This window comes from Amblyomma mixtum, chromosome 3 (assembly GCF_055824585.1).
Source record: "Amblyomma mixtum isolate Tamu chromosome 3, ASM5582458v1, whole genome shotgun sequence".
Taxonomy (NCBI): domain Eukaryota; kingdom Metazoa; phylum Arthropoda; class Arachnida; order Ixodida; family Ixodidae; genus Amblyomma; species Amblyomma mixtum.
The window spans coordinates 36,931,344-37,039,565 of record NC_143014.1 but is presented as its reverse complement, the minus strand read 5'-3'; the positions used below and the strand labels follow the sequence as shown (position 1 = coordinate 37,039,565).

Below are 108,222 nucleotides of genomic sequence, written 5' to 3'. Positions count from 1 at the left end.
ACGGTGCCTCGTCTTGCACGTGGTCGTACTATACGCCTAGCGGCACGATTTTGAAATGCTAGAGGTGGATGTACAGTCTTTGTCAAAAGTAACCAGGCTGCACGTTTTTTTCTTCTCAGTCGTATATTAAAGCTGTTATGACAGCTCTCAAGCTGTAATGCACAATCTCTAATGCTGTAATGTAAATCTCTGTATGGTAAGAAGAACCCCTGTCCTCACCTTCAAAGAACTTTCTGATCTTTAGGGAAGCCGTGGGGGCTCTGTTATATGAATGAGAAGCAAACCATGGAGCCTGGTTACTTTTGACAAAGACTGTACGTGTCCCCACTTTCTCGTGTCTCGGCCCTGGAGTCATTGCGGAGTCCACAGCGTAGCCGCGAGGAGCCTTCGCATGCTATTGTGCATGCTATTTTCCCCTCGCGCATCGCACAGAACAGGATGATTGCTGTCAGAGTGGTTGCAGGACGGCGTCAGTAAACGTCTCGACATCGTGCGCATGTGAAATCTGCTGTTTGCTCTGGTACCGCACTCTTTCTTTAGGATGTTGAATGTTCACCAGTGTGGACGACAGCAGACTGGAAACCCTCCGGCTTTTGCTAAGATTGAATCCACGGTGCTTAGTGCCCTTTGCGCTCCGGAGTAACCACAATATAGGATCCAAGCCTTTCTGCATCGTCCCTTCCCAGTGTGCGGAGAAACCTCGGTTGTAACAAAAGTAAAAAAGGGTGTGTATTTGCAGAGTGGGTGTGTAAGACACTCCTAACCGTCTGTAGTAACGAAGAGATCCGTTAGGCGTTATTATAACCACTCGCCACCACACACATTCTTTTTCTACAACACAACGACCACCATTTATTTACATGGATGAGAAAAGGCGGCACACTACATCACCGACCACGGCAAGTCCACAACACAGCACACATTCCTAACACACACTGACACTCGACCGACTCGCTGACCATCCTGCCTGACAACCCGTCTCTCCGTCCCCACCGCGACCGTCCCGACCCCTTTCCCAGAAAGGGCATATAATCCCATCCGAGGTCGTCGTGCGGGGAGGTTCGGTGCGTTCGGCGCCCGCTGGTCTCAAGGTAAGGGGGTAATGCCCTGTGCGGCTACCACCGTCCGTTCTAACACTCCCCCCCAGAATGCGTGGAGCGCATTCTACAATTCTGTCAACTGCCGCCAAAACGAACCAAGCATCTCAGGGGTCGAAGCGGGCGGCTCCCCATCCGCCGTCGGAAGAGTCGTTAGCCCTCTCCCAAGAAGAACCTAGGCTGGGCTAGGGGGTCGCCCTCTCCGACCTTGTTGTACACATAAGTCAATGGCCGAGAATTTACAACGGCTTCAACTTCGCAAAGGATGGTGGCTAAGTTTTCAGCTTCTAGGCATTTCTTTCTGATCACTTTTCTTAATGCCGTCTTCACTTAACACACCATCCTTTCATAGAAACAACCCCACCATGGCACCCGGTCAACAATAAAGCGCCCCTCAACTTCTGCACACGCAAAATGGTCCACGACATCTGGATGGCGCAGCGTATTCCACAGTTCGGTCAGTTCGTTTGCTGCTCGCTTGAAGGTCTGCGCGTTTGGTAACGGTCCCGTCGGAGCACTTTACGGTGGAGAACTGAACCTTTGACAAGTGGCACAAGCACGCACCACCATTTTCACGAAATCTCTGCCGAGGGGGACCCAACACCTCTCGTGTAGTTGCACGAGTGTGTCCCTTGCTCCGGCGTGCAGCATTTTTCGGTGTGCGTTGATTGACAGGAGAGAGGAATACCGATGGTCTTTCTGCAGGACGATGGGGCTCTTTCCGTAGGTTATCTAACCTTCGTCCTGCTTCGTTCTTGCTTGGGTTTTCTGCCGGTGTGTCGTTTTCCTCTAATGTGGCTCGCAGAACGATCGCCTGGGCGCTACTCAGTACTGGGAAAGACGAACTGCTCTTTCCGTGCACCGCCCATCCGAACATCGTCTCCAAAGCGGTCAGGCTGCCCTTTAGACGACGAATTTGTCCTGTCACCGCTCCCCAGTAATGGTCCGATCCGATCAGAATATCAATTGAGCGGTGTTCTAGCTCGTTCAGGTCATCGCCTAAATGGCAGCCAAGGTAGTCTAATTCTTCCATGATACTTTCTTTTGGGCTTGGGAGATCCTGTTGACAGATAGTCGGTGTTTCGAGAGCGTCGATCTCGTACCTTCTGTTATTCCGCCTGCTTTGCAAAGTCAGCTGAACCCTTCGAAAGGTGCGTTCTTGTTTACCGCCTCCAAACACGCCGACTGTTAGGATTTCGGTACCGAGCAGCTTGCAGTTCAGCTCCTTTGATAGCTGTTCTGTAATAAAGGAGCGCTGGCTACCAGTGTCAAACATAATTCTAGCCAGTTTTCTCTTCTTCTGGCTCTCCGCCCATGCTGTCACTGTTTGAAGCAGGACCGCCGGTGTCGCGCCACACTGCGTTGCTTGTAGGCTGACTGGACTAGAGCTTTCGTTTAAGCCCTTCTGAGTCTCATGCGATTGAGCGTCTCGCCGGTCGGGAATGAAGTTCGGGTCACACATCGTTGAGGCATGCCTGCCGCGACACTTGCTGCAAGATAGCATGCGCTTGCACCTTCTTGCCGTATGTTTTGGCCTCGTACATCGGAAACATCGGCCGTGCTCCCGTAGCATGCGCTTCTTCTCCGACAGCTCCCTTGCGGTGGTGCAATCCTCCGTTGCATGCTGTTTTGACTTGCACAGGAAGCATTCCAGGTCCTTCATTGTGCCATGCAAGGCTGCCGCCGACGAGTGTCGAGGCTTGCCAGGATATGCTGCACTCTTCACCATTTCATGCGCATGACTTTGGGACCTGGACTTACGAGTTGCGTCGTTGTGTTGCTCCCTGCCCGCTCTTTCTCGGCAATCAACTTCGATCCGAAGAAATTCCATAAGTGCGCGCAGCTCTTTCTTATGCACCGATTCTGTTCCTGTCTCAGAGCTGGTGTCGGTGGTTGAGGCGTTGCCGTTGTTGGAGCCCTCTACGTCCTTCGATACCATCATCCTGTTGTACAGCAGGCTCAGGTCGGTCGGAAGCGCCCGGAGCACAAGAGGGTAGAGCATTGCGCAGTACGATTCTTCGCCCACACCCAACGCCTTTAGGCCTCGCATGTGAGCCTGAAGGCTGTCATACCAGCGCCGGAGAGTGTGGGCACTGCCGGTCGATGACACCTGTGCGACAGCCATGAGGCTCTCCATCTGGTCCTGGATGAGGATGGCTTGATTAGCGAATCGCTGCTTGAGGATGTCAATGGCGTGGTTGTAGCACACCGCCGTCAGCTGCAACCCCTCGATGGCAGATGCTCCGTCTCCTGTCAGTACAGATCGCAAATACTGAAATTTCTCTGCTGGTGATAGGTCCGAATTCTTGTGGATCGCTGTTTCAAATAGCTCCCAAAATGGCTGCCAATTCCTTCTTTCGCCGTTAAATTTCAAGAGTTCCAATTTGGGGAGTCTTGTCTTGGCAGTCGTTCTTGTCGTTGGGCTTCGATCTTCGTTTGATTTAGTGCTGCCCACGTTCGTTCCTTCTGTGCGTTTCGCTGCAGACTTCAGCTTGGTTAGGGAAGTCACGATCTTGTCGCCGTATTCGATGACGGTTTCAAACTCTGCGTCGGCTTCCTGTTCGGTGATCAAAGGCTCGATCGTGGCGTCTAGATCGTTCAGTTGACGTTGAGTCAATTGCAGACGTTCGATAATTACCTCCAGATCCTCGGCGTTCGGTGCGGTAGACTTCAGCAATGCTTCTGCCTCACCAACCAGACGCGTTGCTTGAGTTCGCAGGGCCTTCCTCTTTCTCTTCGAGTTCTCCATGTCTTTCGAGGAATCGATCTTGGTGGTCCGTTGATGTTGAAGAATCGTTTTCCCGGGTTTCGGCACCAGAAATTAGTGTAGTAACGAAGTGATCCGTTAGGCGTTATTATAACCACTCGCCACCACACACATTCTTTTTCTACAACACAACGACCACCATTTATTTACATGGATGAGAAAAGGCGGCACACTACATCACCGACCACGGCAAGTCCACAACACAGCACACATTCCTAACACACACTGACACTCGACCGACTCGCTGACCATCCTGCCTGACAACCCGTCTCTCCGTCCCCACCGCGACCGTCCCGACCCCTTTCCCAGAAAGGGCATATAATCCCATCCGAGGTCGTCGTGCGGGGAGGTTCGGTGCGTTCGGCGCCCGCTGGTCTCAAGGTAAGGGGGTAATGCCCTGTGCGGCTACCACCGTCCGTTCTAACACCGTCAGCTTAAAGGGACGCCGAGGACAACTGTATCAAATTTTTTTCTTAACACAATCCGATAGTCCGGCATTTGGTAGCTTTGTTGTCGCTTGTCCGACGGCGAAATATGCATTTATTGCTAAAAGATTCGAATTCAAATTCGGGACTCTCTGATGATGAAATATCCGGAAAGTGACGTGAACTGACGTAAGCGTGGACTCTGTCGTTGCTGGTTGTGAGCGGTGCAATGTTGCAGCAGCAGAAATGATAACTCTCGCCGGCCGGACGTTGAAGGCCTGTATCGGTCGTCGCTTCTTTTACGTCCGCACCAGCGTTACGATGGATCCCATTCCCGACAACGAAGTTTTCGCAAAGAACTGCGTTCTGCACTTCAGCCGCCTCAACCCCACACAGCGTGCGGTGATCCGAGGGCTGAGGCGGTGGGTCTGGCAGGAAGTCCGAGTGCCGAGGAGTCGGTGCGGCAGCTGTCATCGCCAGACCATCGTCACGTCTGTTGAGTAGAGACTGCAGTACGTACGAACGTATTTAAATTCTGCAGTAATAGTCCTCATAGCGCTGGTTATGCAGCCAAGCTGCTTGGTACATTGACGAAGTGAACACGCCAAGCAGTGCGTTTGCTAACGGTGCCGCTCGTGCAACGAGTGGGCGCGGCGGCGCGGCAGAGGCAATGCGTATAAACCTACGACTGTTGCTTCTCGAGCAGGTGCTGCTGGTCTGTGTCCGGAGCCAAGAAACATGGAACAAGTGCCTCGTTGACCCGGCTTCAAACGCAATCAACGCATCATCACGGATTATCGACACTATCGCACATGGCCACCACGTGGGATCAAGCGAAACCTCGGCTGGGCTTATAAACATCGACCCACCGGCAGCCAGCTTCAGTGGGCGCAGCGGCACGGCAGAGGCAATGCGTATAAACCTACGACTGTTGCTTCTCGAGCAGGTGCTGCTGGTCTGTGTCCGGAGCCAAGAAACATGGAACAAGTGCCTCGTTGACCCGGCTTCAAACGCAATCAACGCATCATCACGGATCATCGACACTATCACACATGGCCACCACGTGGGATCTAGCGAAACCTCCGCTGGGCTTATAAACATCGACCCACCGGCAGCCAGCTTCAGTGGGCGCGGCGGCACGGCAAAGGCAATGCGTATAAACCTACGACTGTTGCTTCTCGAGCAGGTTGGTTATTACTGCTATTATTGTTATGGCTACAAGAATGACAATCGTTTTGTAGTAGTGCTGCCGTGCCCCAAAGTGATTTTTGCTGCTTTTGCATCAATGTCTCTCTTGTTGTCTGGAGATGTGGAGCTGAATCCTGGCCCTGATACCAATGCAATTTTGAAAGAGTTGTGTGATGGCCAAAAGGCAATTCAGGCCGAACTAGTCGATTTGGGCAAACGACTTCTAGAGGTTGAAAACAGCTTAAAGGCTGTCAAAGGCTGTCATTGTATTGAACAGCTGACAAAGACAGTGAATTACCTTGATGACACCGTCCAGAAACAAAATGCAAAAATAATTGCTTTAGAAGATAGAAGCAGAAGAAGTAATCTAATGGTGTTTGGAATTAAAGAAAGCGAAGAAGAAACTATTGAGGAGCTCAAAACCAAAGTTATTGCAGATGTCTTTTTAGATAAATTAGGCGTCACAGTGGAAACTGTGGAAAGAATCCACAGAATCGGAGGGGAACAAACAAAGAAGCCCCGACCGGTTATTCTAAAGCTGTGCGACTATCGGGAAAAGCAAGAGCTCTACAGGAACTGTAAGAAACTAAAAGGAACTGGTATTTCCATTGGCGACAACTTTTGCAAAGAAACACAACATAAACGCAAACAGCTGTGGGATTCTGCCAAGAAAGATCGAGATGAAGGACAAAAAGTGCGACTTGAATATGATAAACTGGTTATAAACGGCGAGGTTTTCTTCTGGGATGAGTCCAATGAGCGCCGAGTTAAAATTCATGGTACCAGAAAACGTCCACCTGTGCGGGAACAGGAATGAACTCAGGCAAACCAGCAATTACCGTCCTTTCGGCTAATAAATCTGAACGCTAGGAGCCTGGTCAATAAAACTGGTGATTTAGAGTACTTATTAGTTAATTATGATCCACACGTAGTTACCGTCAGTGAAACCTGGTTACGCCCGGAAATAGCAGATAGCGAGCTGGTACCTCCAGGCTACAGCATAGTTCGTAACGACCGGGAAACTCGAGGCGGGGGCGTCGTGATAATCATAAAAGAAGGCATTCAATTCACACCCATCCACGGTATCCCAGATCACGAAAGTGTTTGGTGCCAGATAAATTTAGATAAAACTTCTTATCTTGTAGCAGCGCTCTATAGGCCTCCAAATGCACCAGTTTCGTACATAGAAAATTTGCAGTGTTACCTAGAACACGTGAAGCCGAGAAAGCATAAGCTGATCCTTTCCGGAGATTTTAATCTAGTAGGCATTGACTGGAATACTTTGACAAATAACTCAAGAGAAACCGAAAGCAGTGACTTGCTCCTGGATATTGCCTTTAACAACGACTTAACACAGGTGGTGACTGAGAATACACGTGTAGCAGGCACTTAAATCAACGTTGGACTTGGTGTTCCTAGACGGGCGGATCGACAACTATGGAGTAAATGTTGATGAAGGTGTGTCCGATCACAAACTTGTTTTTATACAGATAAATACGCAGCCTGGATTTGAAAGGCTAAAAGAGAGAGTCATTCATGTACCTGATTTTGATAAAGCGGATGATACCAGTATTATTGACCACCTATCTTTTTCCTTGGACAGTTTTAAAGAAGAAGGTGACGTCAATACCATGTGGTTAAGATTCAAGGACATAGTCTTCCACTGTGTTAGCTCATACATTCCAACAAAACGAAAGAAAAGAAACAAACATAATCCATGGATTTCGCGTGATATCATCCATTTAAAACGAAGAATTAATCGACAAAGAAAGAAAGTGCCAAAAAATTATAGCTTAATCTCTCATTTATCAAGCCTTTTACGAAAAATGCTGAGAGAAGCCAAAACAAAGTATTATGATGTGACATTAACTAATGACATGAAATCTTCTCCCCATCGATTTTGGCGTCACTTGTCCCAGCGGGATAACAACTCATATAGCATTGTTATCGGCGATCAGGTGATTACCGATTCTTCTGTGATTGCGACCGCTCATAATAAGTTTTTTCAGTCTGTGTTTACCACCCCAGCAACAAACACTGTGTCATCGAATTTGTCGTCACAAACACAAGAATCAACAATGCCCAATATTGAGCTCACTTATGAAGGCGTGTTATCTCTTGTACTAAATATAAACGAAAAAAAGTCTGTTCGACCGGACAGCATACCAAACACCTTTTTACGCAGGTATGCGGAATGGGTAACCCATTATCTGATTATTATATTCAAAACCTCACTCGAACAGAAACAGATCCCAAATGACTGGCTTACCGCTAAAGTGATCCCAGTACACAAAACTGGGAACCGGCAGACAGTTGAAAATTACAGGCCAATCTCTTTAACTTGCGTTTGTTGCAAACTTCTGGAGCACATAATATCAAAGGCAATCTATACACATCTTGAATCAACAAAAGCTTTTTTTTCAAATCAGCATGGTTTTCGGCAACAGTTGTCTACTGTAACACAACTAGTAGAGACAGTTAATGACTTCGCGAAGGCTCTGAACGACAAGCAACAAATCGATGCAATATGCCTTGACCTTTCGAAGGCTTTCGACAGGGTCCAACATAGTGATTTAATTAACAAATTACTATTAATGGGTATTAATCATAAAATCGTGCACTGGATATCAGCTTATCTAAGCGGAAGAACTCAATTTGTCGAAATCAATGGTAGTAAATCAGAATTATTAAACGTAACCTCCGGTGTACCTCAGGGGTCCGTCTTGGGTCCCGTTTTATTTTTAATCTATATTAACGACATTGCTTCCCATATTGATAAAGATGTTACAGTGAGACTTTTCGCTGACGACTGCCTGCTCTACTGTGGTATAAATAATACAGATAATCAAAAAGCGCTTAATGATGCTCTCGTAGCTGTCGAAAAATGGTGCCAATGCTGGACAATGAAAATCAACAAAGAGAAAACAGTAGTTTTGCGCGTCACGAACAGGACCAAACATGTCCATGAGTACTGTTATACGCTAGGATCTACCGCACTTACCACAGTGGAAACACTTAAATACCTGGGAGTCCTCATTTCTAGAGATCTAAGCTGGAAAAATCATGTACTAAAAATCTGTTCAGCCGCTGAAAAGAAACTCTGGTTTTTGCGCCGAAGATTGAAACTGGCCTCACAGTCTGCCAAGCTAGCTGCCTATTTAACTTATGTACGACCAACATTAGAATATACCTGCATTATATGGGATCCTGTAGAAAGTGTCTTAATAAAAAAACTTGAAAGTGTGCAAAGAAGAGCAGCTCGATTCATACTGTCCAGATATGCGCGTACTGATTCTGTAACAGAGATGATGTGTGTTCTCAATTTACCACCTCTAGCCGAACGTCGCCGAGTAACCAGACTAAAATTTTTATTTCAGCTCTCAAGAAATTCCTTCAATATCAATAGCTCCCATTACTTGGTCCCAAAACAACTTACACATCTCAGAGCAAGCAATGAATACTGTTACCAAACCCCGAACCCACGCATTAATGTGTATGCTAATTCTTATTTTCCGAAGACGATAGCAGAATGGAATAATTTACCAGCATCTCTCTTACAGTCCAGTACATTAACAACTTTCGAAAAAGCTATCTCAACTTCGCACTAAAAAGTTTTTTTTCTTCTTTTTTTTGTGTGTGTGTCATACGCCTAATCAACTCACCTAAGGTGAAGGCCGGGAATGTAGAAATTTTTGTTATTTTTTCCTTTTCTGTGTGAAATAACTGTTTTTCAAGTTAATATTTATTAACACTGCTTCTGTATAAAAAGTGAAACATTATGCGGTAAGAAATGATTGTATAGATGAAGATTCACTTTGTATTTTTGTATAATCGACGAAACCTTTTTGCTTTTGAAGTGTCACGCCCCACCACTGTAACGGCCCCACGGCCAACAGTATTTTCAAATAAAATAAAAATTAGCTTGCCACAGATGGTCGCCTCGCCGCAGGTGCGTGCCGCGGCATGAACTTCGCCCGAGAGGACACTTGGAGTTCCTCTGCTGCTTCGCACTTGTAAATCGAGGCGTGTCAAAACGAAACCACGCGGGCACGCAAAACGCATAGCCGCGAAACACCAAAATGTATCGAAACAATCGAAACTCAGCTGGCCGCCATTCAGGTTGTCTTTTTTCTTTTCGTCTTCGTCGTGTTATAAAACTGCATTAGCAGTTTCAAAACAAACTTATATACTTCACCATCCAAACGCGTAACCTTCATGTACTACTTGAAACTTAAAAAAAAAAAAAACAAGGCGCAAATACTTTCACAAGGACAAAAAGAGGCCAGGAGGCAACGGACAGGCGCCACTCCTGTCTCCTCGTTTTTTTGCAAGTTTCAAGATGCAAAACCAACTAGCCCGTCAACATGCCTTACTGAGCTATAGTTCATGTACTACGTTTGCCAGCCTCAGACATCTGCAGTTTTTTGCATGTATTTCTTCATCGCGCGTACTTGCGAGATAAACCTGAGGCGGCGATACCTGTATTTTAGTTCTTGCTCTTTTCTGCCTTACAAGAGCTTTGTTTTCAGTAAGAATTGTCTTTCTATTGTTAGTATCTGGGGAGGAGAGGGAGAGAGGCTTTAATGATCTGGTATTCTATTGATACCAGCCAGCTTCAATTTCTTAGTGTCCCTTTAAACGGCTACCCCCGGGGACTAGCTGTTGCACCCCTTTCCCAAGAGAGCCGCCGCGGTGGCCCAGTGGTTGTGGCGCTCAACAGCTGACCCCAAAGAAGCGGGTTCGATCCCGGCCGCGGTGGTTGAATTTCGATGGAGGCGAAATTCTAGAGGCCCGTGTACACTGCACCGCGGCTTATAAAAGTACCTAGTATTACAGCATGCACTTTAAAAAATCCCAACAGATATTTTTGTCGAAAATAGAAAGAGTTTTCAGGAATCAACTTTTAGCCGGGGCGGACGTGAGTTATGTTAAAGGTTTTATTCGTTATCTAGCTAATTTGCTGAGGTCAGCTAACTAATTTTTTAATTAACGCAGTCTGGTTGTCAGTGCCAATTGTGAGTTCGTATCCACGGACAAGATAATTGGATATCAGTTTTTAAAACGAAGAAAAACCTGTTCTCTGAAGCTGTGCAGTGCGACGAAATCCCGGGTTTTTTTCCGCACGAAACCGAAACTGAGCGCATGAAGCGCGCAAGAAGCTCACTTCAATAACATGCGTCCCTTAGTGACGCGTTTCAGTGCTTATGGCGCCCAATTCGAACTGCCTTCGCTCATGTACCGCGGTATGTACTTCCTTTTGTTATGTCGCTCTAAAAAATGGCAGCCACGAAGTTGGCGATGGCCATGCTTTTTGTTCGCACCAAGCGCGAAGCCAAAGACAACCCATGCCGTGGGGCAATAGCATTACAGCAATATGAAACTTCACTGAAGCGGTTTTTTGTAGTCTGGTGTCCTTCCTCTCCGCCTACACATTTATTCTGGTCTTGTTGGCAATTTTTTGAAGTTCTCATTTCAATACTTCATTAAACTAAATGAGTTGTTTGTGATTGATCAGTTTATTGTACGCATATTCTAGCTATTTAGGGATTATTGACCATTTTATGTATTTGATGTTAATGCAGGTAGCGGACATACTTCTGCATTGCATTTATTCTGATTAGTGGCCCTATGTTTTTTTTTTTACATTGTGAACATGTTGAAACTCTACTTCCTTTTCGATATGTGCGAATATTTCTTCTATTATTCTTCTATTATGGCAGCCTGGGCTTCGTCAAGCCGTTTATTTACAGCTTTTTGCCCAGGCGGCCGCCCATAACTTTATGGGAAATAAGGCCAGTTGAGCTGAACTGAAAATATGTGGGAAATCAATAACCAATAACGGTCATCACTGCCGAAGAGAACAGAAGCGACTCCGATTAGGCTCGGCTGTACTTTGTCAGCGCTGCGGTTGCGCGCAGGCAGTTTGAGAGAGGGCTTCTCCGTCATTCATTCTGTGCGATTTGTGCCATGCAAGACAGCTGCTGCTCAACTTACGTAGTCGTATTGCAAACTTTGTGTATTGGCCAAACCGGGCGTTGTAATAATATTAGGGTTAAGAGAACTGAGTGTGTTCACTCCATTTTCGTTTGTCATCTCACTGCCTTTCATGTTGGCGCCAAGCTTTGTAATGCTTTTTTTGTTTATGCTCAAAGCCGCCAGCACGCGGTGTAACTATTTGTTTGAGACGAGATGCCACCATATTTATCTAGATTGTTTGTAGCCACGCTCAATTGGCTGTACGTTGTTCGAGATCGTCGTAGACGATTATCGCGCCTTATCTCGGAAGTTACTCGCCAGCTTTAAAGTGAGAGCGGCGGTGAATCTGTTTTTCAACCACCACCGAGCACGCTTGTTGCTATTGCCGTCGCCGAGTTGTTCATTTCTTTGTTGGCGCAAGTCAGCCCAAATGAAGAGTTTCTTTCGGAGACCTTTACGGCCTGCCAGACAGCCGTCGCCACTACGCGACAATATTGTACCGCTGCCATGTTACTTGAAGTGCGTTCTCAATACCAGCAAAGATCAATTCCCTCGTGAGATTTTTGAAGCGAATCGCATTTTCAAAAGTATCAGCCATGGCATCCGTCATGTAGTGAGTCAAATTCGTTATTAGATGGCGTTTACTAGTGACTGGTTCTGTTCAATGCGCATGTACTCTACTACATGCGTGTGTGTTTTTACTCTTCCTTTTCGTGGGACGGCTTATAATCTGGTGTTTATTTGCAATAAAATTCGGTTGAGAGTCAGCACTCGTGTCACCCCTTTCTAGTCCGCGTCCCGTTGAAGAGGGAAAATTGGTTTTTGGGGAAGTAAATGGCGTAGTATCTGTCTCGCACACCTCGGTGGACACCTGAACCGCGGCGTAAGGGAAGGGAGGAAGGAAGGACTGAGAGAAGAAAGAGGTTCCGTAGTGGAGGTGTCCTGAATAATTTCGACCACCTGGGGATTTTTAACGGGCACTGACACCGCACAGCACATAGGCGCCTTTTGCTTTCGCCTCTATCAAAAAGCGGCCGCCGCCGTCGGGTTCGAACCCGGGTACTCCGGCTCAGTAGCCGAGCGCCCTAACCACTGTGCCACCGCGGCTGGTGCGTCCGGTTGTCCCGCGTTGCTTTTTTTGTCATACAAGTTACCTCATTGATATTTGTCCTGTTTATGAAATCGTGCTTTTTCCCTAGTACTACGTGCTTTTTATGCAGTTCAGTAAAGTATAAACTAGAACGCGCCAGCGCATGGCCTGTTTCGTGTAGCATGATTATTCTTACGAACTTCATAGTACATCTGGCGATCAGATGCAAAAGCCGACAAAAAAAAATACTAAAGTACATGGCTTCAGCTTCCACAAGATGCTTTCTCTGCTTTGAAGGGAAGAATCTTAATTCAACAAGTGGATTTGTGACTCAGATTTTATTTTACAGAAAACAAAACAAGTGTGGACAGCAAAGTAATACTATTTACATAAATGCCAACACATAATGAGCATGACAACATTGTTTGTACTCTCTCTCTCAGCAGATGCCAGCTTGGGAAAATCTGATAGTGTCTTGGCTACTAACTGCCTGCGTGTACTTCCAGAGTCACAGTGTTTACACAGTTTACGACACACAGACGCTGACGAGGAGCATGTTTACCCAGTGTGTGCTGGGTCTGCAGAAACACATTTTGCAACAGTGGTAAATATGTATTTATGCATTGCACTTATACATGCTTAAGCATTGTTGAGAACATTGTAGGAGGCAAGACCGTGCAAAATAAGGCGGCTCGACCTGCGCAGCGAAACTACGCCAGAGAGAAGCCTACTTTGCTTACGTTTTCTTGTCTGTCAGCGGGAAGTGCTGTTCTGGTGGGTGTGAGTCAATCATCTATTCTTTATCACAGCATGAATTTAGGGGTTAGATGCGTAACTGCTTGAAATCTCTCTGGCAGCATGAGCAAGCTGTCAGGGATTAGTCATTTTATGGGCTTAACCTTTTTTTTTACCACGTATTGAATGAGCGCCTAAGGACACATACAGTGGGCACTCGTGAGATGTTAATATTTTATTTAGCATTTAGTCACCTGCAAATTAAATTCACTTTGACACTCCTTTGCCTGTCGGATGCTCGGGGCAAAAACCATCACAGCGTCACATCTGGCCACACTCGAACCCGAGGCGTGCCACAACATGCCACATGTATCCTTCCTTACTCTCCGACAAGTGCTCTCGCTTCTGGTGAAGGCCACTGGAAAGCTGTGGAAAACCTTTTTTCGAGCCCTTTTTCTCGGGGAGTTGCAATGAAGGCAGCATAAGGCATGCCAGCCTTTCGCGTTTTGCACGGCCCTATTCGCGCAACCTGATACAATGGAAGAGCGGCACACGGGCCTCTAGGTGATAGCCACACATGTACGCGGCTGAGAAAAGCGCGCCTGGAAACGGCCGCGGGAGACTGCCAGATTGGCTTCTGCTGGAGTCCGCGCTCCGTGCGCTTGCGACGCCCCTGTGCTGGGCTCCCGTCAGCGCAAAATAACGCGCTGGCTCCCTGTCCACCTCTGAAGCTACCTTTGTAGCGCTTCCCGAGTGTATCGGTGACCGCTAAAACTGTACGGTGCCGGTCTCTTGTATACACCGAGGGTGCGCTTTACGGGGCGGGCACGATAGTTTAAACCTGGACGTTTCGCATTTTCAAAGGCACGCGCATGTAGCAGGCACCCATTCCGCTTATGAATAAGGCTCATCGCTGCTTTGGAGCTGGGCGCGCGCAAGTGCCGACTGCAACGCTGAGGGCTACAGAAGCTGGACGGCCCGTTTCGAAGCGCAATGCTTGACAAGGGCCTTGTACAACGATAACAACGGGGGAGCTATCTGGAGCGTTGCGCAGTGGATTACTACGTTTCAGTGAGTGGCGGAGCCCCGCAGAAAAGGTGGGAGTCAGTTCGCTGTGACATGACAGAACAGCATATACACTCTTAACCTTTAGTAGAACGCGTCTTACGCGGCCATTGCACACACGAGAGAAAACAGCTATTCTCTGCTGCCGTCTCTATAAGCTCGCTCGAAGCTAAGCTAAAGATCGGTTCGCATATCCTGCATACAGTGCCGCTTAAACACGACCCAGCGTGAGTTCGCTTGCTTCGTGTCGACCACAATGTGCATGAGTTCACATCCCTGAAATGAGCGATACTTCCACAATAAATAACATCCATTTTACATTATACATCCAGCTATACACAGCTTTTTACAAAGGAAGAGGCGCTGCTTCGCGCCACTAGCATGCGCCGCTTCGTGGGACGGGCTGCGCATCGTCGTCGAAGGCGGGACGGGGCAGCAGTCGCGCGACTAGTGGGCTGGCAGCGTCTTCAGACGACCACGTGAGGCGCGGCGAACGAGAGCGACGACTCGCTCTCGGACGAGCTGGGCGGCGTGTCAAGCACAGGAATCGACAGGTCCAGGTACTCCTGCAAGGACATCGTAACGGGCATTTCGTTACAGTACACTTTGGTTTATAATAAACTAAGTCTTCAAACCCAACCAGACAGGCAAATCTGTCAGTATGTCACACTTTGTCACTGCCACACTTTGACTTACTCGGCCTTTCTACCTTTTATTTCTAAGTATAACCTCCGTATGGTCATCCGTTCATGTGTAAAACACCTCCCCCATGCCATCAATGGTCTTCTGAATGCTTCTGTGAAAGGTATCGATTGGTTTGCACAAAATATTATCAATGTTAATGCATGTAAAACACAACTGATAAGTTTCTGTATTAATTTAAAGAAAGTTGCACTCGACAGTTCTTTAATTTTGCCTACATCAAACTCTGATCCGTGTTTTGCACTCCACTAAGCTATATCTCATGTATTAAATACCTTGAACATTTAATGCAGGAGCAGCGAACTGGTGAGGAGCGGGGAGCGCCTCAGCGAAGAGGTTGTCAAGTGGTACGCGCGTCACGGAGTGACGTTGCTTTGCGCTCTCTGCAAGCGCGCGGTTTTCGAAAGCCGCGAAAAATATCCCAAATTTGCTGGGCCACAGTGGCAAAGGTAATGGCTTTCTCGAAATTCCTAAAACTGATATGGCTGTTACTAACGGCCGGCTACAAATGTCTAATTGGAATCAGGTGCCGAACGAAAATAGTTGCAAAGGTAACTATTAGACTTTAGTTAATCACTTTACTAGTTAAAATGATTCCCTTGTTTCCGGGTATCAGCCAACACTGGCATTACTGCGACGCAAAAAACATCTCTTTACCGACCCGAAACGTCAGTAAACCCGTATGTTCTTAAGCGCATGTCAGTCATATATATATATATATATATATATATATATATATATATATATATATATATATATATATATATATATATATATATATATATATATATATATATACCGTATTGTGCGTTTTTATCGTAAAGACTTTCAAAATTTTTCTTCCTTCACCGCTGGCTCGTTTGCTGTGAAACTGCACACAGAGCTTGCGTATTATGGTAACTTTTGTATCGTAGCAAGTTTTACAACGGTACTTACTTAGTTGAGCCGTGCTTGAAGCAAAAGCGTAATCGTCTGCGTCGAGATCGGCTAACCGAAACCCAAAACACCGAGTTTTTGCTGAAGAGCGGCAGTAGCGCCATCTGTCTTCCACAACGAAATTAAACAAGAAAAACACAGCTCGGGACTTCGCGACGTCGTCCTCCGACGCTTTAGGAGAGCCACGAAAGCAGACGATATCAGCTGAATTGGATAAAGACATTGGACGAAAAAAAGAAGCCAAACAATATTCTTTTAACGGCACCGCCTCGTTAAAATAGTTGTTTCAGGCTTTTTTTCCGCTCAGTTGGCCGAAAATGTTCGAAGCGCTTCAGTTGAAACAGACGAAAAGGCCGGAACGGCGTAATCAAAGGGTCCGCGCTCCTTGCAACGCTCGCCTTGGCGCCTTGTGACGCTTTCCACTGCAGAAGACAGATGGCGCTACTGCCGCCCTTCAGCAAAAACTCGGTGTTTTGGGTTTCGGTACGCCGATCTCGACGCAGACGATTACGCTTTTGCATCTTGTACGACTGAACTAAGTAAGTACCGTTGTAAAACTTGCTACGATACAAAAGTTACCATAATACGCAAGCTCTGTGTGCAGTTTCACCGCAAACGAGCCAGCGGTTGAGGTAAGAAAAATTTTGAAAGTCTTTACGATAAAAACGCACAATACGGTATATATATATATATATAGAGAGAGAGACCGAGAGCGTAGGCCACTCATTTTGCGAACCTGGCTTAGATCTGAAGAGCTGGATCGAACGTTGTATAGGACAGTTAGAATACATAAGTGGTTATGTCACAGACCACACGGCAGCTCCTCGTCACTCTGAGAAACATCACTCGAAACGAGAATATGCTTCATAAAATTCATGACTGAAAAGCATGAACGTTTTTAAAGGGACCGAGAAGATATGTAAAATGATTAAATAAATTGTGTTGAATACTTCACTCGGCATTAAAAAAAATAACAAAAACTTCCTCATTCAACAGCAGTAATCCCCCATAACAGCTGTACTGTAATGACGGGTTACCAAGTAGTCCTGTGAGCTTCCGCTGATTTTAGCGCATTCCTCACAAAAGCGTAAACATTGGTTAGATTTTTTTTCTTGTACGTTGTATGCATGAAGGTGTTTGTACCCTCTATGGCCGTAATAGAGAAGGAACAGACGGGACACTGCACTAGCTGGAGTTGGATCCTGTCAGTTCCTTGTCGCTGTCTGTTGTATTTTTTTTTCGCGCTAGTAACCGTGTCGCAGCTATCTACCAAACCCCAACTAGCCCCTTTTCTCTTTGCAGCAAGCTGGCCAGCCTGCACAGAGATGCCTTTGAGCCTTTTGTGACGCTATTATTATTATTATTATTATTATTATTATTATTATTATTATTATTATTATTATTATTATTATTATTATTATTATTTAAAAAGACAGAAGTAGCAACTGAAATGATGAGTGACAAGCCTGCTCTGGGAAAATGTCAGACTAACCTGGTCCGTGGCGAAAGTCAGGATCCGGTCGAGGTCTTCCACGAGCTCTGTGAAGGTAGGTCGCTGGTATGGCGACTGGTTCCAGCACTCCCTCATTATCACATACCTGCAACACAGAAGCGCAACCGTAACGACCACGAACCGCCCTACAGCTGGCGTCTCGAGCGGCAGATTTGCCCCACTGGCAACGTACACTCTGCACTGGCTTTCTGCGCATTCGAGGGCTCAAAGCCCTCTCTGGGGGTCCACGTCCATTTGATTGACTTTACAGTCGAGCCACACCTATACTCATTTGTCGACTTAAAGGTGGTCTCGGAGGAACTGCAGGCCGCGGCGCTCTGAGGCGCAGTGAGGCGACTGAGCTTGAGTTTGAACTCTGAACATCTCGGAGCTCCTATTTGCTTCGAGACTTCAACAAAAGCTTCATCCATTTAGTCACATTCTTACCACAATTAATCGCACGCGTGATACACAACTGACACAAAATGTAAACAAGCACAGCGCTGCGGTCTAACCATATTTATGATCCGATTAGATTAGACAAGGAGTCCATAGTAGGCCCATTTAAAATTTTTATTCGTGTTCTCGTTCACAGTGTGTGCCTTTTTAACCATAGTGGGCACTGCGCTAAAATGCAGCAAAAACCTCCAACGCCGCAATAAGCTCCGCGTATATTTTGTCATTTGCATAGCATAACACAGCTTTAATCAAAATAACATGACTTTAAAATAAAATGTGAAATACCCTGAAATTAAATTTATTGAAGGTAATAAAGGAACTTTAAAGGATTAAAATGTACCATACTTTGAAAACGTAAAGCAATAGTCCAAATAAAATTCTGAACGAAATATTTAAGACAAAGTATTTTTGACTGCAAATACAGCGCCTCGACAAAGGACGTTGCCCTTGCCCTTGTCGCGACGCTGTACTTGTAGTCAAACATTCTCCCAGTTAGCTCAACTCTCCGTTTTATATTAACTGCAGTTATATTTTTGTATTCATAAAAAGTGCTTTTGTTCGTAATTTCTTCAACACAGCCGAGCAACACGGCAACAAGATGGAGCCTGCCTATCATGCACAGCTCTTTCGGTAACATATCTGTTTGCTCACAAAATAAAGCAACTGACCACCCTTTGTTGTCTTTTGTAGTGTTCAACGGTATGCCGCCTCGTGGGACACATGTTAAAATGAGACATATCCCGTCAGTCCAGATAGACGGCAAATGCTGCGTAAATGAGATGTTTTCTGCGTTGAAAAGATAATCGCTAATTTGATTAACTTCAGCAGTTTTGAACACCCCACAAGTTTACACTTCAAACCATGGACTACAGAGCGGTTACAGTGATGTTCGGTTCGGGGGAATTATCCCTTTTTCGGAGACTTCTTGGTCAAAAATTGGGCCAGAAAAACTAATAAATAATTAAATAGCACTGAGGTGATTTTCGCAGAAGCTCGCAAACAAATGGCAACAGAATTAAATTCTGTATAATTGCTTTGCGATAACGCTTACAACTCACATTCGGCAGGTACTGAAACGCTTAATAAAGTTTATGCACTTTATCAGCTACCGGTTGCTTCGGTTCTACGAAGCCTTTTTTTTTTTTTCGGGCAGAAGTGTCTATCCGCTTCGCTACACACAGCGGCGGTGCTCTCACTGGCCTTAGACTACACCCGGCGCTTCGAAAAATCTATTACTATTGGTCCCCCGTTAGCCTCTTTCTCAACAGTTAGTCCGTTGAGTTTGCGCACGGCACGCGTTTCTGGCAAGAGATATGCCGTGTGCAAAGTTAGGGACTAACGGTGGGTTTTGAGGACTAAAGTTGTCTAAAGAGGACTAAAGTTGTTAAAAAATTTCAGCTGACCATAACTGTACTCATGAACACAAAAACTTATCAATATTGTTGAAATGTGATATCAAAGTTATGAAAATGCAGCTGTGCTTGATTGGAAAGTCGAAAAAAAAAATTGACAGAGGGTTACGATAACCGGTAGTGCGAAATTTGAGTGCAGCTCTTCACGGCTGGCAGGTGGCGTGTCACGCTGCTAGCCCTCCTAACGCTGCTAGAGGTGCGCTCTAAAAGAAGCTATAAACTCACGTGTCAGCACACAACCCAAAAATGTAAGTCAGAAGAGCCGGTAAAAACGACACAGATCGCAATAAACATATAGCGGTGAGGCCTCGTTTGACTGCAAGCTATGAATAAATTATTTGACACTTGACAGGAGGTTGTTTTCAGGGACGTTGCATGCTGTTCTGCACGAGGAATGGGGACGAAAGTACTCATTCTATAGGCGAATGAGTTGTGGAGAGCTGTGTAGCTTGTGGATGGCAGTAAGGCCAATGCCACTAAATTTGAGCATGCGGGACCGCGCTAATGGCATGCAAATTAAGGCACATAACACTTAATGATATTAAATGTGCCCGCGTGGCGAGAGTATTGCAATCCCGATGGCTGTGAGAAAACAATAAAACTGTATCTCAAAGTCAACAAACCGGTTAAAAAATACGAAGACGGATTTTCTCCTAACAGCCTATCAATTCACAATCGAAATATTTGGCTCATGTAAAGGTGATAATGAATAACTGTTTGCTATTCGAGTGATCATCAGAGAATAACAAATGATACTAAATGCATAAACTGTGATCAACTACATAACTTCTGAGCCCTAAAACACGAATCGTATGCCTTGAACCTGACAGAATTCTGCTTGCGCAGTATGCGTGCAGTGATTCGGACGTCATATGCAGACTCGGTGCGAGGGACAGAAACAGGTTCGCGCTGCTTGTGTTCGCGCCGTGAATTCTGCCGATGATGCTTCACTTTTCTAATTCAAACAACGGCGCTCGGAAACACTTATTTTTTTAAACGTAGTCGTGTTTTCGAGCACATGTTGACAATTGCTGCCGTGCACAATGCGGCGAGGACGACCTGCTTGCACAGCGACTGCGAAATGCGTGTTTTTCGTTTTGAGCGCGTGGCTCCTCGGCTGTACATTGTGTTCGGGCCTTTTCGCAAGAGAGGTACTCAATTTGTTTAGCGCAATGGTACACACGTGCGCTGTTGCGATCGTGCGCACATATATCACTCGCACGTGGGAAAGACAGAGCCAAAGGGAGCGCCTACACACTTTCCGAGAACGGCGCAACACGCTGTTTACGACCGATACATTGCAAAATGCTGCGCGTACAGCGTAGTCGGCGTATTACTGAGCAATGTGACCAAATAGTGTCCGAGGGCACAGATGCCTGATGCCCAGTACCGAACGCTAATCGTTGCTTCATGCGTGAAAGGTATAGGCACGCTTCATTTTTCGGTTCAAGGGCACCGCGTCAGCGCTTCGTAAATCCTATCCCTCCCGCTGAAGATCCATGGAGGTTACAGCAGTGGGTTAACTGATAGGATTACCAAGTCCGGAAGAGTATCCTGGTCACCCTTGGGTACTCCATGTCTAAACCTCGGGCAACCGTCATTTGCAAGAGGTGAACTTGGAGAAATTGCATCTCTCTCTGCTAGGTCAAAGGTTATTGTCATGAAAGCTAGGACCTTAATGCGATGCTATAGCTTTGAAAGCAGCCAAATTTGACGAGTAGAGCACTGTATGATAATAACTATGAAACGAATTTTTCGCCGTAAACACTTCTTCGTGCGAACATGCGTGTAGTACTGCGGTGTTCGGTATCCATAGCTACCACCGCATTTTTGTGCGCATCCGGGCGCTTTATATTATTAATTTCAGGCTAATTACAACAGCTGCTGGGCGTTTGCTGGGAGTTTGCGGCGCGCCCGCCGAAGAAAGAAAAGATTGTTCTGGAAGACACGCGGATTTTCAACACCTGGCATTTCCTTGGAGTGTGCGGATGTGCAGTTCGAGGCAATGTGAGGTGTCCATGACCCTTTTGCGCTGCAGGATACCGCGGCTAAATCTTTATTTATGCCGATCGGGGCTTTCGATATCCAACCTTTGTGAGTCTTGTGGCGAAATTGAGTCTATAGAACATTTTGTCCTCTCCTGCCGGCGGCTCGCTGCTCTCCGTAGAATTTGCTCGGAGATCCCCTTCGCTCGGCTTGGGCTTCTTCTCTCTATTCCGATTCTCTTATCCTTCGGGGCAAGCGCCAAGGGATATGCCCTGAAACCAGTGTTCGATTCTATTCACGATTATATAATTTCATCTGGTAGATTCCTCTGCTAGAATGTGAATTCACAACTTTTCTTTCTCCGTATTTTTTGTATTGTACAAATTCTAGCTCTGCGTCCCAAATTTTAGATTTAATTATACTCCATTCCCTGTACATGAGTGCGTTTGTATCCGCTATGCACCCTGGCCAATCCCCCGCCGTGGGTATGTGCCATTCAGCCCGAGGACATCATCATCATCATCATCACTCGAATCCGCGCGCTTTCGCTAGCGCGTACCTATACGCAGAAGCTACGCGAAGCACCTTGTCGTGTCATTGCCGAGTAAAATCTTGTTTTATCATACTGCTGCCACTGCTTCGCCGGAAGGGCCATTTACCGCTGCGCTCGTTCCCTTTCAGTGGAACCTCAGTATTACTTACACTTCCAGCGAGCAGCCCTGAGGTTTCTCCATTCTGTGTCCGTCTCGCAGCAACTGGAAGAGCTTTTCAATGGGCACAGACGGATACGGCGTGCCGCCAAGCGTCATGATTTCCCACAGAAGGATGCCGTAAGACCACCTGCAGATGCATCAGCGGAAGCAGAGAAAGTGCGTTTGGGCTGACATGCGCAAACATCTTGCACGTTCAACTCACAACGAAAGCCTGCACTGACCCCTCCCACTAGCGTGAGAATAGCCAACGCCAACTGCATTGCAATCCTGATGTTGTCACCGCTTGGCTTGTGTACACGTAAAAGGATATAAAAAACAAAGACTGTTTAGGGTTAGGGTTTAGGAGAAGGGCTGACAGGATCACTCTGCATTCATTCATTCATTCATTCATTCATTCATTCATTCATTCATTCATTCATTCATTCATCCATTCATTCATTCATTCATTCACTTGTCTGTTCTGTTTAATTCAATGTTGTAGTTAACTTAGGGCTGTAACTCTGAAGCCACCTGGACATTATAAGCCGAGGATAGAATGACACTTTTGAGGCGTTGATTATGTACAGATCTGGAAACCACCGCGTTCGCGCGTTCATGGAAGTTTTCTACCGGGCCGGTTGAGGTTACATATACTTACACATCGCTCTGTGTGGTGTAGACCCTGTCAAAGAGGGCTTCCGGAGCCATCCATTTGACAGGCAGACGTCCCTGCGCAACGAGAAGGCGCATAAGACACATCAGTGACGCCAGGACCACTGCGCCCTCCATGTCGATCGGATGAGCACACGGACAATGACACTTACGTCCGATTTTTTCTTGTAGTAGTCAATATTGTGCAGGTCACGTGCGAGACCGAAGTCGGCGATTTTCATCACGTTGTTCTCCACGACGAGCACGTTCCTTGCTGCCAGGTCACGGTGGATGCACTGCGCGAACAAGAATCGAAATTCAGACGGGGTGAAGTGAAGTCCAACGTGCAGGATGGCCGTTTTATGTGAATGGCGCGTGAAATACGAGCGAGGTCTTGATTAGGCGATATCACAACGAAGGCTTTAATCTCAACGCGTGGAGCGAGCTGCTCTTTTATCAATGACACCGTTATTCAGTTAAGCAGCGTGGTTTCAGGACAGCAGCCATGGTAGGCGCTGTGGAACGCGACGACCTTGCTTATCTTTCAACACGTATTTGTGGATGCGATGACATTCCAAGGGGCGTAGCTCAACCCGTGTGGCTTGCCTTTTTAGAGGCGAGGTATTCCATCCCACGAGCGACTTGGTACGCGAACGAGACCAGGTCCTTGTGCGTCAACGACTTTGGTTTCAAGTCAGCCCCAATGGCTTGCTCGTAACCAGAGCTCGGACGGTGGGTGCGCAAGAAGTCGCGGAGGTTTCCGTGGGCGGCGTACTCGACGATCACGTGAAGCGGGCCTGCAGAAGGGACAACGCCAGACGGGCCACAGTGATTGTCAAGTTCATGTAGCATCTCTACACTGTGACTCTGCGCATAACATGCAAAATACAGGCATAAACTCCAGTTGCTCGTAACATCTTGCGCAGTTGTCAATGGCGGTGCTCCAAGGCGATTAGCGAAATACGTATATGGGAGGTCTATGATTATTTTCTAATCGGCTGATGTTTAACGAGTGAAAAGCTCCAAGCGCCAAGCACCTCAGCCTGTTACAATTAACGCTCTGACACCCTGCCGAGGTTTCATCGCTGCGTATCAAACAAGACTGATTGCTGGCAGAGCAAGTTCGGCGTCTACATGAGCTCATAACAAGGCTGGCAGACTGCACTGTTGTCATGGTTGCACTATCTCCCATTCTCCACTCGATTAGCCGGTTTGGTGACGAGTCCGCAACAACGACTCGTCGGTAGCGTTTAAGACGTAGTTATACTTGCCGTCTTGCGTGCAGCATCCAAGCAAGTTGATGATGTTGATGTGCTTTCCGATGGTCTTCATCACTTCCATCTCGGAAACGAGGTTGGCCATTTCGCTGTCAGTATGCCCATCTGCGAAACGAAACACACGGTTTGTAGGGAAAAAAAGATAAAAAGCTAGCGTTTACTACAGTCAGTTACAACTCAAGAATGCAGCAGCCAATGACCCTCAAAGGGGGCTCTCCAGCTAATGGCGTTGTCCAAGACACGGGCCTCTGTCCTTATCCTCTTTTCAACTTCCCCCCTTAACCCTTCTGCACCCCTAGCCCTAACAAAGAAAAAGCTGTGGGTAGTGGGTTGTTCGTTGTTCGGGCTAGGAAATCGGAGCTTTTTCTTTTATATAGGCTGGTGTACATCACCTACATAGCGGCTACAGTCTTCACGAAACCAGAATTTGTAAAGCAGTGTAGTTTGTTCCAGTTGGTTTCATATTGTTGGCGGAAAGCACTTTGCACAGCTAACGCAGGGGCAAAGGGATTCAGGCAGACGCAAGTGCCATGTCAGTGCTTGTGTTGGTGTGCTTACCTGTGTATGGTTGCTTGTGGGGCTAGGTGGTTCATTGTAGCTTATGTGACAGCGCTAACAACATTAAAGGGGCTCTGAAACACCTTCCGAGGAGAGCACCTCAACTCGCTCATTCACTGCACTGTGTCGTCGTGAAAACCTGAGCCAAATAATACACTTCTCGTTGTGCGTTAATTGGGCTCGCATTCCGCCTTCCAGACACAGGAAGTGTTCCCACCTTTGAGCATTTTGACGGCCACAATTGTGGGTCCTTCCTTGTCGCCGAGGCCGTAGGCCTCCGCCTTGACCACTTGGCCGAAAGCTCCTTCTCCCAAAGGCTTGCCGAGGATCAACCTGTAGAGCCACAAGTTGTAACTTAGTAATGATGACAGTAATAAGTGGTTATTGTAAAAGGAAAGGGGCAGCAACTCTCCCATTCAGGGTGGACATCCGAACCACGCCATGGGGGAAAGTGAAAGAAGGGAGACAGAAAGAGGCGCCGAAGTGAACGGCTCTTTCACATGCAATGGCATCGCACAGCATGCGAGCGTCTTTTGAATTTCGCCGACACGCGGCCACCGTGAACTCCTGCGCAGCAGCCGAACGCTGTAACCACTTGGGGTGTTTCTGTGTACGCGCATCTCCAAATCGGGCTCATTGACAAATTTCATTCATCGTGAGCTGACACAGACAGAAAAGAGCAACCCGCTGAAGAGGTTTGAAACTGACACGGTTGGGCAGGTAAGATTGTCCATGGTTCTGCCTTTTAGCGCTTCGCACGACTGCTTTGTAAAAATTAAAAGGTAGACGCACAAGGGCGACAAAAAAATTCATTATTATGTATATGATAAATTTGTTGCTTTCTGTGGTTGGAAATATGTGGCGAAATATTGCTTGAAAATATGTTTTAATTTTTTTTCTGTATTTCTCGTGCGCCTCTTTTTGCCGCATCAAGTTACCTTCGCGATAAAAGTACTGATGTTTCTAGCAATTATTAGTTATTTGTGCGCGTGTCAACCATGAAGCTTTAGGCACGCCCGCGAGGCAGAGCACGCGGTATAGCGGAGCAATGACACCGTGAATATATTCGCATCTTAATGCAGCTCTGTAGGCGGCATAGCGTAATTATACGTCAGGCCAATTTGGGCAGAGTTAAGAGTACCCCACACACGTGGAAATTGGACCGTTCTGCGCGCCTTCGGATCGAATAATGGTTATTACCACGTACCTTTCCCTAGGAAATTCCCAGTTAGGGTCCAAAGGCAACTCGTATTCGCATACGGTGTTCAGCTCCGACGGCAGGAAGCCCCTCTGGTGGTCGATCTTGACAAGTGGTGCAATGGATGAGTCTTCGTAGTGTCCAGAATCCTGCGGGAATAGGAGCGTAGTTCAGGTTTGCTTTCTTGCAGTTGCGTCTATGGCTTGCGGCTATAAGCGAGAACGTAGGGCCCTACATCGTCACAGGTTCCACGTGAGCGCACGGAGCATCCGTTCCTTAGTACCATAGGACAAGAACAATATGTCCTTCACACGCATTACTGATTTTGGCGCAAAATGAGCTTCGGCGACTTGAGTCAAATTGAAGCTTACAAGTAGGTCGGAGTTTGCCTCCGAGAGCTAAGTAACGTGGGAAATCCAGGCTCTGGAGGGCCCAACTCACCGAAATCTGACGTTCGAGGATGACCTTCTTGCGGACGACCATGTGCTGCTTCTGGGCCAGGTCGAGCTTTTTCTGCTGCAGCGACAGCATGGCGGAGCGGCAGATGAGTACCATGACCACGCCCAGCACGGCGCTCACGGCCAGCACGGAGGCCAGCGCCAGCATCCACGGGTGCTTGAGCAGCGTGAGCGTGAAGCTGGACTTCTCCGGTTGTGGCACTGCGTGAGCCATTGGTCTTTTATAGTATATGGGACCGTCGCCAAGTTCACGGTGTCCCGCTTGTCTAAATTGCTTTTTCTGCTCACTCAAAAATAACCTTCCAAAAACACAATTGGAATCAGCTGCAGACCATTTGGAACCAGTTGGAATCAGCAAGTTCCAAACGAGTACGCGCTTTGCACAAACGGCGCGGCTAGAACCGGCAGCAGCAAGGACAAACCCAGATTTCTTGAACACCACTTTTAATTGTGAGCAACTGCAGCATATTATAAGGTACTGTTATGAACATATTGATTGGAATGGTCTAACCTTCCGCTGCCGAGCAAGTTTGTCCTGCGCTCGCACAATGTGGTTAAGACTGCCATACAAAACAAATGGGGTGAGTTTTTGGCAATAAATAACTGAAAACTACAAGCATCCCGAGCGCGATCTGCTGATATATTGATTATTATGGTGCAATCTGACGATATGAGAAAAAAAATTGCGTTCATAAAAATTTGACGTCCCGTTGAAAAATGCGCTTGTCCAGAATTTCTGTGTATGAAGGTTTTCGTTGCTTCGTTTCGAATGTGGGAACGCACCATTAAGTTGTCAGCAGTTCATGGATAAATTAGTAATTACGTCTGGCCTTCCCATTTCCCATAATTTAGCACGTTCATCCCTCCGCACGTACCGGCTTCGTCTGGCGCCAGGAATGAAGTCTTAACGGTCGAGATAATGCCGAATTCATAAGCGGCTGAGCCAATGAGTGTACTTTTGCACTGTACGCGCATTTCATACATTCCCAGCGCGTTTCAAAGGGCTAAGCAGCTCGTCACTCGGCTCTTTCCACGTAAGCCTGGAGCCACGACAGCAAGGTAGGGTACCCTGGTATCTTAGTACAAAACATAGCGCTAACATTTTGAACTTGGGAAGAAACTCATGCGACGTCTCAAAGCTATGTAACATCTAGCGTGTCTCTTATTATACTGAAAAGAAAGCGCGGACATTTTGAATACTTAAAACTAAATGCCTGAAAGTAAAGAAACAGTCTGTTCCACAATTGCTACCAAAGCGTGCGCCGGAACTGATCTTTTGGGGCTTTGACAACTGCTATCGGGGCCTACGGTGAACATGCAAGAAATCGAACATTGCAGGCATGGGGGCTTGTGGTACTCACATGGCTCAACACTCAAATAGACGCTCTTGTTGCTGATGCCAACGCTATTGCCAACCAGACAAGTGTACCAGCCTTCGTCGTCCAAGGTCACGTTTTCGATCACGAGGATTCGAGGATCTATGCTTTCATTCGCACTCTGCGGGGGGAAGGCAAGAAATCACTTCGTAAGAACACAAGCAGAGAACATGCTTTCAAATTGTTGTTCCCACACGCACACACGTATGCCCAAGGCGCCCCATTTACATCTACTGTACTCACCGACTCCTTTTTTTTTTTTTTTTTCCAAAGAAAGAGTGAGCAGGAAAAGACAAACAGTCATGTCATGCACTCGAACGCTCCATGTCAAGTGGTGCGAAATGCGCATCCAGCTCACCTGGACGACGTTGACGTACGGCGTCGTCTCGTCGTCATCCTGGAACCACGAGCCGTTGACGGAGTAGTGTCGCAGCCAGCTGACGTGCGGTTGCAGGTCGCTTATGAAGCGGCATTCGAAGCGCGCCTGCTGTCCAACGTATACGGTCTGGTTCTCGAAGGAGTGTTCGTAAAAGATTGGCCGGAGAGGGATCCGTTCTGTAAGTGCCAAGGCGGTGCTAAGCTCAAGGTCTGCACATGCAGCGAGGCATGACGGCATAAGGCTCTGGTATTTCCTGCAGGTATTCGCTTTTATATCGAGCACAAAATAGAGATAAAAAGCACCTCTGCCTATTGAAAATCACACAAAGAAGCAACGTCTGTCGCTTTTTAAAGCGCAGGCCAACGTCACTCCAGCGGCCACTTAGGCAAGTGCGTTACCCTTCTGCAACTGGCAACACTTGTAGGTGAAAGAACGTTCTTGAATTGCTGCTGAAGTGTATTCTGACACACGTACTCGTCGGCTTACGGAGAAGACACTTTGATGACCGGAAAAAAAAAAAAAAAACTGAAAAAGTTTGCTTTGCTATGGGTCATCACAGAGAGAGGCAAGTTATATACTAACCTTTGATTTCAACTGTATAGGTGTAGCTGACGTTGCCGAGAGAATTGACGGCTATGCAGGTGTAGTTGCCAGCATCCGATACCATGACGTCATTCATCGACAGCTTCTGTTTCTTGTAGGTGATCTAAGCAGAGTTTTTCAATTAGATTCTCATTCCCACTCCGAACTAAAAAGAAGTTAGACTGAGCCCGGCAAGGCTTCAGAACTCTCATGCAAGCGTTCCGGCTCGCGTCGCGGACGAAACAAGCACTGCCTTTAGTGGCATGCTGATACTGACAGCTACTCTTCATTTCATTAATTCGCCTTTATTTAATGATATTTTAGGCACTGTGTTCTGGCTGTACGGAATACTTTTCAGCGCTGCGTTTAAATATGTTGCATTTCTCGGCATTTTTGTTTTGTTTCAGTGGCTTAAATGTGTGCTCTGCACGAAATATATAGCTGCCAAAAGCGAGCTACAAGAGCGTGAAAATAGAAATTACTCGGAGCCGTTTCCTCGACATGTCACCTGTCGGCCACGCAACGTCACATGTACTGTACTAAGCGGTGGGCGACTGCTTCACAGAGCCATTAATATGAAACAAAGGTAAAAACCGTTAAGCGACAGTGCCGAATAGCAAGCAGGCAGGCACAATTTCGTGAGGCCTGCCTCGTGCCCTTGCGCTCCATAAAACTGCTCACTCTTGCTGCCATATTTCAGATGTATTTTTCTTTTTTAGCCATCACCGGTCAACGCGGTCCGCCATAGTCACCTTCCCTGTCGCTTCAAAAGGCTACGACCGACTGAAAGCTCTGGCGGCTTCCCACTTTCATGCTTCAAATATTCTGTGAATGTTATTTGCTCAGTATTGTTCCTCCTGAAAGTCACACTAACGTTTTCAAACACTCCTGTTTGCGGTGGGCTCTGAGCTACACCGTTCAGCTTCCGGCGGGCCAGAAGGCAGCTCCCTGTAAAAAGTGTACCTTTTTTCCCAGCAGCCGTGTCGGCGGCTGATCGTTCTTGAGCCACGTGATGTTCGCCGGGGGGTTGCTTTTGACGCTGCACGGCAGCACCAGGTTGCTTCCAGCCGGCTGCACCACCAGATGAGGGTTCACCTTCACGAGCTTAGGCGGCTCTGCAAGACCAGTAAGTCGAGAGCTGCAGCAGAACGCGGGGCGAACTTGCCAACTTCCATTCCGGAAAATTGGCATTGATTCATCGATCGTGGCTTATATCTTTCTCGGAAAGCATCCTGACTCGAATTTCTTTCATTTATCTGTTTTAATTTGCAGAGTAATTCCCACTAGATCTAATCTATGGGCAAATCAAGGGTCCCTGTACTGGCTCTTTCGTTTCCATTCGATTTGAACCCGAATATTGACTTTCTTTTGTGCCAAAATTTGCTTGGGCGATCTTACCGCATGTAATGCGAGTCCAAGCAACGCTGGCGCCGGTATTGTTCGATGTTAGATTAACCCTGCAGTTGGAAGAAGCTCAAACGCAACTTGGGGCTTCACTACTTCCGTCGCGGATATTGCAAAGGGGGTGAAATGCACGCCATTCATTTCCAGACTCAATAAAGCTCTATGAAAGCGTTCCTGTTCCACGTTCACAGAGTTTCAGCAGGTGCGTCATTAAACTGCGCCTTGCTCATGTGCCTCAACTGCAGCGCATCCGCACAGATGAGCAAGAGGGAGTCGTTTACCTAGCCTCTCCGTGAGCTCCTCTGTTTCATCGATGGAGGGCACGGTGACCGCGCTTGCGTTTCTCGTGTGCAGGATGTTGTCTGGGCCCCTCGCTTGGTCTCCAGAAACAGCTTCTGAAGAAAAGGGAATGGTGATCTTTCAGTTTCACAAACCTCTGCGGCAGCTTGCGAGGAAGGACATGACGAAAAACGGAAGCATAGGCTACGCGATTGCTTCGGTTCCTTCTTTCAGCCTGTTCCTGTTGTGCCATTCTCTTCATGTACGTGGAGTATTCACCAACCGCTACCAGCGAACACCGTGCTAACGTGTCTACATCGCCACTTCTTATGTATTTTTTCCAGCACTCGTCTCGTTTTTTTCACTTCCTTGAGCGCGAATTCTTCTTATCTCTCTATATGGGCGCTCAGCGCTCGCCTATCGCAAAAGTCAGTGAGAAGGGTTGCCTACAGTTGCATCGTAATAGGGCGACAGCTACAGCGCAACAGGCGCCTTTCTATATCAGTAGCATCAAATCACAGGTTCGCTCCCATCAAAAACCTGGTTATCGTCGATTTAAATAAGTCCGGCACTCTAAGTAGCTGTCCCTACATATATATTACTGCCTGATGGGGCTAGCGCTCTATCAGACGCAGTCATTTTGCTGCTAGCAGGTTCGTGGAAACAATGACGTCTACAAGGCGGCAGGGGTGCGGAAGCCTCCCATGATCAAGTCGCCTCAACACCGTTGGAAGCAAAAGCCTCCGAGAGACGGCGATTCCGCTTCGAGCTTTACGAACCAAAAGAAAAAGCGCACACGAGCTGCGCTGCAGTGTAGTGGGCTGCGAGCGTTTCGGCGGGCAAACGTTTTCGCTGCCAGCCTGGCACTGCAGTAATTTAGGTCCAGGAGTCCAATTAGAAGAGTCTTTTTGAGGTATAAATACCGCTCTTCTGCGTCACTATAATGCCAGTGTTGGCGGAATAATGTTATCTAGTAAGCTGGTTAACTAATTTCTAATTATTAACTTTTTAACGATTACAGTTTGGCGCCTTGTTGCTATTAGAGTCCTCTAGCCGGTCGTTAGTGATAGCCATATCAGTTTTTAGAATTCCGAAAGCGCGATTACCCTCGGCGCTGTGACTCAACAAATTTTGTCTATCTCGCGCCAAAAGACACCCGCTTTCGAAAAGCGAGCGGCTTTGTCGAGCGCAGTGCAACGACTCCACCTCACGTCACTTCGTGGCACGTTTGTCACGTGACGTGCTCTTTCCCGTGTGGGCTGGAGCAGCTAGCAGCGGCGAGCAACGCAGCGCAGGCGGGACAGAGAAGCTAGCTCACAGGGCACTTGCGCCATGGAGTGATGGGAGCTGGAAGGCGTTGCTTAGCGCACGGGCTTTTAGAAAGCGCGCTTCTTCTGGCGTGATGTAGCCAAAATTTGTTGAGCCATAGCGCCGAGGGTAACCGCGTTTTCGAAATTCTAGAAACTGATATAGCTATTACTATCTATAATTGCAAACAGACGCTTAACTGTAATAGCTAAAAAAAATGGCGATACTCGGTAATGCGAAATGTGGCTAGCAGCTCTTCACAGGCCACCTGCCACATGTGGCGTGATACGCTGCTAGCCACCCTCCGAGATATCTTCCCGTGGCAGCCACCTACCGGTTGTCCATTCCTCCGCTCTCACCGTGACAGGTGGCGTTTCGCTTTGCTACTACATGCCATGGTTGTCAGGTGACGTGTTGCAACGACTACGCCGACAACGCTGACACGCGGTATCCACGAACGGGTCTCTAAGAGCTGCGCACGAAAACTTATAGTTAACCAGCTTACCAGTTAACGATATTCACCTGCTTTCTGATGTGCGCCAACATTACTGTGCCGCAGAAGCAATCTTCATAACTCAAGCAGCCTATTTCTGAAAATGAGTCGCGGGCTTCCTTGAAACACTGGCATATCTGATTTGCTGTGGCCGCCACCGCATCTTTTGGTGGGGCGGAGGAACCTCAAAAAAAGTGGCGATGACGATGTTTAGTCTCAGTTCTCCGCTCCTTCAGTGGAAGAGCAGTTGCGACGCCGCTGCTGTGCCACTGTCAGGAGAAAGCCTGCGCCACTGGAAATAAACTGAGCGCAGTTCGAGCGCGCCGCAACATTCACTTTTTAAACTGGCGGCGGCCCCGAAATAGCGCCGGCGATGAAGGAGCCGCCATGATGCCGAAGCAGTGCAGCCCGCCCGCGGCAGCGCGAACGCGTCATCGCTGACGCAGTGCTGGCGGCCGAGGCACGCGCCCTGTCGAGAGCGCGGGCCAGAACGGCTCCACATCTGTTGCCGCCTTTAGCCTTTCGAAGCGACGTGCTTGCTCTCGTCCCCTTTAGCTGTTTAGTTCACGAGACTGCTGCACAGTACAGACTGCAAATAATTTCGATTTCGATTCGACTCTGGTACCGCATACACATATCTGCGCTAATTCGAATGACCAGGTTTGCAAGCATCAGCCATAGGATGGGATCTTTAGTCACGAGCACTGCACAAGATATTAGGTGGAGACACAACATGCTAAATGCACTGGACGCCAGCTGCCAGATAACGTACGACTGTAGCACCTCCAAACCGGGCCTGCAAACGCAGCGTCTTCTATCGGCCGGGGGGTGAAACTTGGCCGGCAGAAACAAAAACATCCATGAACTACACCGCTGCCATAAAAGCCGGATGCTATTGCCCTGCGCTTGTTTCTGGCGTTTTGCCAGCCGGCCACCGGTCAGCGCATCTAAGCCATACACGTGCGGTAAGCGCATTTAGTTTTTCTTTTTTCTTTTTTTGGTTAAGGGGAAGTGAAACGAACACTGGACCGGGCGCGCAGTGACGAACGCAAGGAGCGGCGACGAAAGAACGAACCAACGATCGAGTGAACAGGAGAAAGAACCGCAGGCCAGAGTTATTTCTTTTATCAAGACGCTGGTTCTTACACGCGTAACAGGTTTAAATACCGCGCGAAAATGGACTGCTAAGCCAAGATTTTGAATTTCGAAAACTCGGTTACCCTCGGCTCTGTGGCCCAACAAATTTTGGCTCTTTCGACGATTTACTTGCACTGGAGATATGCTTTGCCTGCAAGCTTCTCGAAAGCGCATGCATTTTGGCGCGATGTAGCCGAAATTTGTTGGGCCACAGAGCCGAGAGTATATAGCCGAAATCTGCTGGGCCACAGAGCCGAGGGTAATCGCGTTTTCGGAATTGTATAAACTGATATGGATATTAATAACGGTGGGCTACATGCCTCTCAACATTTAAGGAGCCTAACAATAAAAAGATAAAAAGTGACCTATTCAATGCTGGTTAACCAGCCTGCTAGTGTTGTACGCCTTAGCTGTCTATGCCGAAAAAAGAGCTGTTCTAACTCAAAAAGCCTATTTTTAAAAATAGCGGAAAGTCTAAGGTGAAACACCCTGTATATCTTGCACCGTGGTCATGGTTTAACTCTAATCCTACACATGAAAGATGTTCAAACACATGTTCCAGCTCTATGGGGTAGAAACTGATCCGTAGCCCTCCGTAGATCCGTAGCCCTCCGTAGATCCGTAGCTTGTACAGTGTAGGCTTGAGACGTAAATAACTGTTAGCCTATTTAATTAACTCATTTGTGCTGCCATGTGCGCCAGTCCTCTGCTCAATAGGAAAACGAGAATCGTTGTTCTCCACATTTACTGTGACGTCCCACTACTAGCGATTGCACTAGGCTATTTTCTGTAACCGCAACTACGTCATCGTCCATAATTGCATAACAGCGTGTAAGCGCTGTCATGCTGACTGACGAAGAAACGACGGAACGACAAGAAAGAAACGAAACAGTGGCAGCACCGAAAAGGAACGAATCAGAACTGTATCGTAAAACAAATCAGCCGAGGAGGGTGCACCTCGCAGTATAGGCTTACCCACTAGCACGGTGAAGTTCTTCCAGGCCACGCCGTTGCCGTTCGAGGCCTTGCAGAAGTAGCGTCCAGCATCGCGCGGCTGCGCATTCTGGATGACCAGCATGTGGCGAGACTGGCGGACGTTGTCGCGCGCGGGCGTCACTTCGCTCTCGCCGTGGTACCAGGCCAGAGAGGGCCGCGGCTGGCCCGAGACGGAGCAGCGCAGCCGCACCGTGTCGCCGGGCATCACCTCGTACACTGTCTTCTCATTATCCTTCTTGAAGACCGGAGGGCCTGCGGATGCAACCAGTCAGCCAGTCTCGGTTAAAAAGGTACCTCTAGCTTATGACTGCACTGTAGTGCTCACTTCAGACACCTCCCTGCATGTGCGCGAATAGCAGACCGTCCTCACTCCGCCGTATCTACGGTTTCTTCGCTGAAGAGGCAGTGAGAAGGCTGAACATTGTGAATTCCATTTGCAAACATTTCAAAGGCGCCTGCCGTAACTATTGGCAAACGGTGGACTGCACCGCGCTGATCGATTACCGTGCGCGACGCCGCACTGGCACAAATTCCACATAAGACTGGTACTTTTTCACTAACACTTAAACCTAATCGGATTCGCCATGGCGTTTGCACCGCGGTGCATAAATAGAGTAGCTAAAAGCGTTTTACTCAGGTATCGACTTTTACCTGAACGACATTCTGACTCGGGGATCCCCGTTTCTCCTTAAGCGGCTACCACTTCCAGGGACTATAGCCCTAACGGCAGAATTCGTCTTCTCTTTCAGTTCTTTACTTGTTGCAGCGATCCTCCCCTCCTCCTCCTCCTCCTCCCTGGAGAACAGGCGCCCTGCAGCCCCGCTGCTTATCCGCCAAAGCCTCGCCGCGCCCATCAGCGTTTGTTCCAGCCCGCTGAGTCCACACATCAGCAGCGCACGCGCGCGTCGTTCTCGGCGAGCCACGCTGACAGCCCGGGCCGCGGTTGTAATTCGTCGAGTCCATCCCTGGGTTGCGTAATGTAAATCTGCTCGCCTTTCGCCCATGCGGGGCCAAACACGGGGCGTGTCGCACCAAGGCAGGAAGTGCGCGCGCCCCAGCGTTTATTCCGAATGCATGTATTCCGAGTTGCATCCTGCGGTCCAGGGACCCGCTGCTGCGACCTGCCGGCAAGGTTTTCGGGCGGAGCGCAGAATTTGCGATGGCGCCAAGGAAAAGACAAAAATGGGCACCGCCTCAGCGGAGAGAGTAATGATAGGTGTGCGCAGCGAGAAGGCAGCGGAGGAAAAAAAACTAGAAGGAAAGGTGCGAGTTGGTATGATCAGCCAGTTCCTGAAATGGCGTCGTTCGCGCGACCCGACGCTGTTATCCCTTCCACGATTCGCTGGAAATGCACATATTCGGCAAGGAAGCCGAGAGTCGCGTTCTTAGATAAGAGAGGGAAAAAAATAAAATAAAACGCGCGTGCGCTATGCCGCAGACAAAAAGAAGCCGTGTATATTCCATTGATACAGAATGATAAAAGCTGCCTCATAAGGAGAGGTCGTTGCAGGGCAAAAGGAGACCGGCTTCAACCTCCCAAGTCGTTCGGGTACCTTCAGAGGGACCTGATATGCTGCTTGCGATACATCACTCTCTTGTATGTGCCGAGCGACATGTATAGCGCGACATTGGAACAGAGGCTGGCTGGGAGAAGTCCTGGGCATCAAAAGAACCCTTTGATACTCATTGGCGAGCCCAGACCATCAGGTCAAGAGTTTGAGCAGGGCGTGCACATCTTGTCCGGATGCCAAGTGAAAATAATTTAGTGCTGACTGAACGCCAGCGAAGTCAGAAATAGCTTTGAAATTCCACACATGCATGCAACGCTTAAACTGCGCATTATGACGATTAGATGACGCAACATGACAAGATGACTTAGGATGACCATATATGGCGCACTCTCTGCCAGCTAGTACGCTCATGCGGCAAATGGCCATTCTCATTGCGAAGGAGGTAAAAGCTTTTAGAAGGCACTGTCAGCGAAACGGTCGGAGACAAAACCCTTTCTATCACTAAGAGGCTGCAGAATAGTTACCCGCCGCCCTGTAGACACCGTTTTCGGTCATTACGTGCTGCTTCTGCATTGACCTCGCCATTTCTTACGCCGTTAGAACGGCGTCAGCAACAATGAATTGTAATAAAATTAGGCGAAGAGGCATCGGAGAGTAGCTAGCTGAGTGTCATTGGTTTTCACGGTCGCCAGTCTCATCTGTCTCTGTTGCCGCCAGTCACAACGCATCAAAAGGTTTTCGCGTAGCGCGCGACACTTCCTTGTGTCACTAAAGACGCAGGGCCTGCGAGGTTCCCTGAAGCAGAAATGAACGCGGTCTCGGCTGACTCGGCTCAGCTGTTGATGGGCTGTGCATTGCCAAGAGCTGGACGGGAATTCCACCGCAAGCTCGCTCTAACTTATGAGCTGCACGTGTTTACATGTGCGGGGTCGGACTTGATCTCCGGGCGCCTCTGCTCCCGTGTCTTGTCGAGGGTCACCGTCGGTGTCGAAGGTGATCCCTGCGCCGAAGTCTCGGAGAGAGAGGCACCCGTTTCTGCGACCGCAGAGACCCAAGCGGGCAACGTGACCGCCGCCTGGCGTGACGTGACAGCGCCGGAAGAGTTACGGCACCGGCATCGCCGTTTAGCACAGGCCTGCGCGCGACACCGCCAAGCTGCTTCTGCCTCGGGGCGCGTGTCTCGGCGACCATGAATCAGGGCCCGGCAGCAGTAATTCGCCGCTCGTCAATGGCGAGAGGAGCGCGCATAAAAGCGCCGGGCTCCTTTACACCGTTTCGGGATTTACGCCGGCGCGTGGACCGAATGGGGTCTGTTGTCGGTCCGCGGAGGCGCGGCCATTTGACGGCGTGCGCTCGGCTCGAGTCGAGAGGCGGGTTAATTTTGGCCCCGCGGCGGGCACAAAGCCCTTTTCCGGGATTACTCGGCGCGCCCTTTAGGCGTCTCGCCTCGGCGCGTCGCCTCAGTCTGCGGACGACGCAGCTTCGTCAGCGGGGCCACCGCGCCTCTCGTCTTCCCGCCGCCTATTTTGGCCCCGCCGTTATAATTAATTTCAGCTCTCCTCCACGGCGAGGACCGCTGATCACGGCTTTGAAGAGACCACGGGATCGAAGCCACGGGCGTGGGACGGCTGCAAGCAGCAGCTAGCAGGTGCGCTCTGACGGGCCGCACTCGCCTGAGAGACAAGGAAAGCCGATTCCTTTTCGCGTGCGAAGCGCACTGTCTTTTCGCTGCATGCGCTGCTGAAGGGACGAAATTGCGAAAAGGGATCGACACGGAGCGAAAACGGCAAACGTCCGGACGCTGACACCTGTCGGAAGCGAGAGCAAATAACGTTTTTCGGGGAACCGAGCGCAGAACAAGTCCTTGTCCGAAATACCCCAGGGAAATTAAATTTTCGCTCAGCAGAGATAAGAATTTAGCCGGGGCTTTCTTCATATAGACTTTCACCACATTTCAGGCATCGTCTGGAAAACATGCTGCTGGTTTTTACGCGGTCGAAAACTGTGAGAAGAAAAGAGAAATAACTACACTTATAACTCTCCAAAAATATGTAACACAGCAGCGTACTAGAAAGAAAATCAGTCAGAAGTTTTATAACAGACGACTTCTTGATCGAAACCTTCGCGGTTGAAAAGACAGCAAATCGAGCACGGGTGAGGCGTCAAGACCCGAAAATAATCAACAGAAGGCGAAATAACAACGACCAGAAAGCAATCTTTGGGAATGTAAAACTTTGCCTCACGTTTTCCACCCACGTTTAACCCCACATGTTGTGCAGGATCGATGTTTGAAGTCAGGAGTTTTTCTATTGACTGAAATAAGCTTCCATGCCTGACCAGGTGAACATAGAAGTAGTTCAAAATGTACACCGAATAGGTCTCAGACTTCCTACACAATGTACAAGCAATTTGGCTGAGTGAAACTGCCTTTAAACGACGCTCTGCAATGCAGCTCTCTACGTACTGGACAGGGCACCTTTATCGCGTGACTAAAACGACCTCGCAGCTGCGTCGCTTTGAGGCCTCTGCCACGAACTGTGCATACCGAATAAAAAGCGCAAGCGATGGACTCTTTGCCAGCAGGATTGCATAGCTAACGGCCACTGAGGCATGGTCATGACCAATTTTTAAAATCCTAGCCTATTACCAAAACCTGCCTATTTCGGAATTAACACCCTCGCTTTTCACAAATTAAGAACCGAAAAGGAGAGAAGTCAGGTTCATTTTTTCCTTCGTGTCAATGACTACTTGGCTGATTAGATGCGGCATTTGGCCACTCTGCGTGTTTCGGACACCTCAGTATTATACGTATTCACCCAATTGTAAAGCGAGGGTCTGCTTTGCGTGCTCGTATAGGTAAAAACGAAAGAACACGAAAGCAATGCGAGGAACGAGGCCCCTAAGTATACGGAAAGGTTGTTCGAAGTTTACGAACAAAATTACCTCAGCACATGGCTTTCACGCCCCCCATTCTGTTTTAACACAGCCGCGCAAAAGGTTATCAGATAAGGCCGATAATAAGATATGAGCTCCAACAAATCCCCCTGTGTCGTCGTCACCGCGTCGACCGTGCGCCTAAGTCACCTTGTCGTAAAAACAAAACTTCCAGTCGCTCAACCACGCGGCTAGTTGTGCCTCCGGAATGTCGGTGGCCATTATCGGCAACATTTAAAGTAGTAGTCGTCTTGCGCGGAGCCGTCAGAAAATGGCGCGAGTTCGATGTCGCCAAAAATGCGTCAGGTACCGATACCGAGGAATGCGGCGAGAGCGCAGTTTCGCGTGCAATAACAGCGTCTGGCTTTCCGTGCACTCGAAGCGGATGAGTGCCATTAACGTGCGACACACATGCCACTGCGAAGTTGAGAGAGTCTTCCTAACTTCCAGAGGGTGAAACTATACGCCTGCACGTCTCGCGTATATTCTGGTTTGATGTGTTGGGGTTTAACGTCCCGAAGCAACTTAGACTATGAGGGATGCCGTAGTGAAGGGCTCCGGAAATTTCGACCACCTGGGGTTCTTTAACGTGCACTGACATCGCACAGCACATGGGCCTCTAGAATTTCGCCTCCATCGAAATTCGGCCGCCGCGGCCGGGATCGAACCCGCGTCTTTCGGGTCAGCCATAGAGTTTCTTACTATTACCTAGAGGGAAAGCTGGCAGCCCGTCTATGGGAGTTTGCATGGCGACCCCTCGAGACCACTTCAGCCACCATGGGCGCTCAAAGCATCATGGGGCGGTGAGCTACTTGTTGCGGAACTGCAACTTTTGGCCAAAAAATAATAAAAAAATAAAGTTGTTTGATAACTACAAACGTCCTAACATTCAATATCTTGTCTAATGATTGCAACAAACGAGCAGAAAAGCATTTAAGTGCAAAGTTTGCCCAAAATAAGAGACGGCTCGCTCTCCTATTGGCCAAGTGATTAACACTAAAAAACTAATATTTCGTAATTAACAGGCGCATTTTTAAAAGTAAATATGTTTTCAAAAAAGATGTTGTTGCTTAAATACTATAAGAGGTTTTTTAATGGCATTTCGAAAAAGTGAAACCTTTTATTGGCGTCGTGTGTCGTAGTGTTCTCACTACTATGGGTTTTGCCCACTGCGTTCGCGCGGAAGTCGTCTGCGCACACATGAACAGCGTTTTCGGAATGAAACGTCTTAGTAGTGCCACTATATGTTCCCAAAAAACTACGACTGTCTCGCAACAAGTAGCTCACCGCCCCATGATGCTTTGGGCGTCCATGGTGGCTGAAGTGCAGCGCCGCCAGCTTTCCCTCTAGGTAGTAGTAAGAAACTCTATGGGGTCAGCAGCCGAGCGCCGTAACCACTGAGCCACCGCGGCGGATTCTCGCGTATATTCTATTGCATTTCCTCTGGACGATGCATCGAATCCGAGCTCGTTACGTAAGTGCGCCGTCTGACTACTCCGCAGCTGCTCCGATATGTGATGCGCCATGCGCGCTAATTAGTTGGTCGGTATTTATGGCTCGGTGCTTTCATTGGTCAACAAATGCAGCATTCTGTCTTTTTTTTTCTTCCCTTTCCCGAAGTTGGGGGCCGACCTGCACGGCGCATCAACCAATATGCGAGTAAATACGGCGTAGTGTGTCCGTGCCTCCGCGTGATATAGAAAGCGAGGGCAACTTTTCGCTTCTATTTTTGGTAAAAACAAAAAAAAAACTGGAAAAAAAAGAACTCGCGTTACACTTGAGTAAATGCGGTACAAAGTTTGCAAAGAACCACACATCATTTCTTGTCGTTCTAAGGGTAGAGTCGTGCTCATAGGAAACAGCAGGCCTCACAAGATCCTGAAGAGGTAACGTACCTTCTGACGCAGCGAAACAACAACAGAACAGGCTGATGAAAGTGAGGACTCTTAGGCGGAAGTGACACATGGTCCGTTGGAAACAGGCTCCTCGCTCAGCTGATCATGTCCTCGGTTTCTGCGAAGAGCAAGAGAGAACAATAAAAGTAAAGGTCAGTATAGGAAACAAGCAATGGACGGCACCAAAATCATTCCATATCAGCGCACCATCGCAAAGGACGGAGCCAGAGCAGCTTTAAAATTGGAGTCCGTTCCCGACCATCACACCTGAGCGCAGCGGTTTCTCAAAATGCGCACTGAAAGATGACCGTGCGCACGATATTCGGCCAACTATGGGCAGTTTCCTAAAATTCGTTCAATTATCAGAAGGAAACAGCATATTGAAAGGTGATCGTGTCGTAAATGGACAGCTGGTTCGAGCGGGTGTCAAATTTTTCACACATATACGTATAAAAAGAATCTGATCGTCGCGCTGCGCCTTGATATATTTTGGTTGTAGTACAAGTAGTACAAAACTTTATTCCGCAAAATGGGACGGGGTTTAGGGGTTGGGGTCTTGACCAGCAGGTGGTGTTCCTATAGGTACAGGATCCCATTGGTTCTTGCTGCCTCCTCGGCCCGCTCAACCAGCGCAAGCTGATATATTTTGGATCATTCGGAATTTTCGGTACATAATCAAAGATCAGTGCATCCCAGGCAATGTGTCCCAAGGGAGGAAACCACTGCACCACAGTAAGACACTCTCGCACGAGAACAACGTCAACTATCTTTGGCGGTAAGGAGAGGGTTGACTTAACGAGAACGCGTGTATGTGCTCCCTCATCCTCGCTTGTGTCACGTGCTGCAATCACTGGTTTAGTTTATGGGTGTTTAACGTCCCACAGCGACTCAGGCTATGAGTGACGCCGTAGTGAAGGGCTCCGGAAATTTCTACCACCTGGGGTTCTTTAGCGTGCACTGACATCGCATAGTACACGGGCCTCTCGAATTTTCGCCTCCATCGAAATTCTACCACAGCGGCCGGGATCGAACCCGCATCTTTCGCGTCAGCAGCCGAGCGCCATAACCACTGAGGCACCGCGGCTGTCCTGTTGTCATTTGTTGAGAAAATACATGGACTGAGTTCACGCAGCCTGGTCACTCTTTGTGCGTCGTGCCAGAAGGATTTGGCAGGAACTCATAACTGTGTTCAACGAGTGCAAGGGCGCGTGTGCACTCTCCGAGACTTGACAGAATATAACGAAAAATGCAAGCATATTCCGAGCCAAGCGTATTCGGCAGCATCCGATAGCATCTGATGTTTTCTCAACTGCACGAAGACGGTTCGCAGCGCCGCGGCACTCACACTCGACGCGCCAACCGGATTGCTGGCCGAGGTGACGGGATAAATCGCTCGCGCGGCAAAACGATGGTGCTACGTGAAGCTGGCGAGCGTCCACCGCTCGCTAGTCCGAGAAGCACCGGGGAAACAAACACGGGCGCCGATAGGGATCGCAGGGCGCCTCTCGGGGTGGCACGTTATCTCCCGCGCTCTGGGCGCCTGCCTCTCGTTCCCGGAGCTGCATAATGGAACCTAGGGAGCTGTCAGCGCCCGCTCGCGAGCATCCATCGACAGAGCGATACTGCGGTGAGGTGGCGTGCTTCGGAGTGCCGAGGCGCCGTCTTCGCCCGGCCGCCGCCGCCGCCCTGCCGACGGGGTGACGAAGGCCACCGCGACCATGACGACGACGCTAGGGCAGCGCTGGTCCCGCAGTTTCATGCAGCGCAGCCGAGACAGTCTAGCTTGCAGCCAACTGTGGCTCCAGCCCGCGCTTGGTGCCTCGTGCATCCGAAAGCTACAGAAGCGGTAGCCTCCACCTGCCAAGGCTACTACTCTTCCACTCCTCGTTGAAATTCGTACAGAACACCTACGGTGCTCAGACATTCGCTTAATCAAAGCAGGCATTTCAAGCAAGCATGTTCTGGCCTTCAAGCTCTTGCGTTGTGGAGACACCCTTCTGTGCGAGCCCAGCAGCGGTAGATGCATGTGTCTTGCGCTGCCGGTGCAACGAAGAGCGAGCACTTAAGTTGGCGTTGAAGACAACGGGACGCATCCCTTTTCCTTCCCCTCAGACGCGAATAAGATGGACGTGAAGCGCGGCGTAGACTGGGCCACTGCTGCATGGAATCGCTCCTCTGCTCCTAGCGAGAGCCGCAATTGTCTTCGGACGCCGCCCGCACCGCCGCCGCCGTCGACTCCCTTCGCGAGCGCCACTCACGGCCCTGCCTTCGCGCCGAACGAAATGGAGCGGCCATTTAGCGGGGCTCGCGGAAACCAACAAGTCTGCGCGGCGCCTTCTTGATGGCGCTGCCAAGTTCCGACAAGCCTTGGAAGCCAGGCGCGCCCAGACGAGAGGCGCTAAGCTAGAGGACCACCTGCGGTACTCAGGACACCATCACGGCACTGCAGACAAAACTCATCTGACCCAAGCAAAGCGGCAAGAGAAACTCCCGGTGCGTTAAAGGCGGACAGCTAGTTTAATAGCTGTGCTTTCAACTTGGTTACGCGCAAGCGATTCCCGGTGCCCTGCCTTTTTGAGCATGCGAACCAGCTCGCAATCTTTTAGCGGCAAAAGAACAAAAGTCATCCCGCAGTGTGAGCCGGTTGGCAACAATGGCCCCACAGAATTTCATTAAGCGCAGAAATTTCAAAATATTTTCCCAAGAATGCCACGAAAAACGAGCCACATGAAATTTGACGGCGAGACACTGCTCAAGTAACCGTCTTTTTTCAAAGACGAATAATCGTGATGGGCTCAATAATCTCTGCGCAGAGCCGCTAGCAAGCTCTGCTTCACTATTCGTAAACAAATCCTCTGTGCCATAACCTGCACTGCTGCTCGCCTATGCCGCACTTGGAGAAAAGGCCCAGGACGAAGGCAAACTTGAAAAAAGAGCGAACTGTGAAAACTCCGTTTTGGTCCGCTAATTCTGGCCCGCTCAAGATGATGTCCCTTGCGAGCAGTCCCGTTGCGAGCAATCCGTGTAGGCGGTGTGTGGACCACATGCCAGCGAAGGCATCCACCGTCGCCATCACATTAGGGTCACGTTCTCATTGAGGGCGTGCGACCGATAGAACTTAATTCATCGCCGCCCCTTTCGGCACGAAACGGGCCACGCGTCCACATCATGTGCTGTTGGCGTCTCGAGATTTCTACCATGTACACTGTGCCTAACCCACCGTTTACGGACAACAGGAGTTATTGCAAGTTTTTTTTTTCCTTCAAGCAGTTTAATTTGTGGCAGCTGATAGCTTAACCTTATTTCTATAGAACGCCAGCAAATTAAAATCGCGGAATTGCCTTCATTATTCCTTAATTTCTTCATCTTTACGCGTTAAGATCTTAGATCTTCGCGTAAAGATCTTCATCTTTACGCGTTTTACAACTGTGGAGACCCTCCATATGGCGGTAGCAGGTGATTTATGTACTGTCGCTCTGTGCAGCTTGCTGCTATGCACAATGTTCGTTTTCTTCTCGCAGAGTTTTTCAAGTGTCAGCAAAGGGCGTCAGTCGAAGTAAAAACGATTGAAGTAAGCGAATTAAAAAAAAAAATTATGGCTGAGGCTTAGCTAAGGTTAAGCCTAGTCAGATGCGAAGCATATTGGTGGCTAGGCTTGGCAATACATGGCTTTCCTTGGTTGCATACTTGGTCATTTTAATACAACCACTAGAAGCCTTCGTCGTGGGGGAAGACAACGGCATGGCTACAGCGGAACGCCGACTAACCCCGAGACGCGCGTTGGGTGAGCGCCTGGATTGCCACGGAAGCCGCGTCTGCCTGCCCGGTGGAGCGAGCGTTTCACCTACACCGAGTGTGAACGCGCGTTCGAAATGCGCGGGAATGCCGCTCGAGGACATTCCGGCGTCTGTGCGATGGCATCGTCAAGACGACGTCACGGTGTCACGTGGCGTAACGGCTAGGGGTCCCACGGCGACGGCGCGAGGTGGAGGCCGCCTCTCTCATCCGATGTCACGTGGTGTGACGTCACGGTGTCACGAGGTGTGACGTCAAGGTGTCACGTGGTGTGACGTCACGGTGTCACGTGGTGTGACGTCTAGGGGTCCCACGCCGACGGTGTGAGTGGTAGCTCTAGCAATATGCTTCGCATAAAAAGAAAATTTTCGGCACAATGCCGAAAGCGAAAGCGATCCTTGCTGTATAGCATGAATCGACACCGAGTTGAACGACGACCGCCCGCAGCAGAACGTTGCGGCTGATCTCTCATCTCGCCACGATGAACCTCGCTCCAGTCCATCGAAATTCTGCCGCCACAGAGCATCTACGAAGGCGCATGTTGGCATGTTGTATGAGCACACGTCTGTTGTAGTAAGGGGCATAGCTGCGCCATTGAGGTCGTGTCAACTTGACGTGGCTTTACCCAGAGGTTTGACAGATCTTCGAGGGCTGAACGGCAATTACTTATTAAGAGCTCGCAGTACAATAAAATCTGGGCACTCTTACGTTGAGAAGAAACGTCATAGGGTGAGGGGGTTAGAGCAAGAAATAAATAAAAAGGTGACCTGACTGGCAGCGGCAGTTGTTGCCTGACGAAGTAAACTGTTTTGCACCCCCTTTTTATTCAGCTTGGCTGAACAGAGCGCACCAGGCGAGGTCGCGTGGAAAGGGGGAAGGCGTGGAGGGGCTGCTGCACCTTGGTGCTTGGAAGACGTGTGGTCCGGAGGTCCAGATGGCGAGTGCACCCTCTGTAGGGATGGGTCTCTTATCCGGCTCCGTAGACCACGGGGCGGTCTCGTGAGCGCCGCGCTGTAGGCCTCCCAAAAATAGCGCCGCCGCGTCTCGCAGAAAGGCCCGCCAGGCGGGATCGTCCGCCGAGTCTCGCCCGCTGGTCGCAGTGTGCGTGGCAAAGCGGTTTCCATGGGTCACGAAGTCCTTGGGCGCTGGCTCGCACATCGCGTTGCTACTTGCGTACAGCATACAGCGGAGTCGAAACCGAGCGCCCAAGATGGCCGCCAGACACGTGGTATGATTCCGACCCCCGAAAGCCGCAAGAAAGCGATTTGTGAAGACCTTCTTTCTCCCCATCCGTCACCTCTCCGGCAACATCTTGAGCTTTATAAAGTGTGCCTTTTCTTATTTCTCTGTAGGATTACAGTGTACCTATTGTCCCTGCATCAAAATTTGGTCGAGTTCTCCCGCCTATCAACCGCTCAAAAAATGCACTTCGTTTCCTCGTTTGTTTGTTTCTTTTTATTAACACATGTTTGAATATTTACCTTCAGCATTCTTTTGTACGGACCAAAAGAGAACTGACAGCCTTATAAGAGTTGCCTTCACTGCCTAACGTTTACCTCTTCAAGAGAAATGCACCATTTGGACATCCTAACTGGTCATAATTGTAGGCTGTATACGCTCCATAAAGGAAGTATATGAACACTGCGCTCCTCAAGCTGCTTTCATAACGAACGAGGCAATTTCAGCAGACGCAGATCAACTCACCGTGGCGCCCGTCTGTTTGAAGGCCCATGTCCACGTAAAAGCGACAGAAGTCAACGAAGCCCCATGCCCTTGGTCATGAAAAGCATGCTATTAATGGCCAATTGGCTGGACTCACAAGCCGCTCTCCAAACGTTCAGTGCTAACTTAGGTCCATTTTTCGTCTTCGTGACTGCGCATTTGACACCATTAATTTAAATAAGCCTCCCCTTAGACTCTGTTTAGTATGCTGCCATGACGGCCCAATGTCAGCGGCTTTTTCTTAGCGTCCTGTTTTCGTGCATTTTAATTTTTCACGTGAGCAAAAACACAGAGAGTCTGCATAGCTGCCATCCATCTTTGAATGGAGACGCTTGATGTTGGTATTTTCACGCGCACCTGCAAGGGTTGAGTTGGTAGTCGCGTCAAGCCGTTCCAGCTCGCGATGCAAAGCCAGCGCACGTCTTCTTCGCCACCAAGTGCACCCACCTCGCCCGCCCTCCTGCACGGCACTCAGCCGAGAAAGGACCCTGGCCTTCGGGGAGCCTCCGCGGCGTAACCGTGTTTTCAGTCTTCGGCAAACGGCCGTCCAGGGAATTGTTTAGCGGCGCGTGCGCGAATTGTGCACGCCTATCAGACGACGTGCCGGACCTCCCAGCTTTTGTTGTCGGGAGCGCGCTGACGACGGCGGCCGAGCGGCCTTGCATCATCGTTCGTTCGGGCACGCATTTTCGGCGATAGCGCAGTGCACGCGCTCAGTTCGGCAAGACAGCGAGTGCCGAAACAGTAAACAAAAAACAGAACGGGAGGCCGGGGTGTTAGGACGCACAATGGTCCAGATCCGGATATATCTGCACCGCTAGCCGCAGCAAACCTGCACTGCTTTGAAAAATGGCCCCGAGAAGAAAAGGCTTTGTGCCGCTGGCTCGTTTCGACGCGGCGCGAATGCGTAAGACAAAGCTTCGGACTCAGCCAGTATGCTGCAAGATCAACGGAAGGTAGGCGGCAGCCGACTGAAGCCGCCCTCCCCGTCGCCGCTTTCGAGCAAGAAGAATTTCCATGGGAAAACCGCATTGGCTTCCCCAATTTTGTCTGTTTTTTCGGCGAAAAAGTTCAGGGAATTCATTGCGCACATAGGACGTGCCGCCCACCTCCCGTAGCCACCCTTTCAGAGAGCGGCCCATAACGGTAGCCCTTTTGAATTGTTTTTTTTTTTTTTCAGCTTCCATCGATCACTGCATATATCCCTGACTGCGGCGATGACACTCTCTGTATATGAGCGGCCTGGCAGACACCCTTTCCAAGGAAGTCTGCTCATGTTTCAACAAATGGAGCGCAGCTAGCACCTCTCTTGCTATTCTTTTTTTTTTTTTCATTCAAGTCTTTCATTTGTACTGCGGAGTTTCCTAGCGAAAATCGAACATGTTGTAATCCCACCATAAATTCACTGCGAATGGAAAAGAACAGCCAGGATCACCACACCGTACTTTTCCACGCACGTTTATTGTTCCCTGCTGTTTCTCTTTCTTTTTTATTCATACTGTAGCTGTTATTTTATTTTTCTTGCTTGTTTGAGCTAACCGCAATTTCAGGCGTATTGTGCTTTTTTCCGCATTTATTCCTTTCAGTCAGGAAATAGATCCGTTCGGAAGAAAACTTTCAAATTTTCAAGTTTTCATAAGAAACATGTCGAGATAGCACACACAAAATTTCCGTCGCTGTTGATTAATTAATTTCTGTCGCGTCCTGATGTCTCCACGTCATGACCCTAAGCTGTTTTCAGGATGTCAATTATACCTTTTAAACTCATTCCTGTCATAAAAAATCCTTATATAAGCAACTTGTATTATATCAGGGCTTTTGTAAAAGCTGAGGCGTGAAAAACAAGCGAACGCATATACACGTATACACGTGAGGACAAAGGTACAGTGAGCACGCTACTGCCGTCTAACGTTTTTCACGCGTTGCCTGATTGAAACTGGCAGCTATGATACGTGCACGTTGGTAGTGGACGCTAGCGCGCTTTTTCACCAACAGTGTTTCTTCATTCCAGGTAGAAAAGGCGTGATTGTATACTTAGAACGGAATGCGTGTTCCGTTTACTTACGTACGAACCTCTACGTTCCGTGAAACGCTAAACGCGAAGGCGTCCATCTTAAAGAATAATTTCAGCGTTCATTTCTCAATCCTGGCTTATATTGATTCTACAGGGTTCAGAATATAAGCTCCAGCCATTCATGGCGCATTATGTCCCTGCACTAACAGAAGCCAACGCAAAACAAATTGTGTACACATCTATGTACGCCGTGACTGAGAGGATGGGGCAACAATATGCCGGCATTCCCGTCCCTTCCTCGCACATGAATTCCGAGAAAATAGGAAGGCATGCAGATCAACGAAAACTCAATCATCTCACTGCACCGTGGGATACGTGACGCCAGCGGAAGTAGTGTTCTTGAGTTCCGCGGTGGACGTACTTGCGCATGACTCGCGAAAGCGGAAATAGAACTGTGAAGTAACTGGGGAGTGCAAGGCGCCGGTTGCAGGCAGTTTGTATTTGATAGTATATAGCATCGCTTGGTTGCAACGGAAATGGGATGCGCTGAGAAGCGATGGTGCTTGCAAAAGCGTGCGCACAACACCATGAGGAATATTTGAACATTGCGCTGAGTTGCGTTGGATTTTTCGCCCACAAACGTTTCCGCCACGGGCTCACGCCTATATTCTGCAACGCGTCACTCCTCCCGACGGCGACCGCTCTCTTCACCGTGGGAGAGCGTGTGAACGCTGCTTCTCACGTACAGGGTGTTTCATCTAAAACTTTCCGCAGTTTTTAAAAATAGGCTTTTTCAGTTAGAGCGTTTTTTTTCTGCATAGCACAATCAGCAACGCAGTGCATCAGACAGGTAAAACATGCTAACTAGCAGGCTGGCTAACTAATATTGTATAGTTCAGTTTTAACTGTTACCGGTACGCTGCTTTTTTATTGAGAGACGTGTAGCCAACCTCAAGTAATTCGCATATCTGTTTCTAGAATTTCGAAAACGCCATTTCTGGCGCCATTCGAAAATCGTGCGCCTGCGGAGAGCGAACATCGACGTCCATCAAATCGTGTCACCCCGTGGCGCACGTGTCACGTGACAATCTCTGCCCCATGCGCGCTATGGAGCAGCTAAGTGGCGGGGTGCGGTGGGCACCGCTCGTATCGTATATCATTTTGTCCTCGAGTTTTTTTAAGTAGCGCATACGTTTCGGAAGCAGATCAACCAACTAACATCCGTGTTAGCATGCTGATAGTTAGCACGTCTTAGCTGCATACTCATGCATTACGCCGCTGACAATGCTGCGACGAAAAAGGCGCTCTTCTAACCCAAAAAGCCTATTTTTAAAAATTGCAAGAAGTCTTAGGTGAAACAGCATGTATACCAAAAACATCTAGCGACAACGCAAAAACTTATTCCTACGCAGAAATAACGAGATGAAAAAAATCTATGAGGAATAAATTAAACGCTTTTAAGCAGACTCCTCATTATTCACTTGTTCACGAGCCTGTGCGCACTCCGCGGCTGAAATGCGAGCCGGTCTGCCATGATCGAGCGTTCGCCTCCGACAATGCCTCAGCCGCACTAAACCCGCAAGGAATGGCAATCGTGACCGGTGTTGGCGTCACCGCTGCAGCAAAGCACAGCCAGATCAGTGATAGCCCTCGCTTTACAGCGCCGTCTGTTCACGCGTATCACGCGCGAAGCGCTGCGCGGAAAAGCCAACTTCGCGTCGGGATCTGGCTCCACTTAATCTTGGCCGGTTGGCTGCAACGGGCGCACGCCGTTTCAACTACTCGTGGCCTCAGATGCCTACGTTCTTGGTCATCTGGCGCGGGCGCGAACATTGGTGGGAAACTGGACGCGAAGGCGAGCGCCGCGCCAGCGGGAAGCCATGTCTGCGCCCCTTTCATCCATCACGGCGCGAGAAAGGCGAGACCAGCCGCTCGGTGCTCGCCGTTCCACGTAGTCCTGATGAGGCTACTCGGACTCTCTCCGAAGGGCGTGCGACTGACATCCACGTGAGACACGAGACATTTTTTTCTCTTTACGTTTGCGCGCGTCTATTCGCCCCCTCCACAAATAGAAGGTGCACTTCAAGCGTCACCTATTCCTCGCGCATGTAAACACACTTATCTCACTTCGCACACCCTAAAGAGCATAGGGGAAACTGGGAGTGCAGGTCCGGTTTGAAATTTGATATACAGAGTGCTCTTGCGATGTGTTTAGGGCGAAATTATGAGTTCTTATATCTAAAGCGTCATTATCATATGTAGTATACCTACAGACGACTAGAATTCGGGCCTGACGTTTCGCATCGCGATAGCTGCAGATGCTCGCTAAGAGGAGCCTCAAGAACCGCGGTTACAACACTAGCCATCGTATCGCTCATTTCCGCCGCGTCGTGTACTCGGGCCCGCTGCGTACGGCGTTTTCGTGGGTTGAAAGCGACCCGCAGTACAAACGACGGGGCTCAGGGGCGTGTCAGGCGGCTGCCATGCCGTTATCTCGCGTCCAACTTCCTCCTCGCCCGCGCAGCTATTCGCTACGGCGCGCACAGCGGTGCGCCACAGCGGCCGTTCGTAGCCGCTCGCAGCCGGCTGCCGGGTCCAGGCGGCGGAGTTCGAGCCGGGACCGTTCCGCGTCGAGGCTCTCTCTCCCGCCGAGGAACGTTTTCTGAGAACGCGGGCCGCGCCGAAAGGAACGGATCCGATTTCGCGACGCGCTGGAAGGAGCCACCGGCGCGCCGTATTCCGCTGATTCACGGGCGCCGCGGCGTCGTCGCGGGCACCCAGAGCATGCGGTCGCGAGCTGACGGCGGGGCGGCCGCTGGCTGATGAACACGGACCCGGTGGCTGCGGGGCGCCGTGCCGTGCGCGGACGGGAACCGAGGGGTATCAGAAACGCATTTGGAACTCGGCGAGGGAAACGGACCTGGCTTCACCGATTTCTCAGAAACGCGTCGACGCTTTTTGTTAGCACGTTTGCGTCTTCAGCGGCGTAGAAAGCGCGCTCGAGGATGTGCAATAGCGCAGAGGTATCTGCCGGAGGAGAGAGAAAAACGCCGTTCCCTCGTCACTTACTCCGCAGTCTTGCCTTTTCGATTCTTGCTGATATCCAACCGGCCGTAGAGGGTAAAATGCCCCTCTCCAATAGCGGGGATTTTTACGTAATAGCTAGATGTACTCAGCATGCTTACCTTTCCAAGCGTCGCCAAGCTGCCGCTTCCCGCATGTGCAGACCTGGAGGGCTGCGTGCGTTCGGTGTAAGAACACCTGCTTTACGGATTACGCCAATAAAAGGGCACGGGAGAAATACGCGGAAACAATTTGCCCGTCATTGGCACCTCGCACTCGAGTTTCTCGCGCATAGCTTTCCTTCTTTCGTTTTTGTTTTTTTCTTTTTTGCCAAGCTGCTCGATCGAGCTTAACAATGAGCCAGCCGCCTTCATATCCGTGGAGGAGAAAGCTGTCCGTCAGCGTGAGCCGCCGGATCCGACGTATAAAGGCTGGGCCCATAGTTAGAATGGGGCTCGCTTGGGAGCCGGGGCCTCGAGTACAGACAGCCGCGATGCCCAACAGCTACAGAAAATGAGATAAAATTTATTCTCTCTCTCTCCAGCAGGCCGCCAGTGCTCACTGTCGGGCTAGTTCTGTAAAGCAGCTGAATGGAGAAGAAGGCCGCTGTCGTTAGTCAGGTGGCAACGCTTTTTAGCGCGAAATCACTTCTAGCCGCGCTCCGCGGGTGTCACCGGTGTGTGTCTCTGCGTGTGAAGCCTCTGAGTAGCAAGTGTAACTGGCTCACTCGGTCAGTGAACACTTCAATCGCTCTGTGAGTAGGCGGCGGTGTCCACCTACAAATTCGACAGTTATTCGCCTTTCCTTTTCTAAAAATCAGCGGAAGCTTTAGACTCCGTTGATTTAAGGAAATGAAAGGTGCATAACTATAGTGGACACCTCAATCGCGCTTTGAGGAATGTGGCGGTGGTGCCCACCAGCAAAAAACTGTTTTCGCACAATATTTCGTGTTTAGCAATGCTAAACCGCCAGCCATTTTTTTTTTTTTCACTGCATATGAGCTTGGCCATGCAGAAGTCCCCGCTAACGCTGTTTTCGACAAGACCAACACCGAGTGTTGACAGCAATGGAGTTGGCGTTTGTAAAGAACATTTGGAAATAGCATGGTCTCACGCTGGCAGGGCTTGTTTTTTCTTTTTTGTGCAGATATTGATCGTAATGCAACAGTGATACCGAAACTACTTACAAACGGGATCGCATGCGATCACTCGTGATCACACGATCTATGATTGCACGATATGTGATCACACGATCTGTGGTCACACGAACTCGTGATCACACGAACTGTGAGCAGCTGTGCGAGTAGAGGATGTAGTGGTTGCTCAAACTCCACCTGTACGCACAGCGAGGAAATCAAGCGAATCGGGTCAGTGGCCAGCTTGGGCACCGTGCCGTGACCTTGATCTGTCACGGGAACGTTTCGCCGGCCCCTCAGACCCATGATCTTCTGAACGGCAACGCTGTTCGTTCTTTTTTGCCTTTGTCTTGCATCGTCCGAACCGTTGGAAGCGTTTTCATTCATGGACCGGTGCAGCCGCTTCTGACACTGCTCGAACCGGGCGCGTCGGGTCCATTGTTTCGGCCCAGACGTCTTCCTAATCGCGGCCGCGGGCGGGCCTTCCTCGCGGGGCGGCCTCGGCGTCAGCCCGGACGCCTCCCGGAGAGCCGTCGCCCGCTGCTTCCGGATCCTGGCAGCGGCACACCTAATGATCGGGCCAGACACAATGCGGCTGCTCGCTGCAGCGCTGCGCCGCGCAAGAGGCGCCAGTCTGGGCGAGGACGGCTCGGCAGGTCCCCCCAAAGAACCGTGGTCGACCGCCGGAGATGACTTTGAACGCTTGCGGGGCTCGAATCAACGCCGGCGCATGGTGGAAGTTTTTTTTTTTTTCGTTTTCTTTATAGGATTGAGCCTAGGTGCGCTTCTTTGAGACAATGGCGGAAGCCAGCAGTCTGGAGTCTTCTATTGTTTATGATCCAACCTTGCTCAGAACCATAATAAAAACTACGTCATGCTGAAACTTCCGTGCTAAGGACACCTTTAAGAGAGGGAGAAAAGTTGAAACACGAATTCCCCAGCACCGAAACATAACAAAGTTACATTTTCACTTTAGTGAGGCATTAATTAAATGTTCTGAATGTCATTTTTTTTCTTACCTTTTTGCGATGTTACAAATAATACCATTGTAGTCGAGGATTCGACGGCATACCGTCTGGCCAGGAATCATGGTTTGATGAGATTCACTGGTCACTGACCATGGTCAAACACAAATGACGTTTCGGGAGCGCTACGGCCGGTTGCTCATTGTGAACAAGGGAGCCTTAGCGCTCTCGAAACGTCATTTGTGTTGGACCATGGTCAGTGACCAGTGAATTTCATCAAATAAAACCATTCCTGAATATTAAAAACAAATCAACAAAATAAATACAACATTCTCGGAAATGGTGAAGCAGCCCTGCACGGAATGCAGGCCCGCCAGTTGTGCAAGTACCCAACTTAACCAACGCTTTGCAAGGACCAGAAACGATAGCGACACTTGAGCTCCACAATACAGCACAACGTGCAGCTCGCACCCTCACCTCCGTACGAATACAACGGAGGGGTGTTTCATGGGTGATAGTACGGCGAATGGGCGATAAACAAAGCCCTCTTCTAATGGGGCTCTGCCTACAATCTGTGGCAGGCACAATGTACTAAGTGTGGTTTAGTTGCAAAGTACTGCTAGTTGCAAAACATCTTAATTTACTCTAAGAACAGCGGGAAAATTTCTGCGACCCAGTGCTTGAAATATATTTAGAATGTTGTTTTATAGTTAACATTTGAACATTGTAATAAATAACGTTTAGAAGACTACATTAAAATAATGTTGATATTGAATGTTTGTGATACAACGTACAACGTTACTTGTTGATTTCTAACCATACAGTATCACTTAACCAACAGCATTTTTATAATGTTTTCTATCATCGTTATTTGTTCATTTATAAGAATTCTTTCTTTCTTTCTTTCTTTCTTTCTTTCTTTCTTTCTTTCTTTCTTTCTTTCTTTCTTTCTTTCTTTCTTTCTTTCTTTCTTTCTTTCTTTCTTTCTTTCTTTCTTTCTTTCTTTCTTTTTTTCTCTCTTTCTTTCTTTCTTTCTTTTTCGTCTTCTGTGTTCATGTTCATGTTTTAATCAGTCCCCCCCCCCCCCCCCCCCTGTGTAATACCCTGCAGGGCCCTTAGGGTATCTGAAATAAATAACGTTGCAATGTAACATATCGTATATGGCTACTGCAGCTTACATACAATTTTTATAATATTATTCCGAAGCTCGGTGCTACCTGGGTAACTCTAGCATTTCGCAACAAAGTGCGTGCAATTTTACGCAGTAAACCGAAGGTTCGGGGTCGTTTGAATAAGAATGCACTGAAACTGTTCAGATAGAATTGTTTGGCGTGCGTTATGACTAACAAAATATTAAGGTGAGGATGCTGATACAATGAACTCTGTATTGCGAGCAGTGCCTGTTGTCGCTGCTGTCGGCATACGTAACAAAAACTTCTTGCCTTTCAAAGGATATTATCTAAGCCCTTCTCCTTGAAGGTATCCCATAGTGGCTAACGGTTAACGTTATTATGCGCGCCGTTAAGGCTTACACGAAATTTCACGCGAAGGCACAAGCGACGGCAGCAAGCGACGAGCGGCGCCGTCGCGCAAAATGTTTTGCCCGTGTCGCTTGCCTCTTCACTCAGTTCAGCATCCGCAGAAAACTTCGCCCGTCGTGCGGAGATGCACGCGCGGTTAGACCATCAGACCATACCGTAAAGGCTTCTGAGCTTGGGGTTTATATATGTTCCTCCCCGTCTTTGCCTCAGCAACACACCGGCTTGGTCATCGCGGCTGCAGCTGCACTGCCGCCGTAGAGACAGAGCCGCAAAAAAAAAAAAAAAAAGGGAGAACAATCCGCTTGTCGGTAACAACATTTGAAACGGGCTGTAGGGCGGGCGCACCCGGAGTGCGAGATGGGTGTCGAGCAAGACACGCCACTGGCCGCTGCCGCTGCTTCGTCGCAGTAGAGAAAACATTCCATTTGCTCTGGGAGGTAGTTGTGCTAACGGAACAATGCACTAATGGAACTTTCTTGAGCAAGAAATGTTGGCGAATGCGTTTTTCCCACGGATAATTTCTGCGCTAGGAATGGGGCCCCTTCCCCAATGACATTCGCCCTTGTCGTTACCGCACGTGTCGCTGCCGCCAGCGTGAGGAGAGTGAATTTAAAGTAGGCCGTGATTAACACCGATTAACATCAGCCGGTCAAAAACATACGTCGTCTGTTAAACCGTAAAGCACCAGCTTACGGACTCGTTGAGTCTAGCGACGACCGCCAAGAAACATTCCTACTCCATTCCTTTTCAAAGCATGCACGGAAATGCTTAGAAGGCAGTTACCACCAATATTTTAAACCCACGTCGACAATAATATTGTCATGAGGCTTCGTTTCCTCCTTGGCCGCGAGCACCTAAGCGCGGACAGTCGAATCCATGGTAGTAATATTTTTGTTGTTATTATTGATTAGTGGCGAATTTTACTGGTCGATGCATGCAACGGTTTTTTTTTTTTATTGGAACGTGAACATTTCGACAGATATTTACCCGGTCGGGAGGCGAATTACAGAGGGAAAAAAGTGGTAGGCTTTTAACGTAGCTAAACCGAATAGTAAACCGAGTATGGCGCAGAAACGTGGAGGGTAAAGACAACACAACGAACTATGGAAAGAAAAATGACAGGCGTAACGTTAAGAGACCGGAAGCGGGAAGAGGGGGTGAGGGAACAAACGCGGGTTGATGACATCCTAGTCGAAATCAAGAGGAAGAAATGGGCTTGGGTAGGCCATGTAATGCGAAGGCAAAATAACCGCTGGTCCTTAAAGGTAAAGGAGTGGATTCCAAGAGAAGGCAAGCGTAGCAGGGGGCGGCAGAAAGTTAGGTGGGCGGATGAGATTAAGATGTTTGCGGGGATACGGTGGCCGCAGCTGGCAAATGACAGGGTTAATTAGGGAGACATGGGAGAGGCCTTTGCCCTGCAGTGGGCGCAGTCGGGCTGATGATGATGAAACCGTGTAGACATGCGAAAGCGTGTATAGCCTGGTTGGCTCATGGTTTTGCTTTGCTGGATCGTCGGCACGTCTGGCGACGATATTAAGACTCAGGTTACGCTCTGATCGAGGTTAAACTGATCTGATCTGTTCGCGCCGCAGATGAAAGTTGATGAGGACAGCGATGTTAAATGCACAGCGCGAGAGCGTTTTGCTGTTTAACACGAGGCGTGATCGACTGCGGCGATAGCATATATATTGCTCTCGAGCAGTGGCCAGCGAAGCTGATTTGTACACGCCGCCACGAGTTCGCAACTCAGTCTCGGCAATGTTTATGTTATTTCCGCATGGCGTGTTGATATGCTAGGTTTTGCGATGGTTACCTTCGAGGTCAAACTTAGCACAAACTCTGAGAGGCGGTTAGACCTCGCGAAGCAGTGCTTTCCCGCTAAAAGTGTGAAACTCCGACCAAAACCTCATGAGAGTACCGTTTCGGTGCCAGCTACAGACACCTTCAGGGCGGACTACTTCCACCCAGTTAACCCTGAAGAAGGTGTCTCGCTGGCACCGAAACGTCGGTTTTCTCGAGAGACTGTGGTCAGAATGTCACCGTTTTTTCCCTGTAGCTTTTTTTTTTTTATCTACGGCGAAGAAAGCTCGGATTTGTCTGAGCTCATGGCCAAACGGATGAGCCGTCTTAGCGGACAGTTCTAAATCACGACTCTGGCGAAGATCTTTCAGAAATTGGGGCGTTAAGTTCAACGCTCACTATCAGTAGTTATGTCTCGAACAAATAGCCCTGCCACATGGACCCTGACACCGTCAGAGAGAGGATCGAAAAGCGCAACGCGCTTGTCTAAAATCTACAATATTCGAAAGAAAAAAACAACTTCTTATAATGGTCTTTTAATTCCAGACATCTGCCTTGTTATTCAAGGTTATGAAGACGCTTCAGTCGGGGGAAAAAAAAACCTCGCAAATGAGGTGTGTCCTCTCCTAAGCGTGAAACTTGTCGGCCAGCTGATGAGAAGTTAAGAATCTTGACTTTAGCATTTCTAAAACATTCTGCAAAGTGCTCAGACAAGTTGCTTAATAATATCCAGCGGAATATCCACTATAACTTGCTGTTAGCAGGTGACACCTGGATCGACGCTCAAAAACAGATTTGCAGATGAAGTCACGCACTACGAACAGACCACACACACTCATGAAGTTACCGCCGTATCTGGTCAGTGCTGTATTCGTCGCTGTGTTGTTTTATAAAATAAATTCAAGCTGCTAGCACCGTTGAATGGTACGACGAAACAGCGCTGACGGACGGGACGGAAGAAGAGGAGACAGACACATGCGCTGACACATCTCTACTAGCCCGTATTGTCCCGAACGCCTTTTAACATATCGAGTACTAGAAAATGCTGGATGAATATTTTCAAAATTGGGTGCTGTGAACACAAGCATGCTAACACAATCAACTTAAAAATGTCAACAAGGGTACTACTACAACAGACTGTGCATGAGATAAAAAACTGGTGCACTTTGATTCTATCACTTCCTTTGACACTTTGTTAACCATTACAGCTGATAATCACCGATTTAAATGATTGCACCAAGCAACTAGCACAAAAACACCTATTTCCCCAAAAAGAAATAAACGCCGGAAAACATTCGCTCATTTTTCTCTGAAATAAACACCGATAAGTTGACGGCTGTTTCAAGATACACAGGGGATCAATTCCATGAAATAATTGTTCCAGGTAAAAATTTATTCTCTGGCTCTTTCTGGGTACTTTGGCGTTTTGTACAGCAGCAAAAGACGCATTCGTGGGTACGAAAAATTTCCCGCCACTCGATTCAAATTAGTGACGCCTACACCGAGGACTGATTGCCACCGTTTTGTAGCCATGGGTGTAGCGTTGCCTCTGGGATCGGCGCGTGCAATTTACATGCGAAATCGTCCAGAGACGGCGACACCTGCATTTTGCCTTTTGGTCTTTTCTGGGTAATAAAAGCTATGTTTTCGGTGAAAGTGGTCTCTTTGTCGTTAGAATGCCGTAGCCAATCGATACAGGCCAACTTAATTTGTGTTCAGGCTGAAAATGACAAAAATTGCCTGATGGCGGGTTCCTTCTCACAAACGTCCTCCTCTGGCTCGGTCGCTGGGGCGCCGCCTGCTAGGCTAGTTTGACTCGGGCGCTTGTCGGCCACCTGCCGAAACCCGAGTTCTCTGCTCGCGCGGAGGCGCACGCCGGAGGGGCGGCCGACGAGTGAGGATGCGTGTCGACGCGCCCTACGCTGCGAAGTCTCAAACCTAAAGTTATTTTTATGTGCATCCTTTTCCGTCGACGTTGTCCACTTCACTTCCTGTGTACTTTAACTAGCGCATGGCGAAACACTTGGCCCTCAGTGGTATTTTCGGTAAAATTTGAAGAGGAATCGGAACGTAATAATCTGTATACTCCATCTCAACACTTCCCTGCGCCACTGTGGAAGTTACAGACCTCCTCAATCAATCAGGAGAGCGCGCTGGTCATAAAGGTGTCCCTCCGCTGCTCGCGGCGTTTCTGCAGAAGCCGTCTCTACAAATGACGCGGCGTTTTCAGAAACGTGGCCATCGGAATAACGTATAAAAAGCGCTGTCTACGAGCCATAAGAATGCACTTAAACATTAGGGCAACAGTAGCGGTTTTCTATCGTCTATCAGCACTATGTAACTATACGCAACTATACGGAGATGAAAAGCTGCAGGGGTAGAAATAGGTTGTTCATCCGCTGTGGTTCGGATATTTACTGGAACAATTATGTTCTACCTTGGGACAAATTATATTGCAATGATGCCTAAACACTGGGCTGAAATATATGTTAGTGATGACGTATTTTTGGGTCGTTTTTTTTTTGGCATATAGGAAGGAAAGTACAGGACTTTTTTTAATTTTGCTGCTCTTCAGAGAAAAAATATATTGGAAAAGAAATGTCAAATCGCATTAAAATTCGTTTTATTCGCTCACGTAAAGCCTACTAGCGCCACTATAAATGGCACTTGCGCATTTCATGATGCTGCAATCAGAAGGAGACTTTTAGTTTGAGTATACTCACACTATATTCTACAGCGCAAGAACATCTCCGCTACACGCTCCACACGTTTGCCTGAGCTGCAGGAACTCTTAAAATGCAGTACAGTTTCCATTGCCGTTACGAGCAGTTAAGGAAAACACCGAGACGTCTAGTAGAGTACGCGCCACATTATAAGCCCTACGTTGACGCAGGATCAACATAACTTGATACCCAGGTTACCCGAGTCATGTTATGTGCCCTTTTAAATTTTCGCGTCTAGAGCATCTAGACGAAAATTCCGAACCGTCGTTCTGGAGTATTCCTATACCGGTATGTTCGCGGGTCGAAAAGACTGACACTGCGAACGAAGAAGCCATGCACCGAAAAGTCCAGTTTCAAATTCGAAGCAGCTTGGCAAAAAAGAGAGAAAAAACGAAAAAAAAGAAAGAGGGAGAACCAAAACAAGCAGCAGCATCCGCTCTAAAGAAGCTTGAGACGCCAAGCAGGGATGGTAGGAAAGCGGGGGTGAGGAGGATGTGGCGACACTCAAGCCCAGCACAGCTCAGCGGCGCCTGGAACAAGATGACTAGCAGGCCGCCGTCCCTGGCTTCCGCACTGTCCGCGCCCTGCTGCCGTGCCGATGGCTTTGTGTGGACCGCGCTGACAGCCTCGGGGGCACGCTGTGCTTCGCCCCTCTCGGGAAACTCGAGCGCGAGCACAGCGTCCGCACTGCACGCAGACTCCTGCCGGGGTCCGGCCGAAGCGGTGGACTGCAGCAAGTGTCCAATTATGCGCAGCTGCTGGCGGCAGCCATGCGTCTTCCCTCTGGCGAGGGCGGCCTTGGCGGGCCGCTGCTGATGGAAACGGTCCTCCCACGGTCTGCTCGCGCGCTTTATGGCTTTCTCGAGCAGCGACCGGCTGTGCACCAGTCCTGCGTCGGCTGACCCTGCACCACGGCACCCCTCTGGAGAGGGAGGAAGGTTCCCCATCTCGTGTCTCCTTCGGCTTTGGGCATCGCCTCCCCTTCTTTCTTTTTTAGCTCCTTTTCTCTCATGTTTGGTGCGTCTCCTTCTATTTTCCCTTCCTAACCTCGAATTCTTAGCGGCAAAGTGTTGTTTGGTTTCACGTCAACGTATAGAAGGAAGATGGCAGTCCCTCGCATCCCGGTGCTTTCCGTGTCAACTGCAATACCATGCGTGTCCCCCGTATCGCGTCCCTTCCGGCGAAGTCACGAACAGTGGCATCTGCAAGAGCTGAGCCTGAAGTTCTGGCAGGTTAATTTTTCACTTATTCGGCGACTCTACTGATTGCTAGCAGCAACCGCCGTGGAGCAGTAGTACATTCGCGTGACGTAGACCCTACTGAGTACGAGAAAAGAGACAGGCGAGACAAGCGCTTGAGCTGCCTATCACTTCTCTCTCGTCCCCTTTCCACAGTGTCCATCTCCTAATGCCACATTACTAGTCAGCCTGGTGCATTGCTTCATAGTTTCCAGCTGACGTCGGGATATGCGGTGTCGCAAAAGCGCAGAGAACACGCTGCTTCGTGAGCACCACGGCTATGCGCGAACAGGGAGACGAACGTGAATACGGCGTGCGGGGCTCGGGCGGCGCCAGCGCACCGTCCGTGGCGACATGTGGCTCCCAAATGAGTCGGCCTCAATGGGACGCCCTGTGGCGCGGCCGGCGCTTCCGTTCGCCTGGCTACGCACAAGAGACGCCTCTTGTGTCCCTGCGAAGCCATGCACGAGCGGCCTGCCTCCGGTTAGCGCGCGTGAGCCCAGCACGGGGGGTCCGGGGGGACCGGCCAGGAAGCCAGCTCCTCGCCCCTCCCCCTCCTTGGAGTGACCCCGCTTTCCTTAACATGGTCACCCGGATGCTCGTTGGTGCTTCTAGCCGCACGCCGATTCGGGTGACAGCAGGAAGCGCGAACGCCGCCAGTCAAACACGGCGACGCAGCCGCTAATATTCATACGCTCCGCGTTTGAACTCAAGTTGGAGTGAAGGACGCGTTACCGGGCGCATGGCGCTGGCTGACGCTTAGGCTTCGGGCTTCAAGACTTCTCGCGTCCGCCTGAAAGCGGTTGCTGAATCCCTGCTTCAGAGGATTAAGAAGAAAAAAGAGAATGCAAGGCTGATTGATGTTGTTGCAGCTGAACAAAAAAGATTTGAATTTATGCCTTATGAGCACGGGCTAGCCCACATCATTATACGTTGTTTCCGATGTCCCCTGCAAGCTCTCGGACCTATGCTCGTTTATATCACGAGGCAAATCGAGAATTCCTACTTGTACGACAAAGCATTAAAATATTTTCACGAAATGTTCCGCAGGCCTGGTGTATAAGTTTCCCCTCACATGCGAAAAAGTTTACATCGACCAAACAGGGCGGTGTATGAATGACCGGCTGCGCGAACACCACAGCTCATTGGAACGGACAAAACTTGCCCCGCCATTGTCGCGAGTGTGGCTGCTACCTGCTGTTTAGCAACGTAAGCATTCTTGGCAGAGGCAGGGGAAAAGAACGCGAAAGCCTACTACATCAGGTTGCATGGTGAAGATTGCATTAGCACAACTTCGGTACGCCTGCTTGAAAGAGAACGTTTTTTGGTGCGGGCGATAATTGTGCTGCTTATCTGTCTGATGTCATTGTCCGGTGATGGGTTTGGTTCTGCTGCGCATGTCCTGTAAGCCTTACTGGGAAGGTGCCTTGTTTAATAAAGTGCAGTCGTCGTGTGCATTCCTCCTCCTTGTCCCTCGTCGCCTATGTACCAACTGGCCCAGATCTCAACTCTTCTGTTTAGTTGAGCCTGACATTTATGGTAAAATAGGAGCGAAACGGAGCTGTACTGATGTACAGTTTAAGAGACGTTCTGACGGAGTGCGAGCGCTTTTATAAAAAGGGTTTCGTGTTCCGCTATTCGCTACGTTTAGTTCAAGGCCAGACAACGCTGTGCTTCATGTGAGTGGGCAGTGGAGGAACCTGCTTCCATTCCGACCCGCATGGAAACAGCTTGCAGTTGGGACAGTTGGCGCAGATTCGAGAGCATGATGAGGAGCGCGTAGACACGGTAAGCAACAAGAGGCCAACATGACGCGGCAGCGCCCTGCGTTGGATCTCCTCTTCTTGTGCGCTGTCTCACCATTCTTGGCCATCGCCAGTGAGGATCAAAGTTTTCGCTGATGGTTGTTTAATTCATTGCCCGTTAGCGTGCCCTGAAGATAACATTAAAATAAATAGGTGTCCTCAGTCATTAAACTTGTGGTGCCTGAAATGGGGTAAAGAAATCAACTACCAAAAATTCACGTACTCGTATATAACAAGAAAGAATAATGGTAGAGAGAGGGTGTGGTTGATGGTCCTTTGCGATCACAAAAATGAACAAGGGAGGGGAAAACCTCAGGTTGCTAGAGCCAACGTTTCGACAAGGGGACTTGTCTTCGTCTGGGCAAAGCGTACGAAAGAATAATGTCATGCAGTATCAGTATAATATCAGTGAGAATGCCTTAGATGAGGTGCCCAGATTCAGGTTCTTGGGAGTGACAGCAACATATAACCTTAGTAAATCTGAGATCTGGGCGAGTTGGTATGCATTCATACTGGAGAACAGCGCAAAAAGGCGGGACAACGACAAGACAAGCGCTGACTATCAACTGGGTTTATTGAAGGACGGAAGGGTATATATACAAAAACACAACACAAAGAAGTAAGAAGATATATACACCCTTCCGTCCTTCAATAAACCCAGTTGATAGTCAGCGCTTGTCTTGTCGTTGTCCCGCCTTTTTGCGCTGTTCACCAGTATGAACATATAACCTTGACTGGCGCACCCACACTGTAAATATCGGCACGTGTGGCACTGAAGGTTTTGCATTTGTCATGTCCGAATGATCATCCTGATTGTGAAAGCATATATATTTCTGGCGATCTCAATAAAATTGAACTAAAGTTTGCGCCTGTGTGTGTCCCTTTTCTCGTTCTGTCTTGTGCGTGTGCGCAGTTATTTTCAAAACTATTAATATTATTCCGCCATTCGCCCAGCTCTGATCTGATCGGAGAAGTCGTTATTTCGCGATCGTGTCTTTGCGCCCCCTAATTTGATTCCGAGTGGAAGCATCTCCCCAAACTCGCGTGCGGCACGGCTGGACGTGCGCATGCGAGGCATCCCCGACTTTGGGCCGATCAGCGGGCTACAGGAGATAGGGGCCGTGTGTGGAGAACGGATTTGTTGCTCCCTCTGCGGGACGCACCACGTGTCCCTCCGAGGCAGCGACCCCGTGGCGATTGGATCGTCCTTGCCGATGACGTCGAGGCCAACTGGCGACAAGTGGGCCGTGTTTGCTGGGCAACGCTGATGCGCACGGCGCTGCCCAATCGAAGCCGAAATTGACACCCGGGAGGGGGGACGACGCGACGGCGAAAACAGCGCTGCTCCTTGGGCTGAGCCAGCGATGACCGTTCGACACTTGGCCCAGTTTGGTTAGCGTATCTGACACCCTGCCGTCAGTAAACAGCGCCCTCGTGAACCCAGCTGACCTAACCGCCAAGACTAAGCGACTTGTTCCTCGCTTTCGTTTACTGGACGCAGCTAGCTGCGCGAATGCGTTTAAGCATAGCCTTGGGTCACCAAACCTTTTGTCTTACTTCTCCGTGGAGAACGAAACTGATCAGCTGCTGTGTGTCTTTGGGGGTAGGTAGAACACGAGAATTCTTGCGCATTCTCTCTGGTGTCGTGTTAGGACCTTCCTGCGCATGCACGTATGATGCTCGATTCATTCGCGTTGATTATACTTCAAATGTCCTGAAGTTACCTTGAGGCACCCGGAGGCAAAAATTAAAAATCCGCGGCTGGAGCTTGTTTGAATTACACGGAATGCGCTTAAAGTTGCAGATGAGCCAGATTCCCTCGCATGAAGCCCTCCGCCCTGGCTTCCGTTCAACGGATGGGCCATGCACCCGTCCCTTTCAGTCCGCACCGGTCCGGCACGCTTCTCTGATCGCGGCGACGAGGGATGTGACAGTGCGAGACGTGGCTAAATGGGATGAAATTGTCGTCGTACCTTTCCCATAAGTCACGTGCCGTCCGACTGCTTAGAGCCGCATTGCGTAGGCCCGCGTTCCGCTGGCCGGTTCGCCGTGCGATCGGGAGGCCCGGCGCAAAAAGAAAAAGAACTGCCTCATTTTTCGGTGTGTTTTTAAGCGGGAATTTATGGCCGTGCCAAATGACCGGGAGCCCTTTCAGGAGGCGGCGCGCTGCTTGCGTAAGGCCCCGCGGCGCCGGTGGGTCGGCGGACAAACTGAAATTTCGATTACCCCCTCCCCCCTCCCCTCCCCTCTCCTTCCTCTCCCCGATAGACTCACTGCCCCCTGACCCCGACGGTGAATAATACCTTGCCAATGCGTCCGCGGTCGCGTAGCGGAGCTTGATGATGCCATTTGCGGTCCGCTCACGGACGCGCGCGTCTCCTATCGTACACGCTGTGGTGCCTCTGTCGGCGCAGGTGTGCCGCTCTTCCGCGTCACGCCACAGGGCGGCCCGAGTGGTACACAACACGCTGCTCGAACCGACGCTGATGACGTTTGCCTTCTTCCTCGTATATCGATGGAAAACGCCCCGTTCCACGCGGAAGAGCCTTAGTCGATAGGCTGTCATTTGCGAAAGAAATTCGCGGAGCTGTACATTTATAATCTCTGAAATTTCCTTCGCAGAACACGTGTGGGAAAAAAAAGAAAGGTGGTGTTGTGAGCCTGTAACTTTTCATCATTTATAAGCATGCTTATTCTGCTACATAAAGCCAGCGTATAAGTTTTTTTTTCCTCGTGTTAGGCCACTCGCACACAGCGATGAAGGAAAACAAGGGCCGCACACTTTGGAGAATCGGAAAAGAACGGTTACTGCCTCTCAAGCGTTCAGCGTGTCTTTCTCTAATCTCCTATTGTTCTATCCTTTCGGTCAAGCTATCCCTCCGACAGACGCGAGTGGTACGGAGCGCAATTCTGTGAGCAGGCTTCCCGGTCATCCATGGCGATCAGAACGCTCGAAGAGAAACATTTACGTGCCGTTCTCACTGCACAGTCAGTGGAGGCCAACACTCCGTTGCGCTTGTCACTTCCTTGCCATTCCAATTTAACCAGAACGGATCTAGCGTGCCAGAAGCTTGATTCCTTTAGAGAGCCTTACACTACAACGAAACCCTCTCACACAAAATAAACAGATAAAAAGAAAGGACACTCAGTTCAAGCTGAAACCCGAAGTACTCTGCCGAAGCCAAACTAGGGAAGTTACGAATCAGTTTCGGCGCACGAGTTGCATGCAAGTCAACAGACACTACTCGTTTTGGGTGGGCCCCGTCAAAGTAATACAGTTTTAATGTCGAATGCATTTAACGGCTACATTTTCACCTCCCTTTGTCCGCAAATTTTTGTCCGTCCGTCCGTCTACACCACGAGAAAATTATTATCTCCAACTACGCCACTATCGCTGCCGCGTACAGACAGAAGGGAGTTGATAGAAATAGGTGCCACAAAACTCAAGATCTGAGGGACGCCGTAGTGAAAGGCTCCGGAAATTTCGACCACCTAGGGTTCTTTAACGTGCACTGACATCGCACAGTACACGGGCCTCTAGAATTTCTCCTCCAAAGAAATTCCAGCCGCCGCGGCCGGGATCGAACCCGCGTCTTTTGGGTCAGCAGCCGAATGCTAAAACCACTGAACCACCGCGGAGGCTGTTTCTCCTTGTTTATGCATGATATGAAAACATTTAACAGCACGCATGCACTCCTGCCCTGGGTTAATCCAGGCGCAGCTCTTATTAGACAGCTAATTTTTTCACTCCATCCTGGAGTTCGAGGTCACGGTGATCCTTGAGCAGGACTACGGTGCCCGTCATAGAAGCGAAATGTGCAGTAAACTACGCCATATTATCGACATCAGAGAGAAAAATTGGAGAGCACTGCAGTCTGCTGCATTGGAGAAATGCTAAAACATTTGCGTTTGAATGTCAGCAACTTTTCTTTTTTGCGAGTCATCGTTGACTAACGTCAGTACACGTCCCCAACACTCTTTACTACACACCGAAATGCGTTCACTTCCTTCCTCTCCAACACGCTTCAACCAACCACCCTTCATGTCTTTGTACGATTTCTCACTGCACTACCATTTGTTGATTAACCCTTAGATATGTTATTTTTAATTGGACTACACAGCTTGTGGAAAACACGCATGATGGACCGACATTGTGTATCTGTTGTTTCTGCTAAAGACCATTTCTGTAGAATGATTGTACACCTCAAATAGTTGTATGCCCAGACCGAGTATGAACCTGAGTGGTACTCACTCTTAGTGCTGCGTTGTTCATTGCCTTTTTTCTAGTTCTTTGTTGCTTAGATGTGTCGTGTTATGACGCATTAGCTGTGTGCTCCTAATTGACTCTTTTCTCGTGCTTTGTTGCTTACGTGTGTTGATGTGCCACTGTCTTCTTAATGTTTGTAGATAGGTCATGTAAAACATCGCATCATTGTAATAAATATCATGTTGAAAAAAAAAAACCCTTCGTGGCTTATGCGTTGCGTGCCCGCTTGGCACACAGAGGGCCTGGGTTCGAACCGCAATGCCGGCGAATTCCTCTTCTCGAATGGTCACTTTCGTGCGGACACGCTCTGCCGACAGGCCACTCATGAGACAAAACATGCTTTCGCATTAAAAACGACACATCCCTCAGATCGCGACCCGTCAGCCTGTTTTGCTCCATGCTATTGCACTGTGACCCTGGGAGACAGGCGCCGCATGACGTGACGCACTGCGTGACGTAAGGCGGCGCGCATTGGTATGACGCTTGGCTGCTCGGCCTCTCGTGTTGCATACCGCTCGCGACCCTCGATTCTCACTCCCGAGAGCGGCGTAGTAGTAACGCGCAAGCGTGGCACGCCGGCGGGAGTGACGTGGACTCCTTAGGAGAAGAGGCGCGACGGAGGCGGTAGAAAATAAAAACACCGAAAAGAAGGAGGCACAAGACAGGCAGTCCCGCGTGCGTAATCTCAAATCAAAGATGGCTTCCTCCGAGCCGCGGTGCAGGAGCCGGCTCTCGGTGGCTGGGCGCGCGGAGGAATGACAAGCGCAGCAGTGGTTAATGACGGTGTTTGTCGTTGTCGCTGCCTAATTGATGGGTCGCGGAGCACACTCTTAACCTTGACGGGGCCGGCAATTACCCGGGGGTAGGAAGTGTGGCCGTCGACCAGCGCAGTCCATCTTCTTTCGCATGACTTGCTTTAAAGTATATAACCAGACAGAGACACTGCTGACTTTCTCCTGATCGCTTTTCGCGTTTCTTTTCTTTGCTTTTTCATCTACGTCATCCTCAATACATATTTATGTTCGACAGCAGATAGGCAGGTTAGTGACCTTCCTTCGCACCTCTTATTGCGGACCGTAAAGCATAAGAAGCGGATGCAGCACTTATAATTAACGCCTCGTCCAACTCTCGCACTAAGAGAAAGGACGGAAATATGAGTGGCATGAGAACGCGAACGCTGCCAAACTTGTGGGGCCTAGAAAGACCCAAATTAATTGCCTGTAAACGGCGATTTAAGATCATGAACTATTGCCAGCGGCTGTGCATGTTTCCTCGAGTTTTACCTCCTACGCCCGAAGCGTATCCGATCCGTATACCTTCCACCAATGTCCGCCTCCTGAATATGACCCGGGCTTATGAAGGAAAACTTTTCGACCTCCATAGTTCCTTCGGCAACAGGACACCGGACCCCACAGTGGCCGCTTATAAGCATAGGTTGCCTGAAGGGGTCCCTACGGGCTCCAGTTTTATATACCAGTTTTATATCTGCCTAAACCAAGAGGTAGGCACATGATCCTTGAGACAGAATTAATGAATGGGACAATGCGTATACTTCCTATTGATTACTTTGTGCAACCCGCTTCTTAGCTGCAACAAAAGTGATAGCTATCTTTGCATCGTATGTCCAGAAACTTTTTTTGTTTTTTCTTCCTTGCTCACACAGATATGGGTTGAAGAGTCACTGCGAAGGTCAAACAAGAAGCTCTCATGCACGGCCTCTTGCTGCCGTCCATTTTTCAGGCGGCATGCTTATACACTTCACAAACGACGCACGTTGTTGTGTTTCGCGCCGTGCTGTTTCAACGCCATTGTTCTGTGCCGAAGATAAAAATAAAGCCCCGCTGAGGCGTTTGTGCTGATCACTGGAGGAGAATTATCTTGCTTCGGGACCGTCAAAACACGCTCCGAAGCTCCGGGCCGCAACACACGCATACGCAAAACGCGGTTATTGTTGGAAGGGGCCGTTCGCTGCTTGCCCACTTTGCATGAAACGTCGCGCTAATAGCTCTGTTATCTCCTCCTCCCGGAACATGCTGAGGTCAAGCAGCCAGGCCCCGCGCATGCTTCCCAGCTCGCGCTCAGGAATAGTGACCTCTACTGCACTGCTTTGTCAACAGGTGTGCGAACACGCGCGCTTTCCTGTGCAGCTTTCCCGTCGTCCTCGTGCGACACGTCAGTCCTGAAAGCGGAACAGGCGCTAGCCCAGGATGAGGCCATGAAATGAAAGAGCTTATCGGGACACCCAGTATCTGGAATAGGGCACGAAAGATTCATCCTATCTTCGAATCGCGTCTAACTTTTTGCCTTGAGCTTACTACTATTACTATTATTATTTGTTACTATTACTCATTACTATTAGCTTATTACTATTACTTCCTGCCGTGGAATCTGGAATCTGAATCCATCGTGAAAGCCTCGTGCTGTAGTCAACAGCTTCATCCTGAAACACGCGCTGTTCGCCACGCGTACAGTGTTCGTTTTGCAGTGAGAGCCATGAGGCTGTTCTTGAAAAGGCGCAGGTGCGTTTCCAATAGGCTTCGCATGGGGCGAAGTATTGGTCCTTGGTGGACACTGTTAAAGCAAGGCAGGCTTTCGAACTAGCTACTGCTCTATGTGTGCGAGAAATAAATAAAACAAACAGGATATGAAGGAGACAAAAACCGACTTTGGAGAATCAACAGGATGTGAAGAAAGAAACGTCGAGCGGACAAGCACTCCCCGCGTGCTCTGCACAGTCATAGGAACGTGGCATTTCACGTCAGTAGTGAAAGCGACTTTGACGGCCACGTAAAGTAAGCAGGTATCACACGCTGCAGATCTTGCGCAGGTCAGCACCTCCGCGTTGTGTTTGCGTTCGGCGATATGCAGCGTCTCGTGGCCGCGATTTCAAGCGGGGGTGCCATGCGCTATCGCACGAGACGTTCTAGATGCGCCTGTATTTTGATCTTCACCCAGATTACAATACTCTTACCCAATGCCGTCCGATTATCATCATCATCAGCCATGATAACTTCATCTCTGATCTCTCATTACTTCTCCATCGGGCCAGCCTTTCCGAGGTTTCGCTAAATTTTACTTGTAGCCGAAGATGAGGCGGCCGCGTTGGCTGTTTTAACGGTTTGGAGACCGGACGTATTGCATCTACTCCCGAGATTGGCTTTGCGCTCTCCTAACAATTTAGTGCGCAGACGCACCGCCATCTCGTCCACCTCGTGGGAAGTGCTCGTCTCCATGTGTCCGTGGCGAATTTCAGCGCTCCCGAAATGACGACTGAGCACCGACTATAGCCCGATCCACCACACTTGTGAACTTCAAAACTTCGCAGTTCTGGTAATGGGAATCTGCGCTCCAGGAGCAGAGAGCTACACCACAGAATTTTGCGGATGGTCGGTTTCGTTCAGCTGGCAAAAAGGATTGCACTCCCAAGACCCCCCGTCGTGTTTCCAAAATTTTTCACGAGCTCGCTTGACACGCGATACCCCACCTGATTTTTAAAAATATTATTATTAAGCCGATAATAACATCTCGTAAGCAACATGTAATTTTTTGCCAAACGAATCCTGGTAGGCTGTGCTTGTTGCATTCATGCGCTTTACTCACAAAATATGCCGCTGCTATTCATTGAAAAAATGTCTAATAAAGGCTCATTCCATGTTCTTGCTGTTCTGCCTTCAAGAAGAGAAATTCGCAGAAATTAAGGCGAGACGGCGCGCCTCTTTTCAATCGATAAAATCCCCAGGAGCCTCGTTTTAAAGTATTCCTAATTGCCTTCTTATTTAGATTAACGTTCAGGATCCACGGTGGTGACAGTCAAGGAAGGAACGCTTCCAAAACAGCACTACGGGCTTTTGGTTTGCGAGTTATTACCACTAGTAAATACCGGCCTGGTCACGACACACCTCTAACCACAAAGCTGCTGGTTAAGTACCCTTCTGGTATACCTTACCGTCTCGGCGAAAATGCGCATATGTCCTTATACACACATTTCTGCGATTTCTCAGGAAAGGCAAGGTGGTACTAATTAACCTCAAGTCATTCCATTAAGCTGCCTTGGAATTCAGAACAAAGAATATAAGTAATACAGTAATGTTCGTATTCTTGATGACTATTATTATGACGCTGCACATGAAAGTGCCGCGATTTTTATTGTTATTTATTTTTCGCCTGCGAAGACTGGGCCTGTCCGGGCAAACGTGGCGCAACGCGTAGATTATATTATATGTGGCGGCCCACTCGTCGCCAGATTTCGAAATGCATGGGAACTCCAACCTCACAATTACAGCAGTGCGTAATGGAGACACGCGACATCTTGAAAACTAGCTGGAACCAGGTGTGTCAGCTCCAGATGACTGCGGACTTTCGAAACATTACAGGACTGCATACATGAATTCAAAGCGTTTACGTTTTCGTTGAGTGCAAGCACTGAGCGAGTCTGGCAATCAAGCAAAAAAAATAGAAAGAAAGCAATGAGAACCACAAAACGCGATTTTTTTTTCATTTTCCTCAGTTTGGTGGTGTACGCACTAAACACACAAGTAGAAAGCCATTCGAGTTAAGAAAGCGAGGGCTTATATTTCCTCATTTCAGAGTTGGTCTGGGGACGCAGAGCTTTAGAACAGCAGCCTCACAAAATATAATAAAGGTAATTTACTTCTGCGGGCCTCAGACTAAGCCAGCTAAGTAAAGGGGCCCACGTTTTGTTTCGTGTGTTGCGAAGGCGCCGTGTGCGGGAACGCCAGTACTGACGGGAATGATCCAGCACGCTTCTGGCTAGACTATACTCCGGACGGCCTAAAGCTTGGAAGAGGTCTCAGAGAAAAAAAACACACACAGGGATCTTTGTACTTGTTATCCGATCCTGAAAGTTAGGGAATTTCAACCTAAAAGCAAGATTTGAAAAGGTCGACCTGAACAGAAATAAAAACTTATCCTCAAACGTTGCCTCGTAAGGATTTTTCTTTTCCCTCCGTTCCCCTTCCTTATTGATTTTTTAAAGCTGAGCATAAGCGAGCACATGATATTCAACGTTATTGGTTCCTAAAAGAACAATTTGGAGTTCTTTGGGCATAATGTGTCACCGCTTTATAGCTATACCAGCTCTCACGAATATCGGCTCACAACCTCACTTTTTGTTTTTTCTCTGGCGGATATAGCCGATGACATACAAGATGCTTCTGAAAGGAACGCGAAGCACTGGAAGGCATAATGACTCGTGCAGTACGCACGCAAAAAATCAGGATGTTTGCGTCACGTCAACAGCATCCCAAGGTCGCGAGTTCGTTCCCATACAGCAGCGCTCGTAATGGTGCGCTCGGCAGCGCCTCCCGCAGATTGCATTTCGATACGCCAAACAGCGGGCATTATTTCTCTTTTTAGTCTCGGTACGGGAGGTCCGCAGCTGTGTTCTTTCGTAGTTTTTGTACGCCTTGCACGGAAGCCCAAAAGTTTTACCCACTGCTTCCCCCAGGGACGAAATAAATCAGCAGCGGAGCGGACGAGAAGCCGCGTATTTATACCCATAGGCGGAGGGCCCCGGTTGCGAAAGAGGTCTTCCACTGAAATGCGTGACCTTTCCGCTCGCGAATCGACTCGCCGCCGCAGCCGCCGGGACTATGTGGTGGCGTAGCAGACCCAGCGCGTTCTTGACTTTTTTATTCTTTCCTTTGTTTCGCCCTACCTTTCACCCTTTCTTTTTTGTCTCTCCGGGGGCGCGTGGCCCGGCCGCGCTCCAATTGGTTCCTCGCGCCAGTGGGTCAGTGTTTTTCAGAGGCGCGCGCCTACGCGGAATCAATGACGAAAGAGCGGGCGCCCGCTCCGTGCCACCAAGTGCCTTTCGGGTGATGCGTTAAACGCGGTGCTTAACCCCTTTCGCTGCTGTTTGCGGCCGCGCGCGCGAGAAAAAGGAAAGACAAGCGGAGAAAACTCGGCGCCAGGCCAGCCTTGCAAATGTTTGCTAGCGCGAGCGAAACGTGATCTATGGTTGCGGGGAACCGCAAACTCCGTACTTCCTGCGTTCGCCAGTTGTGTACTCGCCACGTGCGCATTGTCATTCGCCATGCGCGGTGGCTCGGTCGCTTTCGCGGAGCAGACCCGAAGGCTGGTTAAGAATAGTCCTCTGCCGAAAGAGCAACGGAAACAGAAGGTTACACAATGGCGGGATTGGCGTAGGTTTCGCCCATTCTCCACACATATGGAACTCTGAATAAGGCGCACACAAATTCAGAAAAACTATCGCAGTCAAATCGTACGAGGAGCGGACTAGATTTGTATACTAAAGTCTCCATAAAACTTCTTCTAAGGAGCTGAAATACGCAATTACGCGTCACCTGCGGCTGATGTAAGTGGTCAGCTAAGATTCGCTGTGTGCGGGAGCAGCCTAGCTCAGGGCTTTACCCCATACTGACTGACCAACAAACCGACCTGCTGCCCTTTTCTTCCTCACGAGGCATCGCCCTTGCTTTCCGAACATGTCCTTCCGATGTTTTCCCCCACCAAATTGTTTTGGGACGTTTGATGCGGTGTCTGCGATAATTTCGAGATTGAAAGGAGATTGCACGAGATTATGAAAGATATGCATCGTGTCCCCAATATGCGTATGAAAGATGCTTGAAGAGCCGCTACGCTTTACAAGGGACGGGCTTCTGGGCCGGCGTTTTCATCTCAGCTGATTTACATCAAATGTCAGTAGTTTGCAAGGGGAGTTTACGAATTCCAGGACGAACATAGCTTTCACCCAACTCAGCCATTACTGTATCTCAGCTGTGACGGAAGCGCCGCGCTATTCGCCGTCGTGGCGTCGTGATTTCTTCGGCAGACGAAAGTTTTTACCGTTGCGAAAATCGGGGAGTTTCAATTTATCGCGAAACGAATTCCTAATGAATGCGGAGGTCCAGAATGAAACATCAGGGCTCCTGTGACTGCGAGCGAAAGCCCGCTCGTACGACGGAATCAGTAGACACGGGCGCACGTACGCCGCGGATTATTGAAAAAGGTCGTGTTGGTCGCCCCTTCCATTCATTCACTCACTCACCGCGGCGGAAGCAGCAGCGGCGACTGCGCCCGCAGGCCGAGCGGCGCGCGAAGTGCGTCACACGCTCCGCCGCTCTGCGAGGGTCTGCGCGCGGAGGCTGTCTCCTCGCGCGGCTTATTAGAGCGCCGTTCCCTTGTTACGACGATTGCCCCTCTCTCTCGTCCATTATTTTGGAGGCCCTCGTTGTTTTTTTGCTTTCCGCTCTCTGCGCCGCGGATCAGCCGGCAGATGCTCGCGTCCAAGAGCAATTACGACACTCGAGTCGGCTTCCCTTGGCGGCCGTGCGCGCGCATATCTCGCTGGCGTCGGGACGCGACTCGTGCGCGAGATGCCAAGGCAGTCGGTCCACGCCTAATTTCACAAGCGCCGCCGTCGTTCTGCGAACCGAGCAGCCCGCGGCGTGTACGCGCGCGCGGGGCTCCCTTTTTGCATATCGAGGCGTTTTCTCGCGTTTCGCCGGCTGCGACCGACACGCGGTGCGCGTCTTGCGCGGACCGCTCCGGCGGCGCAGGAGACAGCGAAGGATGGACATTTGAAAGGAGGAGGGCGGAGAACGCGAGCGAAAACAGTTCCACGGAAGCTAGCTGGCGCCGCGTGCGTTGATTCACGGTTTGCGCAATGACAAGCTGCGTGCGACCAAGCAGGCGTGGACGGAACTGCACGTGTCATCTTCTGTTGCGGGTCTCGGTGCAACCGTCCGCCGCACTGCGAACGTGTGAGGCTTAAAAGCATGCGCGGTAATTTCTCTCTAGTTTCGAGTTCTTATCAATACTAAGGAGGAGAAATGCAATGAAAAATTCGCGATAAAAATTATCTTGAAATTGCACTTTGAACAGTAGGGAAACTGATGAAGTCTTTAAGATCGCATTGCTCTTTGAGAACTCTGACAAGCTGCATAAACATTAACCGAAGCACGCGGCTAAACTGCCTATGAGAAAATGTGAGAACTTACAGAAATAACTCGAGAATCAGTCCGTCAAATTACGCACCCTCCTATCTACAAGGTAGGGAATCAGTCTACTCGACCTTACGTTGCTTTCACGTTATTTCGTTTCTTCTGTATTCAAACAAACTGGTGGAAATGAAAGGAAGAACCTTCGACTACACTTTTCGGATAGCGCAACCTACAGTGTGCACTGGTCCGCCCACCACCACGGGACATCGCAGATGTCTCAGTGTCTGTGATTAAAAACAAAGCCTATAATTCAGCGACGCAAGCGTCCAAAAACACAGGTATTCCGCGCGCGCGAAAATACCCAGGACGCTCGACCCGCGGCGGCGCACTTCGCCACCTTTCACGGGTGCAGTGCCAAGCAGAAAGAGGCGCCGGCGTGGACCGGGCATGCTCGGCTTCCGCGCCGAATTGGCCGCATCCCAAAGGCGAACGGGGTTGCCTTGCGGCGGCGACCCTTGCTTGCGGAAGTGTACGGGCGCGCGCCCCGCCGAAGGGCTCTGGGCGCCGTCGTCTCAATTTTAATTCGCCCCCGCAGTCGCGTGCGCCGCGCGTAACGCGGAGGCCACGCGCCTCTGCCCCGAAACGCAAGACGACCCCGCTCGGCGCCCCCACCTTCTCCGCGTTGCCAGTACGGCAACACTGGCCAGTGCGTGACGAGCAGAAGCAGCATGCGTACTGCACAGTCGCACTGCAAACAATTACCTATCAGCCCAAATAAGACTGAATGACTGACACCGGCTTTATAAACTCCATGTGATAAAACGTTATTTACTCTAGTAAAATGAAGCAAAAGAAAAAAAAATCCGATGTCCCCATTACAGAATGATGGAGAAAGTGGAGCAAAATGGAAGATTCAGCTCATTGCAATACCCGTGTCGAAATGGAGCTTCTTAGTCGCAGTGGTTCCCAAATCGCAAACGCAGTTGCGAAAGACTGCATATTGCGCCGTCCGCAGCGCCACTTAGCGACAGCTCCCGCTTTGTGGCACCAAAATGGCGGTAAATGGCCTTCATTACGCTAGTGATGGGATCTCCCGGAATCAACTCAAAAAGCACATGGTGGTGCTTGACGCACGCGCTAATGTCAGTTCGAGCTCGCTTCCGCGTATTGTCCGCACCGAAAATCGCAACCTCGAGGCTGGACTCGGCCCGTTCCGGCTGCAGCCTTGGTCGGGGACTGTGCCCTGGGTAGCGTCTGTTGTCTCACGGCCCAGAACAACTGCAGGTTCTGAGAAACAGCGCGTTAGGGACTATCGCAGTATAACTCGATTAGGTCATGTCTGGCTTGTTTAACACACTGCGAGAGCCGCAGCGCGCTTGTTTGCCTCCCTTCTCCGCCTTCTTTGCGTGAAAATGTGACGCACCGCTGCTTTTGAAGCTTTCGAGGGTGATAGCGCAAGTGGGCAAATTTTGTTGGTTGAAGCGAAGTGGTTGCCGCTGAGGGGCCTCTCGGCAGCAACATGTAGCCTCTGCTCCATCGTTACGTTGTCACGTGACTGGCTGCCCTCTGCTTTCTTGGCGTGCAGTTGAATGTTTCGTTCATTAAGATGATTTGATCAACTCAGAGTCTTCGCAGAGGTACTCTGCGACCGGAACTTGAAAGGGTATACAGTACTCAACCTCTGTGTTGTTACTTTTCCTTCGAAAGAACATGAATCTTCATTTCTCGACGGTCGAACCAGAAGTGCAGGCTAGCTGCAACGAAATTGACTAAATGTGTCACCCATGTGTTGAAACTTGAAAAACCAGTGGTCGCAGCTGCGACCCCGCTGATTTTGATGGCTTCAGAGCGCACATGCATCACATTTAATGCAACGGGCATATAGTGTAAAAACTTGCTTCTTTTTTTCTCCCGATAGCTGCTCTAAAGAAAGCAGAAAAAAAAGGCGAAAAATTGCGCAAGGTCCAAGCTTTAAACTTCGCTGGCATCGCAGTCGACTCTGCAGCCCTGCCTTAAAATAAAGAAGAGGGGAGCCTCCGCAGCCTCGTTCTCAGCAATCCACCCCCAAGACGGCGACTGGGGCCGCGACATGAGGGGTTTGTTTACACGATTCTGGCGCTGCTTACATGGTGCTCGAAAGCCACAGTCGTCTGGGGACGCTCGCAATAATAAACAGGCCAAGGCAGCGGGCAGCGCACGTGCGAGATGACGAAGGCCCCGTTTCCCGCCCGGGGCGTAAACTCTGTGGGAACGGCGGCGGAAACTCTGGGTGCGCTTCCGCCGGCGGTCACCACCACCATGCGCCACCACCACCGCCGGAGCATCCGGGGCACCACGAGGCGCGCGCAAGAGCATCTGCGGCAAGAGCAGCGGCAAGAGCAACTGCGGCAAGAGCAGCGGCGGGAGGAAGAGACGGTGCCGTGGTCCGCACGCTGAGGCTTCAAAGGGGGAGAGGAGAGCGGTGAAGAGGCACGGAGTGACGCCGTTCACTGAAAAGTGCAGCAAGAGAGAGTTCTGCGTAGCCTTGATGATCCTCTTGAGGGCCTCCATTAGCGTGCAGCTCAATAATGATGATAAAAATAAAAACAGACCGCGCAGAATTATTTTCTTTTTGACGTCTGCAATGGGCAGGGAATTAAGTGAGATCACGAGCTGCCCGACGATATAATTTTGTAATGCAGCTCTTTCCCACGAATCTACAGAGGTGCCAAACATGTACGGGACAACGAAGTGAACATGAAAGATGGGAGAAGTAAAAAGAGAGACGCGAAGAAACCCGGCAACTGAAAAGAAAGCAGAGAATGAAGGGTTACGAAGCAAAGGAGGTGTTGCGCTGGCTGACAGGTGACGCGATTAGGCGATGGATTCTACGCGGCGCCACGTCGTCTGAGGCAGCAGAACCGAAACGACGGCGGCGGCAAGCCATTCCTCGAACAGAAAGAAAAGAAGGTTCCCAGACAGGACCGAGATCGCCGAGCGCCGCCCGCTGCACGAAAAGGTGTTGCCGCGGCACTGCGATCGCGAAGGCGTTGCTCACGCCAATAACCCGTTGCCCTTGGCGTGCCGCGCGCTCGGCGGTGTGCCTTTCGTCTCACAATGGCGCCCCACTGTCATGGGACTTCGATCGCTCGGACCGCGGCTCTTCACGGCCGCCCATCTAATTTCGCGCGTCTGTTCTCCGCGGCTTCTCTTTCTCGGTTTCACTCCCGCCGGCGCGCACGGTATGGGTGAAACCTTTGGCGCGCTCGTGAGCGTTGCCGCGGTGACGCTAAGTGACGAAACAGGTCTGATTGGCCACGCAGCGCGCCGTAACTGGCCCGGTCGATCGTCGGTCGGCCGCCGGTGTGCGCTCGCGGCTGCGTGCGCACACACCTCGTGCGAGGAAAGCTGCACCTTATAACCAGCGACGACGTCGGTGAACTGCTTGGGCGCGCGCGCACCTTGCCGTCTTTGGCGTCCGCCTGTTCCTCCAGTTGCGTCCATTGCCATTGCGTGTCAGACTGGAACGGTGGACCGCTGGAGCGAAGGGGCGGCGCTGGGACGGCGAGGCGCGCGCGTGACTCCGTCACGAAGTGCAGCGAGGGTGAGGGGAGCCGCTCGGCGGGCGGTTTCTTGGCAGTCTGCCCGGCTCCCAGCCAAGGGACTTTTAACGCTCGGACGCAGAGTGCGATTTGGTGTATACCGCGAAAGACTCAAGCGGCAAGACGCCGTGTGTTCGTTTTATATCTTGTTTTTTTTCTCTCTCTCTCTCAGTGCCAGAATGGCGCTGTCAGATGTGTCACAGCGGACCGTGGGACTGCGCCTCGTCCCGCCAGCGCCGTGGCGCTTTCGTTTCTCTGCGAGGAGAGGAAGCTTAAGGCGCACTTAAGTGATCGCAGAGAGCGCCAGAGAAGCATCTTCTCTCAATCGACATGTGACGCAAACTCAACCGGTACTTTCACACGAATAAAATTTACTCCTGCAGCGCGTCGTTCATAACCGTTCCATTCGTGCAAGCAAGCCGTAAGAAGCGGTGAAAAGAAATGCGAGCACACAAGCACGTCAGCGGGCTTCCGCCAGCGACTTGTTCGTACGCGAATTCGGCTCGCGATTGGCCGGCGCCTCTCGTTGGCTATCTGATGGGCCTATACGCGGGCACCGACCCGTCGCAAATCAAACTTACGTTAGCTTTGTGAATGCACCCGCAGGTTTTTAACGTCCAGGAGCGGCTCGTGCTGGTCAACTTTTGTGTTCTTTTTGCAGAACACGTCAGTAGAATCACCATGCACCTTACCGCCATTCTATGGTGAGATGCACGGTGGCAATGAATGACGTGCTTTATTTTATGTTGTGTTCAATTGAAAATTGTTCGCATGCTGTCCGTGCAATGCCGTGGCCATGCCTTTTGTATTATGTAAGCCTTCAGTTCTCCTACCAGCTTATCGTGTTCACCATTTCCAAGTGAACGCGCATTTAAACTTGGGGCTTTTTTCATGGGTCTCCTCTTCGCATGAGCGCTGGCTACATACTCCACCAGATTCTTTGCGTAAGTTAAGACTAGACGCCTGCATTAAAAGTTTGGAGATGAAATTATTTGTCACTGATCGGATACGTACCGCAGCACATAACCGCCCAATAACATTGACGAGCATATAAAAATTTTCGATGACCGTCCTTCACTTCATACCTCAAACAGTGTAAACCATATTAGCTCCGCCGCCGCGGTGGCTCAGTGGCTATGGTGCTCGGCTGCTGGCCCAAAAGACGCGGATTCGATCCCGGCCGCGGCGGCTAGAATTTCTTTGGAGGAGAAATTCTAGAGGCCCGTGTGCTGTGCGATGTCAGTGCACGTTAAAGAACCCAAGGTGGTCGAAATTTCCGGAGCCCTTCACTACGGCGTCTCTCATAGCCTTAGTCGCTTTGGGACGTTAATCCCCGCAAAACCAACCAACCATATTAGCTCCGGTCAGTGGTTGCTGCCATATTGACGCTGTGTTGCCACCTCCTTCTTGTGTAACGCCCGCTGCCCACAACTTAACGATCTCGTTGTTGCACACATGCACACAAATGCCCGCAAAAAAGCCTCTAATAAAACTTTTCTGGGACCTGCTGCGAAAGTGGCTATGGCATTGAGGTACTGAGGACGGTTGCAAACCTTCCGCGGCGACCGCATTTAGATGGCGACGAAATGGAAAGGCGCCCGTGTTCTGTGCACTGTTAGCACAATCTAAAGAAATCCACGTGGTCGAAATTAATCGGACCCTTCTGCCACTACGGCGAGTCTCATAGCTACGCCGTCGGCTTTGGGACGTAGTTTTATATTATTAAAACTCTTTTGCTTCATGGTTTTGCATTGGCCGTTAGACCGTATGCTGGGCGGTGCAATGAAAAAGTTTTCATGATGGCAACACAGCGTTCTAGAAGACGCCACCCACCGAGAAAACTGTCCGTAGTCAGTATGTTCGGGTGGCAAAAGCAAACACCATGTTTGGTGGAAGACAGTTTCGTAAAAATAAAGGGACTGTTCGAACCCAGCTCAGTGTCGGTAGCCGACTGGCAGTGTTTTCCTATGCAAGAGAAGAATAGCCTTTTTTTCTGCATTACGCCCCGCCCCTTACGTCCGCCCCAGCAAAACGTTCCATCTTGGTCGGCCAGACGCATTACAAATTGATCATCTACACGGGGGCTCCGTTGCCCGCAGGACGCGGGCAGAAACAAAGGCGACGCCCAATACGCGGCGCTGCAGCGTGTGTGCGCGTGGCCCTGCGTCAATCACCGGCCACGACGGAGTAATTAAACTTTTCGCTGACAGCATGACGGCCCGACGACGAGCCATTGTGGCGGGAGACATCGATTGAGACGCACGACGACGGTTCAGCGATCGCTGCACACGTGTTCCGCGTCTCTCAACGCCCCGCGCGGCCGAGAACGACGAATGGAGCCGGCGGACTTGTGCAAACACTCGCCTCGCTGCCGTCTCCTCCGTGCGAGCCCTTTTTCGTGCTCCGCAAGACGACCGCGAGCGAGACTTAACTATCGCTGGCAAGAAAGGCGTGGGCGCGAACCACGGGGTCTGCGCGCGAGTGAGCTTGGTTCCCGCCTTTGTTGTGAGAAAGAGGCCGCTAATATTTCGTCCTCCAATTTATATTCGTGCAAAAAGCGTCGTTCGTTAAGCGCTGAACGCGAGCCTTCTTCATATACAAGTGTAGTTGAATTTTAATAATGTTTACTCGCAAAAGCTACACCAGGAATATAAGGCGTGCCGGAGTGGAAGGTGCCAGTATTTTCAACCGTTTTGAGTTCTTTATCATGCGCCGAAGTCTCGGTACAGCAATGAGTAAATGAAACATTTCATTACACGACGACGGGCGCTTTTGCATTTAGCCTACATTGACACGCGTCCGCAGCGTTCCGGATAGAACCTGCGACTCCGTGCTGAGTAGAAAAACACGTCTGCATGCTTGGGCATGCGTTGGTCCTTTATTAGGTAGTATTCAAAACCGCAGGAAATACTTACATCTCATGTCAGTCGAGAGCGCCGTATTGTAGTCATAAGGGCATGGACACCTGCACGAGATGAAAACAGGTGTTCAACGTTTACTGTCAGCCGACCTTCTGTTGTCTCGTACTAAAACCACTGGCTAACAGGGGTCGAATTCAAGAAGCTGTTCGCAAGCGTGGGCGGCTCGGGGATGGCCGGGGTACGCGAAATGCCAAACAGGGGCATTTCAGTGGCAGAGACACTAGGCAAATTACGATCTGTTCAGAGGAGCGAACAGCTCTGCGAACTCCAGCCCCGATTCAATGGCGCCAACTCTTGCAGTCGTTACGCTGCACGGCTTTAGCGAAAGAAGGCAGAGAAGAAGGAGGGCCGTACGCGAAGTGAAGCAACATCTCGTGAGGTGCCCCGTACCTTGCCTTACTCGGCTACTAACACGACAAGCCGCGTGCAATATGCTTCTCCCGATCCCCTGCATGCCTTCACGCGGCACGCCGCCTGTTCATTGCTCTTCGTGGTTGCCCCGGACACGACGCGGTGACGTCGGTTCGACTGGCCCTCCCTTATCTCTTCCCCGTGAGCGCGCGTGCGGCGCTATCTCGCGCGTGATTGATCGGCGCTGGGGGCGCGTGGGTACGAGCAGCGGTGGCGCTCACGTCTCTCGCCGTTTCATCCCCTGTTCTCGCGTTTTTCGTTTTCGCTTTGCCCTTCCTCCGCTTTCGTAAATGATTGAATGCGCCTAGTGTTTTTGCGCGTTTTTAGTAAAAAGTGAATATTCAACACGACCATTGCGTCAAATACGTGACGCGACACGACGAACTTTGCCGCAGTATGCTGCAGTGTATCGTATCAGCTCATAACGTGCCCACCACATTCATCGAAGAACAGCAGCTTCGTTCACATTTTTTTTTCTTTGTAGGTGATGGTATTGCAATTGCGAAAAAAAGATGAACATCGATCAGTCATTTCCACGAACTGTACCGCTGTTACGGGCACATAAAAAAAAAAGAATTGCAAGGAAGCTGTTTCAGGCCTCTCCCAATTACGCCCACGTATAGCGCTTCTAAAGGGCAGCAGAGAGGCCGACACAGGGAAATGATAGATGCTTGCTCCAGCATGAGAGCCGTACCGCGAGTACCTTGAAGAGGGATATCCTGTTGCGGGGGGGGCAGAGCCGAACATTTCTTCGCCCCCCCCCCCCCCCCCTCCTCCTCTGGATCTCGTAAAACTGACGCAATATGTAGGTGTATCAACTTGCGACACAGTGAATAACTGTAGTGATTCCGCTTCGCGTAAACGAGGTTGACGCGTTCGCCGTTGATGAACTCATTTAATCGTAACTAGTTCCCGCCATGACACAAGAGGAACTAGGGGCTTTCCGGCGCGGCTTACGATGCGAATTAACAGTTGGATTCCTCAGACCCGCTCGTGTTGGGGGAGGACGCTTCTCGCCCGGAAACAGGGTTTATACGCGTATTTCACGCGATCACAAATTAATGAAGAGCCGCAGGATCGGAATGAACGCCAAGCTCCGCGCACGCGCAGAAAGGGGTGTGCCTACGCAACTCCGTTCCTGTCGGCAGCCCACGCCTGCACCCGACGATTTCGAAAGGAATTGTTTCCGAAGACAAAGAATTCAGGGAAATACCTTGGTGGCTACGCGAATAGCAAAAAGGAGGTGCGAGAGGAAGCGCAACTATACCGGCGGTCGTACGAGCAAGTGGGTGGCGGTGTTGGGAAAGCGCGACGCGGATTTATATCGGTTACCGGCAGCGGCCCTTTGCGGAAGAAGGAGCGCGCGCTGTCGCATCTCTCCTTTCTCTCCGTTTGTCTGCCCTTTCTGGCACTCTCCGTTCGATCAGAGTCAGCGGCCAACGCACGAACCGGGACCTTTCCGTGTCGCCCTGTTGCCGGGCGGCACGTTCCGAGGCGTTTTTTTTTTTCGTGACGACCGCCTTCGAGATTAGCGCAGACAGCGCGAGGTAGCATTTGGTAGCTTTAAGGTCTCAAGATAGGCGCCGAAAGCGTCTTGTAAAGACACTTTTTTTTTATTATTCAAACAACTGTTAACTTAAGCGGGATAACTGCTGTGAGGTGGCTGGAAATGCGTCGAAAATCGCATACGTTTGCACCGTTAAAAGAAAGCTCCTGCATGTAAAGCTCAGCGCAATGAGAACAGAAATAGAAGCAAGCGAAGTCAGCTTTTTATCTTGCCGCGCCCACATACGTCTCTGCGGCAGCGCAGGTCTTATGCAAAACGGGTGCCCGCACTTTTTGTTTATCAAAGGAGATAACACGAGAAGGGCTGCATGCGAGCACTTTGGATTCGTTTAAATGCCGCAGTTTAAAAGCAGTCACAGACACCTCAGACGGTGGGAGCGTTTGCATTTTATTCTGGCATATACGAACTCCTCGCTGCAGCTTCGGTATACGAATAGTTGAAAAGCGTTTCAAGCAGGATTTCCTTGTCTCTCGTTCTTCTCCTGTTGACGCTCTCGCGGGTCCGTCCTGCGCAGCCTTCGCGACCCTGAACAAGTCCGCTGGTCTCGCTGGATCGCTTGCAACAACTCGCGACCGGTCCCAGCTCACGACCAGACCCACCGCTGGATTTCTCGGTGTCTCTCGTGCAGCGCGGGGCACACTGTGCAGCCGTGGTGGTTTGAGCGAAGCCTTGTCTGCGCGCAGGGGCTTTGAGAGGAGCGCCGGTCCGAGCCGCGGTAGCCCCGTCGTGTGTAAACTACGCACACGCAGGCGAGCGCAGAGGAGAGCGACGGCTGCGGCGGCTCAGACAAGTGCGCATCTGGGAGTTGCTGCACTTTCGTTGAGCGGCTGTTTTTCGAGGGAGGGGGGGTGGCCTGCCTTCCTCTAAAATTAGAGTTCGCCGAACGATGGCGGCCGGGCAGGCACAGTCGACGACTTCTCTGGCACCTTGGCGGCTGCACCTTTTGGCGTGCCTTCGGAGAAAGCGGCGCCACCGGCCATGGTTGCGCGGTGCGGCGACACGGGGCCCACGACGACGAACGGGGGTGGCCGCTGGGTTGCGCAATTTTCCGCGTGCGTGCGTCTCCGCAGAACACTTGGCCGCAGTGCGCGCGCGACTTCTGGGACCCGCCTGTGTGCGCGATGAATCAACCGTCCCCGCCGACTCGCGGAGAGAAGTGTTGCGCTTGTAACGGTAAACCAGCGGATCACTTCATTCGCTGCTGGCGGAGATTATTTACACATGAGAGGAGCGCCAGCGCTGTCAAGACTGGCTTCGTAGCCACGCTGGACTGCGATAGGACGCTTACGCGGGTGATGCGCTCGGACAGCAGAGCAGCCAGGCATCTCACTCCGCCTGCTCTCAATGACATTTCACTGCCGGGTATCACTGCGCTGAGACGGGCACACACACCCATGGAGTTGTGTACTACATATGTTTGCACATCTGTACAACATATACTGTAAATAGCACCCCCCTCCCGCCTTCTGCATCTTTCTCCATTCCTCCCCCTCATTCAGTAGACGCTTAATTCTACTAGAGTAATAATGCCCCTTCATCATCCTCTTCGCCGGCCGACCCCTTCTTGCACTTCCTTAATGTTTCTTTTTGAGAATAGATACACCACCACTAGGTTGAATGGCTTCCAGAGTGATTAGAGTGTGTACCTTCGATAAAGGGCCATTCATTCCTTTCAAACAGGGACGCGGCTTATGCAAAATATATTGGCAGCCAAAGGAAAACGTAAAGCTCTTTTTACTTACTTCATGGATTACACTGAAACACTAGTACTTAAGCTAAAGTGTGCATAAGAATATAGCTGGCCTTCATGACTTGCCTTGGTTTTATTTTAGTGCAAAGGAGGATTACCCGAATTCATTACAACGCTCATACATTGAAAGAGCCGATTTCTTCCTTTTATTTTTGTACATGTAGCACTTCCATCTGTGAGCATTGCATTCGTTTTATAAGAAAATCACTTCCCCGAAGCGGGCGCTATGCGACAGTAAGCACTTACAGGTAAACCCGCTTTAGCGGCAATCTGAAAGACCTGAAGAGCAAAATGTTATGGTGAAACTGCTCTTTGTTGTCTTATTGTTATCCCTCGCTTAAGTTTAATGAAACAAAGGGAACCACGAAGTCTGGTACAAGTGGCGCACTGAGGGCTAAAAGAAAAAAGGACAGGAAAGATAGAACGTTAGGGTGATAATCAGAAAGGCGAACCAAACAAGCGTTAGAGACGCCTGCATGCTCCTGGTGATTTCCGTACGCGACGACAGATGCAGACACACGCGCGTTATTTTAGCATGATGGGTCACGCTTAATGACCATCAGACGTCATGAATGCGCTGATGGGGGTAGAAGCCGGCGCGTGCAATCGCGCTTAGCCGCCGCAAGCACAGTTCTCAGTTTTGCGTTTAATGGTGTAAGAAGAGGAAAAAGGCGGCAGGTTCCGTCGCAACTACTGTGAAGACCTTGCGCATCACGACGGCAACGGTGATACGAGCAATTTGTCGTCAAGTTACCGCAAACTAACCACCATACGTTATGTTTCTTTAGTTATCCAAATCAAGCATCGAATGCTGTGCTTTTGTTTCTTGACCAACGCAGAAGGTAGGCTGTCGAAAAAAAAAAAACACTTCTTCTCAAGGGGCGGACCTCCTTCACTATCCAGTCTGTTGGAAGTGCACCATACGAGCGCGCCGTAAATGCGTCTTCCGACTTCGCCGAAGAACCTCGTGGTCGTTGTGAAACCTGCACGAGTACAGACGGGTTTTACTTATTCCCTGTCGCACTTGGCAGAGCAACCCAGTGAAACAGGCTCTTGAGGCCGACGAGGACCCATTGATGATAACAGGAGCGCGGAGTCGATAACGGGTGAGAAACATACGATAACCTGAGACCAATTGAAAACCTGGTGAAAATTTGGGGCGTCACCTTTTGCTATAGCAATAAATCACGCTCTTTCATCTCATGACGGTGTTGAACTGTGCGGCCCTTAAGCCACGTGGCAGCAGCTCTGTAACGTTTGAATGTGAGAACTTTCGTGCATACCACTTCCAGCGCAAGGGTTATTGTGAAACGCGAAAGGTGTCGGCAGCTGCCTACCCGTTTTCTTCCCCATTACGGAATTTTTCACTGTCGAATCTCTACTGGCGAGAACGAAGCTTGACTCGAGGACACAATGAACAGCTTGTAGTCACGGCAGCGATGCCACTGCGCTAGTAAATGTCGCTACGCGCAGGTAACTCCGGGAATCAGCCTGTCAGCATAGCGACTGAGAGACGAAGGGGATCACATTTATTTGACATTTCTGTCTATCACGGCATAAGTTCTTCAGTGATTCCCTGTCGGCTCTTTTTATTGTTGCACCGATTTTACTCTGGCTCTTGCTGTGCTTAGAATTTGTCGATATCGCTTCATGATTTTTTTTTTTTTTTGCTGTTTGTATGGTTTACCGTCAAAGTGGGGTCGTGACTGCGCGAATTCCGTCGAATACGGGCGGTCCGCCGCACTCCTGTTTACCTACATCAGCGACGCACAAAGGACGGCCTATCAGCGAAGTCCCGATTACCAGGCTATTACTCCTGTTCCCGTGCTTCACATTCGCACGTCTTTTCCGAGCAAGATAGGGCTCATTTCAACTCGCCATGCAACCTTTTGTTGCGTGCGCGCTGCAGAAACGCGTGCAGCGCACAGATTACAGCGGCGCTGGGCGGGTTGTAGCGCCCGCAGTCTGGTCACGTACGCTGCGGTTCCTCCTTGAAGCCCACTCCGCACGTGAACAGCGGTATGACAGCCGGTGCGTTTCTACACCGTCCCCAAAGCTGATACCAAACTATATCCAGTCTGACCGCCCTTAGACCTGCCAATAATATCAAAGCCGCTACACACACTCTGCTTTCATTTCCACGAAGTCGAAGCATCAGACGCGAGGTCAGCCGACGTAAATTATCAAAAGCATGGCTTTCTCTTTCTGAGACCATTTCTTTAGTGAAAACCTATTTGCAACGTTTATCAGGAGGAAAACGGTGGCTTTGCGGACACGCCGGTAATTTATGCTTAGTCTGAAGTGTTTGCGTGTTGGCGATCGGAGGATAAAAGCGAAACGACATATCTTGCTATTCAAGCCGTTAAAAGAAAAATCAAGAAATAAAAGTAAAGTGCAATTCACCGCAGACACTACTACTGCTCTTTTGAACCTCAGCAAAAACCATTGGATGGGCCAAGGGAGTGGTTAATAAGAAATTTAGTCCTTACAAATACCTCTTGGCGTGAACCTTTCCGGTACTCTCAGTCCATGTTTACTTCAATAAGTTTAAAGCTAATCCCGTGGTGACTGCATTCAAGAATATATAAGGTATGGGTAATAGCCTTAGATAAAAACTAAGGCAGCATACGCGCACTGGCCATTTCCAGCCATCTAACGTTATTTGTTTTATCGCCATTGTAATAATTCCATCATTCAGTATGAAATGTTCTTACAAATTTTCGGTATATTTATTTTCGAAATATTACAGATGTGTGGCATTTGTTCAAACGAGCTGTTATGCTTTGTTTCTCTCCTAAGAGTCACCGCATGCTAGTGTTTCTGCCCATGTTCGATGTATTTCTCATTGTGTTTTAGTTTCGAGGTTAATCCTCTGCCCTATTTATCGCTGAGCCTGCATTCATTTCAGCAGCCAATCAATATTTATTTTGTTATTGTTGCATGCCATGTTTTTACTTGAATATTGGCCCATCTTCGTATTCTGAAACGTATTCATGACGTCCCTTCTTCTGCAGCATCAAAGGGCGCCCAGTGAGCCTACAGTCTGGAACTGACCTGAAGTTTCGTTTCTTCCTCTCTCTCCATCCCCCTATCCACATGTAGGGTGGCCAACTGGCTACACCCCCTGCCTTTTTTTTCCTTCTGTCCCCTTATGTCTCCCTCAGCCCGCCTCTATTTTCTGGATCCCGATCGGGGCAAGTATCGAAACTCATTGCAAACTACCAACTGAACTTTTGTATCGTCATTTACTTTTGCTTTTGGTTTATAATTGGTTTATAAGTGCCTCGGAGTGAAGCTTTGCCAATATGGAACAGAAGCCTCCAGGGCTTTACTTGGGCTGTACAATAAGGTGTCTCCGGAAATTTCGACCGAAATTTCCGGAGCCCTCCACTGCGGCGTCTCTCATAGCCTTAGTCGCTTTGAGACGTTAAACCCAATAAACCAAACCAATAAGGTGTCTGTTGTGATTTTGGCGATGAATGGTCTATCCGCGGTGGTGGCTCAGTGGCTGTGGCATTCTGGGAATGGGCGCGCGGTTGCTGGCTCGATGTCGGCCGCAGATGCCGCACTTGGGGCGGATGCGAAATCCAAAAAGCTTGTGTGCTGAAATTACGGTATGCGTTAAAGATCCCCAGGGGGATCAACCTTCACTACAATGGTCCTCGTAATCTATCTGATTGATTTGAATATTCCTGACTTCCTTTCAATTTTTTACGTATCCTTCTACATATTGGGCGAGCGCTAGCAGTTACATAACGCACAACAAAATGGAAAAACAACTACGCGGCCAGGGCTTTAAAGGCCGCTGGCAAGTGCAACCAGTTCGAAACCAGCATCGCACGATATGCATGTGGGGAGCGGCTGCGGCGCAACAGGGAACGCTGGACTTTCCCGAAGCGCGCACTCGCCTGCGTTCCTGATACGCACTCGAGATGGCTTAGGTCGTTGCATATGGAGCGAGAAACACGCATGATCACTCCAGTGAGCTGCTGATGTCTGCCGCTGACAGCTAGAGAAGAATCTCGCTTTAGTAAGAGTATCTCGACCGATTAGAGGCGTTCGCGATATCGCAGCCGAGACAGCAGAAATAATGAAACATCAACGGAAGTTTCAGGAGCTCTCTGGTGAGTGGAACCACGGAACGGCTTCGTTAACCGACGTGGCTGTTTGCGCGCACATGCGTTGTTTGTGCAGACAGTGGCGGGGAGGAAACTAGAGCAACGCGCATCATGCTCAACAGGATCTTTGACGCACGCCTGGCGTCAGTGGAGATAATTTCCCTCTTGCCGCATTGAGAGGAAACGACGCTTTTCCACGGAGCGCGGTGTGCCTTGGACGAAGTCTGCTGCTCTTCTCTGCAGAAACAGGGCGTCGGGGGTCAACGGCCTTTCTTGATGAAAGTGCGAAAGGTCACGTAGTATATGCACGCACGATGTGGCGGGAGTGGCTCAATCAAAAATGCAAGACCGACTCGCCGCAGCAAACGCACATTAAGCCTTTATTCTACTTTCAGTATTCAGTGCATGATAGCGACTGAGCTTATACAATGTGCCTTCGCATGCGACAAGTGCCACTCTCGGGTAAATTTAGTGCAGGATTCGGAGTGTTCAACACTTTCTAGCTGATAAGGCGAAAAAAGTGGAAGAACACATAGCAAGTATAGCGGTCGATTCGAAACGCGTTTAGATGAAAATCCATAATAAGGTCATTGCAGACCATCACACCAACGACAAAAGTAACAAAGTACAACACCCAGCCAGCTGTTCAAAGGAACTTCACCGGAAGACAATTATGCAAATGCAAGATGCTATCTTTGATACATAAGAGCTGCAGCTAAGTGAGCGCGCGGGTGTAAAGGAAAAGTTTGTGTGCTGTTTGCCGAAACGTCGTCCCGATTGATCTCAATAAAAATTATAGACCATTTGTGAGTCCTAATAAATATATTCTACTCCCATGCTCTGAAACTCCCTTGGCCGACTTAGCTGCCAGAAAGCGCACATCCATTTTCGAACACGGATATTAGTGCATACCACACCGTCGATGTACGGCCTCCAGGAAATATAATCGAACCCGACGTCTTGCATCAAGGAACTGAGTGCCTTACGCACAGCGGCAGTGAAGGAGTAGCCGAAACGCAAAACGTGCCAAACAGGCGCAGCTGAGTGGGGTGCTCAAAAAAAGCTCACGATGAAAAAAACATGTTAGCTCTAATTGCGGAGGAAGCCTCTCAAGAACGATTAAAGCCACGCTGAACTGCAGATGGTGCAGATTTAGCGCTGTCGCCACCTGCTTCAGTTGGATACCGCACGAGCCAGCATCTCTTGGTATGCGCTGCGAGCCATCCAGACGATGAAGGGTGTAATTGAGAGAAGTACTGTAGTCGATTTCGCCGTGCAACCCGCGATCAATGACAGGGCAGGCGGCGAGTGAGCCCCAAGGACGGATTCGCATTATTGCCAGCTTGAGCTAGTTTCCTAGCCCCGTACCTTCCCTTTGGAGTTGTGCGTTCGTCTACGGACCGTACTGTCACAGGAATGCTCGTCACTTGAAAAATTACAAGCTGGTAATGAATAATGGTTTCTGTGTTGAAAGCGTGTTTGTCATTTCTATCAATTAGTCAATATCTGTTGTGACTGTAGATCTCTTTTTGCGATTATCAGTCGTTGTGACGCAAAAGAGGAAGGAAGAAGTTCCTTTTTTTTTTTTCTTTTGAGATATGTTGACTCTTCTGCGGAAAAAAAAAAAAAAACGCCGTTTACATTTGTTTCGGAGAGCAAATTACTTTAACTTTCCTGGAAACACGAAAAAAAGTTAGCGACTTGAAGGACGTATGTATTTGTGTGACGATGTAAAAAAAGCTCTGCTATCAATTCGCAGCCAAACTCTCGTAAGTCGAATTTTGCTTCGGAGCGCGAAGCAAAGTGCGAAGTAAATTTTACGGCAAATATGTGTGCGTGCTTCCACTAATTTACCATATTCATCCGCTTTCATGATTCTACATGATAATGAAATTCACATGTCTCATCACAGTGAGGTACGAAAATGTGGGTCTTTACCGGACGGTGGCGATGCGTGTATATATACCGTATATATACAAATACGAACTTTTGGCTTAAATCCACTACGAACAGTTGCGAAAGCTTAATATTCAGTGTCAACGTTTTGAAGTGCATCCATTCTGATGGAGGCAGATCCCTTCGCTTCGTCGAAATTTTGACGCAGGATAATGCGGCCATTGTTCACTTCTGAATATCATTTGAGACCAGTTGCTTATCAGTGTACATTGCCTCTGAACATAAACCAATGCCTTCGCGAGAAATAAATAGCGAAAAAGTTTGGCATGTTACACATGCTCATCATGTTATTGCAAGAAAGCGAGTATTTTATTACGGCGCTAACAACGCTGCTAACCGAGCTGAGTTCTGAAGTGTTTGAGGCGTACTTGCCCCTGAATGCGACTTCTGCAAAAAAAAAAAAAATAGACAATACCTATCGTTACAAAAAACAGAAGTTTTAATGCAATCGATGTAATGTGACGTAGAATAACGCAAATCGTAACCATAGTGTTGATAATCTGAGCAAAGTAATAACACTCATTCTGTGTATTCCGCCCGCGAAAGCCAACATGAACGCGGCTGCCCACAGCAGGATGCTGGCAGCCTTGTATTAATTACGCCTTCTTCGTAACGTGTTAGTCACGCCAGCATACTTTCCGCATGAACACGTGAAATATATCCTGCACAGACTCGTAGCGGTTACTTCACCGCTGAGCTATTTGGTCTTGCCTAGTACGCGAGGGTTACAAACGAGCCGACGCTTGGCATTTAGCGCGTAGGCAAATCTCGCGATGCTAGTTTACTCGCTGATGAATAGCGGTTGTTACCGAGTCCTTCTAACGAGGTCAACGGCCGTAAATCTCAGGTAAGCGCTGATGCGCTATACAGATGCGGGAGGTTGGACGAAAACATAAAATATACAATTAGCATTGTAACGCTTGTCTTGATAGGCTGCAAATCAAAATTCGAAGCTTTAGGAAATCAGTTGGCAAAGAAGAATGAGATGTGCTCTCTCTACGCTGATCCATAATTGCAGAGCAGTGTCTACTCTGCCGGCAGCCAGGAGAACTTCAGCACGGACATTCTCCCGGGCCGCACTTACAAATTTTCATAGACATTTCAATGTTGCTTCGGTTCGGAGCGCCTACAGGCAGAGACGTATTTAGGCTATCTTTTCTCTATGTGAGTAAAATAACACCCAGTAATTGCGGCGTGGAAACTGACCGCATTGAAAATCTAAATAAGGTCAGTTTACCGGGTCCGTATTCACGAAAAAAAAATAATAAAAAAGGGAGCAAAATGGCTAAACGAGGATGGGAAGCAGCGTGACCATTAGACGGTTCAGTTATCGAGCCCGAGACTAGCACCCGCGCTCGACGTGCGGAGCTTAGCTCAACTTTGCCATACTTTGCACAAACTATTGCTGACTGCGTCCGCTTTCGGTTGTGTCGAGTCACATGAATCTTTTAAGCCTAGCATTGTTAGCAGGCGCGCGGATCGCAGTATTATCGGCTGACTACAGCACTCCGAATTTCTCATAGCCAAGAATGGCTGCAAGAAATAACAGAGGGACTACTCTCAAGACGCAACTGATCACTGTCAAGAGCCGGGACAGTCTGGCGCTTTTCCTAGCAGCAGCGAAAATTAACTGTGCCGGGAGAATGGAGACCGTTGAAAGCGCAGAAAAATTGTTCTTACGACGTCCTAAGTAGCCAACCAGAGGCGAGTGCCAGGACAGTTACAGCCCAGAAATTCTCGCGGCTGCCAGTAGAATAGACTGCCTAATTGCCGACATTTTAAACGTTGAAAGTTTCGGTAAAAAACGATAAGAACACGCCGCCAGTAAACGCGACAGTGAACTCCAAGCTCTTCTCTTGGTTCACTCAGGACAGCTCACAGAGAACTGAATAATTATGAGCTATAACAACACCGCAGAAAAAGCATTGCAACTGCGAAGTAGTTTCACGGAGTCGAGCAGTAACAAGCTCCGATGTTTTTTTGGGAACCTCTGGTGAACTTAAGTCAAAAAGTCCGCTGTTACAAGTGCAGAACGAAGCAGGCTCGGGAGTGAGAGAGCGTACTTCGATCGTAGTGATAAACTTCAGCCGGCGACATACAACTTGTTATCCGCGATAATTCACGAAAAACCCGAACTCACCGACGGTGAAGAGTGGAAGTCGGCGTCACGGGCCGTAATCCAGGCTAAAGCGCCGAGGGACAGGCGACGCGCGAGCGCGTACACAGCGTGCGCGAGTCCGTGGTCCGGGATGCGGCGGAGTCACCGAAGCCAGTAAGCTCTTGCAGCCGCGCGCGCGGAGCACAGGATCGTAACTGGACGGCCGCGAGTAGCTCGCCGCAGCGGTCGCTCTTGCGCGCGCGCGCGCGTCGCCGCCGTCGCGGGACCGTGGGGAGAGGAGGAGCACTCTGTTTGGAGAGAGGGCGCCGGTGACGTCAGGGGGAAGATGCGAGCCTCCTCCTCTCGAGCGTCCCGTCCCGGCGGCGGCGGCCCAGCACAGGCAGCATCTTCTCCCGCGGGGTTCCCCCTCAGCTGGCGCTCGTCCGCATCTTCCACTCTGGTTCGCGCGCCGCTCTCTCTCTGCGCGGAGTTCCAAGCGGTCCGCGCGTGCGGCGGTGGGCTGCACAGGCCGGGAAAACATTGTGACTCGCAGGAATCCAACGTCTCCACGCACTTCGAATCGAATCTATCTTCTTACCCTTTCGGGAAAGCGAACGGCGGCGGCAGTGAGCGCTGCTGTTTGGGCCGGCTGGAAGCTTGTCACCCCCTAGCTAAAGGGCGAACAGAGGAAAATGAATGCGGCTGCTGACGGCTTGTCATAATGGTGTCGCTCTAGGAACAATGCTGTATCAAAGCGAAATTGAGCAGCTAGCAGTTCCATGCACCGCCGTATTCAGACAAATGTTGCTTGTGTGAAGTAAAGTGAGGTACAGTGGTGAGCAGCCTTGTCTAGAGCGCTCGGGCGGTGCACTTCCTTGCAAACAAATCCAGATTTTGTGGCAGCCTCTAGGGTCCAGCTGCAACGCTTGCACGGAAGTAGCGCCAGATAGCCTCGTAAACAAAGCAGGCACGAAAACTTTGCCCTGTAATGAGGGGCTGCTCTCTAATTTTGGTTTTTGTTACCAAGTGCGCACTGCTCAAGCGCTCTAGACAAGGCTGCTCACCACTGTACTGAATGAAAATCCACTTGAATTCCCAGAACTCGCCGCTCATAGTTCGGTGGTGGCTCGTTCGGGAAAAAGGAATTACTCATGTTCGGGCTAACAGAGTAATATAACGACGATGATAATGGCAACTGCGACAACTACAGGTCGTTATCACATTAGGTGAATAACCGTGACTCGCCCTGCGTGGTTACTGTAATCATTAGTTAGGCGGTGTGGATATGACATTAATTTGGTTATTTACTTTTTATTGACCACAAGAACGAATGTAATCATTAGTTAATATAAAAGACGAGGAAAAATGTCTCATGCAGTGAAACAGAATTCAAAGGGCTGACATGAAGTATTGTTTGGTTTGGTTTGGTTAACGGGGTTTAACGTCCCAAAGCGACTCAGGCTATGAGAGACGCCGTAGTCAAGGGCTCTGGAAATGTCGATAACATGTGGTTCTTTAACGTGCACTGACATCGCACTGACATGAAGTATGACCACATTCACTTCTCCTTTCATGCGTGAGTTACCCTGTAAAATGAAATGGTAAATGCAATAATGTGACGCTCCGAAATTCGCACTCATGATGCTTCTGGCAGAGCAATGTCTTTGTTGGTTACAAAGAGAAAGACTCCTTCCTTTTCATCAAATAAAAATGGTTAACGTTCAGCTCCTTTATCGACCGCGCCAAGTAATTAGATATGTAAACCAACCACCAGTATTGTAAAGAATTGAATCGCACCGAAAACGACGCTAGTTACCTTTTAGCGCCCGGGAATGGAAGTGAACCTAAACAAAACAATTGGAGGTGACATTTAAGCTTTTCGTTAAGGTATGACAAGATAGCCTTAATGGATTAATGCCCATGTATGAGGAATTGGTCATTCTCTACTTCACATTCATAGATCCCTGGACTCATACCAGTCCTGGTGCAGTGGTGCAGCGATCCGCCACTGCACTGCCATGGCAGGTGCTGCCACTGGTGGGGCTTGTGCCTCCGCGGTTGCTCTTCCCGAGCGAACTCTCATGACCAATCATTCATTTAACTGCCACCTGCAATGGCGGCCAGTTAGCTCACAGTCCGGTGGGCGGGTTGTGATGACGTCACAGGGTCACGTGACACAGGTGGCCCACCTACGTTGCTGCTCTGGGGATTTTTCGCTCACAAAGCCGACGACGGCGCCGGATTTGCTGCAGACCGGGAGCTTTAACGCTATGGCGTTAAAAATTCTGCACTTCTGTTCTAACTGCCGCTGACTTGCATCTTTGGAATGTATTAATAATGTCAAAAAGAAGAAAAGTTAGAGCGGATTCGGTGCAACATTGTCGTCTTTCTGCATGACACTCAAGAGCACGAAGAAGAAGCCAAAGAACTTGGGACAGTTGGTTCATTGTCTTGAAGAGCGAATGAGTGGCCGCCCAAACAGACGAAGACAGCAGGCAGGGCTCCGTTCTGCTGAAGGCAGTTTTCCATTCTGTTGAAGGGAGGGCTCACTCTCACGTGCTGGCGAGAACACAAAGAGCACTTCGTGTACGTGAGCAGACAGGGAAATGGAAAAGAGGGGATCGTTATGTTAGTCGTACGTGTTAGTCTTCCCTTATACCCCACTCTGTTTGTGCTGCCATTTCTTTGTTAGAGCACAGGAGAATTTTTTAGCTTTTACCGAAACAATTAATAAGAAATGACTAATAACTTTCCATTAAGCGCGGTAACGAAAGAAGAGAGAATAAGCATATTTTACACACTCATTCCTGTTACACGGCTTGTATGTGGAGTGTGTGCCTTGCTTTGCAGTTCTTTGTACATTTGCTAGGAATTCGCTCTGCTGTAAATTCTGATACACTGTGCCTGTGTTTCGCGTAAACCTGTACATAAAGACCTTACTCCCCCCCAAAGAAATGAGCGCAACTGGATAGCTTTCTTTTATTTTGGTGTAATTGCTTTATTTTATGACGAGTGGAGAAACAGTTGGCTCCGCAGTAGGATGGCAACATTTTTTCTTTTTAACAGACATCTAAAAAAGCTCCTTTCAATTGTTCACACGCCTACCAGTTTGCTTCGAGGTCGCCCTTGTTGTGTATGATTAGAGACAGACAGCACCGCACGCACAGTATCGCAAAGGCAGAAGAAGAGGTGGAACGTACGTTAGAAATGTTGAAATATATGTGTCACCATGTTCCTGAACATTACCACTTTCTTCATCTGCTGACTAACAGCAATCTAGAAAAGTTATTAAAAAGCGCATACTCCGTAGACATTGTGCTTTACTTTGCACTGTGAAGCGGTCACCTCACGTAGCACGAGCGCACAAGTAAACATTTGGCGACGTAAGGCAGCAAGGAAAAGACAGCATGACAATATGAAACATTCTGAAGGGAAAAGTGGTACATGGAAGGCGTATCATTGTGGTCCGAGGATTAAGCATCGGACACTCTAGACAGAAGTATTCGGGAAGCTCAAGGGCAAATATTCTGTCGGTGCCTGCGCGTCTACATAACAGGTGATTAAAAACGAAAACAACGTGGAACGACTGTTAAGCATGTGTCAGAGCTATATAGGTGAGTTCATCTTAAGGTGTGGGTGTGCTGTAGGCATTATGTACAGATTTTCCTGATAAGCCTCTTCCTTTCACATAACAGCTGTAAAGCATTAAAATGATACGCGAAAGAAAAATAGAAAGTGCGCCAGGACAAACAGCGTTATCACATTTATTATGAGAGCGCGAGGCCACACTTACGCTAGGACAATGTTTGCGCAAGATCTCTTTTTTTTTTTTTTTAACAGTCTGGGCGATAGCGTACACCGCCAGGCGCCTACATCCGTCCCGACGTCCCGGTGTGAATTCTGGCTCCTACAACAACATCACACAGGAAACCGTGGGAGGAAGAAGATTACGTTACACTTTTGTTGTTGTTGTTTTTTTCGCTTACAAGAGCAATGAAAAACTGCGGAAAGGTGTCCGGTACGGGTAACACAACTTGCGGCTTTGCGTGACACCAACCGTCAGGCTTATTTCTTGAAGTTGACGCATTTTACGACTGCATATGTATATGACTTCATGACTGCATATGACTGCTCGTAGCACAGCGCCTGCAAACTTTTCTCTGATTGTTAATGACTCCCAAGAGATGCAGCGTAGGCGCTCCACAACTGTGGGCCTTACACCACCTCATTTAGCTTGCCATATATCAGCACAACACAATTCGAGCGGAGGACGCCGCCGTCTACGCATCAGCAGAGCAACTATATATTAGGTACCTATCGCCGATGTTCTTGCTTCAGTGGCTGCGCGCCTTCGCAAACATCTTGCGCCTGTACGGAGCCAAGGAGGACAGCTCATACCACTGGCTTTCGGCCAGGTTCTGGTCGAAAGCGGAAACGCGAACAGGTACAGGAAGCGAAACTTTCCTAACGCGAATCCACATATTTGCAACCTGGCTTCTCCGAACCTAAGGCTAAGCTGCGCATATGAGAGTTCAACTATGAATGAGAAGCGCAGCTTACAAGGTTTGCTGTGCAGTGTGCTTCCATTCCGGTGATTAAAAACGATGTTCTTCCCTTTTTTTCTCAACAAATAAATTAGCTGTACGACACTTCCTGAACTTCTCTTGAAATAGCAGCGTTGAGCAAGCCTAGTTAGATCTTGACATAATGGAGCGAAGGAGAAGAAATGACAACTCGACACTCGTGTTGTGCTCGCTCCTCGTGTCCTGTCTGTACGCTCTCAATTACCATTACACCGGGTGTTTCAGGTAACCCCGCCACTAATTTTTTTTTAAATAGGGTTTTTTAGGCAAAGAGAAGCTTTTTGCGGCATAGCAATACCAGTGTTGGCGGACGTAAAAAAACAGGCAAATCATATCAACTGGTAAGGTGAATAACTAAATTCCAATAATTATATCAGTTTTCAGAATTTCGAAAACGCGATTACCTTCTCCGCTGTGGCTCAACCAATTTGAGCCATTTCTCCCGCCATTCGGAAAATTTCAGGGGGCACTTTGACTGTCTAAAGTGCGTAGCGGCGAAAGCGTTTTCCGCACCACTTTGACTGCCTCTGTGGCAGTGGTGACGTTACCATTGCATGACGTCACACAGAATTAGAACTAATTACTTATCGAGAAATTACTAATTAATGGATAATTAGTGATCAAAGAATGAATAATAATTAGCTGCTAATTAATGACGTTTAAGCTTCGCCTTTAGGAGTGGAACGCGACAGCGTGTTGTAGCGCTGCCAGGGGGTCCACGGAACGCCACCACCCGTTCGGCGCGAAGCCTTGCCCTTTGAACGCAACGCTTTTTGAGGAAAGGAAATGGCGCAGTAATTCTCTGTCATCTCGGTGGACACCTAAACCGCACCGTACAGGAAGGGAGGAAGTGGGAGTGAAAGATGAAAGAGAAAGAGCGGCCGTAATGAAGAAAATGAAAATTGTATTTGAGGAAAGGAAATTGCGCAGTAACTGCCTCACGTATCTCGGTGGACACCCGTCATCAGTTTGTAGAGGAAGGGAGGAAGTGGGAGTGAAAGAAGAAAGAGAAAGAGGGGCCGTAATGAAGAAAATGAAAATTGTATTTGAGGAAAGGAAATTGCGCAGTAACTGTCTTGCTTATCTCGGTGGACACCCCTCAAAAGCGTGACACCTCTGCTGACAAGCTTCTGCTGACAGCCTTCTGTCTACAACGATGAGGCATTAAAGGCTCTAGCCTTAAAAACTGCGCGCCTGCGGGGAGCGTAACACGACGTCAATTAAATCGCAACACTCCGTGACGCACGTACCGCGCGACAATCTCTGACTCGCGGTACATGCGTCATGGAATGTCGCGATTTTCAGTTCATGTCAGCTCTTATACGTCTTAAAGATGTATATATTATGTATGTTTCATACCGAAAAAAAAAACATTCTATTTTAGAGCGGGAAAATGGCTACAAGAAGCGCGCGACCTCAGGATAAAAAAAGTAGGCAAATAAAAAAAATGCAACCGAAATGTTCATAACAATTAAAAATAAATAGCAAAGATGCTTTGCTCATGGCTGTGCTAATGTTGCCTTGACAAGAAAATTTAAGTCCGGATTACGCTCTTCTCGCTGGTACAACACATACCTGAACTTACAGCACAGTGGAGTGTTTTAGTTAGTTTTTTTTTTTGTTTCGCGTCAGTGCTCTGTGCCGCTAGAGTGCATTAAATGCGGAATTTAGATGACATCTTACTAATTTAACTCATTCAAATCTGGGTTCACATTAAGAAATGTTGGTCATTCAGGCGGAGATAGATATATGACTTTCTCGTCCGCTCCTATTGGTTCGAGGCTTGATTCGGAAGGGTTCACCTAGAACTTCCGCTCTTATGATTTAACCCTTCAGTCTGCTTTTTCTTTTTTTCTTCTTCACAGCAAACAGCTAATATCAGCCCCCCCCACCCCTGAAAAAAGGCACATTTTGTTTCTCTTGGACACATTTCATGCATGGTGGCTTTGATTTTAGTTTTGCAATTATTCTTCATTCAGTTTGTCTCCTCAACCCCACGTACTATGATCTTTGGCTTTTTTGGTGAATGTTACCGTTAGAATAGACCTTTCAAAGTGTCCACAGGTCATACAATACTACATTTTAAGCATACCGGCCAACCACTTTTTTGGTGCGCTGTCACTGAAACCCCTAATCTCAGATTTCGCCAACGTCTGACTGTCCGAAGCCTCTGGCAGGTTGTCCGTCTACCACGGTGGGCAGATTGCAATCCGCAACCCACCGGGTTTTGGGCTTTATGGCCAACCATGCAAATCATTTTATGGCAAAACACGCAATAACAGCGAGTGGGTCTCGGATCCGCGGCGGCTCCAACAGATCGGCTTCGCCGGCCACTGCACTGGACCACTACGTCATCGCCGCATCCGAACATCCCGCGTGTTGCTGCTGTTGTTGTTACTACTGTTTAACTTCCAGTCACTCGCGCTGTGCTTTGAATGTCGTCTTCATCAACTTCCGTCCGTGCGCAATACATCCAGAACAGACCGCTATCGCATTGCCCTCAAAAGAGCCTCGAACCGAAACCGAAGTGAAAACCAAAGTGCGCGTGCACCTAATTTGCATTTGCTCTAACAACGCCAAATTGTCTGTCATTGTTTTATTTACATCCATTATATTTTTCTCAATCACTATTGTCTTCATTCTTGACTATTTGCAATTTTCGGCACTGGTATTTTTTGTTTTGTTTATCTCAGTGGTAATTCCTGTTGCACAATAATGAAGTAGGCAGTGTTTGTTTATTATGCTGCAGATCCGGATTGATTACGGAACCCCAGGGTACGTGACGTTGCTGTTGAGGCACCAAGACAGTTTGACGAGTTCTTGGCAATTTTAGCCCATATTCGCTGTCGCGGATGTGTGAAAGAGAGGATAGACGTGTCACGACCTGTTGTGTTCTCCCAAGGAGTTCTAAAAGTTCCGCCTCTTTGTTTTGGCCAGGAATTCCTGACCCAGATTCTCGTAGAGCTCAGACTTTTGGGTGAACATTGTAGTTACACAACTGTTCAGGACTTCCATATTGGTTGCTGCTGTTAAGCCAACTTCCCAAATTCTTTTTCTTCCTCTTCTTTCCTTGCATGCATGCTCCCAAATCATTTTATACTTTTAATTATCTGATCACCTCGCTCAGTTGTGCGTATATGGGTTTGTTATTTATTCACCGCAGCTCTTTTGAGGTTTTCTGTGCGATTTTCGACCGGCTCCTCGCGTTATGGGCGTACGCCATACGCACGAGATCAACTGCAGCACTATCATCAATGGTCGGTTCCCTGCACCCGCTCTCCTCACGCGCCCGCGATCCTCGTGAGCTCGCATACCCTCGCGCTCTGAGCTGGCGGCCGGGTTCGACTGACAGCTCACTGCTGGACCTCTCCCGGCACAGCGATGGACGACAACGGTGAGTTGGCTGACGTTCGCCGCCTGCCCCTCTGTGGGCCTTCTACCCTTTGCCGGCGCCGGTATCGGTAGCGCGTCCCTCGGTCGCTCTGAACGGCAGGCGCGTCCTTACCGCGGATAGCGTCCGCCTGTGTACGACTAACGCTACGTTCGAAACCTCATCGGGTGGTGCCCACGTCAGCAGAGCGCACGGTTGCAACGTCGCACCTTGCAGCGTTGCTACGTTGTAGCCTCGGAACGATTACGAGTCGCTCGGAGCCCATGCGCTATCCAGTTAGATTTGAGCCTTTTACTTTGACACAGGACGTGTCCTCATAGCTGGGCCTGAAGGCAGCGGCCCTTTTTTTTCGTGTCGCTAACGTCGCTAACAAAGACTGCTTTTTATTTCTTTTTTTACCCACGGGAGCATCGTGCGCGTGCGCTCCCCTCGCGGATATCTTCGAACGGACGCACAGCGCCGCGCCCTATTTGTATTTCCTGACGTTGTCCTGTTCAAGGCGACTGAATGGGATATCGTGGTCGTCATGAGATTTTAGTAGCACGGGCAGGAACACGACCTCGCGCCCAAGAACCTCGAGGCGTCCGGCGCCACTGTGCTCTGTAGCGGCTCCGTGTGAGCCGCGTCTTCTAGCCGCTGCCAAGCAGTGCACGTGATCCGATGTTGACGCCGAACGGTTCGCCGCGTTGCTGCGCAACGCTGGTTTAAGCTCGAAGGCGCCCGTTTGTGAATTTTGCGCGCTAGGTGTGACTGGGTCAGTGGACACCTCGATCGCGCCGTGAGTAGGCGGTGGCGTCCACCTACAAACTGAGGCAGTTATGCGTCTTTCCTTTTTTTTTAAAACCAGCGGAAGGTTGACTCCGTTGATTTTGAGGAAAGGAGAGACGTATTACTGGCTCCCTGGGTCAGTGGACACCTCAATCGCACCGAGAGTAGGCGGTGGCGCCCACATACAAACTGAGGCAGTTCTGCGCCTTTCCTTTTCTCAAAACCTGCAGAAGGTTTAGACTGCGTTTATTTTGAGGAAAGGAAAGACGCATTACTGGCTCCCTGGGTCAGTGGACACCTCAACCGCGCCGTGATTAAGCGGTGGCGTCCACCTACAAACTGAGGCAGTTATGCGCCTTTCCTTTTCTGAAAGCCAGTGGAAGGTTGACTCCGTTTATTTTGTGGAAAGGAAAGACTCCTTACTGGCTCCCTGGGTTAGTGGACACCTCAGTCGCGCTGGGAGATACGCGGCGGTGGCGTCTGCCTTAAAAAAAATGGCTGAGGCTTAAAGGGGCCCAGAAACACAATCTTAGTTAACTGTTTTGCCTGTTGATTGCATACAGTGAGTTATAATGGTGCTATTAGCGTCGGTAATACCGCGTATATTCCGTTTTTTAATATTTTAATGTCCTCCCAAAAAACAACTTCATGGCTCTGATGGTGTCGCCACACAGTGGCGGGTTTTTAGCAGCGGATATGACATCACCTGGCGCGAGCTTGATGATCGGACAAACAGTAAATATACTGCAAATTGTGTGAATAAATACACACACTTTGTCACCTGTCTGCGTTTTATATTAGATCAACAAAAACAACTTGTTTGTCTTAAATAAAAGCCCTGCAAAGCAAGTAAAATAAAAATACACCACCAGGGGCGCTCTGGCATGGAAACGACGCTGCCAGTCTCAGCAAAAACGAGTTACAGGGAGCAGGCAACCATGGAGTACAAACTTCCGCGACGTGCTCTGGCTGGCTGTTTTGATTGGTTGCGCCAGGTGCCGTCATTGGGAGAGCGAAATAGGAGTGGGAAGCCCCGCCAAAATTGAGTTGAGGGCAGCGTTTTGTTTGCTTGTATTTTGAAATTTCTCCACTGAATAACTCCCGTTCCTGTGCATCGATTCCTGTAATTCTTTTTAAGTCAGCATCTGTGTGACATAAAGAACTCACCTGAAGTATAGCCGGTATCCCCCCAAGCAGTGTTTCGCAGCCCCTTTAACTTGGTTAAGCCTGTAGAATGCGAAGCATCATCGTGTCGCGTAAGTTGGAGGCGCACAACCACAGCGACGGCGCTAGGTGGGCCCCCGTTTCTCCACTGTCGTGACGTCATCGTGTCACGTGGTGTGACGTCATGTATCACGTGATTTGGAAGCGCACAACCACAGCGACGGCGCGAGGTGGGCCCCCGTTTCTCCACTGTCGTGACGTCATCGTGTCACGTGGTGTGATGTCATGTATCACGTGATTTGGAGGCGCACAACCACAGCGACGGCGCGAGGTGGGCCCCCGTTTCTCTACTGTCGTGACGTCATCGTGTCACGTGGTGTGACGTCATGTATCACGTGATTTGGAGGCGCATAACCACGGTGAAGGGCTGAAGTGGTAGCTAAAGTAGTATGCTTCGCATAAAAATCCCTGCTTTCGCACATTATTTCGTGCTTAGCAATGCTAAACCGCCAGTCATATTTTTTTTTACATGAATGCACCGTGTCCTCGCTTAGTTGTGACTTAGTTGTAACTTAGTGCTTCGCAGTCGCTCGCCGCTCGGAAACGCCGCTGAGCTTAGCGCACCATTAACTTAACCAGAGCAGCGGCGGCTGCGGCGGAGCCATTTCCGTGTCCCATAAATGCGCCTTCAAAGATGCGTGCCGTAGCTATTCATCTTCATTTTAACCAGCGCCCCAATTTATCACTGCCCATCGCTCTTGATGCGCGCGTTCTCGGCGGGGCTTATGACCTATTTCGAAGCGCAGTGCGCGCACGGCGCGTGAGACGCGCGAGTGTTCTGCGGGTGCCCTTTCTTTATTGGCAGAGCTGGACAATGAAGTCACTTGGAAACAATGCGCGCGTATCAGCAGCGATGCGGGAGCTCCCATCGAGATAGCGGCTTCAAGTTGCATGTTATCTGAATCGGCAACTCTTCGCCGTATTAAATCGCCCCACCACGTGCGCTATCCCTTCTTGCGTGCGTTGCGGCAAGTGATAGCTGACCGACCGCAGTGGTCCAGCAAGATGAGCGCGCGGAAATCGAGCCACAGCAGGGGCGACAGCTCTTTATATTTAAGGCGGAAGCCTTTAATGCCTCATCGTTGTAAGCAGGAGCTGTCGACAGAAATGTTACGCTTTTCAATTGGTCGAAACGGTCGTGACGTCACAGTGCGCAAATTTCAAACGCGGCCAATTGTACTTTGGCTACTAACTATGCAACCAATCAAAGGGATCGTATAGTGATGCTCCAAGTAAGTTTAAGTTTAGTTAATACCAGATAAATAAATAAAACCGAGTAGGAAATTGGCCGAGCTTGGGAATCGAACCCCGGTCTCCGGAGTGCAAGTCGAGCACGCTACCACTCCGCCATGCCAGCTCGATGGTTTGGAATGAACAAAGGTGCGTCTAGTGAATACGGTGTCTTCGTTCACTCCCATCTTCCTCCCTTCCCGTTACGGCGAGGTTTAGGTGTCCACCGACATATGAGAGACAGATACATTTCCTTTCCTCAAAAACCAATTTACCGACGAGCAAGGCGTATTTGTCCGCGTTTCAGATTGGTCCAAATTGTCGTGACGTCACCGCGCGCGAATTTTGACGGGTGTCCACCGAAATATGTTAGGCAGTTAATGCGCAACTTCCTTTCCTCAAATACAATTTTCGACTAGACACGAGCAAGGCGTATTTGTCCGCGTTTCAGATTGGTCCAAATTGTCGTGACGTCACCGCGCGCGAATTTTGACGGGTGTCCACCGAAATATGTTAGGCAGTTACTGCGCAACTTCCTTTCCTCAAATACAATTTTCGACTAGTGTCTACTAAGATATGTGAGACAGTTACTGCGTAATTTCCTTTCCTCAAATACAATTTTAATTTTCTTCATTACGGCCCATCTTTCTTCTTTCACTCACACTTCCTCCCTTCCTGTACGGTGCGGCTCAGGTGTCCACCGAGATGACAGAGAATTACAGCCCCATTTCCTTTCCTCAAGAAGCGTTGCGTTCAAAGGGCAACGCATCGCGCCGAACGGGTGGTGGCGTTCCTTGGACTCCGTGGCAGCGCTACAACACGCTGTCGCGTTTCACTCCTAAAAGGCGAAGCTTAAGCGTCATTAATTGGCAGTTAATTAATGCACCAACAAAATGTGCAGTGAATAATCGCGTAGCAGAATGCAGCACTCAGGCTTTCGTCTTTCACCACTTTAGCCGCTAATGTTCCTCGTAATTTTTTTTGCGAAATTCCGAGGCGCCGATTTTCCGGACGTGTTTTATGCGAAGCATATTAACGTAGGTTTCGGGCCTTCGCGCGACGCCCGGCGGTGGCCACCATTGACCTTCAAGTGACCTTCAAGTAGGTCACGTGACATGACGTCACGTGATGACGTCACACCGGCTGCTGATGGGGCCTCATATCGCGCCGTCGGTCGCCTCCCGGCGGTGGCCACCATTGACCTTAGTGAGATCACATGATGTGACGTCACGTGATGACGTCACACCGGCTGCAGATGGGGCCTCATATCGCGCCGTCAGACGTCGCCCGGCGGAGGCCTCCACGCTTCATTTCGCGCCGTCGCGCGCGACGCGGCGGCGGCGCCACCATCGCTGCATCACGTGATATGTGACGTCACGCCAGGGATGAAGCGGCGCGCGCCCGCCGTCGCGTCAGTCTCTGTGCCCGCAACCGCGCCAGCGTCTTTGCGCCGGGCGTGTATGCGGTCAAGATGCCTCCAAACGCTAAGGACATGCTTCGCATCCACTGGGCTTAACCTTGAAAGCCTCCAATTTTTTTATCTCTTTCCTGAACGTAATTAAGCGTCCCGTTTATCCCGGAGTTTGAGAGGTTAGAGTGCGCTGTCGTCCAAATATGCATACGCCAACAGCGGCACGCACAGCTGAAGATGTTTGTGAACTGGGTTATCCCCCGCGCACTTTCACTTCATCGGCGTTTGTAAAATGGAATTGTGACCGTTAGCGTAGCAACGATACCAAGGTCATCTTAATGCGTATACTGATCAAAGCAATGGAAACACTTAATGACGGGAGCTTCATGCCCATGCGTCGGCAACTGTAGCCGCTGCAAGTGTCAAGTCCTCAGTCAGTTCGCGCAAATTTTGAAAGTTGGTGATTACACGGGGCCGATTACACAGGGGGCAGAAATCAGTGAGGGTCTGCTTTTTGCCTTCCCGCGCACTGTTCAGGTGACATTTTCGCGAGGCAGACACTTGATGTTGGATTTTGCCTTTTTCATGTAGCTTCGCACTCCAGAACGGAAAACACTTCGCTCCAGTTGATAACTGGCGAAGCATCGTCTGATAGTCTCAAGCTGCCTTCTTGCTTAAACGACGGGCTATCTGTAAAGGGTCACTTAAGTGTAATGACCGCTGCATAATGCGCTGCGTCGATGCGTTATGCAGCTTTATACATTGTCGTACCCCCCCCCCCCCCCCTTCTGCTCCTTCTTCTCTGACGTTGCGTTCGCACATCCCGGGCTTCTTTTCCAGCAGGGATGAGAGGGCGAACGCTAAGAAACGTTGTGACGTCACGAACGTCTACCTTAAGCTAGAGGAGGATGACCTCGTGGCATTCGTTCGCGTTCCAGCGCAGATAAGCGGCCATTTTGCGAGGTGGCTTACCCAAAGTCCAGGAAAATTCGCGCGTTTTCCCTGTGTCATTTTTTTCCCTGCTCCCTTATTTTCCCTACCGGATACTGCCTTCCTCGCCGAAACTGCAGCAGCTGAATTTCGCGGAAGGCCCGTCATTTCCGCAAACGATTCTAGAGCTGAGCGCCGGACGGAAGAAGTGAAGAATCTCGCCTGTCAACCTCATCTTTTTTCTTCGACGTGCATTTCCGACGTCCAAGCCCGGCACCGAGTTGATATTACGGCCAATTTTCGACCGGACACGGTCAGCGAAATAGTCGGCGCGGAAAGTCGCGGAAAAAAAGTATATATATGCGTCATTCCAGCAACACCCGGCGTTTCAGAACTGTTTGCCGGAGGGACTGAGGGCAGAGAACGACGATCGATGTTCTCGCTGGCCGCCGGACGTTTTCTCCTTTGCAGGTCCAGGCTCGAACGTCTGAGAGTTGGGCGACAGTTGATCACATTGATGTCCAACGTCCGGCGACAAGGCTGCTGAATCCTTATGACGCCCACAATGGGCTGCGCTAATCGAAAACTTTGAAGAGGGCGCTGTAAACATATTGACATTTCCACGGTCGCTTTCGGTAGTTTTCCTCTGGACAGCGGCTAATGGAGGCCTTATTCTCCGATCTCAATCCTCTGAAGCTTTTGTTGGGAGCGAACTTCTGGGGGAGGGCGTCAGTTCGGAGATCCCATAAGGAAATGGAGTCCGTCTGTTTACGTTAGCCGATACGCAGCGTGCGCTGCGTACTTTTCTATTTTTCGTCTTCGCCACGTTGATCTCGCTATTTGGCATGTCTAAGAAAGAAAAGATGATCACCAGGCGCATGGATATAAAGTACGCGCTTGCACAGTGTCAAGCTTATACGCGCTAATTGGGAAACATGTAGAGCGACCACTACAAGTCAGATTTTGAAAGGCTTTTTCATCGACATACTTCACATCCTTATTTAGCCAATTTCTTGACGTATTTCTGCGACAGCCTTTCCGTATTCATCTGAAGGCTCCTAGCGTTTTTAACCTGGCTAATGTGCATACTTGCTGTTTGTGAACGCATGCGCGCTCCCATTTGCCCAACAAGCGAAGATGATGAACATGCATCCCTCCCCCAATTACTTGTGCGGTGTTGTGTTGTACACGCATTATCATTCAGTACAGAACAGCTCAAGTTTGTAGCAATAATTGTAACATCGGGTTTATATTGCAGCCGGACGCTAAGAATGAGAACGACGGTATGCTGTGAGATAGCCTTACTTGAATCCTGACAGAGGCCTACACGCCGATCATTAGGTTGTGTGATCGTTTAATTTCCGAAGCTATACTCTCGGGGCTTATGCCCGTGGTGCATTAAAGTGAGAAAATATTATTGTTCGCGGTGCTCGAATGTGTTAATCTAGGGTCCGTTGTTCGCCCTTGTTAGATATATTGACAGCGCGCTGCTGGACAATCTCGTCAATCGTCCCTACAAGGACGTTCTTTGATACCGCGGTCGGTCGATGCACTGGGTCTTTATAGAGCACGTGGTGGATTCCTGCGAGATAGCGGGATCATATGAAGTGCGATTATTGCTTAAGTTCTTTGAGGCATGTGCCTTTCCTAAAATAGTTGCTTTACCGCCGCTGATATTCGCGTAGCGCAATATGGTTGATAAGAGGTTAGCGATTTGGCAGAATGGGCTTAGGACGTGGAAGCTTCTCGCGTTGTTAGCAGTCGCCGGTGGCGCTTTCACTTGCCCTGGGGCGTTGTAGCTAGGTGCAGACATAAGCACAAAAAAGTTGCTG

The 108,222-nt window shown here is 49.4% G+C and overlaps 1 protein-coding gene across 5 annotated transcripts; it reads right to left on the bottom strand.

Annotated features, from left to right (window-relative positions):
• Positions 1 to 12,862: 12,862 nt before the first annotated feature.
• On the bottom strand, positions 12,863 to 93,094 carry LOC149349668 (fibroblast growth factor receptor 3-like). 5 transcript variants are annotated; one of them, XM_089578711.1, is made up of 19 exons: positions 92,896 to 93,094; positions 80,948 to 80,997; positions 40,459 to 40,576; positions 34,098 to 34,370; positions 30,187 to 30,297; positions 29,465 to 29,616; positions 28,502 to 28,625; positions 27,899 to 28,095; positions 27,526 to 27,661; positions 26,148 to 26,365; positions 25,716 to 25,855; positions 24,726 to 24,841; positions 23,945 to 24,055; positions 23,280 to 23,470; positions 22,847 to 22,969; positions 22,681 to 22,751; positions 22,033 to 22,170; positions 17,474 to 17,579; positions 12,863 to 14,909 (listed from the first exon to the last, which is right to left on the bottom strand). In XM_089578711.1, the coding sequence occupies exons 3-19, from the start codon at positions 40,526 to 40,528 to the stop codon at positions 14,811 to 14,813; spliced, it is 2,376 nt and encodes a 791-aa protein (XP_089434837.1). In that variant the 5' UTR covers positions 40,529 to 40,576; positions 80,948 to 80,997; positions 92,896 to 93,094; the 3' UTR covers positions 12,863 to 14,810. The 5 variants fall into 5 exon arrangements, with proteins under 5 accessions (XP_089434837.1, XP_089434835.1, XP_089434838.1 ...); XM_089578709.1 differs by having other exon boundaries at positions 30,187 to 30,300; positions 92,896 to 93,093; XM_089578712.1 differs by lacking the exon at positions 34,098 to 34,370 and having other exon boundaries at positions 30,187 to 30,300.
• Between the last annotated feature and the right edge of the window lie 15,128 nt (positions 93,095 to 108,222).

Coding starts and splice junctions, on each gene's coding strand:
- LOC149349668 (XM_089578709.1), bottom strand. CDS start 40,528: ATGTGTCACTTCCGCCTAAGAGTCCTCACTTTCATCAGCCTGTTCTGT. Junction 30,301..34,097: donor GAACTTCACCGTGCTAGTGG/GTAAGCCTATAC, acceptor CCTTTTCTTCAG/AAGCTGTTTCTGGAGACCAA. Junction 25,856..26,147: donor TCCTCGAACGTCAGATTTCG/GTGAGTTGGGCC, acceptor CTATTCCCGCAG/GATTCTGGACACTACGAAGA.